Source organism: Xyrauchen texanus, chromosome 49, assembly GCF_025860055.1.
Source record: "Xyrauchen texanus isolate HMW12.3.18 chromosome 49, RBS_HiC_50CHRs, whole genome shotgun sequence".
In the NCBI taxonomy this organism is placed as follows: Eukaryota; Metazoa; Chordata; class Actinopteri; order Cypriniformes; family Catostomidae; genus Xyrauchen; species Xyrauchen texanus.
Genome location: NC_068324.1, coordinates 23,095,672 through 23,239,850, shown reverse-complemented (window position 1 = coordinate 23,239,850; position 144,179 = coordinate 23,095,672). Strand labels below are relative to the sequence as shown.

The following is a 144,179-nucleotide window of genomic DNA, read 5'->3' as shown; positions in this document are numbered from 1 at the left end:
TTGTGGTCAGTGTTTTGAACTTCGGTAAGCACAGTTAAATTTAACTTAGAAAATTCAACCTACTGTTTAACTGTGAGATCATAGAGTAAATTAAATATAAGTATCAATATATGGCCAAGATCTTTTGTATAGACAGTTCAGTAGACTTTGGGACATAGTTTTTTAACAAAACTGAAGACTCCGGCTGTGTGACCAGCAACTGAGACAAATTAATATTTTAAGTCAACTCATATAACAAGCTCTGGAGAATAAGCAATAAACAATTACCATTAGCATCATTATTTTTCTAGCAACTTTTCTTTTGGATTTAGACATGGCCTTGACATCTTGTCATCTCTTCATGTGTCTTTTCTCCATGGCCTCATCTAACTAACATTATAATCAAAGGATATGTGTGTGTGTGTGTGGGGGCGGGGGTGTTGGTATAGCTGCAGCATTCATTAAAATCTAAGCCCTTTCTCACACTTATGCACATGCTCAGGGCCCATCTGCTGAGGAGTCAGCTCTGAAAAGGAGAGTCAGTCCCCAGGGACGTGTTGGCCCTTCTCAATGTATGCTTAAGCTGATTTGCCTCATGCTCCTTCACTCACGTTCTCTCTCTCTCTCTCTCTCTCTCTCTCTCTCTCTCTGTCTGTCTCCTCTCTCTCTCTCTCTCTCTCTCTCTGTCTCCTCTCTCTCTCTCTCTCTGTCAATTCAATTCAATTCAATTGAGCTTTATTGGCATGACTGTGTAAAATAGCACAATATTGCCAAAGCAATAGTAATATACAAACATATATGTAGATAAATAAAAGTGAACAATAAAAAAACAAAAAAACAAAAAAAACATTTCCATATTATGCATAAATATATCACAATAAATAAAAAAAATAAATAAAAATAAATAAATAATAAAAAATAAAAAAAAATATATATATATATATATATATATATATATATATATATATATATATATATATATATATATATATACAATAACAAAAATAAGTATAGAGAGCAGTTTAATGGAACGGAGGGTTCAGCCCTTGTCCCTCATATGATGGCAGGAAGACACATACTGCGCTGCCAGCTGAACACACTCTTCTTTCTCTCCCAAAATATAACACAGTTTGTTTATGAGGCTCAGCTTGTTGAAATTGAGGTACAATCTGTGCTATTTGTGTGAAGTAGGCGTCTCTGATGTTTTTATACTTGCTGCACTCAGTGAGGAAGTGCAGCTCGTCCTCTACGGCCCCATCAGTGCAGTGTGGACACAGTCTGAGCTCTCTCTCTCCAACTCTGCCTGTGTCGGCCCGTCTCCACACACAGACTGTGGTCACTAATGCGATACTTTGTCAGGAGCTTTCTCTGACCATAATTACTGATTTCAGTCAGGTATGGTGCCAATTTATAATCGGACTTTATTTTGTTGAAATATTTTAATTTATTTAGTTGTGTGACCTTTATCTGCCAATCGTGTATGTATTCTTCTTTGGTTATTTTCCCTATTTCTTTTACTTTTGAGTGTCTGAATTGAATTGATGAATTCAGTTGGTGTTTTTCCACTAAATGTAGCATGGGGTCGCTCTCTGTGTGTCCTGCCCTGTATCTGAGAGCGCAGTGATGGTAACTCTCTGTCTGCTGCGTCTGATAGATGGAACCAGAACTTCACGGCTCTCTTCTGGATTTCAGAGAGCAGAGGGAATCTGCCTAATTCTGCCCGGCAACCCAGGCTTGGAGCGTTTCTGTGAGTTCCCAGGATGTTCTTGCAGAACTCAAGGTGGAAAATTTCAGCGGGGTTTTGTCCCAGGATTCAGTAATTTAGTTTAAATTTGGGGCCCCAGATTTCACAGCCGTAAAGAAGGATGGGTTTTATGATGCTGTCAAAGATTTTCAGCCACAGTTTAATGGGTGGGTTAAATTTGAACAGGGGTTTTCTTACACTGTAATAAGCCCTACGTGCTTTATCAGTCAGATCTTTTATTGCAGTGTCAAATGTTCCAGAAGCTGAGATTGTCAGACCCAAATAATTATAACAGGTGACATGATTAAGAATTGTTCCCCAAGTGTAAATTTGTATTTCTTGTCAGTAAGGCGAGGTTTTTCTGAAAGATCATGATTTTAGACTTGTCCATGTTGATGGGTAAGGCCCAGTCGCTGCTGTACTGGTCCAGAAGCGAGAGGCTGTGGTGCAGACCCTCTTCATGAGGAGACAGCATCAGAAGATCGTCAGCGTACAGGAGGCTTCTGATCTCTCTGTCCTCGAGGGTCAGACCGGGACAAGAGGACTTCTCCAGTGTTAATGCCAGTTCATTAATATAGATATTAAATAGAGTCGGGCTGAGGCTGCAGCCTTGACGGACTCCTTTAGTTTGGCTGAAATAATCAGTACGTTTGTCATTAATCTTAACCCCGCATTGGTTCCCATTGTATATGTCCTTTATGATGTCATATGTCCTTCCTCCTATTCCACTTTGGATTAGTTTTAGGAAAAGTCCATTATGCCATACCGAATCAAAGGCTTTTTAAAATCAATGAAGCAGCCAAATATTTTCCCTTGTTTTGTTTGTTGGACGTGTTTTTGTATGAGTGTGTGGAGTGTGTAAATGTGATTTGATGTTCTCTGTTTAGGCATAAATCCAATTTGACAATTGTTAAGGATCTTGTGTTCTTGAATGAACTGAACTAATCTGTCATTGATGATGGAGCAGAAGAGTTTGCCCAGATTGCTGCTCACTGTGATGCCCCTATAGTTATTTGGGTCGTACTTCTCACCCTGTTTAAAGATTGGTGTAATCAAATTTTCTTTCCATATCTCAGGAAAGTGTCCTGCTTTTAATAAAAGATTGAATAATTTGAGAATTGCATCTTTCAGTTTGGGGCTGCTGTGTTTCAGCATCTCATTTGATATTAAATCCACGCCACAGGATTTTTTCGTTTTTAGGGATTTCATCTTGTCTGTCAGTTCATTTAGTAATATGGGCTGGTCTAGATGGTTTAGCTGGTCTTTACAGTGCGCTCCAGGGTATATAGTTGGGACGTCAGATGTTTTTGGGTGAGGGTTAGTTCGTTTTGTGAATAGAGTTTTCCAAAATGTTCGGTCCAGATGTTTGGGTCATAGATGGGAATGTGTTTAGGTTCTTTTGATTTATCTAATTTACTCCATAATTCCCAAAAGAATTCTGATCTACTGCCTCCTCAATCTTATTAAGCTTTGCTTTCATGTGATCAGCTTTTTTCTGTATTAGAAGTGACTTGTATGTTTTGAGGGTTTGCTGATATTTGTCTCGTGTTTGTTGGTTTGCAGGGTCTCTGTGTTTTATATTTGATAATGATCTTAATTCTTTTCTTAATTTTTGGCACTCTTTATCAAACCAACCAACTTTAGCAATTTCTTTCTTACATCTATAATTTTTTCTTTTTCTCAGGGCTTTTCTGACCACTGTAGAAAATATTTCGTTTAATTGATGAGTTGCTAAATTGATAGTTTTCTTCTCTTCACTAAATGAAGTAGACAGAAATGAATCTATCATGTTCTGGACCTGAGTGCTGTGGAGCTGGGCTTCATACTGGGCAGGACTGTCTTTACCCCATATAAACGTGGAGGGAGGGGGTGCAGTTTAACCTTGGGAACTGAAGGCCGGAGATTCACGGATCTGTTCAGACTGAGGACTGTGTGGCTGTGGTCTGATAATGGCAGCTGTGGCATTACTGTGAAATAGTTGACTTTACTGTGGTCTACATCAGTGATGGCGTAATCTACTGCGCTGCTGCCGAGATGTGAGCAGTAGGTGAACCGACCCAGAGAATCTCCCTTTGTTCTGCCGTTAGCGATATACAGGCCCAGGCTTTTGCAGAGCTGCAGGACTTGTTTTCCGTGCCTGTTTATCGTGTTGTCATAATTCTGACGTGCCTTCAGTAAAGTGTTTCCGTTGATATATATGTGAGTTGTTAATATATTTGTCTCCATCTGTGGTAATGTAATCTGCTTCCTTCCCGTTCTAGCGTTCAGATCCCCATTAACAGAACCGATCCTAGAGCTTGAAAGTAAACGATCTCTGACTGTAGGGTTGGGAAGATGTCTTCATTATAATAAGGAGACTCGTATGGGGGATGTATGTGGCACACAGGTACAAGTCCTCATCTAAACACAGAAGCTCTTTTGAAGTTTTAACCAAATATGTGTTTTCCCTTTTTTCACAGGCTGAATATAGTGCCACAAATGATCTTTAAACCAAACTATGATTCCTCCTGAATCTCTTCCGTTTTTAATACTAGGCTGTTTGATTGAAGGGATTCAGTAGCTCTCTGTAGTTTGGAGGAGTGCAGATTTTGGAGTCTAAACGACACCATGTCTCAAGTAATATAATTATGTCTGAACTATATACAATATTTACAAAATCAGGGTTAGTAGTTTTCTCCCCAAAAGCAGAAGAGAACATCCCTGAATGTTATAGCATGTTATTTTAAACGATGACATTGACGAATATTGGATTTACCAGAAAAATGTATGAAATTCATGACCCAATCATGTTTTAAAATATAGATTAATCAATTAGAACGGTAATATAGAGGATATATAGAAGTATGGTGAGTCGGTCAGTTTTACACATTGAATAAAAAATAAATTATAAAATAAAATAAAAAATAAAAATAAAAAAGTAATTAAGAAATAATGATCATTCTTGACAGACACACTATGAGTATTTAAGCTAACATATTGTCACATATAATTTTCAGCATGTGTTTGATCTGGATCAGGTCAGTGGTGTCAGATCTACCTGTTCCTGCCACTACAGCGGCGTAGCTGTCCGTCTGTCTGACAGACTCGCGCTCAGGGTGTGTTTTCTGAGGGCGTTTCAGGGCTGACTCCTTGATGGTTTTTGCGAACAGTCTCATGCCCTCTCGATGGATGTGGATACGGTCATATAGATGTTCATGGGTGATGCGCTGATGGTTGGCTATTTGAACGTTCGGCATTGAAGCCCAGATGTTAGCTATCTCCGCGTTGATTGTGTTGATGATTCTTTGAGGGACGTCTTTGCGAGGTAGAAGGGTTGAGATGGTGACCTTGGCTCCGGGGTAGATCCTGCTGGCTGTTTTCACCACGTTGGACAGGGCTTTAGTGACGTCCACCCTTGCACTGAGGTCGTTTGTTCCGGTGTGAAGAATGATGTGTGACGGTGCACCCAACACTCCCTCCTGCAGCAGTCTCAAAGCAGAGTGTGAGGTGGGACACCAGAACTTCTTCACAGATCTACCCGGGAACAGACGTCTGTGGTCAAGATGGTGGCCGTTGGAGTCACAGAGGATGACGATGCTGTCTTTACTCGCCTGATCTCTACCGGTGCTCATGGATGGTGTTGCAGTGGGTGGACGGTATGGTGTGATGCTGCTGCTGACCTTCCTCTGAGGGGCTTGATGAGATTGTGGGGTTGCAGGAGTGAAGGACCTCAGTGGTGGTGTACTGACACACTGCTGATGTTGAGCTGTGGTTGGGATGGGTTCCGGAGTGAAGGAGCTCTTCTTTGTGTGTGCTGACACTGCTGATGTTGGGATGCGTTCCGGAGTGGAGGTGCTGTGTGTTTGGGTGCTGACACACTGCTGATGTTGTTTTGTGTGCAGCTGGTTTCTGGTCTCTTCCAGCAGTCTCTCCAGTGTGTGGCCGTGTTGTTCTCCTGTCTCCTCTCTCTCTCTCTCTCTCTCTCTCTCTCTCTCTCTCGGTGCATGCTGGGAGCGTTTGGAGTGGTGGTGGGTGTTTTACGGAGAGGCTTTTGAAAGTTTTTTATATTTATATTCTTTTTCTCTTTAATTTAAATCTAAAAAGGGGATTTGAGACATAATATTTTTGTAGAGCGGGATTTGGACAATTAAAACCACGTATTAGTGGTGTTCGCTGAGGCGCCGGTATGGCGTCGTTTCTGGCGGGCGGAGAAACACCTGTTTCGCGGCATCACAGAGTCAGATGTGTACCTGCGCAGGGTGTGTCGGTGGAGGATGTGTTGCTGGCGGTCCGATAGGAAATTGGATATGACAACATTTCTTCGGCCTCCAGGATGAATAAAGCGGTGGTGGTTTTTGTTAAAGAGGAGAAGCTAGTGAACCGCCTGATAACCAACGGGATTGTGGTAGGTGGCGATTTTGTTATTGTTTCACCGCTTGTTAGACCAACCACAAAAGTCTATATATCGAATGTCCCCCCGTTTATTGGAAATGAGGATATTGAGCGTGCATTAGTTCAGTACGGTAAATGTGCTATTGCGATTAAAACGATCCCATTAGGATGTAAAAATGAAGCATTAAAACATGTGATGTCTTTTAGGAGGCAAGTGTTTATGTTTTTGAATGTGCCGGAGTTAGATGTGTCTTTCAGAGTTGTGCATGAAGGAAACTCATATATGCTTTATGTCAATACCGGTAGCTTGAAGTGTTTTGAGTGTGGTGAACTTGGGCACAAAAAGTTGACATGCCCACTACTTAGTGCGCGGGCTAATGAGGATGCCGTGGAGCCAAGTGGCGTAACTGCCGCTAATGTAAACAATACTAACGTTACGCAGCCCCAGTCTGAAGACAGTATCGCTCAGAATGATGAATCAAGCGTAAGTGTAGACAAAATTCTGAATGAAAGAGAAAAAGTGGAGAATGTGGCACAAGAGCATGAGGTCTTGGAACACAGTACAGACACAGGGGTAGAGAAAGTAAGTGAAAGTGCTGCTTGTGAAGTGATCAGTATTGAAAATACTGAAAGCTTAAATGATGTTGAAAAAGGTGAGGATTATGGAATGAGGGAGGATGATACATTGTCTGAGGTATCGGATGTTTCTGAGTTTGGGATTCAGAATATAGATGGAACATATTCGGTGCAGGAGATTAATGATTTTTTGGACTTGACGTTTGGAAAAACTGTTGAGGTGAAGGATTTTTTCCTGGATATAGATAAATTCATATGGTCAGTAGTGACAATGCTGAAAGTTGTTGGTTATGATGCTATATGCAAGAAGAAGAGGTTTAGGCTGAAGAAGATTCTAGCTAAATTACGGAAAGAAAAAAGAGCTTTGCAAAAATAGAATGCTCAAATGCACAGGGTGAATTTCATACTTTATTTTCTGTATCTATTCACATTTGGTTTTCTCTACTTTCATCTTTCTATGGAATTTTTTAAATTTGGTTCCTTAAATATAAATGGGGGTAGAGATCGGAGTAAATTAGCCATGATTTCAGAGTTTGTTAAAGGAGCTGATGTAGTCTTTTTGCAGGAAACACATACAAGTAATGATAATGAGACTCAGTGGGGTATGTGGTGGGAAGGGAAATATACTCTTAGCCATGGAACAAACATAAGTGCTGGGGTAGCTATTCTTTTTTCCAAAAATCTAAATGTAAATATTCTCTGAACAGAGGAAATTGTAAAAGGAAGAGCACTTTTAACTAGAGTAGAGTGTGGAGCGGAGGGGGGGGGGCGGGGCCGGGTCGGAATATCGCGCGCCCGATCCCCAATAGGCCTGATGAGGCGCGCGAGGGATAAAGGCGGCCGGTGACGATTGTTCGAGAGAGAGAATTATGGGCATGTCCGTCATGTGGTTTTTGAGTTTTCATTAAATTATTATTTATATTGACAAGCCGGTTCTTGCCTCCTCCTTGCCCATCCTTTAACTGTTTTACACTTATTCCGACCCGGCCCCGCCCCCTTCCGCTCCACATAGAGTATGAAGGAACTATATTTGTTTTAATTAATGTATATGCTCCTAATAATGGACATGAGCGTGTGGGTTTTTTTATGGAATTGAGAACAGTTATTCAGAAAATTGATGATACTGCGTGCATGATAACTGGGGGTGATTGGAATTGCACTACTAATTTTATAATTGATAGGAATGGAGAAGAGCCACATAATCAGTCAAGCATTCAATTGTTAAAAATAATAAATGAGTTTGATTTAATAGACTTGTGGAGAAGTAGGAACTTAGGAGTTAGACAATATACATGGTTAAAGGCATCAAATAATCAAGTTAGTGGTGCTCACTTAGATAGATTTTACTTGGGGAAGATTTGGAATAATAAGGTAATGAATGTATCCATCTTGCCTAATTTTTTCAGATCACCATATGATTACTTTTGATTTGAATTTAAAGAAAGTGGTTAAACCTTGTTATTTTTGGCATTTTAATGTCAAATTATTACAGGATACTAGTTTCTGTGAAAAGTTAAAATTTTTCTGGGATAAGTGGAAACTTAAGAAAGACACTTTTGAAAATCTTGGTCAATGGTGGGATGTAGGTAAAGCTAACATCAGAGTTTTTTGCCAAAACTATACTTCACATACTACTGCAGTGATGGAAACAACAGTGAAAAGTCTACAAAGAGAAATTGCATCTCTGGAAAAAGACATGTTAAATAATATGGGAACTGTAAATAATGAAAGGTTTAATAAGAAAAAAGAAGAACTTGGGTCTTTTTTACAAGAAAAGGTAAAAGGAGCACTTATAAGATCAAGAATTTGCTCCATCAAAGATATGGATGCTCCTAGTGCATATTTTTTTAATTTGGAAAAGAAAAGTTTTTTACAAAAACAGTTGTGTCATATAAGATGTCCGAATGGAACTATAACTTCTGACCCTCTGGAAATGAGAGAAATGACAATAGACTTTTATTCTAAATTATATAATGCTCAGAGTTGTGACTCTGGAAGTGTGGATGATTTGCTCTGTGATCTGCTTCAGTTGAGAGATGAACAAAGAAAATCACTGGATGAACAAATAACTTTGCAAGAGCTCACTGATGCAATGAGACAATTATCTCCTGGAAGATCTCCAGGAGTGGACGGTATACCTGTGGAGTTCTATCAAGCTTTTTGGGAATTACTTGGACAAGATTTAAATGAACTGCTGATAGATTGCATCGAAAGAAAGACATTACCCACAAGTTGTTGCAGAGCGGTTCTATCTTTAATTCCTAATAAAGGAGATTTGGGACTATTAAAAAACTGGAGACCAGTGTCGTTGCTATGTTCAGACTACAAAATATTCTCAAAGGTACTAGCAAACAGACTTAAAAAATATTTATATGTATTAGTTCATAGAGACCAGTCCTATTGTATACCAGATAGATCAATTATGGATAATTTATTTGTATTGCGTGATGTGATTGATTTTAGTCAAAGTAATAGTCTTAATTTGGGGATTCTTTCACTTGACCAAGAAAAAGCTTTTGACCAATTTGATCATAAATATCTTTTTAATGTATTAAAAGAATTTGGGTTTGGTGATAATTTTATATCTTATATAAAATTGTTATATTCTAATGCATTTGTTATGGTTAAAGCTGGAGGTGGATTTAGTGCACCTATAATGATGTCCAGGGGTATCAGACAAGGCTGTCCACTTTCTGGACAGTTATATAGTCTTGTAATTATTGTGCAGATTAAGGAAAGAACTAACTGGTATTTCACTTCCAGATTTAAAGAGTACCTTTAAATTATCCCTGTCAGCATATGCTGATGATGTCACAATGTTTATAAAAGGTCAAAATGATGTGAAAGTTTTAACTGAAATTATTGGAAAATATGAAAAAGCATCCTCAGCCAAAGTGAATTGGGGGAAATGTGAGGGATTTATTATTGGTAAGTGGGAGGAAGTAGGACCTCCAAAACTACCAGGCGGTTTAATCTGGGGTAGAGAGGGGATAAAAACATTAGGTATATTTTTAGGAAATGAACATTTTCAGATGAAAAACTGGGAGGGATTGCTGTAGAAAGTGATTGCCCGATTATCTACGTGGATCTGGCTATTACCACAATTGTCGTACAGAGGGCGAGTCTTGGTTATTAACAACTTGACGGCCTCGACATTGTGGCATAAAATGACTGTTATGGAGCCTCCAGTGGAGTTGGTTAGAAAAATAAATAAAAGGACAATTGTGAACTTTTTTTGGAGTGGGGCACACTGGATCCATGCTGCAGCACTTTATTTACCTGTCCATGAAGGAGGTCAAGGGCTCGTGGATGTGAGAAGTCGGTTGATTGCTTACAGGATACAAGCTGCACAAAGACTTTTATATCACAAGGACTTGACTTGGGCCCATACTGCAAGATTAATTTTGAAGAACGCAGGTGGGCTCGGGTTGGATACACGTTTGTTTATAATGGATTTGGGGAAGGTGAGTCTGTCAGAGATTACTCCCTTCTATAAGTCAATGTTTCAGTCCTGGAAAACAGTTTTTAAAGTGGACCGGAGTAGTGATGACACAGGGCATTGGATTCTGGAAGAACCGTTATTTTTCAATCCAATGATCCAAACAAGGCTGTTGTCTTCAGTAAGTGTATCTGCAGTTTTGAAGCGTAATGGGGTTGTAAAAATCAGACACCTCTTGGACGATGATGGGTGGAAGCCGGTTGGAATTCTTAAAGAAGTGACAGGATTGAAATCTGAACGTCTTGTCTCAAAACTGACAGAGGAGATTTGGAATGTATTACAAAGTGGGCATAGAGAGTACATTGAAAGAGGTCGCTCAATGGACTTAAGAGATATAGAAGAAGAATTTCCAAAAATCAGAGTGTCTCCAGCCATACTTGAGGATACAGTGGAGGTAAATATGGACTCAATTTTGTCTTTTGATACACCACAGCTGGACTGTTTTAAATCTACGTCAAAGAAAGCAATCTACTATTCTTCAGTAAAAGTCACACATCAAGTTTTTCTCAAGAGAATAAAAGCTTCAAAGTGGCCAAGTTTGTTGGGACCAGACTTCCTCGTGAGGGACAGGTGGAGAGCCCTGTATAAGCCTCCTATAGAGAGGCGTACTGCGGATCTACAGTGGAGGCTTACTCACGGGGCGATAGCTACTGAAAGATATGAATCCAGGAGTGGGTGGGGAATGTAGATTTTGTGGAAACCAAGAAGATTTAGAGCATTTATTTTTAAAATGTGGAAGATTACAAGATCTTTTTAATTTCCTTAAAGACTTGTTTAAAGATTTTGATGAAGAATTTTCAGATCAAATATTTATTGGTGGTGTTAAGTACAGGTATTCTATGAGAAGGATGACATGTTTATTAAATTATTTGTTGGGAACCGCAAAATTAGCAATCTGGAAAACAAGAATAAATAATGGAACACAACTTGGGACTACTGATGTGGAAATTATGTTTAGAAAACTAGTGGGTGGAAGAATCAAGATTGAATTTGCGTACTACAAACTGGTGAAAAATGAAGAGGTTTTTTGTGATATTTGGTGTTTTAAAGATATCTTATGTGTGGTTTTTGAGGGTCAGTTGGTTTTGAATATTTAATGTTTTATGTTTTTTTAATTTTTATTTTTTTATTGTGTTTATTATTATTGTGAATGTGTATGAGTTCTAAATGATAACTTAATAAACGTTGTTTAATCCTCTCTCTCTCTCTCTCTCTCTCTCTCTCTCTCTCTCTCTCTGTCTCTCTCTCTCTCTCTCTCTCTCTCTCTCTCTCTGTCTTTCTCCTCTTGATCACTGTCAAAGTGAGAGGTGAGAGGCCTTCAGTCACAGCTGAGTCCTAACCCACAGGAAAGAGAAATCACAAATGAGATCTCTTGTCAATTATTTTATCTTAAACAGCGATGCGATTAGATTGGAGATATGACTTTTGCTTATTCAGCTTCTATAATGTTTCTCCTTAGACAAAGACCCCAGTAATCTCTCAAGTGTCTTCTCAGAACAGATCTAGAGTTTCAGAACAGATCTCAATATTGTCTCAGACAATGCTCAGTTTTGACATTTTGATTTCATGTTGACTTCATCGTCCTCAGTCTGAAGAATCTAACTGCACATTTCCAGCAGCTCCCTCGATCTTATTTATCTCTCTGCAAAAGGAGGACAAATGCTAAATAATCCACAGCAGTCTACACAGAGCAAATTTGGCAACCTGCGTGGAAGCTCTTTCTAGAGAGAAAAAAATACTGTCAGATCCCAATGGCATCAGCAGGATAAAACTATTTTAAGATGGTGTGAAAAGCAGAGTGTTGGAAGGGGATGAGGACAACTCTCAAACACAGACAACGTGTTGATAATGATGAAATATTCAGTTGGTGTTGTGATATATATATATATATATATATATATATATATATATATATATATATATATGTATATATATATATATATTTATTGCAATTTTTAGCAATTTTGCTCAAGTACATACTAGGCCTGCACAATAAATCAAAAAACTTTGATTTGAGCCAAAAAAAAATTTGAAAATCTGACAAAATTACAAAAGTAGAGAAATGCATTCTTACCTTCTTTCATTAGGGAATGAACTGTAGTCTTATAAAGCGCTGTGAATTATGTAGCAAATTTAAACAAATATGAAGCATTCACAGTGGTCATGGGTTTCCAGTCTTCTGCTAATTAATGCCATTGTTTAAAAATAACATTAAAATAACTATAGGTAGACTGATAGACTGATTGTCGAGTTGCTTGCATTCTGTGTATCATTTATTAAAAATTTAATTAACAAATGTTTTTCATGCTGGTAAGCAAGTATTTTACCAAGCTGGTATTTTACCAATGTAAAAAACATCCATAAATGAGTTCAGGAACACAGTTCTCAGCTTGTTTTAGATGTGTAGCTGACATAAGGAATTTGGCATGCAGTAGCCCTTCAAGAAATAAGTATTTTATAGTGAATTGTATTATTCCCCAAAAATGAAATTTCTCTCATTATTTACACACCCTTATGCCATCCCAGATGTGTATGACTTTCTTACTACACCAGAACATGTTTGAAGAAAAACAAAAATATATATATACGTATATCTTAGCTAAGTAGGTCCTTAAAATGCAAGTGGATAATGATTAGACTTCTGAAGTTCCAAAAATAACAGACAGTCAGCATAAATGTCATCGATACGACTCCAGCGGTTATTATTATGTCTTCTAAATTGTTACGATCACTTTTGGTGCAAAAAAAGAAAAGATAAATATTGAAGTTCACGTTATCTCTTGTGTGACGTATCCACGTTGGCATGTTCGGGATGTAATCTCAAGTTCTCCTCTCCTTTGAGATATCCAGGAAAAGCACACCAATGAAGATTTTGTACAGCGTTCCTCCTGCTCACTTGTAAACAGCGCTGCTCTTCAATGAGTGCCGCACATGCGTCAGTTCTTGTATGTCTTACGTGCCAAAACGATTACATCACACACGCATACCGCTGTCGACTGGAAGCGAAGATTTAGAGTTAAAAACCTCAGCAATATTGATCTTTTTCGCTCCAAAACGGAATGTGTCACTTTAGAAGACATTCATTTAACCACAGGAGTCGTATGGATGACGTTTATGTTGACTATCTGTGGTTTTTGGAGCTTCAAAATCTGAACAAATCCACTTGTATTTTAATGACCTACTGAGCTGAGATATTTTCTATTTTAGGTGTTCTGATGAAGAAAGAAATTCATACACACTTGGGATATCATGAGTAAATGATGAGAGTATTTTCAATTTTGGGTGAACCATCTCTATTATAATAAATAATTTTTCATAAATGTTGATGAATAATAATAGTTATCAATTATGATTTTCATAAAAATTTTGCAGTTCTAGTACAGACACAAACCACTCACTTGTTTCACCTGAAATCATGTCAGACTTCAAACAAAGAGATGCCAGCCATCATTTGTGTCATTTGTGTGACAGAGACTGAAGCTTTATTGCTTGTGTGTACGGTGAGTAATTTAAAGCTTAATTACATGAATACATGCCTCAGGGCACTAGTTCATAAGCATGACAGAGAAGCACAACTGAGCAGTACATTCATAAGATGAGAAATCAGGCTTGAATTCCCTGGAAACGTCCTTTGCAAACGAACACAATCTACAAACATTAATAAGTTAACTAGAAAAACAATTACTCAGACCAGTGGCAGCTGCTGGTCTTTCAAAGAGGGGAAGCTCATTTTCGGCCTACATTATAAACTTATTTACCATATTTTTTGCACTAAATCAATCTTAGGTGTTGATCTGCCCTGCTGTTTAATTCTAATTTTTTCCTCGTAAGGAAGACTTTCAAATGGCTTCGCCAAAATCAGGTCGACAATATTAGCACCGTCTGCCATCGTGCGCAGTTTCACCCGTACGACGCTAGCCTAGCCTACTGTATGAATGAATGAATGAACGAACGCTCTAAAACAAAATATATTAAACTTGGTAAAACTGAAACAAGGAATGTGGTGTATAATTGTGTGAAATGTATTATGCAAATTGACTAGCAATTTCAGCCAAACAAATATAAAGAAATAGGTTGCAGCAGTTTGTCTTTCGACTACACTTGAGAAATCCATGATGGGACTGAGCCTGAAATAGCTTCAGTGACTTCTTATAGTACAGATTCGCTGTCAATCAAAAGGAGATGCAGTCTTTCGACAGATCCTCCAATCATCACGCGGAAGCCCGGAGTCCGGGCCAGCCCACTCCTCATTCACCCCCAGAGACTCTGAGCGTCCGTGGGGGGACATAATCGCAGCATTTATCCAATGGCCGTCTATTTTCGGAGCACTGAAAAAAACTGTTCAGAGCAGCCCCGTTGAAGTCAATGGACGCTCGGCTTCAACAGGGAAATGCACTGACGCTACGGGAATGTATGAGAAGTAAATTGAGTCAGCTGACCTGCTATATGTAATGTAGCTGATTCTGAACAAACTCGTCTTCGAGATGAACGTGTTCTAACGCATTTTTAGTCAATAAATTGTTTACACAATAGTACATATTTGACCATTATTTTTTTGACATTATAGGGGAAGCTGAGCTTCCCTTGCAGTCTTAAAGAAATCCCCACTGACTCAGACGTTCTGTGTGAATTGTTGCTATGAGGTAGCTATGATGTTCTGGAGGGATGTCAGGTGTTCAGAGTGAATAGCGTGTTGCTATGGTTGCTAGGATGTTATGTGTGGTTGCTAGTTTGTTTCTATGTAAGGCTGCTAAAGTGGGCACCACAGTAGCCGATTTTTGCAGTGATTTTAAGGTGTGAGCTTAATTTACATTAAGCCAGCCAGGAAGATGGAGACGAAGTGTACATTAGCATCTACCAGCGATGTTGTTAATCACTTGACTGTTGAGACTCCCTGCTGAGTTAATGGCTTCAAAAACTGAAAAAAAGAAGAAAAAAACACATCCGGCTTGCTTGAAAAAACATTTTGTTCCCAGTGCGGCCTCTTGTGTTCTCGTCAAGTGACCAATGAGCTGCTTCTTTTACTGAACAACCGACAATATATCAAGCTGATGTGAATGTTTTCATCGCACTCAACTGCATATTATATCATCAAAAACACTGATTGTAATCCATAGTGATTCTGTCAACAAGTGTTTTCCTGCCTTTTTTTCCTACACTAAAATTACATCAGAAAGCATAAACACAACAGTCTGTTCTATGAGAGCTGCATATGGACATACGCATTCTATGGCAAGCCTCAAGGGGGTATACATAGTCGCACTTTCAAAAGGTAAAGTTACTCCATTATTCACTTCCTAAGGGTGTTTTCGCATCAGACTCATCTGTAAGCATTTGTTTCGGGACCTGGTGTGTTTTCTCACTTGGTTTGGTTCGTATAGGCATATAGTACTATATATGAACACAGTAATCACACCCACACTTTCTTTTTTGCACTTACTGTGCAAAAAGCAATAGAATAAAATTTATTAGAAACATATTAGCACACCTCGCCTCAATGTTATGCCCTGTAATTTTTATACATTTAGAGTTAGGGGTTTGTTCAAATCACCAACCCTAACTATGAGCTATAGTAATGGTGATTGACATAGAAAGCACCACTAATAAGCCAGAAAAACAATTAAAAGGAGCAGAAGGACAGAATGTGAGGTGAGTCACCATTGACTCATCTTATTTAGTCATACATGACTGCAGGTTTGGTTGTGAGCATCATCTTAGCACACTGATTGCTCGAGCAAACCTTAATTCTGAATCTCTGCTTGACAAAACTGGTCTGATGATCCCCTCATTGGGAGGGTTGGCTGGTGTTTGTGTGTGTTGGGAGGCGTTCAGCGGAATAATTGTGTTTGCATTCTCATGTCCCCTGAGCCCTACAGCAGTTTGGTCATTACATACTCATTCCGGAGGCTGATTAGGATCCTGCAGCCCCTAGAGAGGCTGGGATACACTTCCACACCTGCTGCCCTGTGCACAGCACTGGATCAAATGCTTTTATTACACACGTACAGACAAATCTAACACTCTGTTCAGTAAAAATAAATGCAATAATTGAATGTAGATTTTATTTTATTGGTAACAGCCACAATTGTTTTGATTCAGAATTTATTTTAAATTCTTCAAATTTAGTACAAGTGTTTGACATGAATTTTTGTATGGTTAGAATAAAATGCTCTCACAATAACAAAATAAATAAAATAAAAAATGCCCCTGAAATTAAATCCAGGGGATAAAATGTCCTCCCATCATAAAATATGAATTTCTCAAACTGTTACACTATTAATATCTGCTACATCTTTGAGTTTTTATGCGGGTATCATGGGCGGATATGTTACGGGAGGCAATTGGCGTGACACGTGTCATCGGAGGGCTGTGGGAAAACATGTTCCGGTTGGATGGTGACAGCATTGTGTGTCCTGTCACATTAATAAACGGCACAGAGAAAGCGGCACAGGTCATTAGTGTGTGACAACCTGTCCTTAAGTAACAGAGCGGGTCTGCTTAACATCATCCAGTCAAGAGAGTTGGAGGTAAATGGTAAGTGTAGTATTTATGGATATTTTGACCTTTATATCTGACTTAACAAATAATGCTGAATTTAGCATATTGTATGCTAAGAGGGTAATTACAAAATTACAAAATGGCACGACCTGTACATTGCATATGTGCACTGTTACTGAAACAAAACTTTAATTTTTCATTCACATATTTCCAAATATTTTGGCTATTAAATGAGTAACAGGAGCTGCCCTGGACCCCAAGGAGAATCTGACGCATCAGAAATACAGCTGACAAGAACGTGGATCTCCCTGATGTTTTATGTAAGAGGTTACCACTGTATTGCCCACCCGCACCAAGACATGGCAGCCTCAGGAGGAAGTATTTCAGGGCCAGAAATACAGCCATCAACTCGAGACAGTGACTGTGACAACCGAGCTGATGACCCTCCTATTCCTCTTAAGCTGGATGACCACTTAAGGCCGCTACCCAGCCCGTCAGGGAGGCGTCTGTTGTTAGCAGCCTGCGACAACAAGACGCACCTAGAGTGGGACCCAAGGTAAAAAAAATGGGGTCTGAACCACATAGAAAGGGAACGAAGCCCGTGGCATGTAACCCTTATTAACCTAGGGGATTTGGCCCTTGGAAGAAATTGAGCAGAAGGTCCAGAGGGATCACTGAGGACGCAGTCGTCCTGAGACCTAGAAATCATTGATAATGATAACAGTGCAACCTTGACCTAGCCTGACTTTGCTCAGGGTGCTCTGAATGGACTCAATTCTAGCGGGAGACAGTTGTGCCCGCATTCTGACTGAACTCCGTACGATGCGCCGATAGACAGTGTTCTGAGTGGGAGAGAGGATGCTTTTCTTGGTTTTGAGCCTAAACCCCAGAGAAACCAGATGAGCTAAGACGATATCCCTGTGCTGAAATGCCAGTTCCTGGAACTATGCTAAGATCAGCCAGTCTCGCAAGTCGCAAAGGAGCCGGCGCTGCATCATGCATTTGTGAATGTGCGGGTAAAAAGGGCTAGGCCGAATGGAAGAACCCGACACTGGAAGACTTCGCCCTAGAAAGCGAACCTCAGGAACTTCCTGTGTTGTGGCAACTTCTAAATGAAGAAGTAAAGAAGTACTTCATAAGATCGATGGTGACCAGCAAAACGAGACGTTGGGCTTGAGACACGATCGTCTTGATAGGCATCATCTTGGACTTGACTCACCCTCCATGGAAACCAGGAAGTACTTGGTGTTTTAACCTAACACTCTCTCTGGAAGGGGAACACGTTCTATGGCCCCTTTAACCAGGAGATTTTTATTTTTATTTTTATTTTTTTATTTTCACAGTAGACATAACAAATCCGGTTTACGGTAGTGAGAACCACACCGTTGAAACATGGAAGGCAGCGAGTGAATTAAATTCTGTCGTCCCTTCCTACTGTCCTTAAGACCCACAAAAAAGTATATCCATCCATCCATCCATCGTCAACTGCTTATCCTGTGTACAGGGTCGCGGGGGGCTGGAGCCTATCCCAGCTAACATTGGGCAAAAGGCGGGGGACACCCTGGACAGGTCGCCAGTCCATCGCAGGGCCACAAAAAAGTATATATCTGGCAGAATTTTCTACACTGCCAGGATCTCTGAGATGGGTATTATATTTTTAACACTTCCTGTTGAGGGGGTGTCAAGTGTTCCGCATCCTGAATAAATGCAGGGAGCAGCGAAAACCCCCGACTCTTTATGGGAGCCTCTGCCACCCGAAACACCAAGAGGTGGCAGGAATGGAGAGGCTTCGCAGGGGGTACTGGGAGGGGTGAAGTGGAGCATGCACCCCATCCCGAGGGGAGCTACCCCCTAAATCTAGGCGCAAGACCATCAGGGTTTTCTCTTTTTAGACATGATGGTCCTGATGTCTTGCTTCGGGGGCTGCCAAGGGCGACGAGACTGTCCCCAATCCCTGGGAGGAGGAGCACGACTTGCCGTGCTTTGCTTTTGAGCCTCCCTTCTAATGGGTCTGGGGGGCCGAAGGACCCGCCCCCTGAGTGAGGTGAGGGAGGAACTGCCCAAAGGCTTCCTCATGGCTTTTCGCCTCTTGGAACCTGGAGATAACAATGGTCATGGCGTCTCCGAATAGGCCGGTGGGCGAAACCGGGGCATCAAGGAGGAAAACTTTGTCCTTGATGCCCAAAAGTTTGAGCCAAAGGTGCCTCTCCACAGTGACCAAGGCAGACATAGACCGGCCAATAGCATGGGCTGTTTGCTTGGTCGCATGGAGAGAAAGATCTGTGGCTCGGCGAAGCTCAGAAAAAGCTCGCTCTTCGAGGGTGGCACCCACACTCAGGTCGTCCAGCAGGTCAGCCTGGTACGCCTGTAATACAGCCATAGTGTGCAGAGCAGCACCAGCCTGACCTGCTGCTTGATAAGCCCTTCCCACTAAAGTGGAAGTTGTTCTACAAGGCTTTGAGGGGAGAGAGGGTTTTTTGAGTGACGATGCAGAGCCCGGCGAGAGATAACCCGCAAGTGTCTCTTCGACCGCCGGTATCACTGAATATCCCCGTGCCTCAGCACCCACGATGGTCGAATATAATGACATCGAGGGTACGTGAACACGGGAAGAATAGGGGTTCCACCATGAGTGAGAAAGCTCTTCATGGAGGTTATCAAAGAAGGGAAGGGACTGATGAGGCATTCCCTTCCCCAGATTACTAGATAAAAATCTATCCCCTAACTTGGAGGGTTTGGGGGTCTCTTTTTGGCGTGGCCAGTCCAACTGGAGTCTGGCCACCGCACGAGTAACCACATCGAGCAATTTCTCCACTGATTTTTTTATCGCGGACGGAAAGCTCGGAGGCGGGTAGAGATTCGAGGTCCCCCTCATGAACCGAAGAGGCGCCGGAACGTGCTTCAAGATCATGGGAAGGACCAGCTGGGTTTGGGGAGAGAGCGAAAGAAAGGGACAAACCCGTCTCTTGCTCCTCAGCCAAATCCATGCGAGAGCCCCACGAACTAAGCGTGGGTGCTGACTCCCTGAGGCATGTGAGGCGAGTGTGAAGCACTTTGCCCGAAAGCAGATCGCAGTGCTCGCACCCGCCCCGCTGCTGTGCAAGTGTCCTCTTCGGCTATAGAGCGAGAACAGGGGAACACGCATCGTTTGCCCTGTCTTTCAGTCATTCTCTTTATCTATAAATATATATATATATATAATATTTTCTGGATAGCAGAGGAAAGAAAGTTTTGACAGGCTTGTGAAACACACACACACATAATCGCTCTGAAAAAAGAGGATCTGACGACACTCTGGTGACGCATCCATTTATAGCCTGGCTACAGGTGCATCTAATGATTTCATCAGCCAAGGCTATAAATTCCGGTCAATGTTCATTGACGTGCTACACACATATTCACAGCTCGGTCACAACTAGGATTGTTCCCTAAGCGCTTTTCAGTGCAGCATCCTAGTGAAGCTTTTTGTAAAGGGAACATATATTTTAACATTAGATGTTAAATTTCAATTTTAAATTGACTATTGTTTTTTTATTGAATTGTTCTAGAAAATATACAGTATTTAACTCAATTACATCTGAAGTAACTGTATTAAAAAGTAATTTAAATACAGTAATTGTCACATTCTCTGTTGTCTTTTGTTTGTGTACTTTTATTTTGAAATTCTAGTTAAGTTCCTGTTTCCCAGTCATGTGGTGTCCTGTTTTCCCTCCGTGTTCATGTGTCTTGCTTTCATTGGTTCATTGTTTGATTACTTTGTTATCAGTTCTAGTTTGTCAGTGGTTTTAGTTCATTGCCTTGTTATCTTGTTTAGAGTTCTGTTTTTCATTGGCTTATGTTTCCCCATGTCCATGTGGAATGTTTTAAGCCCTCATGTTTGCCATTGTCTCTTGTCTAGTATTGATGTTAGCTTGTGTAACATAGGTCTAGTATTGATGTTAGCTTGTGTAACATAGGTCTAGTATTGATGTTAGCTTGTGTAACATAGGTCTAGTGAGGATGTTAGTTTGTGCAAAATAGCTCTAGTCATGTCTAGTTCATAGTCTAGTTCCTGTTTCAAGTTTTTGTCTAGTTTAGTCCACGTGTTTAGTTCATGTTCATGGGTATAGATAGGGTTTCTTGAATTATCATCTTTTTGGTAATAAATCTGCACTTGGTCCTACACATCGTCTTCGCCATTTGTCAGCTACACAGCGTTACAGTAATACATTACTTAGTAATGCATTATACCCAATACTGTTGGTTACATTATATTTTGTATTCTCTCCAACCTGATCAACTTAATTAAATATATAACATCCATCCTTCCCCAATTTTGGCTTTTAGCAGGTGAGGAAGCTTTTCAAACAGAGAGATGCATAAGTGAGAGGATATAGCACAGGGAGTGACAGTGTTACTCACTAGGACAGTATATTCTGAGTAAATGGTCTGAACGGTCTCGTAATTTAGCCTGTGAACTTGACACCGAACTGATGCGGAGTGTGAGAAGTGAAAAAAGTTCTGCAAAAATGCCAATTGAAGATTGCAATGTATGTATTTAGAACTATATCAGATGTTATTAATACAATGGGAACTCTTTCGGGGGCATTTTCTGCCCCCATATTTTTGTTTTTTTTATTTCCAACCCTGGGTGGAACATAGGAGAGATGGAGATGAGAGATGTTTGTCTTTCTTCACAGTGCAGCTGGTACACAAAGCATTTTTGCTATTCTTATCAAATGTGATGCATTTTGACTTATGATGGAGCGCCAAGATATGAATGTCATCAGAACTATAGATTGCTCCAACGTAACGCACCTGCAATGTTAACAGCTTTGTTAATTATAAACAGAAGCAATAGTTTTATCATGTCGCCTGCTAACGGAGACGCAGTATAACGTCATAGTTACTGTTGTAACCTCTGTTACCTGATGGTGGGAACAAGATGCCTGTCTGGAAGCCCAAGAAAATGGCGTCGACGACCCAGTGGGCAGCCTCAGTTTGGAGACAGCACTCCCTTTCTGCTCTCCACCGAAGCAGACAACGAGCTTCTCAGAACATCTAAAGCTCTGCGTGCGGTCCAAATAGATACGCAAAGCACATACCGGACACAGCAACGAAGGCTGGGTCTGCCTCCTCCCGGGGCAGCTTGCTTGCAGGCTCATGACCTGGTCCCTGAAGGGGGTTGTAGGAACCTTGGGCACGTAGCCCAGTTGCAGTCTTAGGATGACACGAGTATCTGCTGGACTGAACTCCAGGCAAGTGTCGCTGACAGAGAACGCTTGCAGGTCCCCAACCCTCTTGATGGAAGCTAGTGCTATCAGGAGGGCCATCTTCAAGGGGAGGGCCTTGAGCTCAACTGAGTCAAGCGGCTTGAAGGGGGGACCACTGAGAGATCCCAGGAGGGGAACAGGCTTGGCCGGATAGGATTCAGCCTCTGGGCGCCTCTAAGGACCCTGATAATCAAGTCGTGCTTACCCAAGGATGTCTGACTCTGCTATGTATCGCTGTGCCAGCCAGACTTCACTTCAGCCTATGTACTACAGTGACTTTACAGAAGATGAATTGATCCAAACTCCAAGATATGGGATTCTTCATGTGCCACTATCTGAATCTTGGGCTCAGGGTGTACTTCATTAAAATTAGCAGCCATACGCTTTCAACTGGACTTTAAAACTCTCTCTCAGACAAGACAATACATAGACAATAACTTAATTGCCAAAAAAGGCTTCATCAGCCAAATATCAAAGGACAATGCATCTACATGCGTATCTACAGTTAATTTGGGATTACTTCAAAGACTTTGTCACAAAAATTACAGTTCATACTAAATCATTTTGTTTAAACATTGGCCGCTAACAGTTACTTTGTTTACTAATTTAAACCATAACTTTTTCTACATATAAATAACTAATGTTGGCATTATATTCATGTTGAGTAGGGTACTGGCCCTCAAAGTAAGCATTGATTCTCCCAAGGTTATTTTTTCCATTAACCAACATCTTATAGAGTTTTTTTTCCCTGCCAATGTCGCCTATGGCTGGCTCACTAAGGTCTAAATACAAATATTATTCATTATTATGGCACAATCAACAATCACATTTTTAGCAAATAGCACAATGATGACTAAGACATTATTTTCTGTTATAGCATAATTTCTTGTACTGCTATGAAATGTTGGATTTGTTGTGAAAAGCACTATACAAATAAAAAAAAACTTGACTTGAAGTCTAGTATTGGTCTGAGTCTTTGGGAATCTGATATTGGTCTGGGTCTAGGGGGCCTGGTATTGGTATGGATTTTATGATCTCAAAAATTGGTCTGGCTTTCTGAGGACCTGTGGATCTGGTATTGGTCTAAATCTAAGGAAGTCTGTTTTTGCAATTGGTCTCAGGGGGATCTGGTATTGGTCTAGGTCTTAGGATATCCTTTATTGGTCTGGGTCTAGGGGGTTTGTTGTTGGTCTGTGTCTTTGGGAGTTTGATATTGGTATGGTGTAGGGGACTGGTATTGCAATGGATCTTAGGAGGTCAGGTATATATCATGGTGTTAGGGGTTCTGGTGTTGTCTGGGTCTTAGGAGGTTCTCTATCTGTCTGGATCTTGGGAGCTCTGGTATTGAACTGGTTCTCATGGAGTTAAGTATTGATCTGGGTTTTTGGGAGTCTGATATTGGTCTAGGTCTAGGCATCTGATATTGCTATGGATCTTAGGAGGTGAGATATTGTTATAGATCTCAAGTAATATGGTATTGGTCTAGATATCAGGAGGTCTGGTATTGATCTGGGTCTTAGGGGTTCTGATGTTGGTCTGAGTCTTAGGAGCTCTTGTTTTGGTCTAGTTCTTGTGGGGTTTTTAATTGCTCTGGGTTTTTTTTAGTCTGGTATTGGTCTGGGCCTAGGGTGTCTAGGATTGGTATGGATCTTAGGGGGTCTAATACTTGTGCTTGTCCCAGGGGCTCTGGTATTGGTCTAGATTTTAGAAGGTATGTTATTGCTCTGTGTCTCAGGGGGGTCTGGTATTGATCTGGGTCTCAGAGGGTCTGGTATTTGTGTGTGTTTTAGGAGGTCTGATATTGTTCTGGGTCTCAGGGGTTCTGTAGTTCTGGTTTTGTTCTGGGTGTTTGGGAGTCTAGTATTTTTCCAAGCTCACATGCCTTATAACTTAAGACCAGCATTATCAGCAGTCTGATGTTAGGCTTTTTAATGGTATTGATTGGTGATTCGTTACCATCCAATTTGCTGGTGGTAATTTGTCCTCTTTAGAAGGTCATTAACTTTAATGTTATCCACCAGTGTACTGAGTCAAATCTATTGACTCTGACTACATATGAAGCTTTAAAAAGAATGTTGTCTGAACAGTAAGAAATAAAGTTTAGAGAAGACTTTCCTTTATTTCAGAGACAAAGAATGTCTGAAAGATCAAGTAGTCTTGGAAATACACAACAGGGACACAAAAATTTCAAATCAATACCCAGGATTGTTTTAATGAATATATCATGCTAAAATAATCATCACACTCTTTAAAGAACATACAACTTTTATCTTTTCAAAAACAGAAAAATGCCTCTAAATATTTGGTCCACCAGTCTGAAAATCATAGTCTTTTTATTATTATAAAAAATGACAGTGAGCAATTCATACAGTATTATACTTATGACATCAAGAAATCGCTCTGTTTGACACAACAATAGAATATAACAATCACTTGTGCACTTTAATCTCAGGTAATAGGCCATCAATAGGGCTTCAATCTGTGATACATTCATCAGATAATGCATAAAACAAGAAAACATCTATACATCCAGTTGAGTTTTGTAACAACTTTTTCCAGTTTCTGAACATGTCCATGTATCTATGAAGAACAAACATTAGACTTGATTTTAAGCTAAATTTGAAGTTTCAATCAGACTTTTGCAAACATTCTGACAAAATTTGAATGATTCAGATGTTGATTATAGCAAAACAGTAGATGTTACCATTAAATTATTGCAGTACATGTTTGTAATAAGTTTTTTTTTTTTGGTTTGTTGCAGGAACTGTTTAAGACTTTGACAAATCGTCTTAGATAAGTGCTGGTTAACTAAAAACAACATGCTGGTTTGTGTAAGGAATGAATCAGTATAAGGGTAAATAACACAATAAGCATGTCCAAGTCTCACCCCAAATTCAAAAGAAAAATGAAAAGCAATAAGAAAGTATATTTTGTTTAAAGTAAAATTGTCTCAATTTGATCAATGTGGCATGAGTAGTTTTTACTTTATTACAGTATACATACTGTTATACAATGCCTTTTTCAGTATAATTAAATTAAAAAGGCATTACAAAAAAAAAAAACAATAAAAATGTATTAAAATTATTTTCTTCCCATTACAGTAATTAGAATGCAACTTTTTGCATTACGGTAAAAATGGCTTTATGTTCTTTAACCAAAATGAGTTTCACCATCAAATCAAATTGCTTTTTATGTTTTTTTTAAACATTTGGATGTTTTACTTGATATTTTTTTTATTTAATTATATTCAATTGTGCTTCTTATTACTGTAAAACAGTACTTATTTTAACGCATTACAGTAAGAAATTACTGCAATAAGTGTTTTCAGCATAATTCAAGACAAAAAATGGAAGACAAAAAATACAACCATGATGTATACATAAGTAACAATTTAAATAACATCATCATTTTGGTCTCAGTTACAGTAAAAAGAATGAGACTTTTTTTAATTATGTAATGAGAAATACAATTATTAGAATCCTAATAATCATGCTTTTTTTATCCACAATAAGTTACATTACCATTATTCTTCAGATTGCAGAGATGGGAATGAGACCTTTTATTGGTTTTGGTTACTGTAATGCAAATTATGAAAGTATTATAAAATGTTCTTAACGCTTTCAGAAATAGTTGTATGATATTATGTATATAGCCAAGATTTGGAATCGATAGTCCCAAAAGTACATTTTACAATGAAATCAAAATAACTTATTTTATTTTTTGTCATGGCACCTACAATGAGAGGGCATACCATGCCAGACAGAGTGCCCACTCTATTAGAATTTTATTAATGCAAAACAACATTTCTAATTTTTTTCTTTTGATTTTGAGGTGAAACATGACCCATGCATTTCCTTGACAGGTTGTGTGAGATTCACCCATTTACAATTTCAAACACATTATATTAATTTTGCATGGCAACAGTTACAGTGATCAACAAATTCTTACACAGGATTTGACCATATGAAATGCTCTCTTTGATATCACAATATACGTCCCAAAACGGACTTCCACACTGACAGTCGTGGATAAAAATGGCCCAATAAGAACAATAAGCACAGCAATCACTGACTGTCTCACAGAAACGATAAAACTATGTAAAACACATACTTAGGATAGAGACAACTTTTTTTTTCATGGAATAACAGGTCAGTGCATTCAAGGTATATTAGAAAATATCAGGTTTGTCATTATATGCTGCGGAAATGAAACGTTTAAATGAAGATCAGCTTAATACCACTGAAAATACAGAACTGTGTTGCCAAGCAATAAAGTAACACACACTTGAATATACTGTCGCTGTAAATAGTTGAATACAATTTGTTTTGTGCCACAGTTTATACAAGATTGCTCTTTAAAAAATATCAAGTGTACTTTTAGTACATTTAAATGTTCATCAATATATTTCACACTTATTTGAACACACATCAGTTTTCAGATATATCAGATATATTATGTTTGTGCTATTTTATATTCTCTCTGAACCATGTACAATTGTTCTATTTCCTCTGTTTTCTAGGTTTAGGTTCAATATAAAGGACCGGTTAATAATATAGACCTGTTAATATTAATGTACATAATGTTAAACAGCACTCTTTGTAGCTTTTAAGTTTATATAATATAGATACATAACCCACATTTTGCATATTTTCTTTAAGGTCAATGGCAAGAGCTCTGAAAACCAGAGGAGCAAAAAAACGTCCATGTGAAACACTTGTTTCTTTTGAACAAAACTACAATTTAACCTACTCTTATCTAACCTAGTCTTACTCTAATAGGTTTTGACTTGTTAAAACTCAAAAACTACTCATCTACTAAATTTACGCAGTAGACAACACTAAACTAAAGCAAAACTGGTCTAAGCTTGAAAATACGCCAAGACATGTGCCTTGAATACAGATATGTGTGCGTTATTAAATATTTTCAGTTGATTAAATGCTGTAAACCACAGTAATATTTGAACATAAATATCTTTACTTTTTAAAGAAATATTTATGTAGTCTTTAAACAGATTTAGCCTTATAAATTATTACTATACTTCTGAAAATGATTTCTTTATAATTAGCAATATTTTCTTGTTGTAATGTTGCTCTCTGAATTCACAATTTTCTCTAAATATCTTCTCCATTCAAAGATGTCTCTCACTCCCACAGTTATTTTTATATGGTATAGCAACATTACCACTGTTCTTGCTCAATATCTCTACTATATTTTTTTTAATATATATTTCATATGATGAATCATTCTGAATGGTTTATCTACGAGTACCGGTCTCCTGTATATGAATGCTCGGCTTCCTCCTGGACATATTCTTCGGTTTTCTCCCAGGTTTTCACCCATCCTCCGTTCAGCTGTGTTGTGGCCCCATATGTTTTGGCGGGACCCGCAATAGTGCTCTGGCCTCCAAAAAGAGTGTGACTCAATGAGATGTCACCGGTCTCCTCCGCTAACTCGTCTTCATCGACAAAGCCACACTTCTCCTCGCTGGTCTCCTCTGGATCAGCCCACGGCTGCTTCTCTCCAGATGCAAAAATCCCGTAGAACACCACACCACCGTAATGCACCAGTGAGGCGATCAGGAACACATTCTGCCACTCCCCACGGGTCTAAAATTACATAAAGGACCATTTAAAAATACAATCTTAGAATTTCTATGTAATCCTACCAGTGTGGCAGTTCAGACGTGAAACGTCCACTGTGTGACTCTAAGAGTGTATTATATGTTCTCTTAAACAGATGAGGGTTTTTGTGGTTAATAATCTATGCAGTTTGAAATCGACAAAACTGACTTCCCAACCATTAATCGTTAACCTAAACTTAACTGATTGTGTCAGAAAAGAAAAAGTGAGACGAAAAACACAATTGCTAAAGCAACCATGTCATTCTGTGGTGCTTCTTTGACACTTTAAGCTCACGTATCGACTTGCATGCTCTTAAGGACTCGTGCCCCGTCCTTTACATCACAAGTGCAATGCTCTATCCGTTGATCTGCTGCGCAATTTGATCACACTTGAACAAGCTTATATATGTAGTTATGTAATGCAAATGTTAAAATCTATCATGTAACAAGTCATGCGGTAGCATTTTGTGAGGAACAAGGCGAAAAGTGTTTACTGACTGACGTTTTACTCATGATTTGTGTTAAAGTAAATAAAAGACATTGTTGACTTCTAGTCATCATTTCACCAAGAAACTGTCTAAAAACCATGTAAAGATAATTTTGCAAAATTGTCATTTTAATTACATGATTATATAAGACCAAATCCTATAAGACAACATATTTCAGAAATAGTTGTATGATATTATGAATATAGCCAAGATTTGGAATCGATAGTCCCAAAACTACATTTTACAATGAAATCAAAATAAATTAATGATTCCATATCTCACCTTATTTTTTGTCATGGCACCTACAATGAGAGGGCATACCATGCCAGACAAAGTGCCCACTCCATTAGAAATGCCCATGAGTATACTGGCATACCTTGGTGCAATATCCAGGTGGTTGACATTAAAACCTTAAAGAGGGATAAATATAAAAGTAGAAATTCTGAAATGTTGGGAGACTTAAGAAATCAAAAGCGATTTCAAAATTGTAGAGATTTGAAAGGACAATACTGTAGTTATATAAAGACTATCAGCATTGTGTTGCCACTCACCTGATATGGCAAAGCCGCTAAACCCAACCGCTAGCACCAGAAAAGAGATGGCCACCCCTTTACTCTGTGAGAAACCAACCACCAACAGAAGAGTGGCTTCCATCCCAAACCCTAAAATATGTGTATAAGTTTAATGTAATATCAACAAAACAATTGCTATAGTCTTACCTTAAAGAAATTAAGACTAATACAAAAGAAATTTAATCACTCTCACCTCCGCAGTTCATGATTTTCCTGACGTTGGTGGTGGACAAGATGTTTTTACTACGGAGGAAGTCAGCCAATTGACCACCAATTGGCACAATAATGGTCATGACCAGATGGGGTAGAGCAGAAAGCATACCAACCTGACAACACATACATACAACCCATAAGTGCTCATGATATCACCTTAAAGGGTGAGTATACTTAAAGCTGAAGTATTTCTGAAGTATCATTCCTGTGACATACCAAACACCAAACCACCACCAAACGGAATTGCAAAAATAATCAATGATTTCAAAACAAAGCCTTCTGAATACACCCCCTGTCTGCTGTTGGTCAAATAATGAGATAGTACTACCCCCAACTCATGCCATTGAGAAAATACCAAACAGAGAAATATCAATATTGCCACAGAGGCACGGTGCTTGCAGTTTTCCAGAAAATGTACACCCATTGCTTAATTACCTGTAGTTGTCTCTGCATAGTAAAGGTATAGTTCACTCAAAAATGAAAATTCTCCCATCAGTTACTTACTTACTCCCATCCCAGATGTATATGTCTTTGTTTCATCTACTGAACTCTAATGAAGATTTTTAGAAGAATTTCTCAGCTCTTTTGGTCCAAACAATGCAAGTGAATGGGTGTCTGATCTGCTCTGGTCTCCTTGGTTTCATGGCCGTTTGCCTGATCCGCTCTGGTCTTCTTGGTCCCCATTGCCATATACCTAATCTGTTCTGGTGTTCTGGTTCTCTTGGCCATCTGCCTGATCTGCTCTTGTCCCCTTGGTCTCATGGCCATTTGCCTGATCCGCTCTGGTCTTTTTGGTCTCCTGGCCATCTGCCTGATCTGTTCTGGTCTTCTGGATCTCCTCGCCATCCGCATGACCTGCTCTGGTATCCCTGGTCTCGTGGCCGTCCACCCGGTCTGCTCTGGTTTACTTGTTTCTCTGGTCATCTACCTGATCTGCCCTGGTGTCTTTGGACCCCGTCTGCCTCCTTGCTTCAAGGGGGGGGGGGCTTTGTGGGGCTGTAGATTTATGATGTATTGTCCGGTTCCGGTCCGCTTGGCAGCGAAGTGTCCATCGGTTGAGCCCTATGGAAACACTCTTTTTGAAGGGCCCTTCAAAGCAGCTATATATGAGCCCTTTGGTTTGGAACTACCCTTCAACATGGCGGCAACAATCATTCCCATTTCAAAGTGTTTTTCGGAGGCGGCTGTATCCCGTTTGGAAGGCAGTGATTTTTGATCTGTTTCTCACCCACACCTATCGTATCACTTCTGAAGACATGGATTTAAACACGGGAGTCATATTACTTTTATGCTATCTGTATGTGCTTAATTGGACCATAAAAATGTTGGCATCAATTCACTTACATTGTGAGGACCTAAAGAGCTGAAATATTTGTGTTCATTTGTGTTCTGCAGAACAAAAAAGTCTGGGATGGCATGAGAGGGTGAGTAAATGATGTGAGAATTGTAATTTTTGGGTCTTTTAAGTAGACTTTAAAAGTCTAAGTAGACTTTACTTGATTTTATACAATTAAAATGTACTTAGAAAAACTATGTGCAAAAACTAGAGAAATAAAAATATAAACATTTTCAGTGATATTTAAAGGAACATTATGTCTTTCAGGCAGTAGAATTGTCAACTTCTATCAAAGAACACAATGTAAATCACTAAAATGCCATTTAGCATGCTAAATAACAACATACACTTGTGCCTGGAGAATCAAATATACAAAGTTGTAAAAGTTGAAATCCTGAGCTAGACTTATCTGATAAAACACTGATCTCCATACCCTCCAATCTGCCATGCTGCATGTGAGGTAGATATGAGCAGCCGATTGAAAGCAGAGGTTCAATTACACCTGTCAGCCTTACAGGATTTATATCACTCTCTCTTCTCAGAGACTGAAGATCAATAACAGTGTCAGCTTTTATTTATGTACAGCACACGTTTCTGAATGCCCAAAACACAATCCAATCCGGGCGACTCAGTCCATGAGCAGTGACAGTGGTGAATGAGAGGTCAAACACAGCAGAAAGCAGTGATTCGTACTGAAGCCTGATTGTGTCTGAGAACAATTCAAACAGGAAATGCACTATTATAGACTTGATCCATATAAACACATAGCCAGGCTTTAAAAAAAGTGTCTGTGTCTTTATGAAAGGAATGTTCCAGTTTAAATACAAGTTCAGCTTTATGGACAGCATCTGTGGCATGCTGTTGATTAGCACAGAAAACAACTTTGACTAGTCTCATATTAGAGCTTAAATGAAACAAGGATTATATTTAACAAGAGCTCAAATCGTGAGGAATCTAATTTTCCTTGCTCTTGAGATATTGTACACTGAAAACATATATACCTTTAAAACTCAAAACTTCCTCCTCAGTCCAAAAAGAGCATTTATTGAAACCTTCTTTACTTCTTAACTCTGTGATATCACAAAGTTGAATGCATTGTTAACATGTTACCAATCACATTTACTAATAATAATGTTTAGAAAAGTCAATCAAATCTTGTGCTGTTGCCGGCTGTGTGTGTAGCATCTGCAACTCCGCATCGGTTTGTCTTTAAAGGTTTATACGTTTTGATCTCCTAAATGAGTTTAAGTTGTTCTCGTACCTTACTGATTTCAAAGCCAAACACTTCCTCAAAGTATGCAGGCTGACTGATGAGCAGCAGATAGAAGGTCCAGCTCCTGCAGAAATTAGCCACAATGATTGCATAGACTGGCATAGAGGTGAAGAACTTTCTCCAGGGCGTCTTGAATTTCTGCAGGAATAAATAAAAACATGCTAATCTTTCCATGACAAGAGTCTATGTTTTTACTCTAAATACTGCAGACATTTCCCAGTGCCCACAGAGAACCTGTTACCTACTGCTTGATGTTCTCTGCTTAAATTTCATCAACAAACACCGCACAGCGGTCATACATACCTCAGCTGCCCCAAGTAGTTTGGCACTTTCTCCAATACTCTCTTCTATGTAAATTCTCTCTTCATCTGTAATGGTTGGATGATCTGCTGGACTCTCATACGACACCAGAATCCAAAACATGTACCAAATGATCCCGAAACAACCTAAAGACCAATGTATCGAGAGTCAGGGAGTAGTCAAGGGTAGTTTTTTAATTTTGTTTTCATTCAATCGCTTCAATTTTTTTTCATTCATTCTTTCTTCCTTTGAACAGAAAAGGTGATTTTTTTAAAGAATATTCACACAAGACTTGGTGTGTCAAAAAATGTGGGCTGCAGCAGGTTTAATATCAATGACGTCAAAAACCATTGATTTTTTTGCACAATACATTTTGAACAGGCATGCACACAAATTCGATTTTAAAGCTTGTAAATATTGATATCGTAAATATTCATCAAATAACAAATTAAATTTCACTTTTTCTGCAAACAAATATTGAGAAATATAAAATGCTTTCATGGTGCTTTTTTATCACTTGAAGCTATCCCCATTAGAGGTCTGCTAGTGGCCATTTTTTTGGGCTACCCTTTGAATATACATATACTATATATATATTATATCTCTGTATATATACACAGTACATACATACATATATACACATAAGTTTGCTGCCATTGAAAATTTAGCAAATTTGTAGGAAGTAGTTGCTTATGATGATGTTTACAAAACGTCGTAGAGGTACGCCAAAATCGTACAAACATCTTTATACATTTTTAAAATATGAGCAATCAAACTTATTTCCTGTCAAAATGCATATATTTCCTTCTTTGGAAAGAACAACACAATATATAACAATAATGCTTCATTAACATTTTCCAAATTCCACAGTACAAAGACAGATATTCACTAAAATAGCACCAACTATAGTAACATTAAACCATTTATTTTATTATTGAAATAATTTAATTGACCAAAGTCTAAGTGAGATGTTGACTGATTGACAGAACTGCTATTCATTACAATGCACATTAAATCTCTTAATCCCTTATCCTCCACAATATTTCTCGTCAATTGCAGCGCAGTGCATCTGTCGCATTACACAGTGCATGCCACTTTCGTGTCTTCTGCAGCTTTCTCATATTTAACGGCTATCTGGTGGACGTGCTTAGAAGCTTTTATAATTTCATATTCTGGGAAGTTATTACTTTACCCCCTGCATAATATCATTAACGAGATATCTATGTTGTTAAAGCAACGTGGTGCATCATACTATGATGGTTACGCAATGAAATACGTTGTTGTACAAGAAATGCACTCCAGTCAAATTTGAAGCAAGAACCTGAACTTAACCAGAAATCACTCACTCAAAAACAGCAATAAACTGTTTTATTAAATGCATGTAAACGTGGTCAAACTGTTGAAAGAATGGAAGGTATAGAAGCAAGAGCAAAGTGAAATGATGTCCACACAGCAAACTATCCAGGCATTATGCTTGCAAAGAACAAGCATTTGGTCTGTCAGATGTGAACAACAACTGTAGATTGTTTGTTTGCTGTGCTTTTTGCTGTGACACTGGACCAGTGGTTGTTGTTAGCCAGGTGGTTGTGCTGTACTTCACTGACATTTAAGGTAAATCTTTGTCTATTAGTGAGCTTTTTAGGACAGTTTCATGCTTTTGACACTTTTTGAATTTGAGTTGCTAATTTATGGGCTGGAATCAGCTGTACAGCAGTTCATACTTAAGAAGTGAGATAACTTTAGCCCTTGAGTGTAGCCCTCTTCATGCTAGGACCTATCTCGGGTAAATACCTGCGAGACTCCACAGAGCAAGGACACCGACAAGGAGCTAGCCACTATGCTAAGTTTTGCCCCTTCTCTCGTTTTCTAATACTTATTCTTTATTCTACTCGTAATATGTGTTTTCAGTACATTCCTGTTGTTTCATGTAGGCAAAAATCTTCACGCACACGCTGAAGACTTCGCACTCCCGAGCACCTTAGTTCACTTAGCACTGCCTCTCCACAGCCCCTCTCCATCAATGTTGGACTGTGGATCTGCCAATCAGCTGTCAACAAAGATGACTTCATTCCAGCCTTTGCCAATCAGTTGAAACTCAATGTTTTGGCTCTGACTGAGACACTGCAACTCCCTCAGCTCTCTCAACTGACTTCACTATCACCCACACTTTCACTTTCAAATCCACTTTTTGGTCATCTATCGGCCCCCAGGTCAAATAGGCAACTTTGTTAAAGAGCTAGATATATTGCTGTCCACATTCCCTGAGGATGGCACTCTGCTGTTGGAACCAAGCTGAGGGCTGCTAGAGTTTCTGCTGCTAAAATGTATTATTTCTAGAACAAGATCAGTAACACTATTTTCAACTTTCTCATCTATATCCTCCTCCACCACCACATCCAACTACTTCTCTGAGTGCTGATGACTTTGCTACAGTTTTTACTGAGAAGGTAGTGGGCATCAGTAGACAGTTCTCTACACCTAACTCCCGCAGCTACTCTCTTCCAACATCCCATCCTCTGTTTTCCTCTTTCTCTCCTCTCCGAGACTGAGGTCTCCAAAGTGCTTCTTTCTAACCATCCTACCACCAGTCCACTTGAACCTATCCCCTCCCATCTTATGCAAGCTGCCTCTCCATCGATCTTAACTGCACTCACACACATTATCAACACATCTCTCACAACTGGAAACCTTCCCATTACATTCAAGCAGGCTTGAGTAACCCCACTGCTTAAAAAAACAACTCATAACCCCACAGTAGTCGACAACTACAGACTGATCTCTCTCCTACCATTCCTGTCTAAAACTCTTGAGGGGGTCATATTCAACCAGTTGTCTTCTTTTCTCTCACAGAAGAACCTACCCATCTGGCTTCAAAAAAGGACACTCAACAGAGACTGCCCTCTTGTCAATAGCTGAAACCCTGCGGCTGGCGAGAGCTAACTCCAAATCATCCGTCCTCGTCCTCCTTGACTTGTCTGCTGACTTTGACACAGTGAACCACAAGATCCTCCTGTCCACCCTCTCTGACTTGGTCATCACAGGGACTGCGCTTGGATGGTTTGAGACATATCTCACTGGCGGATCCTTCAAGGTCTCCTGGAGAAGACACACCAACTGACCACTGGGGATCTTCAAGGATCAGTGCTTGAACCCCTCCTCTTCTCAATGTACACAACATCACTCAGACTGGTCATTGAGGCGCATGGCTTTTCCTACTACTGCTACACAGATGATACACAGCTCTACCTCGTATGATCAGCTTAATTTCACTGCACACATCTCATCAACTGCTGGGTCTTGCAGATTCGCAACAATTTAAAGAAGAATTAATGTAAGTGCTTTTATAAAAATATAAGCTTCACATTTCTGCCTTTAAACCCTCCAAAAACTGGCCCCTACTTCCTTTGTAAGTGCCTCACTGCAACCTCCATTTTTGCATTTTTTTAAAGAAAAGAGTCAAAAAAGTTATTTTTTGATAATCAACATTATGCCATGAATGCTGTTGATTGAGCTAAACTTGTACTGAACCCAGAACATTCCTCTAGTCAAAGCAGTTCATACATTCTACTAAATCTGTCTTGTGTATTTACGAAAGAATTTCGTATGTTTTTTTTTTGGAACGAAATGATGGTGAGTAAATTTTCAGTAACATTTTCTATAATATCAGGTACATATCCATATAATGAATCAATTACAAAACATACCATAGATATAGAAGACAGAAGACCAGCCTGAGTATTGCACTAATATTCCAGCCAATGGCATGGCAACCACAGCACCAGCATATGAACCTGTAACGGTTTAATGGTTAAACCTTTAATGGTTTTTAGAGGCAATCCGAGTAATTCTGTGTTATGTGTAATAAACTGAGATTTACCACAAAAAGCGGTGGTTGCTAAGCGACTTCTCTCCAGGGGTGGAGCCCACTTGCTCCAAATCCCATGGCATGCTGGATAGGTCACACCCTGAACACACATATAGCCATTACAAACCATATCCTCAATCAAAAATATTGTGAAATTGTTTATTGGTCAATCAATATGGGTTTTTCAATGACAGACTATGAAACTTTTGATTTTGGTTCCCCAATCTTATGTATTTGGTAATATTCTTGACAAATAATAATAATAATAACTATTGTTATTATTATTCATATTACTATTAAAATAAATAAGGTTTGCTTTTGAACATTTAAGAAATAGCTTATAAAGGGGCCAAAAACAAGAGACAAATCGAGCCTGAGTTGTTTAACAAATTAACATTAACATGTACTATTGCATTTTAAACCAGGATTAATGATCCATGCAGACTTCTGTAAACTCGAGCAGACCCGTTCTGATTCACCACAAACACAATAATGCCACTTGTTAAATCTTCATTAGTAGCTAATTGTCACACAATCAGTCACTGATAGACACAAATTGCTGGAGCCAGTGAAGAAGAGCTTATGTCAATACACACAACACAAGTGGCTGCGGTTACAATAAAACCTCAAATGGTTTGTAATTCATCTACAATGTAGATTCTACAGTAAACACTCTCTTGTCTTAAACAATTGCACAGGATAGCAGACATCAGCATCAAGAAGTCAAAGCGGGCAGCTGCAAATACTCATTCAATGTTTATCATTTTGAGTATGTTTGAGGAAGTGATGATGTCACGCCCACATTCCCGCTTTCAAGCGTTTGTTTCTTGTCACTCCTGTGCTTTCAGTATGTTAGCGTTGCTGTTTCAGACTGGTTTTAGGGACCTGGTTTATCTATCCTGGTACCTTAGCAAGTAACATCTGTTTTTTTAATGTCAAATGAGACAGACTGAAAGATTACACTGGTTCTAATAGGAGTATATGTTATGTTCGGAATAGTATACAAACAAAGAGAATGTATTCTGTATACAATAAGCACATTTTATGCATTAATGGAATACCCGGATGACTGCTTTTGCCATAATATGCAGTATACAACAGAGAACACTGAAGATTGTGTCTCACAATGCACAAACTCAACTTGACTTTCCATATCCGTAATCTATGCCCCTACTTACCACAATGCACTTACAATGGTGATCTATGGGGCAAGTGTACCAAAAAGTTTATGATTTCGGTGGTGTGGATTTTTCACTATGGAATCAACTCTGTGTAAACTGCCCAACACTAGTATCTCTGCACATATTGAGCAAAAGTGGTCCTGACTAAGAGAACACTAAGCTAAGAGCTTTACATGGTCATGACAGGAGTAGAAATATTGGATTTAACTTTGCACTGATAAGTTTGGTAAGCAATTTTATTACACTAGTCTTATTTTAATAAATGTAATGTTTAAGTCTTGTGGCTACACTTTCAAAACAGTGTTTATTTATCTTTAGTTTATTGTACATTTATCGCAGTGCAATGTCTTGACTCATATTGCATTACTGTAAACTCTTGTAAAAATGTTTTGCTTGTTTATAGAAACTGAGGAATGAGTCGAAATGATTGTCTGTGGTAACCAACATTATGCCACAAATGGAGGTCTTTAATTGTATTGAACCCAGAATATTCATTTAACAACTGGTACACAGGGGGATTAGTAATTGAATTGACTTACTTCAACAAGGCCCTGCAGAATTCTCACGAAGATGACACAGCCGTAGTGTGCACGTGCAGCAGACGGGATGAACATGTTGAGTGTTGATGTAAGAAAGATAGCAGCACCAAACACCCTGCAAATCAAAGTATGGAGAAACAGTATTGACCAATAGTTTCTGATTGTTTGATACATGAAAAGATCTATTGGCCAGCATTGTTTAAATGTCTTACTGTAGGCAAATCTTTAAAGCACCTCTGGATTCAGGAGAAAATAAAAAATTATCTTGATTGTTAAGAAACTTTATGAAGGCAAAATAGCACCCAAATGTGTCACTGTCTATCAGCAAAATGATTCTTGGCATGCTCAAAGGCAGACAAACACATATTTTATTAATCTTGTGTAGAATCTGATTTACATAGGCTACAAAACTCTTTATGTTTTCATGTTCATTCAAATTCATGTTAGTGAGACGTGAATTTCAACATTCAATGCTATGACGTGCAGACAACTAAATCTAAAAACTACATTAACTTCTTCAAATGTGGTCTGTCTGAATCAGCATAAAATGAATATGTCACAAAACATATTTTCATTAAAGGGATAGTACACCCAAAAAGGAAAATTCTTTCATCATGTATTCACCCTCATGCCATCCAAGATATGCATGACTTTCTTTATTCAGCAGAACACAAATGAAGATTTTTAGAAGAATATCTCAGCTCTGTAGGTCAATACAATACAAGTGAATGGTGATCGGCACTTTAAAGCTCCAAAAAGCACAGACAATCTTATTAAAAATAATCCAGACCCAGTGACTCCAGTGATTAAATTAATGCGTTTTAAAGTGATACAATCGCTTTGGGTGAGAAACAGATCAATATTTAAATCCTTTTCACTATAATTGTTTAGTTCCGGTCACTCTCCAATGTGCGTCCATCAGGGGAATATGTTGCATGTTGGCATGTTCACGCGTGAACTGATGGAATACAACAGGAAGTGCAGCTTGATTTGTTTACAAGAGAATGCTGTTCATAAGCTTCAGTGGTTTTTGCTTTCATTTCATAAGCGCTTTTGGAGCTTTAAAGTGCCGATCACCAGCCACTTGCATTGTATGGACCTACAGAGCTGAAATATTCCTCTAAAAATCTTTATTTGTGTTCTGAAGAAGAAAGTAAGTCATACACATCTGAGATTTCATGAGGGTGAGTAAATGATGAGATCATTTTCATTTTTGGTTGAACTATTCCTTTAAAACTGAAGTGAGTATTCCTGTGGCAGATGTGTATGACTTTCCTTCTTCTGCAGAGCACAAATAAAGATTTTTAGAAGAGTATATAAGCAAAGTAGAAAATCACCTAAAGGAAATATAAATTAATCATGAGACTGCAGTGGTTTATTCCATATCTTCAGAAAGAAGATATGATAATTGTAGGTGAGAAACAGACAAAAATGTAAGTCCTTTCTTTAATCTTTCTCCACTGTCACTTCTTTTTTACGTCAAATGCGGTACCTGCTTAGTTTCACTTTCACATCTGAAGATATGGATTAAAACACTGTTTTATGGATTACTTTTATGTTTCCATTATATGATTTTTGGAGCTACAAAAATCTGATCACATTCACTTGTATTGTATGGACCTACAGAGCTGAAATATTCTTCTACAAATATTTGTTTGTGTTCTGCTGAAGAAAGAAAGTCATACACACCTGGCCCTGGGATGACATGAGGGTGAATAAATTATGAGATAATTTTCATTTTTGGGAACTGTATACCTCTAAATTCCAGGCACCTTTCTGCAAACATATGTAATATGTTTGCAGATAATCAATAATCAGTCTATAAACTTGTTTAGATCCATTGTATGTTCTTTGTAACTTCTTATTAGGCTGTCATACACACACACACACAAACACTTGCAAGTTTTTCAGAAAGTTAATTTATGGTTATATAAAAATAAAACCCAAAAGAACGTTAGAACATTACGAGTTGATTCCTTAAAATAAACCAAATAGGAACCACACACTAACGTTAGAGGAACGTTCTGTCTTTACTGGGAAGGATTTTGACATCAAAATAATGGCACACATCAGCTTTAAACATCATTTATTTTTATAAAAATGTGCATTTGCCCATTATTTAAGAATATAGGCTTCAATTGCTTCTATTTTTTTAATTATTATTGATTAGAATAATAAGAGGGACATGTTATGGCTCATTTCATAATTATAATAATAATAATAATAATTTGTCATTGTAAATAGATGTATATGCTTTTCTTGTTTGTGGAAGGAGATTGTATAGGTTTTAAAGTCGAAATCATGTCTTTTCTGTTCTTTGTTTGGTTTCCATGACCCTTGAATGCAGACGAACAGACGACACGCTTTTCTCTAGAGACCTCATTAACGAGCAGACGAGCTCACGTGCCCCACCGACAACCCGGTGTCTTTCTCCTCAAGACCAACACTGCTTTAACAAAACAACCTTTGATCGAAATGGGCTGTTATTTTTAGATATATAGTGGGTGCATATATTGAATGATTGAATAAATTAATTAATAAATAGCCCACATAAATTGAATGTAATTTAATTGACATCATTTAAATAATACATTTATTAAATATTATTATTATTATTATTATTATTATTATAATGTGAATCACATTTTATTTTATCTATAGAGACGTGCTGTGAATTACCTGTTGGCAGCCAGTCGTGAGGATATATAACCTCCTGGAATCTGTGTCACTATATAACCCCAGAAAAACGAGCCGTGGATCATTCCCACCGTCTCAGGGTCCCAGTTAAATTTAGCTTTCTTGAAAATAAATAAATAGAAAAAAAGGAAACACACTATAATACAATAGTTTCAAACAATTGTTTAACTTAAAGGAATCGTTAAAAGTAAGCAATCAGAGAGTGAAGAAGCTCTGATTGACAGGGGAACACGAGGGAGGTGCCTTCACTCTGAGAGGAGGGGTGTGTGTGTGTCTCTCACACCTCTTTTATGATGATCTTGCCTCCTCTGTGAATGGTGCTGTTGTTGACCATGCCGACGATCGCGACTCCGAGGTTACAGCGGATCCCGAACGATATACAGAAGCCGAGGCCGCTCATGATGGCGATGATATACCGGCGCGGGAGCCCGAAGCACGTGCAGTCGCACAGAGGCGGTTTTTTCTCCTGGATCTGCGCGGGCCGCCCATCTTCCGTCAACTCGATAACCTCACCCGTATTCTGCTTCTTCTCCATCACCCTGTAAAGATACAGCAGCTCTCAATTTCTATCTAGTGAACGATGTTTGATCCTCCATTATGGGAACTCTAATTGTAGCTAGAAGTAGTAGTTATTAGTTTTGGTTATGAAAACTATAGCCTACAACTTAAAAATACAAAAATAAAACTTCAGAGAACGTTTCCACGTCCGTATTACGTTAATAGGCTACGCATAAACGTCCCTTTAACGTTTTGGGAACTAGATTTGTTTTTTTTTTTTTTTACATAAATAGACCAAACGGTAACCTAACGTTAGGGAAACGTTTTGTGTTCGCCAATTGTGTGTTGAGAGAGTGAGTTATTTTTTTCTTTCACATTATTAACCCACTCTATGAAGAGGTGTTTTATTATATTTAATAATGAAATCCATCAACCATTCAGCTCTAGAAGAGGACAGGCAGAGTTTCTATCCAGCATTATATCTCATCTGTCAAATCACGACTTGACAAACTGAGTTACTTGCACCGCATTGCAGCATTTCTATCTCTTCATCGAAATAGTGCGTACACGCAGACGTGAACACATCTCGAGCCAGTATAGGATTTTTATTTATGTATTTATTGCGTTGGACTCATCTTTTTTGATTACATGAACAGTTGCTTATTCCATAATAAAACATTAAAACAATTAAGTCATATAGACTAAAGTGTAGGCCTACGCATTATCACAATAATTCTGGGACACATCCTATAGGCTATTGACTATTATAAAAGCTATATCCGATCACAGTAAAACATTTCCCGAACCTCTCAAAACTGGACGTTTCATAATCTGTGACCCAAAATGCAAAATAGATTTTTTTAGAATATAGGCCTATGTATTTAGTCAATTTCAACGAATTATTCAATAAATCGTCTGCATGAAAATAATTTTTTTTTTATATATATATATATATATATATATATAAATTTCCCCATTTAGATTAATCCGACAAATTATTTGTCGGATTAATCTAAATGGGGAAATAGTGGCGAAAAAACTTGAATTATAAAATATACAAATATAAATTGTGTAGGCCTAACATTGAAATCGTTTAAGTTTATAGTTATTTTTAGTGAAGATAGGCAAAAAATAAAAATAAAAGACAAAATTTGTTTAATAATATTAACAAAAATGTATGCAATTATAATAATAATTTAATTAAATGTATATATTATCAGCTGGTCGTGTCACGACTTTCCTTTCATGAATTATTAATTGAGTTAGTGCCGCTGTGGGCAGAGAGGAATGATCCTCGGAGAAATTCATTCATCTCCAGATGAGTGATGAAAGATCGCATCTCGATCTTAACGCATTCAAACATTTCTCGTGTGCATTCTCGGAACGAAAAATACTGAAAAGAACATAGGCTAATATATATTAACATTGATCCATTAATTTTATATTATGCATCCTTATGTAGATATTTCAGAAAAAAACAAGAGGGGTCCTTTATATTGACTTCGAAATAATAAACGAATAATTAATATTTACCTATGTCAATATATATATATATATATATATATATAGGCCTGGGTTTTTTTTCCCGTTTTTTTTTCTGTCTGTAGGATTTTTTTTAATGGAAAGGGGTTGATTGGGTAGCCTACCTGTGCATGTGTCCGAGGGTTTTCCCCGCCAGATTCATCAATCTCTCCTTCCCGGGGGCCAAAACTCGATCCTTCATCGTATCCATCTCTAAAAACGATATTCCACTCGATACTAGTGAGAATTTTCAATTTGAAAGGACTGCAGGATGTTTCCCCATATTCCCTTATAGTGGAATCCTGCGCTGTATTATTAGACTCAGTGAGAAAAAAAACGGGTTTCTGTGTTTTAATCCTTGAATATAATCAGTTAAATAAAATCTGTTTTCACAGTCACTGAAATGTCCTTTGAATCTCCCTTTCCTTCGACTTCTGTAAGTCCTCGCTTTTCCATGTTTTCGATATATGTTTTCCCCACTAACGAAGCAAATACAGAAAAACCTCTCAGAATTCCACGTGAAAAAAACCCAAACCAGGAAAATGGAAGGTAATTAAAAAAGAAAAATACAAGAAACCGAAATGTGGAGAGGTGGAACACAGCACTAAGTGCGGGAGATCATTCAGAGGGAACGCGCGTGTCCGCCCAGCTGTTCCATGAACCCGCAGCGCGCTCCACACCTGCGCGCGCTTCCCAATCACTCGATAACAAGCATATGGACTGATAAAAAGGCACGCATCTAGCACAAACATAATTAGCAGTCATTTATATCAGTCTTATAATAGTATCATGTAGTGGATTTTCAGACGTACCTTCATGGAATCAGTTTTCACTGAGCATTAGAAAATGGGACAAGACAAAATAAAGGACTGCTGTTGGAGTAAGTTGTTTTCTTTCATTCAAGAGTAAATCAGGATAGGTCGTATGTGATTTTAGTCGTTTAAGGGGAAAATGGTCGGGCTTGGAAAAGAGAGATGACTGAGAAATATATATAATAATAGAGCACAAGTGGGCGCTGTAAGACAGGACAGCACATCTTATAATATAAGGTCATCTCAGCCGACAGAATCACATCCTGTCTATGACATTAATTCATTTAATAGAAGATTCGAAAACCTGACATTTGCAGCTTATCATTTATCTTAAAGCTCTTCTATTATTTAATATGTAAAAAAAAAAAAAAAAAAAAAAATCTTATTTGAGTTGTAAAGATGTCTAAATAGTCCTTTAGTGGTAGAATTCGTGTTCGGATGAACTTCTGCACTGAAAAAAAAACAAAACAAATATGAAATACAAAAAATCGAGTAAGATTTACTTGATTTTTATTTAGCACATTTTTGCACAGTTTGTCCAAGTAATTCTCAATGTTAAAACATTAAATAAAATCCTAACTTCAAGAAATAATATTGATTAAAGTGAGTAAAATTAACTTAAACTGAAGTAAATACATACATTTTTACTTACAAATATTATATAAATTATACTTACACAGCACATTTAATAACATATTAATAATCACATTATAATTGACATCCTAACAAACTTGTGCTTAAATATACTATACTTGATATATGGAAGCATCCCACAAGTGAGTTTAATGTATACACATGTATCTATGAGATGACATAAATTCGATTTGCTGGCAACTGAACTTTGTGCAAGCAGACGTCAACATGGTGCCCAAAACATGATGACATTGACAATAAACAGATAAACATTTAATTTTGAATACAAAATGTACTTCAGACTGCACACTGACCGCTCGTCAGATGCACAAAACCGCTTCAGAAGCAGGCGAAAACCTGGCCAGCAGGAGCCATCTCTGCTCTTCAGGACTGTTTTGAGTGTACTGACTGGCAAATGTTCAGGGAGGCTGCAACATATGGCGATTCTACCAACTTGGAGGAATACACAGCATCAGTGACCAGCTACATCAGCAAGTGCATTGATGATGTCACTTTCTCCAATACCATCACCACACGCTCCAACCAGAAGCCATGGATGACTGTAGAGGTGCGCACGCTGCTGAGGACCCGAGACTCTGCCTTCAGAGCAGGTGATAAGGCAGCCCTAAGAACAGCTAGGACCAAACTGTCCTGGCCAATCAGAGAGGCAAAGCTGGCACATGCCCAGAGAATCCACAGTCACTTCCAGGACAGCGGTGACACGCGGCGCATGTGGCAGGGCATCCAGGCCATCACCAACTACAGGACAACATCAGTTGCCTGTGACAAAGATGCCTCCCTTCCAGATGCGCTGAATGACTTCTACGCTCAGTTTGAAGTGCAGAACGACGTGGTGGTGAGGAAGACCACCCCTCCTCCCAACGACCAGGTGCTCTGTCTTACTACGGCGGATATGCGGAAAACTCTATGTAGAGTCAACCCACGGAAGGCTGCTGGACCTGACAACATTCCTGGTAGAGTGCTCAGAGGATGTGCAGACCAGCTAGCAGATGTTCTTACCGACATCTTCAACATCTCTCTGAGCAGCGCCGTCGTTCCAACGTACTTCAAGGCCACCACCATCATCCCCATGCCAAAGAAGTCTTCAGTGTCCTGCCTCAACGACTACCGTCCCGTCGCACTCATCAATCATCATGAAGTGCTTCGAGAGGCTCGTCATGAGGCACATTAAGACCCAGCTGCCCCCCTCAGATACCCAGTTTGAGTATCGTCCAAACCGTTTAACGGACGACGCCATCACCACAACCCTCCATCTGGCCCTCACCCACCAAGACAAAAAGGACTCATACGTTCGAATGCTGTTCATAGATTTCAGCTCAGCATTCAACAAGATAATTCCTCAGCACCTGATTGGAAAGCTGAACCTCCTGGGCCTGGACACCTCCCTCTGCAACTGGATCCTGGACTTCCTGACTGGGAGACCTCAGTCAGTCCGGATCGGGAACAGCATCTCCACCACCACCACACTGAGCACTGGGGCCCACCAGGGCTGTGTGCTCAGTCCACTGCTGTTCACTCTGCTGACTCACGACTGTGCAGCAATGCACAACTCGAACCACATCGTCAAGTTCGCCGATGACACGACCGTGGTGGGTCTCATCAGCAAGAACGACGAGTCAGCATACAGAGAGGAGGTGCAGCGACTAACAGACTGATGTAGAGCCAACAACCTGTCCCTGAATGTCGACAAAACAAAAGAGATGGTTGTTGACTTTAGGAGAGCACAAGGTGAACACTCTCTGCTGAACATCGACGGCTCCTCTGTGGAGATCGTCAAGAGCACCAAATTCCTTGGTGTTCACCTGGCGGAGAACCTCACCTGGTCCCTCAACACCAGCTCTATCACCAAGAAAGCCCAGCAGCGTCTCTACTTTCTTCGAAGGCTGAGGAAAGCACATCTCCCACCCCCCATCCTCACTACATTCTATAGAGGGAGTATTGCCTGGTAGACTATTGCCTGGTTTGGGACTTGCACCGTTTCGGACTGCAAAGACCTGCAGAGGATAGTGAGGACAGCCGAGAAGATCATCGGGGTCTCTCTTCCCTCCATCAAAGACATTTACAAAAAACACTGTATCCGCAAAGCAACCAGCATTGTGGACGACTCCACACACCCCTCAAACTCTTTACCCTCCTGCCGTCTGGCAAGAGGTACCGAAGCATTCAGGCCAGACTGTGTAACAACTTCTTCCCCAAGCCATCAGACTCCTCAATACTCAGAGACTGGTTTGACACACACACACACACACACACACACACACACACACACACACACACACACACACACACACACACACACACACACACACACACATGTCCTGAGTTGCACTTTAATTACTGTCACTTTATAACTGTCTGCTACCTCAATAACTGCTATGTGCTTAGAACAGTATCTCATAGTGTATGTTATGTTTACATTTTTAGAAACTGTCATCTTTTTGCACTACTGTGTAGCTACTGGTCGGTGCTGCACTGTCACTCACTGTGCCTATTGTCCTGTTCATTGTCAGAAATTTCTTGTACTGTCCCGTACTTTTTGCACATGTTTGCACGTGCACTTTATAAGGGTATATAGGTATATATCAGAGTTTCCGCTAGAAAAAAATGGTGCCGGTCAAAGTGACCGGCAGAGGTTTCGTTTTACAGACATTTTGATGATATGCCGGTCAAATATATCGCCTCTTAATTAGTCAAGTTGAGGAAAACTGGAGGCAGTCTATGTAACTTAAAAAATGACATAATCAGGCCGTATAGAATGCAACATATTATTATTAGCTTAACTTTCAAATAGACGAAAAAAAAACATGAACGTCCGATTGGCGTCAATCAACGCCAATTGTTTTTTACTGTGGTTTCACACACATTCACTTTTTGAAACATTGAGGCACGGATGTACCTAATACAAATAAATAAAACATCTCCAGTTAACTAGCAGATCATTCATTTAGTCCGTTATTAAATAAGAGATCTAGCGCTAAAATCTGTTGTTTTTGAAATCAAGCTGAGCGCTCGTGTCCGCTGCTATCAGTTGCATGGACGACGCGCTGCGCGAGTTGCGCAATCTTCACTAGGACGCGCGTTTCAATCTATCGCCGTTGCGGAGACTCTCTATTAATTCCGGTGAAATCACAAAATAAAATGCACACAAACGTGTCCCTGCTTGATATGTAACCATGCACTGATGAACATAGGCTATTCAGTTTTGATGATAGAGAAAAAAACTGCACGAATGCGCGGATTAGAAGCACTGATCTATCTATAATGAGATGTTCCTGATTCACCATCGTCTGGCCTCTGAAAAAAGCTTTTAAAGCTAGTCTGCCTGGGCCTGGCCATATTTGAAACGTCTCACTCAATCGTTCGTTGTTTAGGTCTATATTGCAGCCGTTGGTGTGCGCTTTATTTGAAATGCAGCATGCGATGTTGTTTCATAACTTTCAAACGATAGAGCCTGTTCCTTTATAACATAACAAGAGATCGGTGTATTTTTGCTTTATAGGCCTACATTTTAGGCTTATTCTCAAATTCAGATTGTGTTGGGGGACGGGATTATTAGGCAATTTTAATCGGACAATTTGAATGGAGAGATTTAATTTTGTCGGACATTTAATTTTTTTACCGGCCAATGTCCGGTAATTACCGGCCAATGTCCGGTAATTACCGGACAACGGAAACCCTGGTATATATATATATATATATATATATATATATATATATATATATAGGTATTTTATTTAGTTGTGTAGTCTCATGTGGTCCTGTGTTTGTCCTTTGTTGTTTTTATGTAGCACCATGGTCCTGGAGGAACGTTGTCTCGTTTTGCTGTGTACTTTACTAACTGTATATGGTTGAAACGACAATAAAAACCACTTGACTAGACACAACAAGAAGTTACCAAAGGTAACAACAAAATTAACAATACAAATGGTGTAAATAAACTTGGAAACAGTGAAACCAAGCTAATTAATTGTTCAAGCCCAGTGCATGCTGGGAACACCAGCACCGAAAATGTAAGAAAAATGTACTTATTTTATTTACCTGTGTAATTTACTACAAATAGCGAATAAATAGGCTATGACCAAGGTTTTCTACTTTCGGACTAATATATGATAACACATTGTAAAGATAACAAACAATCATAAATAATTACTTATAAACTTGAGCATTACATTTGACATGTTTGAATGTAGAATTTACTTTATATTTTCAAGTTCATGTTTAAACTAACTTATTCAATGTAGAAAGTAATTAACATTTTCAGCTAAATTAACTTTTAACAAAATCAGTGTGGTTATGGAGTTTACTTGAAGCACTTTGTGGTTAAAAGAAAAAGAAGAAAAGCCTTCTTGTCACGTCCCTTTTGTACTTTTTGTGAATATCATGCAGAAATGACTGGATTGACCATAGGGAGACAAAAGATGTTAAAATATTGGACATGACCAGTGTTGTATGAAATATCCATTTATCATTCTTAACTTAAAATACATTTACAGAAATTGCCTCAAGTAAAATAAGAGAGAATGAGAAAATGATCTTAACAGTCAAGTCCCTTCTTTGAACCTGCTGGAAAAAAGTTAAAAAAGTTCTTATAAAGCCTCTGTTTGCTCTATCTCTCTACTTCTGGTCTTAAATTGTTCCTCTAGGTGGCAGCAAACACTAATATGCATTTATGCATTTGGCAGAAGCTTTTATTGGAGTTAAGTGCCTTGCTCAAGCACACAATGGTTGTGGCAGTGGGGATCGAACCAGCAACCTTCTGCTTAACAGTTTAGTGCTTTTTCCCACTACGCCACCACCACTCATATATATATATTTGCTCTAGCACCTTGAAAGCTAAAAACCATATAATAATATAATATTTTATCATCAGAAATCATGAACATATTCAGATGATTATTTGTTTATAATACTTTTTTTGTTCAACTGATTTTATTTCTTCTTCTAAATATTTAAGACATAACAGTGGATTATTTACCCAAGCAAGCTGAGTCAAGTAAAAAGACTCATTTTGTAGAGTTTGTGGCTATTTGGGACTTATAGAAGCAGTGATCAGAGCACACGTGAGACTTTTTATATATATATATATATATATATATATATATATATATATATATATATATATATATATATATATATATATATATATATATATTTTATTCAAAGTTTCACTTTGAAATTATTTTGATGATTATTCAAACAAAATTATCCAATAATTAATAACTTTAATTTGCATTTATTGTACATTTTTAAACCGGTGTTTATTAGTTTATTATATCTCACTTGAACATGTCAAACATTTAATAAAAATATAATAAACACTGAATTAAAAGTAAAATAACTTTTGAACAAATGAATAATAATAAAAAAACATTTGTGTCTGTTGTCAATGAGTGTTTGTGGGTATCTTTGTGTATGTATTTAGTCATGTGTGTGGAATTATGAGTGTGAATTTGAGGCATAGAGCAAACACATCCTTTATTACAAGCTTTTAAAATTGAAGATAAAAAAGGATCAATTTGATGCTTATGTATAAAGGTAAGGTTAATTTATAAATACATGAAAGTTGTGGAGGATGTCACAGTTGATTTTCCCCCCACTGATTGTGTCTGCCTTACTACACACCTCTGCATACAGCTTTGCATAGATATGATTTTATCACTGCAGTATCATGCTAGCAAGTGAAAACATGAAGTCTTGTGACAATACTTTATGTAGTATAATATGTATTCAAGAATTTTATAGGCTGGTAACATTGTGACAATTTCATATTTTCAATGTATTGTGTACTGTAAATGTGTTGGGTGTGTTGTTGTAATTGACAGCATGCTACAAATGCTGACAAATAAGTTCAAGTTGTTTTATATAGTTTATATTGACATTAATAGTCATTTGGCACCCTGATCTATCTCCATTTAGTAATATCAGTCGACCACTGTACAATATCAGCCAAAATGTTTACCAAGGCACAAATGATACAATTGCATATTTTATGATATACAGTATATAAGATTATAATATTCACAAAGGCCTGGTTTGCATCCATCTCCAGGGAGTTCTTCTTAGCTGTTGCATGAATCCCAATGTAAAGGTTAATTCCAGGCAGCTCCACAGCGAAGATTGGTTGAGCCTAACACACCCAATCATAAACATGGCCCATCCCTCCAAATATTTGGACCACCCGGAGGATCCAATGGCCCATCTTACATCTTTAGGAAGAGCCGGGCCTGGTTCAATCTCTCCCACGAACACATTCTTTGGAATAATGCAAATAAAAGCCAGGAAATATTTGAATCAGATTACTGTCGCCTGTATGTGTTGCTCTGCAATCTTTTTATTAACCGCACAAAGGAAAAGCTTTATTAGTACTGTGTATTATGAATTCAAAGTAATAACAATTAAAGACAAAAACAAACTGGATTTAATAGTTTATTGGCCAATGTGATGACAATTCATATGCAGGTCCAAGATAAGCATGCTAAAAAACCAGGATAAAAAGCCATGAAATCAAGTAGAAATAATGATCATAAAGAAAACAAAAGACAAATACTAACAAGCATAATTATAAAGTTAATAAAAAAAGAGAAGGATTTAAATAAGGCATAAAAGGTTTTAAGATCAAAAACTATTCAAGAACTTCAACATCTACATAAAATATCAGACACTGTGTTTACAGACAACTTGTTCAACTTTCTGCACAGCAGATTCCCAGCTACATATGACCAGTGAAATATTCAGACAGTATGCATTTTCATGAATAACAGTTCTTTAAATGATTAAATAGTGATTTACTTCATATCAGAACCAGTGACTGAGAAAAACAACAACCATTTACATACAAAATATCATGATTTCCAAAAGAAATATTCAAGTCACAAATAACAGCAAAATACATACGCTCAGATTTTCCTTCATCCTCATCATATATGTGTTCAACTAATCCTAACTGGTCCTCATTCATTTTTAATTTATTTTAAGCTTTCATGGCAAAAATGTTCCACAAGCTTTGTGTCAGCATCTATGTATTATTTCCAAATAATGTGGACTCACACGTCTTGCTTCCAAAACACTGAGATTATAAGGACACAAATGACTCCTTCAATAAGTGCTTTGTGCAAAACATAAAATCAAAGTCACAGTGACTTTGTCCTTCTCTGACCAAGACAACACAACACATGCATTGAAAATGGAGTTTAAGTGAACACTCATCCTGGACTGCATATTTAGACAAACAATGGAACATGGAAAAGATATGAGCTCAATTTCTCACTTTGCCGTTCATATCTCAGGAAGAAATTTGGCTTTAAGAGTTTGTTTCCTGCAGATATTTTTTTAAGGTTTAAAGTGCAGATTGTCTTAAACTGTGAACACATTTGAAAATCATAAATAGTGATCATAAGTGTAGTGTGCATATGTAAATATGTATCTACTCTTTTTGGCAAAGACACTCTTTACTCTTTCATTTTCCATTAACTTTCCAGCAAACTTAAAAAAAAAATAAAATAAAAAAAAATTATTATAAGACATGCTCAAAGAATCGGTATAAGTGACGCATCAAGCTGTGAAAGTAATACTGCGTAATAAATTTAGTGCCAGATCTAGTCTTAAATGATTTTAAATGTTTAATTTAAATATTAAAAACAATGTGCTAAATGTAAAATGTACTAATAGTACTTTGTGACAACTCAAATAAAACAGATGTTCCTGAAAATGCCATCTATATATTATTAATTTTATTGTATGGAAGTACTTGATTTAAACTTTAGCTGCATAGTAATGTCTCATTCTTAAACTATATATTGTAAAACATTCATGCAGATGACTATGGTTTTAAGTCATATAATCTTTGGTTACTTAAAGGCATTTTGAACAGAACAGTTTTAATAGCTTTTGAACACTTGTATTCTGAACACATAAATGAATACATAAAAAAGAAAAAAAAAAGAAAATATTGTCACTGTATTTTTGGATAAAGAATACAGTGTCTTTTAATGACAATTAAGCACATTTCTCTCCAATTTGTATAAATTAAAAACAAATATTTAGGGAGAAATGTGCTTTGTCATGAACATAATGTCACAATGGGGAAAAAACTCTTAAATATTCTAAAATTAAACTTAATATGTATACAACTTAACCACAATTATTTTCACGAGACTCTTTAGCAGTCTGACCCTGACACAGTGTTTTCAGAGAATGTGAACAGCCTGTAGTGTTTGTAGTGTCTTACAGTAGACAGAGACAATGAATATAAGAGAGAGTGAGACGACTTGAGAGTGTTTTTTGACAGGAGAAAGTGTCGTTCTGCAAAGACAGCAAATGAGTTACAGCTCAACTTGTGCAGCTTTAGATTGGTCTACTGCACATAAATACATTTGAGGAAGATTGGAACTTCATTTTTCTTGGAAGACTTGTGTCTGAGAGGCGTCCCCTGTATGAGAACTTACACTTGGGTGTCACATGGTGAAAATGAGGAGTCTGAGAAACAGAGGAATGTCACAAAATGATTACCGTTAAGATGTTTGGCATTGTGACATTATTTTCATGATAATTGAGAATATTCTCATAGAAAAGTCACAATATCTCAATGCAAAAAATCTCATTCACATTATTTTAATGAAAAATAAATTATTAAAATGTTAACGTACTTGTGTGATTTTTTTTTACATATGTTCCAGAATATAGATGTCACCATTTTTATCAAGCATTTTTTTCATTACATTAATGAGAATGATATTCTTTGCGCTACAGTATTGTGAATTGTTGATGAGAAAATGATACATTTTCATGAAAATAATGCCACAAACAATGCAAAAAAATCTTGAAAATAGGTCCTTTTCTTTAAGATTGTTTACAATGCAACATTATTTACATGATAATTAAGCACATTTTCACCAAAAATTCTTCTAACTATATTGCAAAAAATCTGTTTCATCACTATAATGAACTGAGTGAGAGCTTCTCATTGGTTTTCAGCTGATGATGTAGTGGTTCAGTGAGATCTGTCTGGGCTTGTGTTAGGCCAGACAGTCTGATAACACCTCAATTTTCATAGGTGAGGCGGCTGTTGTCGGACACGTGCAGTTGTTTATTTCTTCACTGTTCTGGCCATTCTGGATCAGCTGGATCTTGAGTTTCTCCAGCTCATAGTCGTGCAGGTATTCCTGGATCAGGTAACGCTCACGCTTTATACGCGCTTTCACATCTGATGGCACGTCCGGGATCAACCACGCCACAACAAACTTCACCACAAACACCACATGCTGCAAGAAGAGAAGAGTTTTATTGCAGAACAAATTTATTAGCATTTTAATATTTGTGACAAAAATATGTAATTACAGAAAACATATACAGGCAGATTCTCATATAGCATGAATTTTTGCCAGATTTGAATCCTGTTAAAATATTTAAGATGTTAAAAGTGATGTCATTTCTGCACCACTAGTTTCACCAAATCGAATGGTAAAAATAGTGTCTTTCAAACAGGTTTCTGAACACTCCCCTCATCTGCCATTGTTCAGCAAACAGATAGTCCGGCCCCCTAAGTCATGCCATTGGTTGAATCAATGTTGCTGTGTCGGGCTGGAAGGGATAGTCAAGTCAATTCAATTTTATTTGTATAGCGCCTTTCACAACACACATCGTTTCAAAGCAGCTTTACAGAATATCAGCATTAACAGATGATAAAACTGTAATGTCTATAAAGTCGATTAATCATCATTGTGTAATTTAGATAAAATACGATTTTTAATAGTGTTTAAAAATAATTAAATGATAATTGTATTAATAACCCCAGTGAGCAAGCTGTAGGCGACTGTGGCAAGGAACACAAAACTCCACAAGATGTAGATTAATGGAGAAAAATAACCTTGGGAGAAACCAGACTCACTGTGGGGGCCAGTTCCCTCTGGCTAACATTATGAATGTAATGTAAATATTAATTATGTATAGGTAAAATCATGGTTTAAAATTATTAAACTAAGTGTTAAGGGTCAGTGATTAAACATCGATTGTGTTTGAACTGTAAGATTAATGACCAAAGTCTTTGAAGTCCATCTTGATTAATTGCAGAAGTTCACATAGATGCAATTGTCCTTGTTAATTGGCTGATGAAGGCTTTTGTTGGCAATAGTTAGTCTAAGCATTTCATTTCAAGATCGTAGTCCATAAATAGACCGAGGTGATGCAGGTTGGAGTTGGCATCATTTCATCCTCTGAAGTCCGTCATAATAGATTGAAGTGATGTTTGGCTGGCACCGGCTGCATTTAGTCATCATCATTCTGCGACATGTAGCAGTGGAGTCCAACATGAAGCAGGAATGGTGCTGGATCCAGCCGGTTCTGGTGACCTCAGGATAGGAGTCCCGAGGTTGAGACAGGAAAACAAATAATAAGATGTAAGCGTAGATGCCATTTAATTTATTGCAGAGTTAGAGATCATGCTCAATGTTTCTAGTTTCTGGTTCCGGCAGACCCAACTAAAGCAGTCTAATTGTGGGTTGGAGGATAAATTAGGTGTATGCCTGGCTAAATAGATGAGTCTTTAGTCTAGACTTAAACTGAGAGAGTGTGTCTGCATCTCGAACATTGTTTGGGAGACTATTCCATAGTTTAGGAGCCAAATATGAAAAGGACCTTCCTCCATTAGTGGATTTTGATATTCTAGGAACTATTAATAGGCCAGAATTTTGTGATCTTAATGAACGTGTTGGAATATAGCGTGGTAGAAGATCACTTCAGTACTGTGGAGCTAGACCATTCAAAGCTTTGTACGTAGTTAACAGAATTTTAAAATCAATACGGAATTTAACAGGTAGCCAATGTAACGATGATAAAATGGGGCTAATATGATCATATTTCTTGGTTCTCGTCAGCACTCTTGCTGCTGCATTTTGAACCAATTGAAGTTTATTTATTGATCTTGCTGGACATCCTCCCAGTAATGCATTACAATAATCTAGTCTTGAGGTCATGAACGCATGAATTAGTTTTTCGGCATCAGCAACCGAGAGCATATGCCTTAATTTAGCAATATTTCTGAGGTGGAAGAATGCTGTTCTACAAACATTTGTAATTTGATTTTCAAAGGACAGATTGGTATCAAATATAACACCATTAGTTCTTCGCTGTTGAAGATGATGTAACAGTACATCCATCTAGAGTAAAATTATATTTTAGTGGCTTATTTTTAGAGTTTTTTGGTCCAATAATTAGAACCTCTGTTTTGTCAGAATTGAGTAGAAGGAAAGTTCTGGCCATCCAATGTTTTATTTCATTAATACACTCTGCTAATTTTGAGAATTGTAAAATATAAAGTTGTGTATCGTCAGCATAGCAGTGGAAACTTATTCCACGATTCCTGATAGTATCTCCCAGGGGAAGCATATACATGGAGAAAAGCAGAGGCCCTAAAACTGATCCCTGTGGCACTCCATATTTTACTTTTGTTTGGTTTGACAATTCCTCATTTACATAGACAAAGTGGTAGCGGTCTGCTAAATATGACCTAAACCATGCTAATGCCACTCCACAAATTCCATCATAATTCTGTAGCCTATTCAAGAGAATGTCGTGATCTATCGTGTCGAATGCAGCACTAAGATCTAAAAGCACTAGGAGAGAAACGCAGCCGCGATCAGATGATAAGAGCAAGTAATTTGTAACTCTGATAAGTGCAGTCTCTGTACTGTGTTGAGGCCTAAATCCTGATTGAAATTCTTCATATATACTATTTCTCTGTAGAAATGAACATATTTGGGAGGATACTACCTTTTCTAGTATTTTTGACATAAACAGGAGATTTGAAATCGGTCTATAATTAGCAAGTTCTCCAGGATTAAGTTGTGGCTTCTTAATTAGCGGTTTGATAATTGCCATTTTAAAGTTTCTTGGGACATGTCCTAAGCATAGCGAGGAGTTAATGATATTAAGAAGAGGTTCTGATATTACAGGAGATACCTCTTTTAACAGCTTAGTTGGTATAGGATCTAACAAACAAGTTGTGGCTTTTCATGTTTCGATAAGTTTTGTTAGCTCTTCATGACCTATGATAGCGAAGGATTGAAGTTGCACATGAGGGAAATTATTCGACACTGTTTTCTGAGGTGCTATGACAGATGATTGCATAATTCCAATTTTATTTCTGATTATTTCAATTTTATCTGTGAAGAAATTCATGAAGTCATTACTCGTGAGCTGTGACGTAATATCTGGTTCGGTTGAGGCTTTATTCCTAACCAATTTAGCCACAGTACTGAATAAACATCTAGGATTGTTGTGGTTATTTTCTATGAGTTTACTAAAATATGCTGACCTGGCAGCTTTGAGTGCGTGTTTGTAGCTACAGACACTATCCTTCCATGCACCCTGAAATACTTCTAATTTTGTATTTTTCCACATGCGCTCCATTTTCCGAGCTGCTCTCTTGAGAGCATGAGTGTGATCATTGTACCATGGTGCAGGGCTTATTTCTTTAATTTTCTTTAATCGAAGTGGGGCGACAACATCAAGGGTGCTAGAGAAGACTGCATTTAAATTTTTTGTTACTTCATCAAGTTCTTCTGGGCTTTGGGGTTTATTGAGTATATGAGATAGATCTGGAAGAGTATTAGTGAAGCTATCTTTAGTGGTCGAAAGAATAGTTCTACCTGAACGATAGCGTGGTGTAGATTGAGTAACATTAGCTGATTGCAGCATGCAAGAGACGAGGTAATGATCCGAGATGTCATCGCTCTGCTGCAGAATTTCTATATTATCAATATCAACTCCATATGAAAGAATTAAATCTAGCGTATGATTATGGCGATGAGTTGGTCCTGTTGCATTTTGTCTGACTCCAAGAGAGTTGAGAATATCGATAAATGCTAATCCCAAAGTATCATTTTCATTATCTATGTGAATGTTGAAGTCACCAACAATTAAGGCTCTATCTACAGTAACTACAAGATCTGATAAAAAATGTGCAAATTCACTAAGGAAATCTGAATAAGGCCCGGGTGATCTATACACTGTAGCAAGGGTAAAGGACGACAGAGAATTTTTATTTATATTTGTATTTGACGGTGTCACCTTAAGCATTATTAGTTCAAAAGACTTACATTTATATCCTGTCCTCTGAGTAACACCAAAAACTTCACTGTAAATTGTAGCAACACCTCCTCCTCGACCCGTCAGACGAGGCTCATGTTTATAACAATAACCTGGGGGAGTAGATTCATTTAAACTAATATATTCATCCGGTTTAAGCCAGGTTTCAGTCAAACAGAGCGCATCCAATCTATGATCTGTAATCATTTCATTGACAATTAGTGCTTTGGTAGAAAGAGATCTAATGTTTAGTAGCCCTATTTTTATATGATGTACATTTTTTATTTGTTTGTTTTGTTCAAGTTTGACCTTAATCAAATTTTTTCTAAATGATTTAGTGAGGGTATTGTGTTTCGTAGTTCGTGGAACATTCACAGTCTCTATGAGATATCTAGGTGATACAGTCTCTATGTGTTGTAGTTTATGTGACCTGTGTGACGTCTCAAGGCAGCTAGCAGACGTTCGGATTAACCAGTTTGTCTGCTTCCTGACCTGGGCCACATTTAGTCAATTAATATCATTATTAAGTCTATGAGCCAAATTACTAGAGAGGAGAGCGGCACCTTCCCTGGAGGGATGGAGTCCATCTCTCTTTAGCATGTCAGGTCTACCCCAAAAACTTTTCCAATTGTCTATAAATCCTATTTTATTCTGCAGACACCACTCAGACATCCAGCCATTCAGTGACACTAATCTACTATAAACCTCGTCACCACGACGAGCAGGGAGGGGACCAGAGCATATTACAGTGTCTGACATCGTTTTTGCAAATTTGCACACCTCTTCAACATTATCTTTAGTGATCTCCGACTGGCGAAGCTGGACATCGTTAGTGCCGACATGGATAACAATTTTAGAAAATCTACGTTTAGCATTAGCCAGCACTTGTAAATTTGATTTGATGACAGACACTCTGGCCCCCAAAATGCAATTAACAATAGTGGCTGGAGTCTCTATTTCCACGTTCCTTACAATAGAATCACCGATAACAAGGGCTCTTTCAATATGATTCTCAGTGGGTGTATCACTGAGTGGGGAGAATTTATTGGAAACCCTAACAGGAGCGGGAGATTGGTGTCTCTTTGCTGAACGAGTATGCCGCCGAGACGTCACCCAAATGCCCTGCTGCAGGGGCTCTATAACCGGAACCAAAGTGTGTGTGTTGCTCTCTGTACTGCCCGCATCCGAAACAGTATCAAACGGCTTCTATTTCTCACTGACCTCTACTAGCGTTCGGATGCCAGTCTCTAACTCATTAACCTTCTCCGTCAGCCTGACTAATTCCTTACATTTATCACAAGTGAATCCCTCACTGCTGACGGAGGAGGCTATTTTAAACGTGACATGCAATGCATGAACAAATAACTTGAGCCGATGCCATGACTTACCGCAAATTGTTTGTTGTTCCTGAGCGGTGAGGGTTTTCAGATTGATTTGAATCCCTCACAAAATTGTTTGTTGTTGGTGGTGGTTGTTCTTGATAAGCGGTGCTTTGAGGTCGATGCAATAATCTGTGTAACGGATACAGGTGGAATATGCACGCAGTTGAATCCCGATAAGAGAATAATACGGGAAGACCCGATGCGTGCTTAAAAATGGCGGATGTTTAAGGATTAAAGGCTACAAACACAGACTCTAGCTAGGTGTCAGCAGCAACCGGTAAAATCCACGCAGATGAAACGGGAGAAAAAGCGGAAGAATCTGAAACGCGGTAAAATGACAAAGGATATAACTATGTACGATGACTATAACGTTGAACGTATGAGAATAAGCAGTGCTAAGCAGGCCACAAACAAACTCTCGTGCAGCGTGCGTGCGTGCTGTGCCGTCAGAAACAGGAAGTCCAATGACGTCAGCCAAAAGTTTCAGAGTAGCTTCCAAAAGTTTCAGAGTAGCTTGAAAGTAGACAGTTGATAGTTTTGAAACCGACACATTGTTCTTTATTTTATTTTTTATTTGATCTCCTTTTCACCCAATTTGGCATGCCCAATTCCCACTGCTTCCTAGGTCCTAGTGGTGGCGTGGTTACTCACCTCAATCCGGGTGGCGGAGGACAAGTCTCAGTTGCCTCACAGCATGTGGAGACTCATGCTATTCTCCACGATCATATATATATATAATTATATATTTTGGATTTATAACCATATATTCAGGATTTACATGTTTATATTCATTTTTATAACTACTGCTGGAGTCAGAAGTTTACATACACCTTAGTCAAATACATTTAAACTCAGTTTTTCACAATTCCTGACATTTAATCATAGAAAACATTCCCTGTCTTAGGTCAGATAGGATCACCAGTTTATTTTAAGAATGTGAATTGTCAGAATATTAGTAGAGGGAATTTTTTTTTTCAGCTTTTATTTCTTTCATTACATTCCCACTGGGTAAGAAGTTCACATACACTTTGTTAGTATTTGGTAGCATTGCCTATCAACTGTTTAACTTGGGTCAAATATTTTGGGTATCCTTCCACAATCTTCTCAAAATAAGTTGCTGGAATTTTGTCCCATTTCTCCACACAGAACTGGTGTAACTGAGTCAGGTTTGTAGGCCTCCTTGCTCGCACGCGCTTTTTCAGTTCTGTCCGCAAATTTTATATCGGATTGACGTCAGGGCTTTGTGATGCCCACTCCAATACCTTGACCTTGTTGTCCTTGAGCCATTTTGCCACAACTTTTGAGATATGATTGTGTAATTTTCCATTTGGAAGACCTATTTATAACCAAGCTTTAACTTCATGGCTGATGTCTTAAGATGTTGAGTGGTGGTGGCGTAGTGGCTAAAGCACAGGGCTGTTATTCAGAAGGTCGTTGGTTCAAACCCCACAGCCACCACCATTGTGTCCTTGAGCAAGGCACTTAACTCCAGGTTGTTCCGGGGGGATTGTCCCTGTAATAATTGCACTGTAAGTCGCTTTGGATAAAAACGTCTGCCAAATGCGTAAATGTAAATGTTGCTTCAATATATCCACATAATTTTCTTTCCTCATGATGCCATCTATTTTGTGAAGTGCACCAGACCCTCCTGCAGTAAAGCACCCCCACAATGTGATGCTGCCACCCCCATGATTCTTGGTTGGGATGGTGTTCTTCGGCTTGCAAGCCTCACCGTTTTTCCTCCAAATATAATGATGGTCATTATGGCCAAATATTGAAATTTTCATTCATCAGACCAGAGGACATTTCTCCAAAAAGTAAGATCTTTGTCCCTGTGTGCACTTGGAAAATGTAGTCTGGCTTTTTTATGGCGGTTTTGGAGCAGATATAGGGCACATTTTTCTGTGGATATAGATCCTTTTCTAACTGTTTCCTCCATCATCTTCACAATGTCCTTTGCTGTTGTTCTGGGATTGATTAACACTCTTCTCACCAAACTACATTCATCTCTAATAGACAGAATTGTCTGCTTCCTGAGTGGTATAATGGCTGCATGGTCCCATGGTGTTTATACTTGCACACTATTGTTTATACAGATGAACATGGTACCTTCAGGAATTTGGAAATTGCTCCCAAGTGGGCCCACCACCTGCAAGGAGAGAAATATGCCCAACGGGGCAATGCCCAACGCATAGCAGGCGAAGGCAGGGGGCTGTGCGGACTTGACCTTGGTTACAGAAACTGGCTTTTGGAACATGGAATGTGACCTAACTGGTAAGGATGGAGCCAGAATTAGTGTGTGAGGTTAAGAGATACCAACTAGATATAGTTGGACTCACCTCTATACACAGTTCTGGCTCTGGATCCAAAGACTTTCTTCTTCTTCGGAGTTGCTCAGTGTGAAAGACATCGAGCAGGTGTGGGTATACTCACAAGCCCATGGCTTGGTACTACAATCTTGGAGTTTAGCCCAGTAGATGAGAGGGCTGCCTCATTATGACTTCATGTGAAAGACATCGAGCAGGTGTGGGTATACTCACAAGCCCATGGCTTGGCACTACGATCTTGGAGTTTAGCCCAGTAGATGAGAGGGCTGCCTCATTATGACTTCATGTTGCTGGGGAAAATCTCTGACTGTGTTCTGTGCTTATGCACTAACCACAGTCCAGAGTATTCAGCCTTCTAGGAGACCATAGGAGGGGCCCTGGAGGGGGTGCCAGCTGGGGACTCCATAGTTCTGCTGGGAGACTTCGATGCCCATGTTGGCAATGATGGAGATACCCGGAGGGGAATAATTGTGAGGAACTGCCTGCCTGATGTGAACCCGAGTGGTGTTCTGTTATTGGACTTCTGTGCTTGTCATGGATTGGCCATAACAAACACCATGTTCAGACATAAGGTTGTTCATAAGCGTACCTGGTATCAGAGGACCTTAGGCCAAAGGTCGAGGATCAACTTTATTGACATATCATCAGACTTCAGGCCATATGTTTTGGACACTCTGGTGAAGAGAGGAACTGAGCTGTCAACCGATCACCACCTGGTGGTGAGTTGGATGAGATGGCGGGGGAAACTGCCCGATAGACCTGGTAAACCAAAACAGATTGTGAGGGTGAACTGGAAACCTTTGGCAGAGACTTTTAATCACCACCTACAGAGGAGCTTCTCCCACATCGTGGAGGAGGCTAGAGACATGAAGTCTGAGTGGACCCTGTTTAAGTCCTTCATTGCAGAGGCGATGTGATCTGTGGCTGGAAGGTTGCTGGTGCCTGTCAGGGTGGTAATCCTAGAACCCACTGGTGGACACCTGTGGTGAAGAAAGCCATCAGGCTGAAGGAGGAGGCTTTTCTGGATTGGTTAGCCCGTGGAACTCCAGCCTCGGCTGACAGCTACCAGCAGGCCAGAAGGACTGTAGGGGCAGCGGTTGTGGAAGTGAAAACATGGGTGTGGGAGGAGTTTGGGGAGGCCATGGAGAAATAATTTTTGTCAGCCTCAAAGAGGTTCTGGCAAACCATAAGACAACTCATAAGTGGAAAGCAGGGATTTGTCCTGGCCGTTGTTGGCTGGGGCAGAGAACTGTTGAACTCGCCTGGCGATTTAGTTGAGCGGTGGAAGGGACACTTTGAGGAACTCCTAAACCTGACTAACACTCACTCTGTTGATTTTTATTTTTTTATTTGTGTAGCACTTTTCAAAACACACATCTTTTCAAACCAGCATTACAGAAACTCATGCATTAACAGAAAATGAAACTGTAATATCTGTAATGTCTAAGAGATCATCATTGTGTAGTTTGATAAAATATGATTGTGAATTGTGTTTAAATATAAGTAATTAAATAATAATTGTATTTAGAAAACCAGTGAGCAAGCCGAAGGCTGGAAGAGGCAGGGATGAAGGACTTTGGGGGGTTGACACCCATTTCTCTGGCAGAAGTCACTGAGGTCGTCAAAGAGCTCCAAAGTGGCAAGGCACCAGGGGTGGATGAGATTTGCCCTGAGATGCTGAAGTCCCTGGATTTTGTTGGGCCTTTTCAGCATTGCATGTACAACTGGGGTGGTACCTAGGGATTGGCAGACAAGTGTGGTTGTTCCCATTTTTAAGAAGGGGGACCGGAGAGTGTGTCCAAACTATCAAGGGATCACACTTCTCAGCCTACCAGGGAAAGCTTACGTCAGGGTGTTAAAGAAGATCCTCTGCCCCGATTGTCGAACCTCAGATTGAGGAGGAACGATGTGGATTCTGTCCCAGTTGTGGAACAGTGGGTCAGCTCTTTACCTTAGTGTGGGTCCTAGAGGGGGCGTGGAAGTTTGCTCATCCAGTTTACATGTGTTTTGTGGACTTGGTGAAGGCATACGATCATGCCCCTCAGGATGCCCTGTGGGGGACACTGTGGGAACATGGGGTACCATAATTCACTGGCCAAATAGAACGTTCATATTCATCCACAAACTGTTCAGAAGTAGTGTTATTCCAAAACAGACTCCAGATGCTAGGCGGAACCAATACAAAAAGAAACAAAAAAGGTGCTCAGTTTCCTTTGATGGTCAAGTGAATGTTCAATGAGTCAGGCCCACTCGGCTGCATCGAGAGTATCACACAATGACTTACTCATTCCATTGACTTTATGAAGGACATAGCTTGCTGTGGGCAAGAAAGCCTTCCTTTACTCTTCGCCTTGCGTAACAGGAGATCTTTATCGGATGATCTCAGAAATTTGGCCTGTTATATCGAGCAGACTTGGGAAGAGCCCATCTACGAATTTCACCATATCTCGGCCTTCTTTGTCCTCAGGAATTCAAACAATTCTGACGTTGTTTCGCCGGTTACGATTCTCAAGGTCTTCCAACTTTTCCCAGATGAGCTCCAAGTCTACTTCGATCGCTAGCAGGTTAGCAGCTAATTCACTCTCCAATGATTCAGGATAGTCATTCCGTTTCTCAACATCCACCACTCTTGTAACCAACTCAGTGAAATTAGTCTCCATGGCAATGATCGATCGACGTTTTACAGCAAGATCCTCCAAGTCGCAAACAACGTTTGTCAGCATTGCCAACATGTTCGACAGTTAACGCTGAATCTCTTTCAACTCACTGGCCAAATTGAGTCTCAGGCTTTCGGCCTGCTGCTCAGGGGCTTCAGCTTGAGCACGTGAGTGTCTTTTAATGTCTCCAGAGCTCAAAGATTTTAAATTCTTTGACATATTGTCTTCCTAGAACAGTTATGGAACAGGGTCTATCGAATCTCACTGGTTTATGACCCAAAAGTATTAAAAACTAGAAAAGTGTGTAGAGCTCGCCGTTCATGGGTCAGAACCTTGCATGGTGCCACACAACTCCGCAATCCATTTTGTATCTTAAATAAAAATAGCACCTTTTATGCGTGCACTCACTCTCTCCGTCTCTCTCTCTCACACACACACGTACACACACACACACACACACACACAGATTAAAGCAGAGTCTGAGACAGATTACCTTATACATTGTGGTAAAGTTTACACGTAGCTGTGGCAGGTTAATTGAAAACATAAAATGGGCTTATTTTATATGAAAATGGATGGTGTCATTTAGAAATTTTGAGGTAAAAAAGGCCTAAATAACATAAAAATTTGACCCATGAACACAAAACGTGTGACTCAGAAATGAACAATACACAAGGGTTAAATAAATTCCACTCCAACGCCTGATGCCACACCCATACCAACCCCCTTGCTCACCCCAACACAATATATATATTAGATTCTCCGTGTGCATAGTTTTTATTTTACTCATGTGTTTCCTCTGCAATTAGTGCAGTGTTTTGCTCATGGGGCAAACAGGCCTTAAGAAATAGATACCAAATCTTATAGAATTGCAGTTAACATATTTCAATATTACATAGATGGATTTGCTATTCTTTAGGATACAAGAACAGCTCATACCTCCATGATGATGATAAATGCCATTTTGGCTGCGAGAATGTGCCAGAACTGCATCGTATGGCTGTACTGTTTCTCATGTCCGGATGGGTAGCGGTAATCACGGTACCTACAGTATCCACACAACAGGCATCTTTATAATTATGAAGCTGTATCTATAGGTACAAATGCACATAACAGTACATAACTGCACAGACCTGCAGGTGGTCATTGTGGTGCTGTTGAACCAGTCCGGGTTCTCGTCATCCTCCGGACGGTTTTCTGGTGGGATCTCAGAGATGTTGAAGACAGACAGGCTGTTGTTGATGTATCCTTGCATAGTGATCTCTGTACCAGGGTGATACGCGTACAGATACACCAGCCGGGGAATCATGTCTGATGTAAATGACACTATGAAGGCCTGAAAGACATCAATGACATGCAGTATATTAGAGAAAGACATTTAGTACATTCATAACAAAATCAGGATATCTAACTTCTAATATAATGACTCACATTGGTGACCACTGAGAGAACAGCGATCATGTTTAGGATCTCCTCCCATGCACCGATGCTGTGAGCTTTAGATGCCACTGGACGGCGGAACTGAGTTGTCAACTTCCAGGCGTCCACTCGAACTTCAACAATGTTATTGATCAGAGCCAGTACAGGAGCCAGAGGAAAAGAGGCCACGAACAGAGTGATGAAACCAAACTGAACCACTAAAAAAGTCAGAGAGAGAGAGAGAGAGCGAGAGAGAGAGACAGATGATGCTCTTGTCCATTGAAAGATAGGCTACTGTGCCCTCTGTCTGTAAGATTGTGGTATTACAGGCTGAAAACTTGTTCATAGATATTGCTGGTGAGCGTGTGTGTAATTCTGTGTTGGAGAAGCTACTCATAATTTAAAGTAAAATAATGCTACCCTTTTGAAAAAGTGGTTAGCTACACTACAAGCTACAAATACAAGGGCACATTTCTTTTTTTTTTTTGTGAAAGATCATATAATTAATAATTACTTGCATACTCTTTGTTTAACATTTAAATTAACTCACTTGTTTGCAAGTAAGTCGGTTTATCTGCAGCACACTACAAGAGTTTTCACATGTCTAGATCTGCTTCAAAGGGATATATCCTATCTATTATAACACCTTAAATTTATTCAGAGTTGTCATGACTGAACTAAATAAAACAAATAAAGTGATCCTGAGCAGTATTTATTTCTACATATTTATTTCACTACAGAAAATGCATAAAATGCTGTGCTGAGAAGACTATTGAGTGATGACTCAAATTTATTGGTAAACTGGTTTTGTTGTGATTTATTTGTTGCAGCTATTTTCTGAATATTTTAAAATAATACAAAATAAAATAAAAATAACACTATTGTCATTGATTAATTAAACCAATATCATTGCAAATTTTAGTTATTCCCCAACACTGATGTCCTGTGCACATGTGACACACCCATCTCCAGATACTCGTAGAAGAGGCCAAGCTGACTGAAATCCTGCAGGTCGTGATCCTGCTCCCAGCGGCTGTACAGACTCTCCGGATGATTCCGAGCATTCCGGCTCACCCACCAGTTACACAACCAGCTAAATACACATAAGCATAATCATTTATCACATTATTATGTTGACAAAAGTTTAATATTATAAAGATTATGTTTCACTAATACATTATGTAATATTACATGATGTATACTTTACATCATGATAAAGCTACAGTGAGTTCGTTATGTAATCCATTTCTCATTAAATAATCTATTACATAATGTGAAACAGGTTATTATAATATAGAATAATTTTTTTTTCCGTTTTGATAAAATTATTACATTATGAACATTTATTACATATTACTTACAGTTATTACATTATGCTTTGCTATTACGTTATGAGATGCTAGTCAGTCAGTCGGTCCTCATCACCCAGCCAGGGTTTATTTAGCAATAATAAAAGGCTGACCGCACACGATCCTTATTACGAAGCTATAATATAAATAGAGTAAATAAATGTACATAAAACATTGATTTGAGTTTTTATGTTATTATGTGAAAAGAAAGAAATTGTGGAGTCCAGAATTCTCTTGGTGTTTACATCGCGAAAATGAATGTCTTACTCCTCATTATCAATTTATTACAAGACTACTTGCCAAATAAATACGAATAGACATGAAACACTGATTTGAGCTCAAATGATTTTATTAGCTTACTTGTAGAGATGGCAGATTAATAAGAGAAGTAGAGAGATGACTCGCCATACCCGGATGAGCGGTCTGATATAATTGATTCCCCAGATGATATTAGAAAAATCAGACTGTTAGATGGGACAATTGACCAATCAGAATAGAGTATTCCAGAGAGCCACGCAATAGACAGGCAAGACAGTATAACAGAAATAAAACATAGGTAACAGGGCAATTTCACAGCTTAACCATGATTTAAGGCAAATTAAAAGCTAATAAAAATAAGAAAGTTTTAAGCAAAGATTTAAAAACAGATAGAGAGGAGGCGGTCCTGAGGTAATCCAGTAAGCTGTTCCACAGTTTGGTGCCAGTGATACAAAATGCATGATCACCTCTATGCTTCATCTTTGATCTAGGAACAGACAGAAGTCCACGATCCCCGGATCTGAGTGATCTTGTTGGGTTTTGCGGACAAACAAAATCATAGAGATAATGGGGCGCCAGATTGTTTAAGCTTTTATCGACAAATGTTAAAATCTTAAAATCAATTCGAAATCTGAGATCAGGATGGGAGTGATGTGTTCATATTTACGACTGCCAGTTAAAAGTCGTGCTGCATCATTTTGGACCATCTGCATGCGGGATAGAGCTGGTTGGTTCAGGCCAGAGTACAGAGAATTACAGTAATCCAAGCGTAAAGAAATAAAGGCATGGATCACAATTTCAGAAGTTTTCCTGGATAGGAAATGTTTTGTTTTAGCTAGGTGACATAGGTGGAAAAAACTGGATCTAAACTCTTCGTTAATTTGTTTGGCAAACTTTAGGCTACTATCAAAGAGAAAGCCTAGGTTCTTAACGTGAGAAGTGAGATGAGGAGTGAGAACACCTAAGTCAATGCTGTTAACTGTTTTAAGCACAACTGGTCCAAACAGGATAATTTCTGTTTTATTCTCATTTAGGTGTAGGAAATTATTTGTCAGCCAGGTTTTGAGTTCCTGCAGACAAGCTAAGAGAGGGTCAAGAGCTTGTTTGTCATTACGTTTTATAGGTACATAGATCTGTGTGTCATCAGCATAACAATTAAATAACCCAAATTACCCATAGTAAAGAAAATAGGGTAGGAGCGAGGATAGAACCCTGTGGAACACCACAGGTAAGCCGTGCCACAGAGGAAGTGTGCTGGCCCACTGCAACAGAGAAGCTTCAATCTGATAGATATGACCGGAACCAATTCAGAGCCGTACCTTGAATACCAACACAATGCTCAAGGCGTGAAATAAGGATATTGTGGTGGCATAGTGGGCTAAAGCACATAACTGGTAATCAGAAGGTCGCTGGTTCGATCCCCACAACCACCACCACGGTGTCCTTGAGCAAGGCACTCCAGGTTGCTCTGGGGGGATTGTCCCTGTAATAAGTGCACTGTAAGTGGATAAAAGCATCTGCCAAATGTGTAATTGTACATTTAAATGTAAATGTCAACCAGGTGAAATGCTGAGCTAAGATTACCAGGGCCATGACATTCCCAGAGTCTGCAGTCATTAAGATATCATTGAGTACTTTTAGTAGAGCAGGTTTTGTACCATGCAAAGCCTTTAAACCTGACAGGAGAGGTTCAAGGATATCGTTCATATTTAAAAATGATTGCAACTGGGTTAAAACTGCCTTCTCCATAATCTTTGCTATAAAAGGCAAGTTAGAGATAGGCCTAAAATTGGTACAGATAGCGGGATCCAAAGTGGGTTTTTTGAGGAGAGGTGTCACCATTGCAAGTTTAAGGAAAGTCGGGACAGTCTCAGTGCAGAGACAGTTGTTAATAACAGACAGTAAAACTGGACCAATAGTGTCAAATATTTGCTTGTAAAAGTGTGGTAGTATGACAAATGACAATTCATTTGGAGATAAGGTAGGCTTTAGACGTTCAGTGATTTCTCTGCATAATTGGAGAGAAACAGGCTCAAATTTACTCCAAACAGCTGGACAAGATGGAGTCTCAACCAGGTCATGAACATCTGGCAGCAGCTGAGATCGAATACTGGTAACCTTTTTGGTAAAAATATTAAGAACGTTTTCACATAGATCCACTGATGTCTCAGTTTTAAATCCTAACACAACTATTAGTCCTGAGATCCTGAGTTGATGGTGGAGAAAAGAGTTCTGGGTCTATAGGAGTTTTTAGTTATAATCTCAGATAGATATTTCGATTTAGCAGATTTCACACCTTTCTGGAAGGTGGACAGTGCATTCTTCATTATTTTGAAAGAAACTCGTAGATGGTCCTTTTTCCATTTACGTTCCACCTGCCGGTAGACCTGCCTGAGTGACTGTGTAGTGTCATTAAACCAGGGCTCTGACGTACCTTTAGTGGAGCTATAGAGTTTAAGGTATTTGAACAGATGGAATTGAATAAATTGAAATGTTCCTCCCAATTGTTTGATGAAGATGCAAAATCCAGAGGTTTATGGACCTCGTTATTTGCATTTAAGAAATCTGTAGAGGAGCATGGAGAAAATAAACGTGACAAGCACACCTGAGATGGGACCACAGAGTCAGAGAGAGAGGTTGAAAATAGGATAGGATTGTGATCAGAAAAGGTGTTGTCACAGATTTCAATGCTGTCAACAGATATTCCATGCGTTAATACCAAGTCAAGTGTATGACCATGTGAATGAGTGGGGCCATTTACCCACTGAACAAAATCCAAGGTGTCAATAAGTGTTGAAAACTCCTTAGATAGAGAATTAGAAGCACAGCATAGGTGAATGTTAAAATTTACCAAAAGTATAATGCTATCAAAGCATGTCACTATCCCCCCCTGAATTTATAAAATACTAGTTTGGTTGTGGAGGTCGGGTGATTCTTACTTCAAACGTACTTCTCTGCTCGTATGAATGTAACACATCATAAGAAAGTGTTTCACTGCTGTTCAAATGCACTTTGGATCACATCATTTTTATGTATAAATGTTTTCCATCTGAAAGAACTAAATATTAAATTAAACAAATGACAATAAAATGCAAAGTAATCTCTTCAGTTATCAAAATACTTTTTAAATGTAACAGTATTCTAACTATCAATTATTTAAATGGTAACTGTAGTGGAATACAGTTACTTATATTTTGTATTTTAAATATGTAATCCCGTTACTTGTATTTCGTAACTCCCCAACCCTGTCTACAACCTAAGACTCAGAATGAAGCAGCCTGGAAAATTTAAAGAATGGCATGTTTGTGCCATTGCCTTGTTTGCATAATTCCTTTAGCAAATCAGGTGCTACAACTACGCAGACAACACATGCAAAAAAATTATTCTAAGTTAATTCCCCTGAACATTAGATGGATCCGTTAAGCTTTGTTTTAGCTATATTTATTACTATTCTCTGTATACAGTTATTGTATCAGAAATAGTGGCATGTCCACAATGACCATGAAACAGATAATAGTGATTATGAATTCAACATGGTGTTTTCGGCGTGATTATGAGGTCATGGGGACTTACGGTACAAGAGCTTCCTGTATGTTCCCCCACACCTGTTTACCGACCATCACGATCACTAACTGAGTGGTTAACTCGATCAGACAACCACCCGGCTCACACTGCACAGACAATCATACATTATAGTTAATAATCTATTTTTATTTAATTTATTATTTAAATATATTCCAAAATTACTGTAATAATATAAACTTATAAATGTAACTTTTGGAATCTCAGTTGTACCTCTTCATTTCTCAATCCACTCCATTTGTTGAACATGTATCCATAGTTTCCTGGGTAACCCACAAATTTTCCCTTGAAGAAGGCGACGTAGAAGCAGGACGAATAGTAGTTGACAAATTGGAAGAGGAACATCTTCATTGTGAGCATGTTCTCATACTCCACGTATGTTTTGGGAACCTCTGTGAACAATTTGTAATTGACAATCAGTACACAAAGCTCCAAAAATCTGAATGCTCACATACACATGAACCACACTAGTACATACTTATACTGTATGTATATAGTACACAAAGGATTCAGACCACTTTTTTCACATTTTAGGTAGCAGCCTTATGCTTTAAATTTATAATTATATATATATATATATATATATATATATATATATATATATATATATATATATATATACTGTATATATACTGTATATATACTGTATATATACACACACACACACACAGATAAAAACTGTTTGTTTTTTTAAATGTTGCATTAAGGTCCCAACAAGATCGACACTCACTTAGCAGTTTTTCAAAATAGACAATTTACAAAGTTTACAAATCGTTTTGAACAATCAGAAAGATTCATTCAAGAATCAGACCTCAGTAATGCCAATGTCATTTTTTTTATTTCATTTTTATTTTTATTTTATTTTAAATTCTTTAAATTTAAAACTTAAAATTACATGAATAAAATCTTACAAATATTTAAAAAAAATATATTCAATAAAACCTAATATTAAGAAAAAATTATTATTCATCACATTTATTAAACATAACTAAAAAACGCAACTGTTGATAATTTAGATAAAATAGATTAAGAAGCCCGATAAAAAAAACAGGTACAGACTCTCACCCATATCAGTGATCCAGATGGCCACGCGCTCATACAGGTAGTTCAGAACCATTATTATGACAAAGTTAATGCAGGAAGCAGTTACAGATGTGGCAAGCTGAGGAGTGATCAGTGATCCCACCACGTCCAGTTTATTGGTGGGACTGTCCTTCATGATGCTGGCAAACGCTGCGAATACTGCCAGACGATACGCTATCACCCCGATTATACTGGCAATAATCAGAGATATCTGGATTTTGGAGTGAAAAAGCCACATGTCATACGTAAAATAAGAGGATTTTACACCTAATTTACTAGATACTATTAAATATATCGAACAGGGTCATTCCTACTATGCAGTACAGTTTTTATGTCTCCATCACTGTAAAAAACTATTTTGCCTTTTGATATCATAACTTAAAATGTAGACTCTGAATAAATTGCCTTGTATTTATCTTGTTGAGATAACTCAATTATCCAAGTTTCTGTTTGTTGAACTTATGAGAAGTTACTGAACTTAGAAAACAATATTCAGCTGAAATAAGTTAAGAGAACTATGCACATCACAATCAAATGGGTTTGCCCTAACAACTTCTATGACAATAATAATATTAAATGATAAAATTCTATAAGTAATTGAACTTTAATATTTAACTTGAATTAAGTAAGTTGACTAAACAAAGAAAGTCACATTTATTTAAAAAACATTAAGCTCATTAAGTCCAGTTCCCTATCTGTCACTCACTCGATGTTGTGTCGATGTAGTGACACTAGGGGATGCTCTTAGGAGACCCCAACCACCTCTGATCTTGGAGAAAAAGTGGGTTCCCTGCCTTCACATGCCCAGCTGCAGCACACACACACCCACGCTCAGGCAGTTGTGATGAGTCACAAGGATGTTCACCCTCTTCCCCCGACACTAACCGGTATTATGGTGGGCACGCTCGAGCAAGTTAAGTGCTTTGACCTTTCTCTCAGCACAGCCACAAGCTTGGGACGTGAGCCTCCTTGACGTGGCAACTCCTGCTCCACCATGCCGTGAGGCCCCACTCACAGGTACGACAGACACAATTGTCCTCAGAGAGAGTGCATTAAACTCCGCTGACTCAAAGGGCTCAAAGTGAGCCCCTCGTAGGACTTGCAGGACTACAGAGAGGTCCCACAAGGGAACGAGGTGTGCTCAGGAGGGATTCAACTTCCTGGCGCCTCTCGGGAACCTGACGATCAGGTCGAGCTTTCCTAAGGACTTACTGCCCACTGTGTCGTGGTGTGCAGCTACAGTGGCTATGCACACCTTCAAGGTGGAGGGGGACAGCCATCCCTCCAACCTCTTCTGCAGAAAGTCAACTGGGCATCTCTGGGGGCCTTTGCACCAGGAAGAACACCACTTAGCGAACAGATGGCACTTCAAGGCATACAGGCGCCTCGTAGAGGGGGCCCCAGTCTGAGTGATCGTGTCTACCACGGCAAGTGGTAGGCCTCTGAGGTCGTCCACGTCCCGTCCAGGGGGCAGATATGGACGTTCCAGAGGTCTGGTCGAGGGTGCCAGATGGTCCCCAGTCCCTGAGAAAGAAAGTCCTTCCTCAGGGGAATTTGCCAGGGAGGGGCTGACGCGAGGGGCGTGAGGTCCGAGAACCAAGTCTCGGTGGGTCAGTAGGGTGCTACTAGGATGACCTGCTCCTCATCCTCCCTGACCCTGCACAGGGTCTGTGAAAGCAGGCTCACTGGGGGAAATGCATATTTGCGTAGTCCAGGAGGCCAGCTGTGTGTCAGCACGTCTATACCGAGGGGCGCCTCGGTCAGAGCGTACCAAAGCGGGCAGTGGGAGGATACTGGGGAGGCAAACATGTCTACCTGCCTGTATCAAGTCCAGATCAGATGGACCACCTGAGGGTGGAGTCTCCACTCTCCCTTGTGGATAACCTGCCATGACAGCGTGTTGAGGTTGCCCGGGATGTGAGTGGCTCGCAGCGACTTGAGGTGCTGCTGACTCCAGAGGAGGAGACAGCGTTCAAGTTGTGACATGCGACGGTAGCGTAAACCACTTTGGCAGCTGATATATAATACCGTTGCCGTGTTGTCTGTTCGAGCCAGCATATGCTTGTCCTGGATCAACGGCCGGAACCTATGCAGCGTGAGCAGTATTGCCAACAACTCGAGGCAGTTGATGTCCCAATGTAGATGTAAGCCCGTCCAGGAGCCGGCGGCTGTGTGCCCATTGTATACAGCGCCCCAGCCTTCTAGGAAGGCCCCATAGAAATGCAAAGTCGTTCCAAGGACTGAAAAGGCGACAACAGATCGGCGTGATGGCCAAGCAATGTGTCCCGTGGCGCCATGCCCATCTCGGGAATCGAGTCCGGAGCCAATGCTGAAGCGATGCATCAACCCGAGCGGTGTGGCTACTGCTGAGGATGCCATATGCCCCAGGAGCCTCTGAAATAGTTTCAGTGGAACCGCTGTCTTCTGCTTGAACGCCTTCAAACAGGTCAGCACCGACTGGCCGATCGTTGGAGAGGTGTGCCGTCATTGAGACTGAGTCCAACTCCAAACCAAGAAAAGAGATGCTCTGAACCGGGAGGAGCCCAAGCCGTCTGAGGTGCGAGAGCACCAGGTCCCTATGCACACACAACACGTCTCGAGAGTGAGCTATGATTATGAGGCCGGCGCCTGGCGAACTGAATCGCGTAGTCGGACAGTACGGGCCAGCCATCGCGACGGGTTGGAGAGTGCAAGCCACGCATCCAAGCTCCGGGCGAGGGAGACCAAGGGGACAATCTCGTCGGACATACCGGCGGGTAAGGCCTCATGGCGGGGTGGAGCCAGAGAGGCCAAATTGACAGGGCTTGAGACCTGTGGCCATGCTGAGTTGAGAGACATCAATAGATGGGACCGCCGCTGGGGCTCCAAACCTGCCAAAAAAGAATGGTGGACGGTGGTTGTAATGATGGCCGTACACACTGGTTATGTGACCCAGGGAATAAGGAAACCGCTCTTTTGTAAAATTTTGGGTACAGCAGCTACTTGAGCGTACGGCGAAATGAAATGAAAAAGGAACAAAAGTTTCTCCTACCGGCCCTCCGACGGGGGATGGAGTGGTTTGTTCACCAGCTCCGGAACAGTGGGTCTCCCTGTCCCTGGGTTGACAGTCTAGCTGGTGCAGCTGCAGCAGGGGGATGCCCTTGGCAATGAGCAGAAGGGGTGTGGGGTCTTGAGGTCTTCGTCTGCTGCTTCACTGCAGAGAACTGCTGGGCAAAGTCTTCGATGGTGTCGCCGAATAGGCCATCCTGGGAAATGGGGTCCGTGGAACCGTGCCTTGTCGGACTCTCTCATCACGAACCAGGTTGAGCCAAAGGTGCCGCTTCTGGACCAACAAGGTGGACATCACCCACCCGAGAAACCCGTGACCTTCGTCGCCCGGAGGGCAAGGTCGGTCGCCAAGCACAGTTTCTGCATCAATCCCGGGGCGGAAATACCCTTGTGCAGCTCTTTCAGCGTCTTGGTGCACCGCGAGCACCTTATCTACTGGGGGCATCGCCGAGTAGCCCTTGGCTGCCCCACCATTGAGGGTAGTGAGGGCGGGGGAGCCAAAAGATAGGAACCGGGCAGTAAAAGGTGCCGTCCACAATCTTGTATGCTCTTTATGCACTTCCAGAAAGAAAGGAACTGGGGCGGGGCGTGGCTGTGAGCAGCGCCGCGGGCTCAGGAACCAATCATCAAGGGAGAGCAGAGGGTTCCACTCTAGCAAGATGCTTGCGGCTGCCCGGGAAAGCACGTTCGCCATTTCCACGTCAGCATGTGGCTGGGCGACCTCATCCAAAGGGGGACGCATCCACGAAGAATGTCTCCACGTCGGCAGTGCCCAGGCATGAAAGACAGCGACCGTGGCCGTCTGAAGGCGAGATATAACGATCGCACCCAGGAATAACACACAAACGGAAGGGAAAAAAGACCCAGGGGTAATCTCTGCAGTACACCAGTGCAGAGAGGGGTAGAAGCTGCTGTAATGCACCGTCAGAATCCAGCAGGTGAATGGAAGCCGTGGGAATTCAGCTGACTTATTTCTCAATGAAATAGCCACCGCTCTGCTCCGAAGAGAAAATCTGAATGAGCGGTATGCATGCCCCTCCTTTATACCCTTATGTTTGGGGGAGTGGCATGCAAATATCACTCGCCAATTCCCATTGGCATTTTATAAAAGATCAGAAGGTGTCTCGGGCTCCCAAGGTGACCCCTAGTGTCACTACATTGACATAACGTTGAGTGAGTGACAGATAGGGAAACAGCATAAACAACATCAGTAATTATTAGCAATAGGGTTCAATTCTGTGTTAAACAACCTATTACTTCTTGCCATTGTTTAAATAATCAAGTTAAAATTAATAGTCAAAGGGTCTGCGCTTGACCAGATCATATTTCTCAAAGTCTGATTTTTCATAGTATTTAATTAAAATACTTCCTTAATTACAACAAAACACAAAGCCCAAAATGTACTGCATAACAGAAATTACCCAACAAATATTCAACATTAAGAAAAATATGATAAAGCAGAGCTCTGTAATGCATATCAAAACAGTAAAACTCTCCATGCTGTTAAAAACATGCATCCTCAGGCAAACTATTCTACAACAAACATCTGACTTACCTCTTTCAGATGTGCACTTCAGATGTGTCCATACAGTCCATCAACTTATTATTAACATTTAATTTTAATGTGAACACAAATGTTGTACAATAACTTGTTATAAACTCTGTATATAATAGTTCTGTTCCAAATACTAGTTGACTTGTTGACTACTGTCTACATTGGCTGCTGTCTTCTAAGGCAGCATCTTATTTTAAATGGCCTGATTTGGAACACACTACATAGGCAGCAACTCCACGTGTGGCACGTGTTCTGCAAGGCTACTTGTGCAGAGTGTTTTGACCAAGAAAGTTATTTTTGCCTATCTCCTGTTACATGTCAGGAGTGCACTAATGGTGCCTTAAAATCCAGTCAAGGTAGACAGCTCATTATGTTTGGAACAGAGCTAATATCTAGGCTATATTTTGTTCTCTATTGATTTAATATACTGACATAAAAACATGAGTATGTATTGTAGAACAATGTATAACAGAATTTGTTCTCTCTGTACAGTGTGGTCCAAAAGTCTGAGAACACACTGAAAATCTAGCAATTAAAAAAACATTTTTAAATCTTTGTTTTAAGATTTTTAAAACTTTAAAGCAAAAGACATGTTATGAACAAGAAATAATTTAGATTATGCTACTATTGCTAGGTCACAAATCAAATGCATCCAAATTTGTGACAGTGACCCCATTTACACGCACTTACGAAAACAGCTTATTCCAGGGTTTTTGCAGAAAGTAGCATTCGAAAACATGTAAATGCGAAAGCCATTTTTCTTATCAATTCTAAAAAATATTGAAGTCGTCCACAGACGTCCCATGTTCATTATTTACACCAACATCACAGGGAAATTGCTAAGTAATTCTATAATGACTCAAAATTAGAAATATTTTCATTAGTGAACTCAGACATTTGGAGCCAACTGTATAAGAGTTATGATAGTGGTGCATTATTAGTGGACATTTTTGATGCTCACCCAGAAGAGTACTGTGGCCCCAGACAGTAATGAGCGAGCACACTTGCTAGTTGCAGGTAAGTAAGGCTCCATCTCCTACACAGCAAGCGAGCAAAGCAGGGAACATGAGCAACCACCACCACACACAGCAGTCCTAATCTAGCAAACTGTACTAGTGCCGTCAGTGTCCGCACTACTGCCTACGAGGACTCCTGTTTCTAATGAGTTACTGGCCATCTGCAATGTCTACATCGTAACTTCAGCTTTATTCTGGGTCTATGGTGTCTCTAAGATGGGATCACACTGCAGGCAGGACACTACTGCTACACACTCAAATACACACAGCAAATGGATCTGTTGTCGTCCTGTGCCAGTCTTACCCACAACATAACAGTGGCCCAGCACAGAATGAACCTGCCAGCTATATCAGCTGTGGCCTGTTCTAGTACCCACTCCTGTTCCTACACAACACCACATGGGTAGAGCCAAACAAACATGCTGATTATCTTGTTTCTCCCATTACTACCAACTAAAATATGACTAACAACTCATACATTTTCAGCAAATATTGTGTAAGATCCAGCCTTATGTACTGAAAACTACGTAGCTGTTGCAACAATTTAGCAAAATGACAATACTATAAGTGGTTCTTTATACGTATCACGGCATTTACAAGGTGAAATGTCCAGCATGTGGTGTTAAACACAAGTTAAATGTTCCCCAAAACTAGAGGTTGACCGGCGATTCAGTTTTACAGATGTATCGGTTTTACATGTATATTGGCATGATAGCTGGCTTTTGGAACAATCAGTTATCCCAAAAATCAGCTGTAATAATAACGATTGTTTTTATTATTATTATTTCTCAACTTCCCCAATTATTCCTCCATTGTTTTGTACCACTAGAACTCAATGGATCTACACAATAACAGTAGTATTTTTAAATACCAAATTAACGGAAAACTGGGCAATTATGACAAGTGATCGCTGGTGATCTACTATTGCGCTATTGTGGACTTGTTCATACTGTACATAGTCCCTCGTTATTCAAGAAATATTTTTTTTTATGGCTATTATTGAGCTTTTGGTTACACAAACTGCATCTGGGATTTTATTCATGTTTGTCTCTTGTTGCCTCTACTGTATATCTGTGCCTGTCACAGTAAAACGAAAAGGAAAGACTTAAAAAAATTTCAAATTTAATAAAATTATTTTTTTTTGTTGATTTATTGGTTATCTGTCTTTTCCATCAGCTTGTTTATGGGTCTAAGCAAAATGACTATGGGATTACCTCTATCCCAAACACATGAGGTTTGTGGGTTAATGCTCTATCAAGTTTAAAATCAATAAAACTGACCTCCCTAACCTAAACCTAACCAACAGTGTCATAAAAGGCAAATGTGAGATGAAAAGCTTGCTGAAGCAACCATATATTTTTGTGGTGCCTCTATAACACTTTCGTCTCACATGTGGACTCACGTGCTCTTCAGGACTCATACCCCGGTCCTTTACATCTCAAGCTCAATGCTCTATCAGTTTTTATGTGATCGCCTTACATGTCATGTGCTATGGTAAAGGTGTTTAGATGTCATCAGATAGCATTGTGTGAGGAACAGGGTGAAAAGTGTTGATGAATTGATAATCTGCTGTTTTACTCATCACTTGTGTGAAAGTGAGTTGATGTATTTTCAGCACCTCTAGTGTTCGTTTCACCAGGAAACTACCGCAATACGTATGAGCCACATACAAAATAAAATATATAAAAAAATGCAGGTATAGTAACACAATTGTATAATATCAGGTTAAAGCCTTGACTAACAACTCTTATTGTGTTTGTTTCATGAATCTGTTTTCACTCAATAAGAGGTGTGAACAGTCACGTAATGATAGACTGATATATCAGCCAGGCTATTATTTTCCACCAATTAACAGAACTATTATTTTCACATTCTGACTCAAGTTTCAAAAATCTGTCAACAGCTTACTTCATGGATAATAAACAATTACTGTTTTCAAATATGTGTACTCAATTTTCAGTTATTATTCTTTAAGAATTAATTTCATTGCAACAATTTTCTTTAAATCTAATTTGCTGTCATTAAATTGTATTATATACTGTGTGTGTATATACACTATATCAGCATTATATGAGCCATGATATCAGTATCGGCAATTTAAAAAACCTGTATTTGTCGACCACTATCAGTTACTTCATGTGCTTCCTTGTCAGCTCATGTTACATTAATGTCTTATAACATCATATAATGTGCAGTGGCTTCTACAAGTTGTTGAAATTCACTGAAACTCTCTTTCATATTCTAATTTTACCCTGATTTTTACATTTTTGAGGCTACTATAAAATCTGTTAAAAAGACAGTTGAAAAGCAATGAAAACAAGCTCCTATAAGGGACAAATAAAGTCAGAGCAAATCTTAAAATTGAAGAAATTCTTGAAATGAAAAAATATTTATGAACAAACAATTTTAGAGAAATATCTGTAGAAATTTGTTTTCAATAACAATGTACTCAAACACTCAAATGGCAATATTCATATCCATGACATGATAGAAATGCCATAGTATTAATACATTCTGCTTTAAGTAACCAGTTAAACTGAATAAGTCTCGAATTAGGTCAAAGGTCAGCTGAGATGTATGCATACTTGTGTGACGCGGTTGAGGCGTCGGCTCGTGCACTTGGTCTCATATTCGGGTCTGAGCTGCAGCTGCTGCTGTTCTTCCTCAAAATCCATCAGATCCCACTCATACTCCAGCCGTGCCTGACGACGTTTCCAGAACTCCAAGAACAGAGTCACTGACACCACAGAAAAGGTACAGTTCAAAACTCAAATAATGCAAACAGTTATACCAAAGATGAAGGGATCAGCATCCTGTACACAAATAAAACCATTTGATTCAACACCCTGGGACACCCCGTTACATTCATGAGGAAATTATTCAGTCATGAAACTCTACATGGTGCAAGATGATAGGTCCTTTGACGTGTAATCTGTTAGCCAATCAATTTATTTGTCTAACATTTAAATTATCTTGGAAGTTTGCAGGTAAGTCCGTTTCACTGAAGCGTGCATTGAGTTTCTCTCTGAAACTCTCCTCCTCCTCCCCAGGACCACTTGTCTAAAGCTGCTTCAAAGAAACTGTATGTATGTCTAATTATATGAGAAGTTTGAAGGAAGTTTAATTTAAGGCTTGTGTAGTGGAAAATGTTCTTGGTCGTTGCGGGTTCACACATGCAGTGTTAATGGCATCCAGCGATACAGAGACCACTTTCTTTCTGTGAAGACGAAGTCTAGAAACATTTTCAAATACACATAGAATATCAAAGGTCTGCCTACATGGGAAATAAGTGCTTGTGGGTTTAATCGAAGAGCCTCAAAATAATTTGTGAAAGTGAATAATTTAGCAATAATCTTAACAATAACAATAACAATAACAATAAATTGTATTAATGCATTATATAATATAATAAAATATAATCAGACTGTTAATTGTGAAATTTGGCAGATGATTATTGTCAAACAAATAACTGCGATTATGACAATCTTAACAGCCCTAGACTGCACTAAAAGAGTTAAGAAACTAACTTTACTCACCCCATATTCCCATGAATATCGCAAAGAATACAGTAGCTGTGTTGTCAAACAGATAAGATTGCTGAAAGGCAATTAGAAGAAAATGCATCATTTTACATTAATAAATATGCTGAGACTCTCATTACTGGAATCAATATAATATTCTTCACTCACCCATGAGGAGCTACACGTTGAGTTGAGTTTCCAGTAGCCACATTTCTTATCACAGAGAGGACACATGATGATCTGCCCACCGATGGAGTCATTACAGATCTCTTTACTACAGCAGAGAAACAATATAAAACAGAGATGTGTGATTGAACACGGACTTACATTCACGGAACTCTACAGGTGTCTTAGACACCAGACATGCTCTGCAAAAGTATGTGAATGCTTCTAGCCTTGCAAACTCGATTTCACATGTCATTTCAATCCAGAATGTTCAGAGCACAACTCATAACGTAGCGCAAGTAAGTGTCTTAACATAACAAGGGGATTATAGCGGGAATTAGAATAAACTGTCGTCTTGTACACTGGCTGGTATGGACAAAGTTGTTCTTTATAAGTAATATGTAACTCTATAGAGTCACCAGCTCTGAGGTGAATTGCAAAATCACAAACTTTGATTTGAAGCAAAAAAAGTATTTGAAAATCAGACAAAAAGATAAAAGGAACAAGACTGTGTACTTAATCTTTGCAAACTTTTGTATTTAGCTGTATAGATACTGCAAACAAACCCTGGCAACTATATAGATATAAATGCACAAAGGTAACTAACCCAAAAGTAACTCATGATGGAAAACATAATACATTTCTTCTAATATAATGATTATTTGTAGCACAATCTCTGACTGGAAGAACTGCAATTTTACATAACTGGTATATCAATTTAACTGGTAAGTTAATAAGTTATAAGTAATAAGTTGATAAGTTTGCATTCCCTTTTGTCGCATCAATGTTCGTGTGAACATTCAACCCCTTTCATAATTTATACAAATATAAGCGATAACATATATTTTTTTATTTTATACTGTTCACAATCTACATTACAGATAATAACATAAAGTATAATATGCATATAGTAGTGTGTTGTATTCTTGAGCATCAGTGAATGTTTTCACCTTGTGTAATAGTTGTGAACAAGTCCCTCAATTGTCCTAAGTGTCAAAAGCTTGATATATATATATACACAACACAGTACTGTGCAAAAGTTTTAGGCACTTGCGAAAAATGTTGCATAGTGAGGATGTCTTCAAAAATAATGACATGAATTGTTTTCATTTATCAATTAAATATCATACAAAGTCCAGTAAACATAAAAAAAAATGAAATCAATATTTGGTGTAACCACCTTTGCCTTCAAAACAGCACCAATTCTCCTAGTTACACCTGCACACAGTTGTTCTTGGTTGTTGGCAGATAGGGTATTCCAAGGTTCTTGGAGAATTCACCACAGTTCTTCTATTTGTTTAGGCTGTCTCAATTGTTTCTGTCTCTTTATGTGATCTCAGACTGACACAATGTTCAGTGGAGGGCACTGTGGGGGCCATGACATCTGTTGCAGAGCTCGACAGTCCAAATCAGCTGGACCACCTGGGGGTGGAGCCTCCACTCTACGCTGGGTGGCAGCGTGTCCGCCATTGTGTTGCGGTTGCCAGGGATATGAGTGGAGCAAAGTGACCTGAGTCACTGCTGACTCCAAAGGAGGAGATGGCGGGTGAGTCGTGACATATGATGAGAGCACACGCCGCCTTGGCGATTTATGTACGTTACCGTCGCGGTGCTGTCTGAACGGATCAAGACGTGCTTGCCCCGAATCAGCGGGAGAAACCTCCGCAGGGCAAGGAATACAGCCAGCAACTGTGGCAGTTGATGTGCCAATGCAGCCAGGGCCCTGTCCAGGATCCAGCGGCAGCGTGCCTGTTGCACACGGCACCCCAACCCTGTTGAGAGGCGTCTGTGGTGACAACGACACGTCTGGACACCTGCTGTAGGGGGACTCCGGTCTGCAGAAAACAGTCTGTCCAAGGGTTGAAAGTCTGACTGCAGGAGGGGGTGATTATCACACAGTATGTGCCGCGGCACCATGCCCATCTTGGGACTCGAGTCTGAAGCCAGTAATGAAGCGGTCTTATATGCATCAACCCGAGCGGCATGACCGCGGCTGAGGATGCCATATGCCCCAGGAGCCTCTGGAATTGTTTTAGTCGGAATTGTCGGTCTTGGAGAGATATCAACTGCATCCAGGAACTACACAGAAGTGGAAAGGCATTTTTAAAAAGACGCGTCCTGAAAAGGACGTTCAACACCTGTCTGTGTATTGCTCTTTTATGAGTAAAAACTCAAACTCTTTTAGAGAGATACAAACTCTTTTAAGGAGGGGAAAGCGCTGTTGAAGCACACAGGGGTATGGACTGCACAGCGTGCAGAGAGAGAGAACGCCGCTGAAAATGCGCCGTAAGATCAACAGCAGTGCTTCTTGCCAACAGAGGTGAACTTCAGCTTGCTGTTGCACAACCGCTCGGCTCCAAAGAAAAAATCTGACTGACAGACGCACGTCCGTCCGCCCGCTTCCCTTTCTACCCGTATGTCCCGGGACGGGACATGCAAATTCTGTCTGCCAATTTCTCATTGGCCTTTTCTCAAGTTCAGAGGTATGCAAGGCTCCCAAGGAAGACCCCTTGTGTCACTTAATTTGACACAACGTCGAGTGAGTGACAGAATGGGAACAGAAATATCTTGTGCAGTGTTGTTTCTAAAACAAGATAAATCAATTCGATCTTGTTTTAAGGATTTTCAGATATTTTTACGGAAAACAATAAAAAAATTATTATCAAGAATATGATTTTGCCCTAATATCAAAGGTCTTACTAAAAAAAAAGAAATTATGATCCAATGTGAATTTTCTTGATAAAACATATGATCGTGTCTGGTAACGTGCATGTAAAGTTGCTAGAAATAGCATTTTAGCTTAGCGTAAAGCTGAGAATCTACACAAGGTTTATTTCTATTTCTTACTTCAAACGTACTTCTCTGTCTGCTCGTATGAATGTAACACATCATAAGAAAGTGTTTCACCGCTGTTCAAATGCACTTTGGATCACATCATATATATGTATAAATGTTTTTCATCTGAAAGAACTAAATATTAAATGAAACAATTGAAAAGTATCCTAATTACCAATGATTTAAATTGTAAATGTAGTGGAATACGGTTACTTATATTTTGTATAGTATATTTACATTTCCGTTACACCCCAACCCTGTGTATATACACACACACACATACACAGTAAATTGTTTTACAATTTACCAGATGGCCCAGACACTACAAGAGTGCAAATTGAATGAAATCCCAGATGCAGTTCTACTGTGTGATATGCTACTCAAATCCCAATCAATTACTAACAGGAGAAATTGGTACACAATACAGGAATTTTAATCATAAAAAAATCCCGAAATACACATGGGACTCTTACTCTCATTTGAAATGTCTGCACTCCCAGTTGTGAGCTCACTGATGTATGATTCACTGAGAAAGTGAACCTGATTCAAACTGCTGACCTAAGCTCCTGAGTTCAAACCCTCAGTTCTTTTCGGGTGATTCATGAAAAAGATCCGGTTCAAAAGAATCATTTGGCCACAACTCTCTCGCACTGGGTTGTTGTGTGCGGTGCAGCGAGCTCATCAGAAACAGAACTGGTGCGTTCTCTCTAGATGTATTCAATAACTCACAAGATGATATCTGATGAAACCGCATAGGTCAACAGAGAATGGCCAGATTGGTTCAAACTGACAAAGTCTATGGTAATTCAGATAACCGCTCTGTACAATTGTGGTGAGAAGAATATCATCTCTGAATGCTGTTCTGAGATGCGGGTTGGTGCTGTTTTGGTGGCATGAGGGGGATCTACACAATGTTATGCAGGTGGTTAATGGCTGATTGGTATCTGGCTTTATTCTCACCTCCAGACGTTTTCATCAAAGGTGGCCAAACCATAGATGAAACAGAGCAAACCGACAACTGCAGCATAGAACAGCATCTCTGTGTAATAACCGAGCCAGGCAAAGTAGATGCTGATCTTCTCTCCATAGTATTTCCTGTGGAAAGAAGGACATTATTCATGAAGAAGCAAAGGGAACATTAAAGTTTGGGAACTATGTAAGGAACCTATTCTTAACTACTTCAACAAAAACTATGCTGAAAAATTGTTGTCAGACAAAAAATTATGATACAAATGAGAACAACACCAAAGAACCCATACAGAAAATGAATAAAAAGGAGTATTATGTATTGTAAGTTTGAGGTGTTAAGTTATTGGGGTGCAATTGGTTTATCGGATGGACAGAACATCTGAATAATTTACAGCATTTATTTGAAATAGTAATCATTGGTGACATTATTAATACGTAATTCTTGGAGATTAAAAGTACCACTTCCTTTTAAAAACAGAATGCCACAGAGCCATGTGATTATGTAATAATTTCTACTACTGTACGCAGTGTTTGGTAGTAACACATTACATGTTTTCTGTTTTACATCAGATTACAAAAAATCCATTTATTCGTAACTGGATTACACAACATTTGTAAACAATAAAATGTGTGTAATCAGTTTAAAGTTAACCAAGTCAATCCAGAAGTGTTAAAACATAATCCCTCTTCTTGAATAACAACAATTCTCTTAGAATTAAAAATACAGTACATGCATGTTATCCTAGTCTTCCAGCTTGCATAACAGTGCTAGTTCTTCCCTTTTGTTTTACACAGCGACTGTCAAATAGCGAGTTGCTTTTTGATTTTTATGTTTACTGTGTGTCATGGTCTTTCTTTCGTCTTACTACTAGTTTTGAAAACATATTTTAATATCCAAAGTAAGTTTACAATAAGCACATAATTCACACTCAAGATCAATCTATTAATAAAATACTTTAATTTCAACCACTGTCTTAGATTTTGAACATGGACACTTTGTCAACCGTTAGTGTCTCATGTTGATAGTTACTGTGCTGAAGTCCACGTGTGGTTCCTCTGCTAGAACACCTGTGTGAACTTGATGGCAAATATTTTTGGGGCCACTGTAAATGTTTTAGCTATATCGCCAGGCCCTAATGACTACACATGCAATTTGAAAACAGGAAATAAAAAGTCAATCAAGGCTGTTGTGTGTCACACCGTATAAGGTTGAGCGGCTGTTCTTTATAGCAGCGACTGAAGCGAGCCCAGTTTTTGTACAGAGAATAACGCTCACTCTCACAGTTCGGATCACGAGACCTGGTCCAGTACCTGCACTACACACACACACACACACACACACACACACATTATTGATGGAGCACAACTCTCTAGAAACAGATGTAAAAGTCAACAGGTTTGATGGCTTTGTGAAAGATGTACATCATGCAGGGGGAAGGCCGCTGTATAGGTTCCGTTATTTAGCAGTCTCTTAATGCCCTTCTTGTCCTTGTCTTCTTTACTGTATGGACATCTGGAGAGAATGTAATAAACCTACACAGAGAACAGAATAAAACAAGCCTTAAGTTACAAGAGGACAAACACTCCACATCCTTAGTAGAGCGCTCACATGAGATGAGGACTCCAGTCACATCAGTAACCTTATAAAAGATGTTTTATTCTACATGGGGTTCCTCATGGGGGCTGTCATTTTAGAATAACATGACCAGCTGAATACTACTTGCTTACTGTAATCTCTGTAACTTTCACTCTTGGGTTAAATTAATCATGGCTGATTGTGAATAATGAATTTCTAGAATGGCATCTGTAACTGAAATCTTCTGATTTTGAATGATGCTGCATCCACACCACTAGATGAAACTGTAAGTCCAAGACAACATGAGCAAAAAGTTACTGAGTGCACCTTTAAAGGCTGAAACATATTTAGTGCAACTGCATGAATGCAGAACTATCTAGCTATACAATAGGGATGTCAATTTTCAGACATTTTCATAATTGATCGTTGTGAAAATAAACTATCAATTAATGGTATCAATTAAAATAATATGTGCATGTACACTGGCGGCCAATAGGTTGGAATAATGTACAGATTTGTACTATTGCAATTTAGAAAAAAAAATTCTGAACTTCTTAAACTACTTCAAAAATTTCTCATCAAATAATCATCCACATGCAGCAATGACAGCTTTGCAGAACCTTGTTAATCTAGCTGTCAGTTTGTCCAGATACTCAGGTGACATTTCACCCCACACTTCCTGTAGCACTTGCCAAAGTTGTGTCTGTCTTGTCGGGCACTTCTCACGCACTTTACAGTCTAGCTGATCCCACAAAAGCTCAATGGGGTTAAGATCCATAACACTCTTTTCCAATTATCTGTTGTCCAATGTCTGTTTCTTTGCCCACTCCAACTTTTTCTTTTTGTTTTTCTGTTTCAAAAGTGACTTTTTCTTTACAATTCTTCCCATAAGTCCTGCAGCCCTGAGTCTTCTCTTTACTGTTGTACATGAAACTGGTGTTGAGCGGGTAGAATTCAATTAAGCTGTCAGCTGAGGACATGTGAGGTATCTATTTCTCAAACTAGAGACTCTGATGTACTTATTCTCTTGTTTAGTTGTACATCTGGTCTTCCACATCTCTTTCTGTCCTTGTTCTGTCCCAGTTGTGCTTTGTCATTGAAGACTGTAGTGTACACCTTTGTATGAAATCTTCAGTGTTTGGCAATTTCAAGCATTCCTCAAAACAATGATTGACTGATGAGTTTCAAGAGAAAGCTTTTTATTTTTTGCCATTTTTGACCTAATATTGACCTTTAATCATGCCAGTCTATTTCATACTGTGACAACTCAAAAACAAACACAAAGACAATGTTAAGCTTAATTTAATGAACCAAATATCTTTCAGCTGTGTTTGATATAATGGCAAGTGATTTTCTAAAAACAAATGATCAATTTAGCATGATTACTCGAGGATAAGGTTTTGAAGTTATGGTTGGTTTATGATGCACTTGCTGCATCATGCATCAGCAGAAGTTTTCAGTCACAGATGCCATTATAAGAATGCGCTATTTATAGTCATCCATGAATAATGTATTTCACATTTGAAAGTGTCCAATAATGGGAGTTCGCAATGTACAAGTATTATTTGTTTCCAGAAAAAAAAGTGTACATATAAAAATTAGAAAAGAATATTTAAAGTGACACACACAAAATTTCACGAAAAAATATAGAAAAATTACTTGTATATAAAATATCATATATTATATAATAATCATAAAAAATGTGCACTGTATGTACTAAATGCTAGGCATTTCTAGAAACTTCTATTAAGTGTTTTCTTACGATCCTATTGCGTGTGGATGGAGGGAAGAAGGTGTCTTTATCCTCGATGAGGAAGAAGTCGGTCTTGCTCTTTTCAAATGTGGAGGTGAAGTAATCTGGCTCAGGGTGCATCACATGCTCTGGCAGTCGGATGGGTGTAAAGAGCCAGCTGCAGGGCACCTCTTTCTTATCAAGTATATCATTGGCTTTAAAAGGCACTTTGATTTTCAGAACGTCTGCATATGTTGCCAACACCTCCCATGGGAGGTGGACCTTCAGGAAGAATGTTCTCCCATCTTCCGACTCCTGGAATAAAAAATGCATGGCAGATAAGAAGAGGAAGAACTGCTATTTGACTTCCACTAATTCAAATATTCCTTTTGAATGGACAGCAACAGGCAAAAGTGATTTACCATGTACAATATGATGTACACTGCCTTCTAGTGGACACTAACTGACAAAATTCCTGTAAATTGCGCTCAACTAAACAAATGCAGTGAAATATGTTGCTCCTGACTGATGGATATTGCCAAAAAGGTAATGATCTAGTGATTATAAATCAATATTTTAACTGGTGAGATAGTCAATATGATTCTGATGCCATACGAACATCTGTATAGGCCTTTCTGGCCTGTCACTCACAGATTTGTCCTCGGTCTCCAGCTCAAGTCCTGCTTTCTGTAAATTAGCTTCAAATTCCTTCCTCCGATCCTGTGAAACACATGGAAGATTGATAACAATTAATTGGTGTTTTTTGTGCATCCTGCACAGCTGGAACACTGTATAGACCAATCAGCTTCCAGGACTACAACTCAACATAATTTTTTTCCCCCACATTGTAATTGTATAATTTGAACAACTTCTCCCAGCCAATGTGTCCATAGACAGAGTTTTGTGTTTGTGTGTCTGTTAAGAGTGTGTGAGTCCCTGTCTTGGTCTGGTGAGGCACATACTTCACGACTAACAGGAAGATGGATGTACATACTCACTGTAACCTCTAACACACACACACACACACACACACACACACACACACACACACACACACACACACACAGGTGCAGGCTTCACTAAATTGTCAACACAAATAACAGGGATATTTTGAAAGTGCCACATAGACAGTGTTTAAAAGCAGTTTTTATGTTATTTTCCAAAAATTGTAATGTAATGACTTATATTTGACTGCATATATAATTACACAATTCAGCTTTAACAAGTTGTTATTACAAGTGCCCTTCAGAAAGATTGACTAAATAATAATAATATAATTAGAAATGTTTAACTATAACTAGTCATTGATTTTTAGAATGGCTAGTTTAGTTTCAGAGTTGCCATTTGTTTAGGCAAATACTTTTTCCAAATTCCCTTGGAATATGCAAGTGGAAGCAAAATGTCATTATATGAACAAATATAACACAATAAAAAACGCACCTGTTTCTTCTCTCCATCTTTATCGTCGATGTACGACAGAACAAAATCTATCCGCCGTACACCATCTCTGAAGTACACAGAGTCCTTGCTCTGAAGCTGCTTGTCCACCTGCACACACACACAGGTTATTGTTTTTTTGTTTATTCTTTTCCATAAAAATACAAATTACCAGTTTCAGACTGGAAAACAAGTATTAAACCTATTACATGACAAAAGAAATACAGTTACTCAACTTGCATGAAAACTTTGTTCAGGCATTCAGATCTTGTTTATACTTGCTCAGGGTATAATAAATATTATAAAATAACTAAAGTTTCACCACACCAATCCATCATGTGATTTCTTTAGTTAGAATAATAAGACTAATGCCACAACACCCACAGCAAACAATACAAGCATCCTGCTACACACACACACACACACACACATCAAATCTCAAGCACTTCAGAAGAAGCTCTATGCAAAAGAAAAGCCAAATATGTCTATTATTTGTATGAATTACTAAAGAATGTCTTCAAAGTCCCTTTTAAGGCAAGTAAATCTACTCGGCGGCCATCTTTTGAACGCTCCGTATATTCAATGTATGCAAGTGGCATAAAAGTGCAGCTCATATCTTCTTGAATGGGGAAAGACAGAAATCTCCAAAACGGTTGGTCAAGACAACGATCAAAGAACACATTTCAAATCAGCAGTAAAACCTGACAACACTGGTATCATAAATTGTGCTTCTTTAGCTCAGATAAAAAAAAAGAAGAAAAAAAAGCTATTTGTCAGGCTGGCCCAGCGTTCTAGAGTTGAATGGCAGGCGATGTATGTATCTAAAACGTGATTGGCTCTTTTACCTGTAAGAGGAACATTCTACATCTGCCATATTGGCCATTGCAATTTCTTCCATTTATTTTAATACATATGGTCAAAGTCTTTCTAGCAAGTCAGTCCACTGTTGGACATCTTTGGAACGCTCTCAGGAGGCTATTTCCAGTGATGCCTGTGCAGCTCTTATCTACTTGAATGGAGAAATACCAAAATCTCAAAAACAGTTGGTCCAGATTTTGACCAAAGAACACATTTCAAATCAGAAATAAATTCTTATAATATTGGAATCATAATTGTGCTTCTTTACCTCAGACAACACTAAAACACACATTTGTCCCAGCTTGTAAAGCTAATGGACATGCACGTTAGCGAGTTGATTGACAGGCGATGTCTGTATCTAAAAGGCGATTGACACTTTTACCTGTAGGGCAGGACTTCTTTTCAACATCCTTTGACCTTTGGGCGCTAGAGCTTCTTGGTTGGGCGTTCCAATTTCTCCCATTCATTTAAATAGAAGTGACCAATCTTAGCTAAAGTGTCTCTGATGTGTTCAGTCTGACATCCTTTCTGATGTTGTCACGCTGACATCTAACGCTAAAATGACTTAAAACGTACTTTATTTGCAACATTTTCCGTTTGAAAATGTAACCAGATGTTTGTAAACAAACACATAGGCCTACATTCAGTAAACCTCTGCAGTCTGATCTCTATAGCGACTGGTAACTGAGAATGATCATTTGAATGCTGTATATACAGTATATGATCAGAAACAAAGCAGGTGGAATAACAGTTAGCGTAAAACAATCGACTTGACTTTGGAACTCACTAAGCGCCCCCTGGAGGAAAATCACTGTTTCTCAAAGGAAAAGCCAAGGAAAATTTGTTGTTTTGTAAGATTAGTCCAGAAAATGTAAGTGCAGCACCGCTTCTATGCGTTTAGGTCTTTTGCATTGAAACAAAGGCCCAGAGATCACCATTTGCACATCTACAGTAAAAGAAAATCTCTTGAATTTTGTACTGACTGTTCCTTCCCTTTTTAACATCAAGTTATTCAATTATGCAGCAATGTTTGCAGCAATCTGCTTTTCAAGAGTCTCATATTAGTCTTATATCATGATCTAAACAGATATAAAAAATGAGGAAGGCCTATGTAGTTACATTTATATCTGCAACACCAGCCAAATGTCTTCTTTTAAATCATATTATTTTAAAACCTTTTTAATTACAGTCCCAACTCAGAGGCAGGTAAATAAGCTCTGTAGGAACAGTTGCATGCTCTCTGCCCATCACAGGAGCTGTCTGCAGTATGCTGAATAATAACTTGCATACAGTATGCTACATAACACAAACAAATACAGCCAGTGACCACAAATCCTGCTCAGGGCGTACAACACAGCTTCATTTTCTCAAAACAACCTCCAAAGATGAAGCTAAATCCAGCTACACCTCTTTGAGTTTAACCAGCTCTATTGCTTATGCTGCTTTGAGTCATTCTATAAAATGGTGCCATTTGTGTCCCTCACAAAAGTAGATGTAAAAAATGTCTAACAGCTGATCACAATTTTCACTTGTTCATATGGACATTTTCTAAACACATCAACAAAAACCCAGTAACTATTTTTCATTGGAATTAATTTTTTGCCTGTCCCCACCCCTGTATTTCAAACTTCTAATTGCTATATTACCAGCTATTCACATTTTGAAGAAAATTTGGAAATTAAAGCTTTTATTATGGGATGGATGGATGGTGTCCCAGCTAGAGCTGTTGAAATTTAGGCATAAACACATGTGAACAGTTAAAAGTTTCACACATTATTATATATATTAGTTAATACATTTACCGTTAATCAAGCATAACCTAGCATAAACACTGGTTCCCTATCGAGAGGTCTCTCCTATTGCGTAAGTAGCTTACGCTATGGGAAAACTCAGTTTCTCGAGAAATATTGAAGTCTTTATGTAAAACGCATTGCAGCTGCACAGCAGACAGCAATGAGCGAGGCAGCTCGGTCATTGGCTGTGCTGCAGCAACTTGCTCGAACCAATGACGGGGCGACTCTGAACGCGCGACCAATGAGCGCCCGCTTCGCGCCCGCGCACTCAGAGCCCGCCAAGATTAGCGTGGCTAAGGCTATATATTAGGCGCCCCGTCATGAGAGTTCTTTAGATTTAATCTCCTTCAGCAAAGACCTTCTCTTCGCTGGATCCTCCGGATTGTTGGAGTCTTTCGCCCGCCGTCGAAAAGCCCCTAGCAGGACCGCTAAGAGGACGCCGGCGCCTTCAGCTGCCTTCGAAGCCTTCTGCTACGCCGTCTGGCGCGCATCGCTATATCATTTTACTGCAAGCGCTCGCCTCTGCGACGCTTTTTGATTGAGTGAAAGAGTAATTTTTCAAGGCGTTGTTGCAAATGCCTTCAGCTTGCGCCTCGTGCAGAGGCCCTCTTCCTGACGGGGATCGTCACATCATTTGCACTCGCTGCCTGGGACCTGACCACGCAGAATCTGCTCTCACTCGAGGCGGATGCCCCGAATGTGACTCCCTGGGCCTCACCGAGCTGCACGCTCGCTTTGCCGCCTTCACGCGAACGAGCCTGCTACCACCGTGCTGCTGTCCCCTCTGTCCGAGCCGCGCAACAAAACGCGCCGCTCACGGGGGCCGCCAGAGCACGCGGACTTCAGTGACGTCACGCCGGGCCAGTCCCCCCGCGTGCTTCACCACTACCCAAGAACTCCCCGCCGCCAGTCCATTTCAGCGCAGGTGGACCAGCAACCCTCCAACAGAGCGGTGGGTCTCGTCTCATTCGGCGCGTCAGGGGACGACGGTGAAAAGGATGACAGCCTTTCCATTGACGCTGCATCCGACGACTGGCCGGGCTCGGCCTTCGCCAGAGCACGCGGACTTCAGTGACGTCATGCCGGGCCAGTCCCCGCGTGCTTCACCACTACCCGAGAACTCCCCGCCGCCAGTCCATTTCAACGCAGGCGGACCAGCACCCCTCCTACAGAGCGGTGGGTCTCATCTCGTTCGACGCGTCAGGGGACGACGGTGAAAAGGATGACAGCCTTTCCATTGACGCTGCATCCGACGACTGGCCGGGCTCGGCCTTCGACCCTGCGCCGTCGACATTAGCGGACACGAGCACGGGCACCAGCATGGACTCAGAGTTCACTGAACGCTTCACTGAAGCTCGGAAGGATTCGCAGGCTATGCGTCACTTCCTGCCCAAGCGCTCCAGCTCGTCACAGAGCCGCCAGAGACCGCCTCAGCAGCAGCAGCGAGCCAGGGCGGCGCCTCCCGTCTCCAAAACGTGTAAAACATTACCCAGTCCCCTTACAGGCGGCTGGAAATGTCTGTACAGCAGTCAATGGGCCAGTCAAAGAACTCGCTCACCTGCAATCAAATGCCGTTTTAACGGCAACACACAGAAATCACATTTTCTGCCTGTGTCACTAAGGGGTCACGTGTCCACACTAAAGTGCGCATTCCCACATATCAATACTGTCCAAACAGTGCCAAATACTTCCCCAGCTCGAGCTGGACGCCCCATAAATGTAGATCGTGTGCCTATTGTCATGTATGCACCACTACACACAAGCACTGTTCCCACAGTTATACACACTTCCCCAGTAAAAGCGGAAATACTATAAAGGTAGCGAGCGTGCCTGCTGTGATGCATGCACCCCTACACACAAACACTGTATGCATGGCCAAAAACCCGCCACGAGCGGAGGCTTTATGAAAGTGGCGCGTGCCTACTACAGTATATGCACCCCCACCCATAAGCACTGCCCATACAGTTCCAGACAGTTCTCTAGCTCATGCCACGAGCATCACAGATGCGACGCGCGAGCCAAGAAACTCCCCGCTAAGCGCGGGAAGCTTTATGAAAGGGGCGCGCGTGCCTATTACAATGTATGCACCCCCACCCGTAAACACTGTCTATATAGTTTTCAAACATTTCTCCAGCTCATGCTGCGAGCATTACGGAGATAGCGCGCGTGCCTGTGATTTCACACGCACCCCTGCACTCGGCACTCAAAAAAGCTGCTCAGCGCGCGCCCGTGCCTCTGAGAGCTGTAAACTCAGTGTTAGCACAAGGCAATTTGCCGGTGGGGCCTATACGTCACTGCGACACGCCCCCAGCCAGCATTCAGCCCATATCTGTGCGAGCAAAAGCCTGGGAAAAAATCCCTGACATGCCGAAATGGGTTTTGAACATAATAAAACACGGTTACTCACTTCAATTCGCTCATAGACCACCCCGCTTTTCAGCGGTGGTCGAGACGAAAGTGAGGAAAGATGTGTCACATGTTCTATGCACCGAGGTGCTCAAACTGATAGAGAAGGGCGCTATAGAAACTGTTCCTCCCTCTATGAGCGAGGCGGGTTTTTACAGCCGCTATTTTCTCGTCCCGAAAAAGGACGGTGGCCTCCGCCCCATCCTAGATCTCAGACATCTGAACAAAGCTTTAATGATTCGCTCGTTCAGAATGTTAACAACCAAACATATCCTCGCGCAAGTTCGCCCCGGGGATTGGTTTCTATCAGTGGATTTGAAAGACACTTACTTTCACATTCCCGATAGCGCCTCATCACAGGCCTTTTCTGAGATTCGCTTTTCGAGGGACAGTCATACCAGTACACAGTACTACCATTCGGCCTATCATTGGCCCCCCCCCGTACATTCACGAAATGTATGGGCACGGCACTTTCCCCCCTGAGACAGCGGGGAGTGCGAATACTGAATTACCTCGACGATTGGCTAATCATAGCACAATCAGAGGGTCAGTTAACGACGCACAGATCTTGGATTATCAGCCATCTAGAATGCCTGGGTCTGAGAATCAATTTTGCAAAGAGCGTGCTAGGAGCGTGCTATGACAGATGCCTCCAAAATAGGATGGGGGGCCCTTTACGAGGGCAGGCCTGTCTCCGGCTTTTGGTCAAACCAGGAAAAGCGCCTACATATAAACTGTCTGGAAATGAAAGCGGTCGCCTTGGCTCTCAGAGCCCTGCTCCGTACCTGAAAAACGAACACGTCCTGGTCCGAACGGACAACATGACGGTAGTTTCGTATATAAATCGCCAGGGTGGACTCAGGTCGAGCTCCCTGCACTCTATGGCCAGGGAGCTCATCTTATGGTCACAGCACCACCTGCGCTCGCTGAGAGCAGCGCATGTGCCAGGCACCCTGAACCAGGGAGCGGACATGCTGTCCAGAGACAAGGTTCTCCCAGGAGAATGGTCTCTCCACCCCGACGGTTCAGTGGTTATGGCAAACCGAGGTCGACCTCTTCGCCTCCAGGGAAAATGCGCACTGCCCCCTTTTCTTCTCAAAGAGCACGGACGCGCTCACCCAAGTCTGGCCGAGCCGCCCCTTGTATGCTTTTCCCCCGATCGCGATGCTACCTCAGGTCATCAGTCGGATCAGGGAAGTGAAATGTGCAGTGCTCCTGGTAGCCCCACTCTGGAAAAACCAGACGTGGTTTCCAGAACTGATGCAGATGATGCAATCTGCCCCATGGCCGATTCCGTTGAGGCTAGACCTCCTCAGGCAGGCCAACGGGATGATTCTTCATCCCCGCCCCGATCTGTGGGCCCTCCATGCATGGCCCCTCAACGGGTTCCCGAGAACCTCCCCAGTGGAGTTTTGAGAACCATCACTGAGGCACGAGCGCCCTCTACGAGGCGCTTATATGCCCAAAAGTGGAAAGTGTTCAGTGACTGGTGTTATACCAAGAGCTTGAACCCCAAATCGTGCGAGATACCAAGTGTACTCGCCTTTTTTGCAAGAGCTGCTGGAGGCGGGCCGCACACCCTCCACGCTCAAAGTCTATGTGGCTGCCATAGCGGCGTCACACAATCCTGATAAAGGACATTCATTAGGGAAAAACGACCTAATCATTCGTTTCCTAAGAGGCGCTAGGAGGATGAACCCTCCTCGCCCCCCCTCGGTGCCGATCTGGGACCTGGCCACGGTCCTGGACACAATCAAGAGTGCCCCGTTCGAACCTCTCCGAACCGTGCACCTTAAACAGCTCTCGCTCAAAACTGCGCTCTTGCTGGCGCTCGCCTCAGTCAAGAGAGTGGGCGACCTGCATGCGCTGTCATCAAGCGCTGCTTGCCTGGAATTTGGACCTAACGACTGCAGAGTTGTCTCTGCAGTCAGAGTTGACTGCAGAGCACGGGTATATTCCTAAAGTGCTCTCCACACCCTTCAGAGTACAGGTGATATCTCTGGCAGCGCTATCGTCCCCAGCAGACGAAAGCGATGCTAATTTACTCTGCCCGGTCAGGGCACTCAGAGTATATTTGTAACGTTCTGCCCTGTTCAGACAGACGGAACAATTATTCGTATGCTTTGGCGGCCACACTAAAAGGTCTCGCAGTTTCAAAGCAAAGAATATTGCGCTGGATAGTGGATGCTATAGCGCTGGCTTATGAAGCCAAGGGCCTTCAATGCCCCTTAGGCGTCAGAGCTCACTCTACGAGGAGCATGGCCTCCTCGTGGGCCTGGTCGAGTGGGATACCCATTGAAGATATTTGTGCGGCGGCAGGCTGGACCTCACCTTCGACATTTATCAGGTTTTATAACCTACAGGTCCCCTCATTGCATTTCAACATTCTATCAGCCTGACTATAGAATGGACTGGAGTATGTATATGCTGAGCATTATCTCCTCCCTTATAGGTCTGTCTCTGACTGACTTAAAGGATTTTTTATGCATATCAGTACATAAAAAACTCAGTACATAAGATATGTGCTTGTGTTTGTACTATGAGCACCCCACCATGGACCACCTTGGAAGGCGCTCTATACTATCCCATTATGTAGCTCGCCGTTGGCCGGCTCGTGGAATAATCACTTTGCTTTAAGGCTCAGGCATCTGCCTCTGGCTTTATAGAGCGAAGTCAGCACGCACGGCGTTTTGCATGGTGTTCCCATAGCGTAAGCTACTTACGCAATAGGAGAGACCTCTCGATAGGGAACGACTCGGTTACTCACGTAACCTCGGTTCCCTGAGAGGAGGGAGCGAGTATTGCGTAAGCTGCCGTGCTAGTGCTTGGTCAGTTCGCTTCAGTCGATTGAACCTAAAGAACTCTCATGACGGGGCGCCTAATATATAGCCTTAGCCACGCTAATCTTGACGGGCTCTGAGCCGCTGGCGCGGCGCAGCTCATTGGTCGCGCGTTCAGAGTCGCCCCGTCATTGGTTCGAGCAAGTTGCCGCAGCACAGCCAATGACCAAGCTGCCTCGCTCATTGCTGTCTGCTGTGCAGCTGCAATGCGTTTTACATAAGGACTTCAATATTTCTCAAGAAATGGAGTTTTCCCATAGCGTAAGCTACTTACGCAATACTCGTTCCCTCCTCTCAGGGAACTGAGGTTACGTTAGTAACCGAGTCGTTTTGTGATGTGTCTGCCCGGAGTCATTACACTTACACACACACACACACACACACACACACACACACACACACACACACACAACAGCGATTCTGTGTTACATTTACATTTATTCATTTGGCAGACGCTTTTATCCAAAGCGAATCACCTTAAGGACACAGTGGTAAAAAAGTGCCATATTACAAAGATTAACTAGCATCAGAATAGTATTCAAAACATATACAAATGCATCTTTTCTTTTTTTCCTATTTTTTATTTTTTTTTAGTTACTAGTTAAGTGCTCTTGGAAAAGATGCATTTTAAGTCGTTTTTTGAAGACAGAGAGTGAGTCAGCTTCATGGATGGAGTTGGGGAGGTGATTCCACCAACGTGGTATGATGAAGCTGAAAGTCCGAGAAAGTGTTTTGGTGCCTCTGTGTTGGTACAACAAGGCGATGTTTCTTATCTGAACGCAGGCTTCTCATTTAATTTGACTTAAATTGCTGCTATTTTAGTGCATTTGTAACTGTGGACGCTCTGTTTGGAAAATGCAAAACAAATCCTATTAATACACATTGTTTTTCTTTATATCCTAAGGAGGAAATAAATGCATTTTGACAGGAAATGTAATATATTTATTGTCAGATAAAAGCACTTTCAAAATCTGTAATTAATCGCAAATAACTATAGCCTTTAGCTTACATCACAACCATGAACGTGGTTCACTACTTGCTGATGCTAGTCAAAATAATTGATACTAGGGGGAGGGACATTCTCATTCTAGAGTATTTTTGTTCAGTATTCCTGGAAGGGAAAGTAATTTTAACAAATTTGAAATGCATTTATAAAATGGATAGTTCCTGTGCTGGATGCTGATTGGTCAACAGCCGTGCTTTGTTTATGATGAATCACAGCTCTAACCTCGAAGCAAAGTCTTTCTAGCAAGTCAGTCCACTGTCAGCCATCTTTGGAACTCTCTCGAGTGGCTATTTCCAGTGATTCCAGTGCAGCTCCTTTCTACTTGAAAGGGGAAAGACCGAAATCTCAAAAATATTTGGTCAAGATTTCGATCAAAGAACATATTTGAAATCAGCAGTAAAATATGACAACACTGGTGTCATAAATTGTGCTTCTTTACCTCAGACTATGCTAAAAAATTCAATTTTCCTGGCTTGTATAGCTAGTGTTAGACCTGATGCCTTTCTAAACAAACCTCTCTCTCACAGAAATACTCCTTTGAGCAGAGCTCTTCTAAAAGGACATACCACATTCTCTGTACTGTAAGCAGGAGTGTGTTTGAAATGGCACAGCGGCTTTCAATACAGGCTTCTCTCACTCTTTAATTTCCCATAATTACACATTACAGATGATACATATGAACATATATTAGAAAGCGTATCATACCCATATGCTCCTCCACTGAAATATAGAGTAAGTATATGTGTGGTTGAATAAATCAGGCCCTGCCTTCAGCCACAAAATACAGCCTTGTCAACACAGATATATAAATATGTAATTTGACACAATTAGAGACTCTATAAAAACACTACTGAACATGATGATACTTTCATGTTAAAGGACATTGAATCATAATGTTTAAGATTATTGTAGGAGCCATTGTATATATGTATGTGTAATGCATGCATTTTGGGCTGTCACCACTGGGTGGCAGTATATGCAAGGAAAGGGTTATTATATCAGGGGCACGTTCAATCGTTGAACAACATGTTCCCTTTACAAAAAGCTTCACTATGATGCTGCACTGCTAAGCGCTATGGGGAACAATCCTAGTTGTGACCGAGCTGAAAAAATGTGTGTAACACGTCAATGAACATTGACCGGAATTTATAGCCTCGGCTGATGTAATCATTAGATGCACCTGCGGCCAGGCTATAAATGGATACGTCACCAGGTGTCGTCAGAAACTCTTTTTTCAGAGCGAATCTGTTTCAGTGTTTTACAAACCCTGTCAAAACTTTCTTTCCTCTGTTAGGAGTTAGAATTGGTTAGGCAGTGTGCAGTGAACATCTTTCCCTTTTCTCTTCTGTTTAGAAAATATTATATATATATATATATATTTCTAAAAAAAGAAAAGGAAAAAAAAAGAGAGAATGACTGAAAGCCGCAAACGATGCGTTCAGTTTTTGCTCTGTTTGTTTGGGGGTAAGAGCACACTGCTCTCGCGTTGCAGCAGGGCGGGTGCAAGCACTGCGATTTGCTTTAACAGGCAAAGTGCTTCGCGCTCGCCTCGCTTGCTTCCGGGAGTCAGCACTCACGAAAAAAAAAAAAAGGATAGTTCGTGGATTTGGCTGAGGAGCAAGAGACGGGTTGATCCCTTTGGGGGAGAGCCCCAAACCCAGCTGGTCCTTCACATGATCTCGAAGCACGTTCCGACGCTTCTTCGAATCATGAGGAGGATCGCGATTCTCTTCCCGCCTCCGAGCTTTTCGTCCGCGATAAAAAATATACGGAGGAATTGCTCAATGTTGTTACTCATGCGGTTGCCAGATTTGACTGGCCAAGTGAAAAAGAGACCCCCAAACCCTCCAAATTAGGGGATAGATTTTATCTTCCAGTATAAGAAAGGGAACGCCTCATGAGTCCCTTCCCTTCTTTGATAACCTCCACGAAGAGCTTTTTTGCTCATGGAGGAACCCCTAAAAAAAAAAAAAAAAAAAAAAAATAAAATATATATATATATTCTTCCCATGTTCACATACCCTCGACGTCACTATATTCGACTTTCGTGGGTGCTGAGGGACGGGGGTATTCAGTGATGCCGCCGGTTGGAGAGACGCTTGCGGGCTATCTCTCGCCGGGCTCGGCATCATCACTTAAGAAGCCCTCTCTCCCCTCAAAGCCTTGTAGGACAACCTCCACTTTAGTGGGAAGGGCTTATCAAGCAGCAGGTCAGGCTGGTGCTGCTCTGCACACTATGCTGTTTTACAGGCGTACCAGGCTGACCTCCTGGACGACCTGAGTGTGGGTTCTGCGCTTGACGAGCAAGCCTCAGACCTGCCTCGGTCCTGTCTGAAGGGAGGCTCAAAAGCAAAGCGTGGCGAGTCGTGCTCCTCTCCTTCCCAGGGATTGGGGACAGTCTCGCCGCCCTCGCCAGCCCCGAAGCAAGACCTCAGGACTATAATTTCTAGTAAGAGAAAACCCTGACGGTCTTAAGCCTAGATTAGGGGGTAGCTCCCCTCGGGACGGGGCGCGTGCTTCACTTCACCCCTCCCGGTACCCCCTCGAAGCCCCTCCATTCCCGCCACCTCTTAGTGTTTCGGGTTGCAGAGGCTTCTGTCAAATTGGGTGTTTTCGCTGTTCCTGCATTTTAATCAGGACGCGAAACACTCGACTACCCCTCAACAGGAAGTGTTAAAATATAATACCCATCTCAGAGATCCTGGCAGCGAGGAAACTTCTGCCAGATATATTATTTTCTGTGGGTCTTATAAGGGCGTCAAAATATAATTCACTCGCCGTTTTTCCGTGTTTCAATGGCGTGTTCTCACTATCGTAAACCGGATTTCTTTTTTATGTAAAACAAGAAAAAACTCAATCTCCTGGTTAAAGGGGCCATAGAATGTGTTCCCCTTCCAGAGAGAGAGTTAGGTTATTATACTAAACACTTCCCGTTTCCCATGGTGAGTGAGGGGTGGCGTCTGGCTTAGATCTTAAAGCTTGAACTGCCCGTGGGTGTTCAAGTCCAAGATGATGCCTGTCAAAACGGTCATGTCTCAAGCCCTACAACTCGTTTGGCTGGTCACCATCGATCTTATGATGCACTTCTATAATTCATTTAGAAGTTCTGCCACAACATGGAAAGTTCCTGAGGTTTGCTTCCGGGGGCGAAGTCTTCCAGTGTCAGGTTCTTTCACTCGGCCTAGCCCTTTTTACCCGCACATTCACAATGCATGATGTAGCGCTGGCTCCTTGCGACATTCTGAATTATGTAGACAACTGGCTGATCCTAGCGCAGTTCCAGGAACTGGCAGTTCAGCACAGTGACATCGTCTTAGCTCATCTGTTTCTCTGGGGTTAAGGCTCAACGTCAAGAAAATCGTCCTCTCTCCCACTCAGAACATTGTCTATCGGGGCATCGTATGGAGTTCAATCACAATGCGGGCACAACTGTCTCCCGCTAGGATTGAGTCCATTCAGATCACCCTGAGCAAAGTCAGGCTAGGTCAAGGTTGCACTGTTATCAATATCAACGATTTCCAGATCTCAGGGTGACCGCATCCACGGTGATCCCTCTGGACCTTCTGCTCATGAGACCGTTTTTGTTGTGGCCCAAAGCCAGGGGATTTCTTCCAAGGGCCAAAACCCCTAGGCTAATAAGGGTTACGAGCCTCAGGCTTCGTTCCCTTTCTATGTGGTTCAGACCTCGGTTTTTTGCCTTGGGTCCCACTCTAGGTGCGTCTTGTTGTCGCAGGCTGCCAACGACAGACGCCTCCCTGACGGGCGGGGTAGCGGCCTTAAGTGGTCGTCCAGCTTAAGGGGATAGGAGGGTCATCAGCTCGGTTGTCACAGTCACTGTCTCGGGTTGACGGCTGTATTTCTGGCCCTGAAATACCTCCTCCTGAGGCTGGCATGTCTTGGTGCGGGTGGACAATACAGTGGTAGCCTCTTACATAAATCATCAAGGAGACTCACGTTCTTGTCAGCTGTATTTCTGACACGTCAGATTCTCCTTAGGGCCCAGGGGAAGCTTCTGTCACTCAGGTCAGTTATATCCCTGGATGCCCGTATGTGGGAGCAGATTTACTGTCCAGACAGAAAATACCAACGGGGGAGTTAAGAACTCCACCCTAAGGTAGTAGTTGCCCAGAGTTCGCCAGCAAGGGTTTTTGCCTCTTACTGATACACACAGGGCTTTCTCCTGAGGTTATCGTGACCTTTTTAAATGCCGGGCTTTTTCCACTTGGAACAAGTTTGGGTGAGATCTTAGGGCAGAAGAGAACCTCTTCGCCTCTGTGAATAGCGCAATGTCTCCTCTACTTCTCCCTGTTAAGACACACACATGACCCAGAATGCGTCTGTATGTGTTTCTTTCCCCGGTTTCTCTGCTCCCGGGAGTCTTGGCAATGTTCACCAGCAAGGGTCTTGCCTCCTCTTAATGGCGCTGCGCTGGCCGAACAGGAAATGTTTCTCGGAGTTAATTCCTCTCCTCAACGGCTCGCCTTGGGAGATTCTGAACAGTGAGGACCTTCTCATCCTTGGCCCAAATTGTGAAACCTTTCATGTCTGGCCCCTAAGGGTACCAAATGAGGTTCACAGGGTTTTTTCTTGAGGTTATCGAGGCCATTTCAAGTGCTAGGGCTCCCTCCACTTGGAACTGATCTGGGTAGATTTTACAGGGCAGAAGAGGACCTCTTCGCCTCTGTTGATAGCGCAATGTCTCCTCTACTATGGTTTTTGTGAGTACACTGCACAACCGTAGGGGTCCGGACAGCCCCCAGTGCGTGGGTATTGTGTTCCCCATAGTGCTTAGCAGCGCAGCATCTCGTTCCGCTTTTTTCAGGGAACAAGGGTTACACATGTAACCCGAGATGTTTCCTTGCTCACCTCAAGCAAGTCAAGTCAAGTCTTGATGAGTTTCAAGTCAATTCGAGTCAAGCCACATTACTAAAATAAATAGAGGTTCATTTTTAAATAAATATTTATTTTAGCTCTAAAAAGATGTTATATACAAACTTTAAATTCATTTTTTTATATTAATTCTATAACAGTAATGTTTATTAAATGTTTATCGTGGGAACTTAAAAATACTGTGAATAATTATAGATGCCTTATTCTCCGAATTGTTAGATTTTTAGAATTAAAACTAGTTTGGAGCGTTTGGGGATCTCTTGTTCACGTGGTCACAGCCCGAGTAACCACCTAGAGTATTTCTTCAGCCGCTTTATTATTGTGCATGGAATGTTCAGAGGTGGGTAGATCAAAGTCCGCAGACTCAAGAGATTCAGCGTCCCCCTCGTGAAAGATTGGGCACTGGCTCTTGGAAGTAAGCGAGACGAGAGAGAAGCATTTTGACTGTAAACAGATCGCAATGCTCGCACCCGCCCCGCCCCAACGCAAGAGCAGCATGCTCTTCCCCCAAACACACAAAACAAAACTGGTGTGTGTGTCCGTTTCAGCCATAGAGCATAAACACTGGAACACACACTGCTTGCTTTGCTTCACACTCATTCTTGGAAAGGAGAAAAGGTTTTCTGTGCACTGCCTAACCAATTCTAACTCCTAAAAGAGGAAAAGAAAGTTCTGACAGATTGAGAAGCACAACACACACAGAGTGGTCTGAAGAAAAAAGACCTGACGATGCACCTGTGACGCATGTATTTATAGCCCTGCTACAGGTGCATCCTATGATGTCACCAGCAGAGGCTATAAATTCTAGTCAATTTCATTGACGTGTTGCACACATATTCACAGCTGGTCACACATAAGGATGTTCCCAAATCGCTAAATCATCGCAGCATCAAAGTGTAGCTTTTTGATAGGGAACACGTGTACTCGTGTAGCTGAGTCGGATGGTCCTGGCCAGCCACTGCGACAGGTTGGAAAGCATAAGCCACACGTCCAAGCTCCAGTCGAGGGGCACTAATGGGATGATCACGTGTGACATACCTGGAGGTGGAGTCTCGCGGCAGGGGGAGCAGGCGACGTCACATTGGGGAGCATTGCTTCATCCCGAGGTGGTTGTCTCGAAGCACTTACCTACCTCTGCGTACCCGGCCTGGGGCAGGTAGGCGACTAAGGAGGATGTTCTGTAGCGACGACCTCTAGACTCGTCACCACCTGCCGGCCTGAGATGCAAGTGTGGTGCAGTTGGGCACGTGAAGGCAGAGGGTCCGCGTTCATGGGGGCCCGACAGCAAGTGCTCGTGTCTGATCGCCGTTAGAATGGAGGTTGTGGGCACTGGCTAAATGACCCAGGGAGTGAGGAAACTGCTCTTTTTTTGACAATGTGGGTACCGCAGCACATTGGGGGTGCGGCAAACAAAGAAAAGGAACAAAAGATTCTCCACCCAGACCTTCTCTGGGGGATGGAGGGGTCTGGACACCAGCTCCGTGGCAGACGTTTCTCTCCCTGGGTTGCCTGTCTCAGGAGCAGTATGATAATAATAAACCCAATTGTTTATTATTATTATTGCACATTATTGATCGCGCTGTGAAATTGGCACAATGTATTGTTCACACAGATGCCTGTGGACAGCAAATATCGTTACTGTGGAGCCGCAGTGCTCTTTGTGCTGTTTAATATGGTTGAAGAGGATAAATTACACTCTGGCATGGCTGTGGATGCTACTGTTGAAAGTGGAAGAGTTGTTGTTGTGGAAAATGTTGCAAATGATGATGCTGATGTTGAAAATGTGTCATAAAAAAAGAGTGAGAAAAATTGCTGCAAAGGGAGTTGCTCTGCTTTTTGAAAATCTGCAAAAGACCAGAAAATCAAACAAAACGTGAATGACCTGATTTCGCTCAAAATCACAAGTGAAACCAAACCAAATTTTAAGTTAAGTTATGCAAAGAGGCTATTGCATTGCATAATTCAATTGTAGAAATGCCATTCCCACAGGATGAGTTTGACAAACAAATTAAATGGTTCAACACCAAAATGGCTGAAAATTATGCAAAATTGTCAAATCTACAAACCAGTGATTTGTAAAACGAATCACAATACACAGATTACCCAGCATGCTCAAATCAATCAGTTTGGAAATGTCACTCAATCAGCTTTGCATGGTTCAACTACACAGAAAGTGTCGTGGAATATCGCGATGAATCTCTCTAAGTTGTAAGAAAACTCTCGGAGTCTTGAGTTCCAGATGCCAAAATTGTAGTTTATTGAACACCAACAAACATGAGACCGGCCAGCTGTCCGTTCTGACTCTATCCTCCTGAGTTCTCAGTTATATACCTTTTTGTTATCTTCTTGCCCATTATCTCTGACCAATAGAATAATTACTCTTGTCTCTTTCCTTCGCCACCAATATGTTCTATTTTCCTCACTAATTAAATATTGGTGGAAAATCTCCCATCTAATTATTTTTTAAAAAACATACATCAACTGGTAACTCCACTTATTTTTGACATAAGTCATAGTTCATGGTAAAAGTGCATCAATTTTAGAAACACCTGTGTATGAGACAAACAGCCATGTCCCCATCACATACCTTTTACCTTTGCCCTACATTTCAGTGTACCCTCATAATGAGGCGGCCCTGTTTGTTCATACACAGTATCATTTGATTAATGAAAGAAAATACAAGCTCCAAAGATATTTAACTCATCAAGGTAAAACACCATGCCAGAAACATATCATATAAGAGATATCTAACTTATTAAAAGTGTTTTCGTAAGAAGTGCATCCTGTATTTTAATGAGACACACCATATATTTTAGAGATACGTGTCAGCATAAAGGAAATACACCAAAGATATATGTCAGAATACTACTAATTAACAGAAACAGCAAAACACCAGCTGCAAAAATACAAGACACCATTCATATAATAACTGATTAAAGAAGTACATCCTGTATTTCAAGGTTGTATACCATTCTTTGTGTTCTCTGCAGCATCAACACTTTTAGTAACCTCATATGCTCTCTCCTGGCTCACACAAAGGCCTAGAAACTCATATAAGTATTTTGATATCTAAGAATGATTATTATACCATCTAAAAAATGATTATTCTACAATAAACGCTGCTGGCATACAGGATGGTGCAGCAGCTACTCAAAACATGGCTCATAATCAAATTTCTTATTCTCTACCTCAAGCTAATTTTCCACAAGCTCACTCTCCACAACCTCATTCTCCATCACAAATTAATACAGGACAAGACATAATGTGCAGTATCATGCAACAACAAGCAAATATAACAGCCCAGCTGGTTCATCAACAAGCTATAACCACTTTACCTCCACAAGTAATTCTAGTGTTCTATGGAGATCCACTACAGATTGCTTCTTTTATGCAAGCGTTTGAACATGGAATTGAAAGAATGACTACAAACTTGCAGGACTGTATATTATCTGGAACAGCACACATGAGGGCACCCACGAGAACTAGTCAGAAGCTAACAGCATATGCCTGCACACCAAAAGGTTCAGTAGAGCCAAGAACTTGTTAAAAGGACACTTTGGTCATGAGCTAAAAAAATCACTTCAGCATACATGGAAAAGGCTCTGAAATGGCCAACAATAAAACCAGATGACACCAGTGGTTTGCAAGCGTATGCATTGTTTCTAAGAGGGTATTGTAATGTAATGGGAGACTTGCAGTACATGGATGAGATCAATGTTTTATCAAACCTCAGGAATATCATGATGAAGCTGCCTTATTGACTGTGGGAAAAATGGAGAATCATGGCTTGTGAGCTAAAAAACGTCAAGGCTGCAAGGTTAAGTGTACAGATATGGTAAACTTCATTGAACATCAGTTTAAAATTCAGATCCTCTCTTCGGAGATATCAAAAGACACACAACCAGCCATATCTTACAAAGTCAAAAAGCATATCTGCACCTTACAGTGGTAAAAGTCGGCGCTCAGCTAGTGGCAATAGTCAATGCTGTTGAAGGTGCCCACCCTAAAGTCTGTCAACCACATCCCAGCTCTTTATCTAGCTGAAATGCATGTAAATAAAACTACGTACTGAAGAAATGTCCTCAGCTAAAGAAAATGTCTCACAGACAACTTTTAAAAGGCACATGGAATTTGCTTTGCCTGTCTAAAATCCGGACATCTTAGCACAGATTGTACAAGTTGCCAAACTTGTAATGTATGCAGTCTAATACATCCTACGATATTGCACTTCTCATCTAAGGATAAAACATCTCAGGAGTCTCAAATGAGTAATGCTCTTGTCACTTTTTAGGCCTGTGCTTATACTGGGGCTGGAGAAGATGATGGTGTACTGTCCATTGTGCCTGTTCAGGTGAAGCCCAAACTTGGACACTGTACTGTAACTACCTATGCTTTCTTGGATCCACCTTCTGTACTGAAGGGCTCATGAGAAGCCTGAAAATTACTGGAAAGAAGAAATGCATATTGCTTGGTACAATGGGACATGAAAACATGGTAAACACATCGGTTCTCACTAGCCTGGAGATAACAGGATTAGCTGAAGACAACTTCATGGATTTGCCTGAAGTCTTCATTAACAGGCATTGTCCTCTGAGTAAAGACATTGTGCTTCATTAAGAGGATCTGAGGAAATGGTCATACTTGGATAATGTCAAGATTCCCAGACTGGATGCTGAGGTTGAATTTTTGATTGGCACAAATGCTTTAAAGATCCTGGAACAATGGGAAATTATTGTTAGGCATAGGTCAGGGACCCTATGCAGTCAGGACCCTATTGGGGTGGGTCATTAACTGTTCTGCAAAGGAAGCAGATGATAAATGGAAGTTTGGCTTTCATTGTCACTGCTAATAGGATTTCTGTTACCAAGTTGGAGGAGCTACTGATTGTCAGTACAATCATGATTTCAATGAGAAATCTACAGAGGATGATCTAAAAATTTCCAAAGAAGATCAAAGGTTTATGGAGGTAATGAACCAGTCAGCTGATCTTAATGATTGTCATTAGTGCATTGACCTACCTTTCAAGAAGGAAGAAGTCATCATGCCAGATAATAGGTATCAGAGCTGTGTATGACTGTGGTGCAGTTTTTCAGGGAATGTCTTTAAATTCTCAATTGTTGCAAGGTCCGGTTCTCACCAACACACATTTTGTGTTATAACCAGGTTCAGGTAAACCATGTAGCTTTGATGGAGGACATCCAGGCAATGTTTCATCAAGTGAAGGTATCAGAGAAACATATGGATTTACTTTGTTTTCTATGGTGGCTCAAGGGTGATACTTCTTAAAGCTTAATAGAATACCGAATGAAAGTCCATCTATTTGAAGCTGTCTCATCACCAAGCTGTGCTAACTACACACTGAGAAATCTCACTGAAGATTACAAAACCTGCTTCTCCAAAAAGGTATTAAACAGCATAGTGTATAACTTCTATGTAGATGACGGTTTACTGTCTGTCTCCACTGAAGAGGAGGCACTTCAGATGGTACAAGACCTAACCACAATCTGTTCCAAAGGAGGATTCCAGCTATACAAGTGGATGAGTAACAGCCTTGTTGTGTTAGCAAGTATTCAAGAAAAAACATCTGTCAAAGTCTACTAAAGATCTCAACCTGGATAAGTATAACTTGCCTGTGGAGAGAGCACTTGTGTTGCACTGGTGTGTAGAATCTGATTCATTGCTGAATGAAAACCACACACAAGGTGAGGCATACTGTCTGTAGTCAGTTCTATCTATGACCCTTTAGGATTCCTTTCACCATTAGCATTGCCTTGCAAGTTGTTGTTGCAGGGATTGTGTAAAAAGAACATGATACATGTGGTATCTTGTCACATGATGACAAGATACCACAGACCACTTCAGTCAGAGTGGCTGCGATATCTCAATAAGTTGAGAATGGTAAAGGTGGACAGATGCATCAAGCCAAGGGATTTTGGAGAGACCAAGAAAGCCCAGTTGCATCACTTCTCGGATGCTAGCGAGTCCAGTTATGGAACTGTGTCCTACTTGCAACTGGAAAATCACCAAAACTTGAAAACTTGCCTTCATGCTTCAAGCTGACGAGGTCATGAGGGGCACCTTTTTCTGTCCGAACTCGACCTCTCAGCTCGTCCGCTCTCACTACCCTCGACGGCGGGGCGGCAGAGGAATAAACAGCGATTCCTCAGGTGGATAAGGCGGTTGCAGTGCACTTGTGCCAGCAAAACTCCGCCACCTGGCGGAGTCGTCCGGCACTCCCCTCCAAGGCCTGTAGGACTACATCATCTTTGGTGGCCAAAGCCTACATATAAATCGTATATAATTCGCCAAGGTGGCTTACGTTCTCATCGCATGTTGCTACTCGCCCGCCATCTCCTCCTCTGGTCTCAGGTCGCTGTAGGCAACTCACATCCCAGGCAGCTCCAACGTCACAGCAGACACACTGTCACGGCAGGTGATGCTCAGGGGAGAGTGGAGACTCCACCCCTAGGGGCACAGCTGATTGGAGTCAATTTGGCAAAGTACAGGTAGGACCCAAACCATGCTGAAGTCAGTAAATGCGATTACTTTATGGTTTCCACAGGACACAACCCATGCTCGGAGTGAACGTGATTACGTCCTGGTTTCCACAGGACCCAAACCCATGCTCAGAGCGAAGGTGATTACATCCTGTTTTCCATGTGACCAGAAACCGTGTCGTTGGGTGAACGTGATTACTTCTTGGTTTCCATGGGACCAGAAACAGTGTCGTGGAGTGAACGTGATTACTTTTTGGTTTCCATGGGACCAGAAACAGTGTCGTGGAGTGAACACAATTACTTCCTGGTTTCGACAGGACACAAAGCCATGCTCGGAGTGAACGCAATTACTGCCTGGTTTCCAAAGGATCCAAACCAGTGTCGTGGAGAAAACGTGATAACTTCCTGGTTTCCGCAGGAACAGAACCCGTGTCTCGGAGTGAACGTGATCACTTCCTGGTTTCCACAGGACCAGAGCCTGTGTCTCAGAGTGAACAAGATCATTTCCTGGTTGCCACGGAACCCGAACCAGTGTCGTGGAGTGAATTCGATTACTTCCTGGACCAAAGCCCATGTCTCAGACACTGTTCGCACAACATGCTATCAAAAGTGCCACAGGAAACAGGGAAAAACTTTGATTTGATGGAAAAATGTCTGATCGGAATAGCACTTGTCAGTATTTCGTCGATTTCAAGGTACATTCGGAAGCAGCATGTAGATTTCCTGTGTGAAAATTGACTACAAGTCAAACTACAAGTAACTGTTAAAGCTAAATGACAAAACCCTGGGCCTCGATTTTTTTAAACACTCATTAAACACCCAACATTCATTGGTCAGCCGAAAAATTAGTATTGCCTTAAACTCACAGAGTCAGAAGTTGACATGATGAACTATATAAACAGAGGAATGTTTTAATAACATAACAAAGTTTACAGTTATTGATTAAATGAACGATGGCTTACTATAGTTGACTGCATATTAAACTGGAATATGAAATAAATCCTGAAATATTACACACACCAGGATTCTTTTTTGCAACTGGATATTTAGAAAAAAATTTGGCATATTTTTGCCAGTGTGTTTGTATACGTGTGTGTTTACTCATTCATTGATGTGTGATACAGTGTCTCTTGTGTGGTTATTATAGATGCACTGATGAGTGTTACATCTATAACGAGTATCGAGGGAGCAATGAGACAATCCACAAAACTCAAAATAAAAGCTGGGGAAGGGGCAAATGGTAAAACATGGTAAAAACTGCTCTTCAAAGACAACACAAAATCAAAACTGGCCATGCTAACTTTCTTAAAAAGGTTTAAATGTCCACCCTACATTATATTGCGCTATATGTTCTGTTTTACACTGATATAGGTCACATTATGAAAATTAAATGCATTCAATGTTGTCTTTAACAATACAATGAAATCAATAAATATAGTATCTAATATAACCATATGCAAGCAGGTTGAGCAAAGCCGACACACACGCATAGACACAGTTCACAAACTCAGTTCAACCTTTTTACTGTAGCGTACCCTGGAGCCATACTTCAGAAATAAAGCTCTCTTTCTCCAAATCTGTGGATGAATTGAGCATGTTGTACCACTAACACACACAACACTGTCAACGGCAGGGCTGAAGTGTCAACGATGGCGCCGCAGATGGCCGCCTCAGTGTAGAGCTCTCCAATTCTTTTGTTGTTTTTGCTTGTTTGTCCTGTGTTTAGTCATCTTTTTCCAGTCAGTTTTACCAGGGATGAACTGCTGAACATTTGGCAGCACATACCAGATAATCTTTTCCCAGTTTTTGAATATTCTGACATTTTGCTGGACATTTTAGTCGGAGGCGCAGTTGTGTTGTTTAAACGCGCTACGAGACGCAGGCGAGGGAAACGAGCTGGCGCACTGGTTAAACTCCATCAGTGCAGCGTTCGAACAGCACTGCCGAGCATTCATCTAGCGTATCTCTGCTCTCTTCCCAACAAAACAGATGAACTACATCTCCTCACATGTACTAATAAATGACTTCTCAATCTCTGCTGCACTGTGCTTCACAGAAACCTGGCTGAGTGAAGCCATTCTGGACAGCGCGTTACATCTGCCGTGCTTTCAGTTGTTCAGAGCGGATTGCATCGCGGAGTTAACGGGGAAAACGAGAGGCGGTGGAACATGCATTTACATCAACGAAAGTTGGTGTACAGATGTAACAACGTTAAAGAGGATGTGTTGTCCTAATCTGGAAGTGCTCTTTATTAACTGTAAGCTGTTCTACTCGCTACGGGAGTTTTCTTCGTTTATTCTGGTGTGTGTTTACATTCCTCCAAACGCGTCTGGGAACATAGCGCTGCAACAGCTGGCTGATCAAATCACAGACACAGAACAACAATACCCAGACTCAGTTATTATTATTCTTAGGGACTTTAACAAAGCAAATCTCACACGTGAACTGCCCAAATAAAGACAGCACATTACATGCCCCACCAGAGACAGGAATATATTGGATCACTGCTACACAATAATAAAGGATGCATATCGCTCCGTCCCACGTGCAGCTTTGGGACTCTCTGATCTGGTTCATCTTCTTCCGACCTACAGGCAGAAATTAAAATCAATAAAGCCAGTTGTAAGGACTGTAAAGAGTTGAACTAATGAAGCAGAGCTGGAACTACAAGCCTGCTTTGACTGCACTGATTGGGTGTTTTAGAAACTGTAGCTACAGACCTGGACAAGCTCACAGACACTGTTACATCATACATCAGTTTCTGTGAGGGCATGTGCATCTCTACTAGGACATTTTTATCATTCAACAATGATAAACCATGGTTCACAGTAAAACTCAGACAGCTTCATCATGCCAAAGAGGATGCTTACAGGGGTGGGGATTAAGTCTTGTATAATCAGGCCAGGAACACACTGAAAAAGGAAATCAGAGTGGCTAAAAGAAGCTACTCTGAGAAGCTGAAAAACAAGTTTTCAGCTAACGACCCTGCATCAGTGTGGAGTGGCCTGAAACAACTTACTAATTACAGGTATCCTAACCCCAATCCTGTGGTGGACCAACGACTGGCTGACGACCTGAATGTGTTCTACTGTAGATTCGAAAGGCCCAATTTCACACCCCACACACACTAGGACCTTCACTTCACACAAACATTAACACCTCCTGCAACCCCCTCATCCCCCCTCCTGCTACACAACCTGAACTCAAGATCTGTGAAGACGATGTCTTTCGGAAGCAAAGGTCAAGGAAGGCTTCAGGCCCAGATGGCATCTCACCAGCGTGCCTTCGTTCCTGTGCTAAACAACTAGCCCCCATCTTCACACAGATCTTCAATAGATCACTGGAGCAGTGTGAAGTCCCATGCTGCTTCAAACGCTCAATTATTACCCCTGGCCCTAAGAAGAGCAACATGCAGGTTGGACACCCCTATATAGCATAGTGTATGTTGATTATAAAACAACTAGATTTTCTGAACTGGAGTAATATATATTTAGCCATTAACGATATTTTGAGATAAATTGTGATAAAATAACTTCCGCGTCTATAAAGCACTAACCGGAAGTGACGATGGGCGAGGGAGTCTGGTCAAGTTCAAGCTCAGGTTACAATGGATGCGAATGAAGAAACCGAAGTTCTCCGGTGTGGACGAACATGCCTATGATGGCCCACAGGCCTATAATTATGAGCAAATTAAGAGTTAAAATAATTAAAAGTAAGACTTACTCTGCTAAGTCCTCGTTTTCGTTGCACAGAATGTCTGCTAACGTTAGCACTTTGTCCTCCAGTCCAGCCCGCGCCAAAATCCGGTGTACACTTTGACGGTGGACTTGATTCCATCGAGTGCAACGAGGGAACAGCATCAGTAATCAGCCTCACGTGGTCCTTACTCCGAAATCCCATCCGAGACTCCAACAAATCTCCAGGTCGATAATTCTCCGGAGTGAAATGTGCGCCACAAACGACCAAGTGTGTGGTAACAGACACGGCAGTGAAGTCTGCTCTCTTCACCTGCACAAAACGCTCTCAAGACCGAAAAGCCTTGTTTTTTCTAGAAGGAAAATGATGGACACGATGTCCTGACAGGCTGGAATTCGTGCAACCAGCACAAACACAATAATTTACCATTATGGCTTCTCTAAAACTTTATGTCTCTCACTACTGCTCTAACTACATCAACACCCACAATGAGAGAGCTGACCGCGAGCTCTTTTGTTTGCCTCGCCCTACGTCATATGACGCGTTGATAGCGGGAAAGGCGTATTCCAGAGCCTAGCACATTTTCATCAAAATCTCTACATCAAATGAGATTTCATTAGTAATTTCTACATATGTGTTTTTAAAAGACCTCTGCAGACAATATAAAGTATTAATTCAGTTATAAATTCAACCTGCATGTTGCTCTTTAATGACTACAGACATGTCACCCTGACATCTGTGGTCATGAAGTCCTTTGAGAGACTGGTGTTGGCCCACCTGAAGGACATCACTGGACCCTTTCTAGAGCACACAGGTCTGTGGATGATGCAGTCAACATGGGATTGCATCATGTCTGGCAACACCTGGACAGACTGGGGACATACGCAAGGATCCTTTTAGTGGACTTCAGCTCGGCTTTCAACACAATCATCCCAGCTATTCTCCGGACTAAGTTAAACCAACTACCTGTTCCATGTCTATCTGTCAGTGGATTACCAGCTTTCTGACGGACAGGCAGCAGCTTGTGAGGCAGGGGAAAATTCACTTCCACCACCTGTTACATCAGCACTGGTGCCCCCCAGGGATGTGTGCTCTCCCCACTACTCTTCTCCCTCTACACCAATGAGTGCACCACCAATGATCCCTCTGTCAAGCTCCTGAAGTTTGCAGACTACACCACTGTCATCGGCCTCATCCGAGATGACGATGAGTCTGCATATAGAAAGGAGGTTGAACGGCTGGCTTTCTGGTGCAATCAAAACAACCTGGAGCTGAACAAGGTCAAAACGGTGGAGATGATTGTGGACTTTAGGAGGAACACCCCAACATTGTACCCCCTCACCATTCTAAACAGCACTGTGTCAACAGTGGAGTCATTCTGGTTCCTGGGCACTACCATCTCACAGGACCTGAAGTGGGAGACACACATTGACTCCATTGTGAAAAAGGCCCAGCAGAGGTTGTACTTCCTTCACCAGATGAGCCACAGGCGCTGCTGATACAGTTCTACACAGCAGTCATTGAGTCTGTCCTCTGCACTTCAATAACTGTCTGGTTTGGTGCAGCTATGAAATCAGACATCAGAAGACTACAGAGGACAGTTCGGACTGCTGAGAGGATTATTGGTTGCCCCCTGCCCCCCCCTTCAAGAACTATACACTTCCAGAGTGAGGAAAAAGGCTGGTAAAATCACTCTGGACCCCACACACCCTGCCCACTACCTTTTTGAACTGTTGCCTTCTGGCCGACGCTTCAGAGCTCTGAGCATCAGAACCGTCAGGCACAGAAACAGTTTTTTCCCCTCAGGCTATCCATCTCATGAACCGTTAAATTGCCACATTGAGCAATAATTATGTGCAATACACAGTTAAGTCTATTTATATTATCCAACATATCCACTTCTGCCATAACATACATTGCACTGTACATAATATACTGTATTTTTGTTCTTTATATAACGGATTTGTAATAGATTTGCACTACGTGTGTGTATGTATGAAGGTGAGTGTATGTACGTTTATGTATAATTATTTATTTTTATTATTCTTTTTTATTCTTTTTTATTTTTTTTTATTATCTATGTCTTGCTGTGTTTTTGTATTGTTGTACACTGGAAGCTCCTGTCACCAAGACAAATTCCTTGTATGTGTAAGCATACTTGGCAATAAAGCTGATTCTGATATCTGCACACACTACACTCCAAACCATGCAGGGGAAAGGCCATATGAAATTGTTACCAATTTTTCTTTTTTTTTATGCTTTGTTGTAATAATGATGGCAGCTCAACTATAAAGAATAATATGATAATGATCTGATAAGATTATTATCTATTGCAATATCACTCCAACTGCTCTAAGATTAAGGGAAACACAGATAATTTTATTTGCATGAAGCCTTCACTTTTTACAATCCATCAATAAGACAGTAAGAATGAATGTCTACAGTATAGTGCTATAAGCATCTGAAATAACATACATGCAAACAAACAAACACACTTGTGTTGAGTAGAGAACAATATTAATTACTACAAACAGGAAATATGCATAAGCATATGGCAAAAGGGTGTATTCATGTTTTAAACACATGCTTTAAAAGGGGCCGTTTTTTTACAAATTTGTAGTGTTTTGGTTTCTACAATTTATGTTTCTAATTTAGATTAGTAAATTACAAAGTTTCTTAATTTAGTTTCCATAACCATTTTCTCTCCTTGACCCTTACAACTAAACAGACAGTTTTTACAATAAACAACAGTTTTTGCTACTGTTCCTTTAAGACTTCCATATGTAAATTAGCTTGTTATGATTGGCTAATCTTCTTGTACTGGTGTAGCTAAAATGTTGTTTACCAGGGACTCTGCTAAATACTCAATTGGTGTTAATATGTTAATTTCGATTTTAGAAGAACATGTATTATTAATGAACTGATTGTGATGTCATCCTAAATGCTGCATAAAAAATAAAATGGTAAACGGCCCAACTGTGGTCACTCCACATGTCATTAAGATCTATTTCTGATCATTACATCTTATTCTAAGATTAGATGAGAAGAACACATCTAATTCTAATTCTCATTCAGATCTAATTGGGAGATTCTTCACCAGAACTAGGCAAAGAGGACCAAACTTTACATCAATAGTCAAAAGTCTAGCTATGCAAAACTACAACCATGATGATTTGTAAACAAGCTGTTTAGCTGATTAATTTGATAAATTCTCAGGATGGACTGGATAAGAAATATACCAGAATACATCATGATATCATTGTTTGTTAACACTTTAAAATAAGGTTGTATTTTTTAGCATTAGCAAATGCATAAGATATCATAACCTACAAAAGGACAATATTGCGATATATATTCTGTGGTAGTAAACTTGTATAGGTACAAAATAATATGATAAAAACATGATTAATTGAAGCACAAACATGTATTGAAACTATTTCAAATCTCAGGTCACGAACGACCCGATAGACTTGGTAATAAATTATAAATATATATGGTCACAGAAGATGCAGTTTGTTATTGGAATTGACAGAAAGCTCAAAAAATGAGTGGGGGGATCTGTGGGACAAAAGAAAATGAAAACCATAAAAGCATTAAAAAGGGCAAGAAAGGGCAGCGAGGGACGGTGGACATATAACAGGGAACTTAGAAATGAACTTCAGTCTTTCTTTATGACATCAGAAAAACTATTTAATATGTGAAGTTTGAGAAGTGAAGGGAAATGTGAAAATAAAGGAATTGTTTGGCCAAAAAATACTAATTCTGTCATCATTTACTCACTCTCATGGGTTCAAAATCTGTATGACTTTTTTGAAATCCTCAGTGGAACACAAGTGGAGATGTTTTGATGAATATTCACGCTGCTATCTTCCGATATCATATAGTTTAGAGACTTGGAATAGTCATTAATCACGAGGACTTTGTTTATGGTGCTTTTGTGTCCTTTTTGGAGCTTGATAGGATCATTCACTTTCATTGCATGGAAAAGAGCAGCTTAGACATTCAGCTTAAACTCTACTTATATTTTCACAAAAGAAAATCAGTCTGTTTCTCAACTCACGAGAAAATGTCATGTTTAATGCTAAACATTGCACCACAATGAACAAAACACGGCAAACCAAAACAAAGATGAACAAAACTGCATTAGATAGACCTTGGACACATATTTTTCATATGCAAACTAAATGGCTGGAAGCTGAGCTGATTTGAATGAATGTGTCATGATGTGAGAGCACCTGTCCCAGTAAACACACGCCGACTGACCATTGTGCTGCAATATGAGCTAATAAAGTGAATCTGTGTGTGTGTTTTTGAGGGTATGAGGGAACATGTGTGAGTTTTCGTCCACTGTGAATGTCTCCCTGCATTGTGTGAATCCTTTGAAGTGACAACATAAACATCTCTTTACTAAGACATTGACATGTGACTACACACAGTTTGTGTGATCACAGCAGATATATAAATAATTTCTTTGAAAACCACTCTAGTAAATAATGGAGTGTCTATTCATCTTGAACAATGCAGGAGCTATTTAATAACGCATAATTAACTTATGTAATAAACCCATTTACCATGGTCAGTGACACCTGCTTGTGAAAGTAAGAGCACATGTCATCAAAAGATATGTGATTTGAGGTATCAATTATGTCTGTGCACAAACGCTGCAGGGCGAGTTATACGCTGATGTTTAATACTTACCTTTAGGGATTTGTTCAACTTGGTCTCATGAGCTGGTCACACAATGTTATCTTTTGACATTTTTACTATAGCTCATGACTTGAAAGGTGAAACATTTTAACATTTGCATTACATAACCAACCAACAACATTTACAAGCTTGCACGCATGTTGAATTGTGCAGTCCCTCAACTGATAGAGCGCTGCACTTGCGATGCAAAGGACCGGGATACAAGTCAAAAAGAGTTGACATGTGAGCCGAAGGTGTCATAGAAACACCACAAAATGATGTGGTTGCTTCAGCAATTGTGCTTTTCATCTCACATTTGCTTTTCTGACACTATAAGTTAGGTTTAAGTTTAAAGGGGACCTATTATGCAAAATTAAATTTTACATGGTGTTTTGAACATAAATGTGAGTTGGCAGTGTGTGTACACAACCACCCTACAATGATAATAATCAACCCAGTTCTTTTTTTTTTTTTAATCCCCATTAATCATAAGCAGAAGTGACGTCACTTTGTACAGGCCCTGCCCACAACTGTTGATGGACACTGCCGACGGACATGTTTGTTTGTGTGTTTCATTATAGCGCATAGCGAACATTGTAACAGTATTTGTGTGTGTTGCTCATCCATCGTTGCAAAACTGCTGAAAAAAACTCTACAACAAATAAATACAATCATCAAATAACCATTCGGAAACTTCCTGGTTCATTCTCAAAGTTGTTACTTCTGACGGAGTCTCTCAATCATCAGTGTCTGACTCCGGTTCAAACGTATAGGGCTGAACACCACTATTTTCACTGTCAGTCATATTGCTTATGATGTCTAGTTATCCGAAGCAAAAATGTCAAAACTCCGCCCTATTCTGGATACAGGGCAGGAAGCACCAGCTCATTTGCATTTAAAGACACACACACAAACAGCTCATTTTCAACATGGCATAATAAATGATATGTGGGGTATTTTGAGCTGGAACTTCACAGACACCAAAGATTTAAATTACATGTTGTGAAAAGGGGAATAATAGGTGCCCTTTAAGTTTTAGGTTAGGGAGTTTGGTTTTGTTGATTAAAAACATCATCTGTTTGAGAGAACCTTTAATTTGCTTTTGGCACCAAACGGTGGACATTTCACCTTAGAACTGCCATGATGCATGTAAGGAACCATGTAAAAGTATTTTGCAAAAATGTCCCCATATAATTTACACAAGAAAAGACTGCATTATTCAAATCACACTGTTTACACTAGACGCTACTTATGTAACTGATAATGTGACTGATGACGCGACTGATGACTTGACAGATGTCGCACCACAACGGCTTGAGGCCGTCTACAATGGAAGTGTTATAGTTATGCAATTATTTCAGGTGGATGAAATAATAAAGTAGCTGAAAAAACATAGTACCTGTCATTGACTAAAGGTACATTGCAATGCACCACAATCAATGCTTCCAGTTTAGACAGTATCATTGATTATAATGTGAACAATTTGCTTTAGACACAATGCAAAACAACACAACGCAGTACTCACTTACGACAGGATGTAACCCACATTATGAACGACAGTAATAGTGATTCTTGACTTAGCAAACACTAATGAAGACAAAGAGAACTGAACTATTAAAGAGTGTTTAATTCCCTTAAAGCGTTCACATTAAAGCAATATTCTGGGTTCAATGCAAGTTAAGCTAAATCAACAAAATTTCTGGCATAATGTTGATTTCCACAAAAAAATCATTTAGATTTTTGACTCCTTTTCTTTAAAAAATCAAAAATCTGTATTACAGTGAGGCACTTAAAATGAAAGTGAATGGGGACCATTTTTGGAGTGTTTAAAAGGCAGAAATGTGAAGCTTCTAATTTGACAAAATCACATATACTAATCCTTCTGTTTAAAATTGTGGATTATTTGAGCTGTAAATTGTTTAAATATTAATTTTACAGTTGTTTTAGGGTATGTTTACATTACATTGTCATGGCAACAAAATTGTAAAATTGGAAATATCTTTACACAGAAAAGTTTAGTGATTTTATTGCATTAAATTCATGTTAACACATATCGTTTATGTCTTGTGGCAATTCTTTTGAAATAGTGAGTATTTTAACAGTATTTTACAGATTGGTCCATTCACTTCCACAGTAAGAGCCTCACAGATTTTTGCTTTAAAAACTTTAAATTTAAAGAAACCAGTAGAAATTTATTTTTGTTGTCAACATTACTCCACAAATGCTTTCGATTGAGCTTAACTTATATTGAGCCTGGAATATTCTTTTGACCTAAAATCCTCCAAACAGCAGAAATGTCAGAACTGCCAAATTATTTCATTCATTAACTGATTGGTGTTATCACAATTGTAAAATATTAGAATTAGTGGTCAACCAATATGTTTTTTTGAAATCGCCTATATCCAGAGAGTAGGGTGGCCAATAGGCCGATATAAATGGCGATATATCACATTATTTAACAGAGTAAATAACATAAACATAAAATTAATACAAATTAATAAAGTCTTAATTAGCACTATATTTACTCAATTTCACACAAAATATATATTGTATTTTAAAAAGGTATATATCAGTTTCTTCAGATTTCTGTTAAGCTATCAAATTTTAATAATTTATTTGCACATAAAGAAATTGTTAATATATTAGGAGGAAGGAAATAGGGGGCCTGGGTATCTCAGCGAGAATTGACGCTGACTACCACCCCTGGAGACGCGAGTTCGAATCCAGGGTGTGCTGAGTGACTCCAGCCAGGTCTCCTAAGAAACCAAATTGGCCCAGTTGCTAGAGAGGGTAGAGTCACATGTGGTAACCTCCTCGTGGTTGCGATTAGGGGTTCTCACTCTCATTGGGACATGTGGTAATTTGTGCGTGGATCGAGGAGTGTAGCATGAGCCTCCACATGCTGAGAGTTTTTGCTGTGTCATGCACAACAAGCCACGTGACAAGAGGAGTGGACTGATGGTCTCAGAAGTGGAGGCAACTGAGACTTGTCCTCCGCCACCCAGATTGATTTGCGTAACCGCGCCACCACGAGGACCTACTAAGTAGTGGAAATCGCGCATTCCAAATTGGGAGAAAAGGAGATAAAATACAAAATAAATAAATAACAGTACACACAGTAGTCCAGCAACCATGGATGGCGTGACCACGTTAGCACTCGCATTTACTAAAACAAAACAGAATCAAAACAATTGTAAATATAGTGAATAAGACATTTACTTATCGCACACGCGAAGTACTTTTACTTTAAAGTTCTACTCACGTGCTCAAGCGGATACAGAGCGAACAGCAATCTCCTGACAGTTTGACCAGCCTGGATCACCTGCTTGGATTGTTATGGACTGATTTGTGAATCAGAAGAACTTCTTATCCGGATCCTGAAGTTTTTGATTCTGGCTGATAGAATACACACTTCAGAGAAAGGTATTAGACGAGCGCTCGACTGGAAGAAAATGCTGGATTTTTTTGGTACGTGAATTACATCTGTTTAAACAAGATATCTGCATATTTGCAGATGGTATATAATAGAAGTTGAATTGATATTTGCATTTTATCATTAGAATAGAAGGTTAAAAGTTACAGGGAACTGCTCAAGTTTTGTTTATTCAATCTATTTAAACGAGATGTGCATATATTTGCAGATGGTATATAATATTAGTTTGATTGACATTTGCCTTTTTATCATTAGACAAAACAGTTAAAAGTTACGGGGAACTGTTGAGGAGAGAGAGGGAGAATGAAACAGATGAGCACTTTAACAATATGAGCTCAAACAACATGTAGCAACTTGATGGCACGTAACAGCAAAACAAAGCATGAATGGTTGTTTACATGTCTCGGTCACTTCACATGCAAGCAGGCGATTTTCAGCGCCCTCAAGAAACAAATCGGACAAACGTGAAAATGTATCGGTCAATGCCGATAATTAATGTCAGAATGGCCTCGGAAATATATCGTCAACCACTAATTATAATGGATATGACAAGTTACTAGGTGGGCCTTGGTAGACCAGATCGGTTTACGCTGCTGCTGTTGCTAAAGCAGATCTAGACAGGTGGTGCTAGGGAGGAGGAAAGGTTCGGTGTGAAAACTCTCGTAGCATGCTGCAGTGAAACCGGCTTACATGCAAACCATCAATTTAAATAATAGATAAAGAGGGAGTAGGCTAGTTGATTGGCTAACAAATTACATGTCAAAAACCTGTCAGAATTGGGCCATGAAATACAGAGGTCGAATGGCTAACAGATTAGTTCACTGTACATTGCATTCATTCTGTTTTATTGTTTCAGAATTGACAAACTAAAAAACAAATCATTCTTTAAATCATCCACCAACACTTTTTTTCCACCATAGAAGCAGCAGATCCTCATCAGTATGATGATGAGGACCCCCATGAACTGAAATGTAACTGAAAGATTTGGTGAGAGATTCAAAGGGAAAATACAAATTCAGTGTTGGCTCATGGCAGGTAAATGGAGAAAGGAAAATCAATTTACAATATTCGAGTATGTTTTTAATAGTCGACTAGCTAGTGCAGAATGATTACTCGATTAGTCGAGTACTCGTGTGCATCCCTAATTTATATTTTTGTTTTTCGAAACAAAAAATGAATAAACTCAGCATAAATGGACCAGATTACAAAGGGAAAGGACTTTCACTACTGAACTTCAAGTAATTTGTTAAAAATGTGTTAAAAAGATTTACCACAGCGTTTTCAAGATGAAAAGATTCCTTATCCACAAGAGAACTGGAGTGGAACCCATTGTTTTCCTCTGGAAAAGAAAAAGACAGAAATAAGGAATATTAGATGTATTGACATTTGATTTTCTGCATTTGAAAGCAAATTCTTCCTTTTTCTAGTTGCATCTTCAATGCAAGTTCCTTCTGTTTAGATTCGAAGACAAACTGCACTGTTCCACAACACAACAGTTTGTCCCTTTGTCACTTTATGCATGAAGATATGGTATTCAAGGTCGCTATGGTTGCAACTGAAGACAGATACATCTGAAGTCAGATACATCTGAAGTCAGAAGTTTACATACACCTTAGCCAAATACATTTATACTCAGTTTCTCAGAATCCTGAAATGTAATTGTAGAAAACTATTCACAAGTTAGGATCACAAGTTTATTTTAAGAATGTGAAATGTCAAAATAAATGTAGAGAGAATTATTTACGTCAGCTTTTATTTCTTTCATCACATTCCCAGTGGGTAGGTAGTTTACATACACTTTGTTAGTATTTGGTAGCATTGCCCTTAAATGGTTTAACTTGGGTCAAAAGTTTTGGGTCGCCTTACACAAGCTTCTCACAATAAGTTGCTGGATTTTTGGCCCATTCCTACATACAAAACTGGTGAAACTCAGTCAGGTTTGTAGGCCTCCTTGCTTGCATGCTTTTCAGTTCTGCCCACAAATTTTCTATCAGATTGAGGTCAGGGCTTTGTGATGGGCACTCCAATACCTTGGCTTTTTTGTCCTTAAGCCATTTTACCACAATTCTGGTGGTATGCTTGGGGTCATTATCCATTTGGAAGACCCATTTGTGACCGAGCTTTAACTTCATGGCTGATGTCTGAGAAGTTGCTTCAATATATCCACATAATTTTCCTTCCTCATGATGCCATCTATTTTGTGAAGTGCACCAGTCCCTCCTGCAGCAAAGCACTCCAACAACATAATGCTGCCACTCCCATGCTTCACGGATGGGATGGTGTTCTTCTGCTTGCAAGCCTCACTCTTTTTCCTCCAAACATAATGATGGACATTATGGCCAAACAGTTCAATTTTTGTTTCATCAGACCAGAAGACATTTCTCCAAAACTGTAGTCTGAATTTTTATGACGGTTTTGGAGAAGTGGCTTCTTCCTTGTTGAGCGGCCTTTCATGTTATGTTGATACAGGGCTTGTTTTACTGTGGATATAGATACTTGTCTACCTGTTTCCTCCAGCATCTTCACAAGGTCATTTGCTGTTGTTCTGGGATTGATTTGCACTTTTCACACCAAACAATATTCTCTAGGAGACAGAATGCATCTCCTTCCGGAGAGGTATAATGGCTGCGTTGTCCAATGGTGTTTATACTTGCGTACTATTGTTTGTACAGATGAACGTGGTACCTTCAGGCACTTCTCCCAAGGATTAACTTTTCTGAGGTCTTGGCTGATTTATTTTGATTTTCCCAAGATGTCAATCAAAGCAGCGCTGAGTTTGAAGGTAGGCCTTAAAATACATCCAAAGGAACACCTCCAATTGACTCCAATTAGCCTATTAGAAGCTAATTGGCTAATTGCCTAAAGGCTTGACATCATTTTCTGGAATTTTACAAGCTGCTTAAAGGTACAGGTAACTTAGTGAATGTAAATTTCTGACCTACTGCACAAAGTAGATGTACAAAACGACTTGCCAGATCTATAGTTTGCTAATATGAAATCTGTGAAGTGGTTAAATTACTTTTAATGACCTCAACCTAAGTGTATGTAAACTTCGAACAATAAACTACTACTTATTATAATACTATTAATAATAATAACAGCAACAATAATGATAATACTTTTATCATTTTTACCATAATGGGGGGTAAACAGATATAAACTGATAATGGAGAAATGGCAAAAATAGTTCTGAACTAAAAATAAGAATCTAAAGACACAATACAAAGGGTCAATGTGTAATATTGTTGTTTGTAACTATGGTAACGGATTAAGTTATTTGATCTTCTTCTGTCTTCAGTTGTATGTACAGGCCAAATTGCCAGTCACTCCCGTTACTAAACGCAGTTGTCCAAACACAGGTTTTTAAAGCTACAGCTGCTCCTGCATCTAAATACAGCTGGAATACACGGTTTCCTCTTTAAAACTGCCAAAATATACTGCAGGCCAAGATCATGCATAAGGTAAGGTTTCTTAAAAACCACAGTGAACTCCCTGTCTCAATGGACGTTACTTTTCAAACTACACAGACATCACATCTGTCTTATTCATCATATTTCAATCTGTCAAAAGATTACTTTACACAGTGGTTGTACAGGTGAGAGGAGCACAGAGCTCAGGAAACTGAAACTCGTGTAACTGATGTTGTCTCTGTCTTGATGACACATTATTTACTGATTAATAAGTCATTTACTATGCACAGATTTCAAACTTCTTACAAAAGTCATGTGGATTTGAAATTACATGAGGGTTACACAATTTGTATTTTATTAGTGAATTATTCCTTTAAAGGCTCTTTTTCGGGGCCTGGGTAGCTCAGCGAGTATTGACGATGACCACCACCCCTTGAGTCACGAGTTCAAATCAAGGGTGTGCTGAGTGACTCCAGCCAGGTCTCCTAAGCAACCAAATTGGCCCAGTTGCTAGGGAGGGTAGAGTCACATGGAGTAATTTGTCGTGGTCGAATGGGGTGTGTGGCAAGTTGTGCATGGATCTCGGAGAGTAGCATGAGCCTCCATATGCTGCTAGTCTTCGCAGTGTCATGCACAGTGAGCCCCTTGATAAGATGCGCGAATTGATTGTCTTAGAAGCAGAGGCAACTGAGACTTGTCCTCCGCAACCCAGATTGAGGTGAGTAACCGCGCCACCACGAGGACCTACTAATTTAATTATACAAAAATAAAATAAAAAAGGCTTTTTTCTCCCTTACACTGCACTCACTTTGCAATGACAGAGCCCATAAAAGCATGAAATGATGCGTGTTATCAATATAATTTAAAAACACTTTCAGATAACAATCTCTGTTGTCATATAAAGATAATTTATAACTAAAGTAAAATGTGACATTATGGTATTTCAATCAGGTCAGATAATAGGCTTCAATAAGGATTTATATATATATATAAAAAACAAATCCATCAATGCCTTATGTTTGATCGACGTTCAGAAAAATATTAGTCTGTATCAAACAACAATTTTAAGAGAACCTAAACCAACTATTTTTACATTTTGTCATGACTGTTGCAAGAAAACATTTTATCAAAAGACAAATTAATCTATGACAGCATATGAAACTGGAAGTGAGAGTGCCTGCTGACATAGGAAACTGTGAACAAAGCTCAGGTGAATAGACTACATATTTTGAGGTTAGTTAAGATACACGTCAAGGACACAAAAAAATCCTCTGTAGACACAACAATACACTTAAGATAGTAACAATGATATTCACAAGTTTCTTCTGAGATTTTTCTTACAGTGACGAGCTAATTGATGATTAAAGTACATGCAAATAAGAGTGTGTGTGGTCACTGTGAAGTGAATGAAGTCAAATGTTGAGACGTGTAAATATGGCAGAGCAGCTTATAATGCCCTTAATCAGCATATCAGGAAACTCATCTGATGTTGCACAAGTGAAGATAAACTGAAATCAGCACTATTCAGACAAGTCTGACTAAGTGAACTTGGCAATATACAAACAAATGAGAGAGAAAAAAAATTAAGTAGCATTTGTATCGTTGTATATTTGGATGCATGAATATGACAAGCCATATTTAGACTGTTCAGACTGAATTATGTTATCAAAATAATAAAAAGAGATCAAAATGAGCATCAACCTCTGGTTTTTTGTTACATAGGGTACAATATACTGCTTGTCCAGCTCAGGAAGATTGTAATGCATGAGCGGTTTAGTGCTAGTGTCAACAGTGTAAAGAAAATCATAATTTGAGTGGTAAAGGACTGTAAAATGCTACAGTAAAAAAAAACTTAAGGGGTAGTTACCTTAAAATATATGGTAAAATGTTTTTAATATATTCAAAAAGACAACAATACATGTAATTTTAAGGTACAATTTTGTAAAAAAAAAAAAAAAAGAACGTGTAAACTTATAATAATAGGGCAAAGAGCCACTATTAGTGAACTTCATGTGCTCTTCTGTCATTTTTACAGCGATTAAGAATACCTGATAACACCAGATTTTTACCGTTTCATCAAGTTTATTACGTTTTTGGTTTCTTACTGTAAATTTAACAAACATAAATTATCCTGTCTCGACGATCAAATGCTGAACGTCTCTTCAAACTTTCTAATAAGATATTGATTTAGTTGTACTCAATAACGTCAATTATCCGTTCCTTTCACAATGTGAAAGGAACGGATGTTTGCATTTGTAATTTACACTTCTTTTATCTAAAAAGACGATTTAAATCAAATTTGTGTAAAGACATTTGTTTACGAACGCTTACCGCCGTTGGACCAAGCAGTCCGGTCCATTTCAATAAGCGTCTCATCACGGGACTTCCCCGACACTCTGTTCATTTTAATAACGTATCCAGATATATTAGTGTGAAATTACAAGAGTTGTAGAACGAATTATCTATATACCAGGGCTCCGTCTGAGCTCCGCGCGAGAAATGAGATTTGCCAACTCGTCTTCGACTCGCCTCTGTCGGCGAAATTTGCAATTTTACTATGGCAAAGGGCTCTGTCTTAATATTCATGAGCAATGCCTTCGCCATAGGGAGGTTACAGTGTAGTGTCAGTGTTCCATTATTAATATTCAAGAGAAAATCGTTACCATAGGAAGGCTGCTCAGTAGCGTAAGCGGTTCCTAGTAAATATTCATGAGCTTTGCCTTCACTGTAGTATGATTCGTGAGCCGCTCTCCTGTTGCGCCTTCTTGAATTAAAGGGGACCGCTTCGACCTGACCAGATTTTGTCGGCTAACTACAAAGATAATTTGTTGAGTGCTCAGTTAAATTTGTCTGGAAAAGAAAACCAACAGATTATAAAAATACAGGTACAATTGCTTATAATGTACAAATTTTCCTACGGTGCTTTTAATGATTAAAAAAGTGCGCTACAAGATCAACATAGGGCCTATTGGTCAGTTTTGTTGTGGATCAGTTTGTAAGGGAATAATTGAACCATAGGTTCAATATCACCAGAGTAGCTATGAACTGTATTTTCGTAACTGGAAACCTCGTCAGTCACCAGTGTTGGGTAAATATTGGGTGTAATAATTACAATCAATTTTGTAATCTGATTGAACTTTAGTCACAAATAGTGTACCGCATTACATTTTAAATTCTTGTATTCAGAATGCAGTTACTGACTTTGCTATGTACATTACTTATACATATATTTCCAAAAACAATATTATTATTTATATTGAAAACATTTCAAACATAAAATATGTTTGTACCTGTTTGCATTTCTATGACCACTGAAAAGCATGAGACTCCTACAGCTACATAACGATTAATTGTAAGAGAGAAACAGTCTACCTATCACTGCAAGTAACACATTTTATATAAAAGTAACAAGTAAATTTGCCTTTTAAATTTACATAACACCTGATTCACATTTTTAAATGTGTAGTATTACTTTTATTTAATGGTCTAGTATATTTGAGGAATCATTTACTTTAATAGTTTGTAATTTATTGATAAATACAACTGAAACCATCTATGTATACCATAATGTAGTCATGTATGCCTACACAATGTTTAATGGGCAAACATTTGCATGGGGTCCATCATTTGCCCTTAAAGACACCATGAAATCAAAACAGACAAAAACAATATTGCCGAGTTGTCTTCAGTGTTGGTGTAATCTGGGGAGGCATGGTGGCGCAGTGGTTTGCACTGTCACCTCACAGCAAGAAGGCCCTGTGTTCAAGCTGTCGCTCAACTGAACATTTCTGTGTGAAGTTTGCATGTTCTCTCTGTGTTCTTGTGGGTTTCCTCCAGGTGCCCCCACAAGTAAAATTATTATTTTTTTTAAACATGCAGGTTAAGTGAATTGCCCCATAGGTGTGAGTGAGAGTCCCCCAGCCACTGGGGGTTGCATTATGAAAAGCATCCGGCATAAAACCTGTGGCAAGTCAAATATGCGGATCACAGATGGTCTGCTGTGGCCCCTAACGGGAGCAGCCAAAAGAAGTTGGGTGAAATCTGAAATTAAAAATTATTTAAATCAAATAATTTTTTCAGCCAAAAAGTTGTTTAATGCATTACAATTCTAATAATCAGATTGCAATTACTGACTGCAAGTAAAGTGAATTACTTTTAAGAATACATTTCTAAAATAGTATTATGTATATTTTAAAACTTTGTCTATAGTAATCAGTCATTGTAAGGGAGAAATGTGTATTTTGAATTTGTTGAGCAAATTAACAAAAAAAACTTGTACGTATAATGTGTAAAAAAAAAAAGAAAGTAAATTTAAGGTAAAATGAATTCTTCCCGATGAAGTAATCCATAAAATGTAATCTGATTACAGCCAATCTTTGCCCAATAATATGCCTTTTAGAATATCCCTCCCCCTAAAACCAAAGATCTACACCAAACAGCTCCAATACATTAGACACATGCCACATTCAACACGATGTGTTGTGTCTGGCATAGTAGAGTTTTGGATTATCCTTACATGTGGAACTTTGAATTGACTTTGTTTAATTCTTGAATTCTTTCTATAAATAAAAACATTAAACTCTACTCAAAACTGGCATGAAACTTTATTGGAAGCACGCATCAGAAACCACCCTGTCAACAGCCCCTATGTGACTCAGTTGGCGTTTGTTTGCTTGTGTGGTACAATCAAAAGTTGTAGTGCTTAATATTTATTTCCTCTTCCGCTATGCTCACCTAAAGGCAATGTTATGCACACTAACACTCTGCATTTTTTAACTGGGTTAGAAGTATTTAGGAAAAGATAGGGGAAGTAACAATGTCAAATTTTATTAGGAGCAGGGAATACCACATAAAAAAGTAATACATTACTTCTAAAAGTAACATCCCTCCAACAATGAATGTTGCATTTAAAATGACCAAAATTACAATCATGAGCAGTCCTCTCCATACATACAGAACATACAAGCCTGAAAAAAAGCTACCTCAAGGAAATCTCTGAAAATGAAATCCTCCACGTTTGATGGCTTGTTCTCACTCCACCAGAAGTGTAAATAGAGGAGCCCGTCTAGCCCAATATAGACTCTTGGAATGGGCCCCCTTCAAGTGGTTACCACGGCCCTTCACTATAGCAATTACACTAGTTCTGTCTGGGTGTGGCAGTGGGACAGGGGCATAGCTGCCAATTTCCCAAACCTTCACTTCTGTAATGTGGGTTTCACAAAGCCACAGCCATATGTGAAGGTGGGAGACCTGCGGGTGTGTGCCACCTTTCTGAGGGCCATGGTAGGAATTACTGCGCAGGGTTGGGACAAAAGTAATAACAGGACATGAGTTTCATCTTGTTTATCAGACAAAAGAGGAGATCATGGTCAGTGTTGCCAGATTGGGTGGGAAACCCACCCACCCATTGGACTACGGCTACTTTCAATAGTTTTATGCAGGGAAAAATGTGCTTGGGCAGGTGGTAAAAGTTTGGGCTGCTTTGGAATGATTTTGGCAGGTTTTTGAAAAGATGAAATTATGAATTTCCATTGCCCATGTGACTAAAACACACACACACGTAGTGTTTCCATGTTTTATGGGGACTTTCCATAGACATAATGGTTTTTATACTGTACAAACTTTATATTCTATCCCTTAAACCTAACCCTACCCCTAAACCTCACAGAAAATTTCAGCATTTTTACATTTTCAAAAAACATAATTTAGTATGATTTATAAGCTGTTTTCCTCATGGGGACCGACAAAATGTCCCCACAAGGTCAAAAATGTCGGGTTTTATTATTCTTATGGGGACATTTGGTCCCCACAAAGTGACACACACACACACACACACACACACACACACACACACACACACACACACACACACACACACACGGTTTCATTCTGTTCAGAGGAGCTACGAGTTGCCACACCCACCAGTGAGTTCTGAATGCGTGCGATCTGTTTGCATGTATGCTGCCTGAATCTCCAGATGCTCTGCTCAAGGATTGCCCTCATTCTGCGGAACAATCCCGCCTCCAATCCACTTCCTCTGTGTTAGATCCCATGGGTTCACACAAGGAGGCATGGCAGAGCCTTGAGGTTGAGTTGGATGAAGTCAAGGAAGATCCCGTCGATCTTCCAATGGAGCGTCCGGCTAGTACAGTATATGCGTGATGAGCTCTGGCCCTCTATCGGAGTGCACCGCCTGGTTTCGTTGATGGTTCTGTCCCTTGCAGCATCAAATAGGAGCGAGTTGTCCACGGAGGATGTTGCCTTCACTTCCCCCAGTGAGGGTGAGGTGCGTGCGCATGACACAGAGAATAGCTGATTCGTGTCCACTCACAGGCGGTTGAGGAGCTAGGTTTACACTGGTCCCCACCAGTGGAGGTATTTCACGTGCAAAGGCGACCAGCTGTGTCAGACTGCACGTACCCTTCCCTAATTGAGATGTGGAAGTACGCATCCTTCAGGTCTACCGCTGCAAACCAATCTAGATTCGATTAAAACTCGCGAATACAAGATCGGTCGTAAACCGCCGCTTTTCTTGGGTACGATGAAGTAAGGGCTGTAGAAACCCTTCATCTCGGTTGGAGAGATTTGGCATGCTCGCTGTGTACTGCGGTAAAGAGGATGCCCATGAAGGAGGGCGGAGGCCTGCAAACTGAATTGTGTAACCAGAGTCGGATGGTCCGGGCCAGCCAGCGTTACGGGTTGAGAAGTGAAAGCCACGCATCCAAGCTCCGTGCTAGGGGCACCAAGGGGATGATTATTTTTGACGTACCCGGCGGGGCTTCACAGCAGGGTGGAGCAGGTAGTACGACGTCGTGAGGCGAGGACGCGTCTCAAGGCTCTGGTGCTGAGAAAGCACACGCTGCTCAATATTCTGAGAATAAATGTTTCTTACGTCAGTCTGAGTGCTCATGGTATGCATGGACATTCAACCCGCTCTCGCTTCCCGGTGACTAGCAGTGATCTATCTCCTCTCCTCTTATCTCATTTATGGCATTCGGTCATCTATTGTCCCTTCACAGGATGCACATATGTCGAGTGCAGGAACTCACAATCTCCTCGCAGATAATCCGATAGAGACTGTTCTGAACTGCAGCACACACAATGGTTCTACAAACAATATCCTGTTTCGGAGTGAGATGGCAGGCTTCATCCCATTTTAGATCAGAGACGATTGGAACTGCCCTCGCAAAGTGCCCATTCAAAATGGTATCTCTGAATTCATAAGCTGTTCCCTCGAAAGCAAATCTCATAACAGAGTCCTTCTCTGGATCCTCGCACGCTCGAAGTGTCTATACAGCGCTGCCTTTTGCAACATGATGAACAATACACCTCAGCCTCCAGGTGAAAGTAAATAAGACAGAAATATTAAATACTATATATAACAAATCCTCAAAGTAATAATAATACTGTATTACGAAAAACTGGACAGCAATAAAAAAAACTTGGGTTATAATAATAATTAATAACAACTGAATTCCAATATGTTAGTGAGTGAAGTAGTGGGTTTTGCACACTCTGTTCATAAAAAAAAGGGTTTTGTAAAAATAGATGTAGGTAAATATTGCTTATTTTTTACTGCATTGTCAAAAAAACAAACATGGAAAACATACTTTAACTAGATTTTTATTTAATTAAACATTTTGAATTTATTTGGTCCGCTGCTGGCCAAATTGATGCCCTACGCAGTGTTCCGGGGGTAGGGGTTTGCGTGATAAGGAGCATTGAATAACGTATAACGTGCGAGTAAGGGCAGCTGGTAGACTTTCTGGTGCCCTCATAGGGTAAGATTTGTGCACAACGCAGACTGCGTAGTATGCGTATAGGGAGCAGCGGTACTGCTTGGTTACAGCGGCTGATAGGATTAATTTAAAATAAGGATTAAAATCAATGTTATGTAATTTAAGCAAAATATTCTATATGGGGCCCTGGGATCGTCGGTTGCTTGGGCCCTCAGAAATCATATATGAACCCTGATAATTATGCCCTATAAGAGGGACAGGAATCCGGTTAATGACGATGCATCTCACCTGACGACTTATGATCGGATCAACCAAGAAAAATGTGGCCAAAGCTGCCTATAAAACAGTTCACCCAAAATGATGAAAGTGAATGGATACTCCGGGCTTTCAAGCTCCTAAAGGACAAAAAACCCTGCGAAACAAGAGTCAAAGTAGTAGATATTATACAGTTTTTCTCAATCGATTTGGTACATTCCTCCAAACTCGGGTAACTGCTCTCAAAACATTAAACACAGTGATCTGTACACTTCGTAATTGTCCTAAACAGATAGTAAATTCTCCTTCATTTCATACAAATTACAAATCAAAAGCATAATTTTCTCAAAACACTGTGCACAAAATTCCCTAATGTTATCACAGCAGTTCATACAGCCAACCAAATCTTTAATATACCAGGAAAAACTTTTGCAGCTTTTTCATTGGTCTTCACAAAGATCACAAGCATTTTTGTACCATTTTCAAAACACAACAAACAAAACTCTATGAATTGTAAAATAGTCAGTTGCACACCTTATGTCCTCAATTAACCCCAAATTGATATCTGATGAGTTAATAATCCACTCAACACAGAAAAAGCCAATTTCCTAATTGTTCACACAGCTGTCTTAATTACAACAACTACAAAAGGGGAAGAGAAGAAGAACAAAGATGAATGAGGAGAAAAGACAATAAAAAGAATGAGCAGTGGAAAAGGAAGAGGTGTAAGAGTGAGAGGTGGTGGACAGGGTAGAGGGAAAAGAAGAGGAAGAGGAGATGGAGAAGGAGCAAGAAGAGCTGAATATGTAGGAGAAAGAAGAGCTGAGGATGTAGGAGAAAGAGAAAGAAGGGCTGAGGATGAAAGAGAAAGAAGAGCTGAGGATGAAAGAGAAAGAAGAGCTGAGGATGTAGGAGAAAGAGAAAGAAGAGCTGAGGATGTAGGAAGAGGAGAAGAGAGAGGAGTAGAGGGAGAAGAGATGGATAGACTGGAGGGCAATGGTATAGTGGAAAGAGAAAGAGTAGAACATATAAGAGATGGACAGAGAGGAAGAGGAGGGCGAGGTGTAAGATGAGGACGAGGTGTAAGGCAAGGTGTAAGAGGAGGGCAAGGTGTAAGAGGAGGGAGGAGAGGTAGAAGGATAGGGTACACGTGTGTTTCAAATGAAATCAGAGCCACACTGATTGACCATGTCATAAATCATGGTCTCTCACTGAGAGAAGCTGGGCAGAGAGTTCAGCCCAATATAACCAGATCCACAGTGGCTTCAATTATCCGCACATTTCAGAGGGAAAACCGGTAAGTAACTATATCATTCTACTTCTACAATGATAGTCCATGTAGTCTTGTTTGCCATAGGTCTAGATTTCTACAGTAAATGTTCCTGCTTGTCCAAACATTTTTCAGAATTGAAGTTCGAGAACATTCAGGTGGATCGAACAAGACTTCTTTCAATTGAACAAGAGCATGCCATTGTTGACATGGTGGTCCAGAACAACACCCTCCACCTCAAAGAAATTCAGCAAAGGATAACACAGGACAATCAACTGTTCCAAAATATCCACCAATGCAGTCTCTCCACAATTGATCGTGTTCTAAGGAGAAATTCAATCCGAATGAAGCAAGTATACAAAGTGCCCTTTGAGAGGAACTCCGTTAGAGTGAAGGAGTTGCGATTCCAGTTTGTTCAAGTATGTGCAACCCAATTACTGCACTTTTATTGTCAAAACAAAGATATATTTTTTCTGAATTTTAAGTATGTGTCAAACTATTCCATGCTACTGTAAGTGAAAAGATTTAGGCATATCTATGTATACTGCTAGCGTCAAAGTGTGAACTCAAACTTCAGCAACAGTTTCACAGTAGTATTGACTGCAATCAATGCCATTACTGTAAAACACTAACTTACTGTATTGTACCTTGTGTTCTTTTTACTCTAGAGAATCTTGGAGTTGGATAGCAGTGCAACTCATTATGAGTACCTGTATATTGATGAAGCAGGCTTCAATCTTCACAAAAAAAGGAGAAGAGGGAGAAATGTGATCGGCCGTCGTGCTACAGTCAATGTCCCTGGACAACGAGGAGGCAACATCACTCTCTGTGCCACAATTTCTACAACTGGTGTTGTGGCACACAATGCTGTCTTGGGACCATACAACACAGCAAGGCTCCTACATTTTTAAATCTCCTCAATGAAATCCTCTTTCCACGAGGGTGATCAGGAGCAAATGGTGCGGAATTTTGTAGTTGTTTGGGACAATGTCCAATTCCACCATTCAGCACTAGTGCGAGAGTGGTTTGAGAATCACCCACGTTTCAGGATGGTATTCCTTCCACCATATTCTCCTTTCCTGAATCCAATTGAGGAATTCTTCTCCTCTTGGAGATGGAAAGTACATGACCGCAACCCTTACAACCAAGTAAGTCTTCTTCAAGCGATGGAAGAGGCCTGTGGAGATATTGGGGCACAAGCATGTCAAGGATGGATACAGCATTCAAGGCGTTTTTTCCCACGATGCATGACTCGTGAAAACATTTGCTGTGACGTTGATCAAATTCTCTGGCCAGATGTAATTGAGAGGCATGATCAATAAATTAATTGATTCAATGAATGCAGTTTTTTTTTTTTTTTTTTTTTTTTTAAACCTATGTACTTATTTGCATTTTTTTTTTTTTTTTTGTGGGGTGACAACTCATTGTAATACACCTGGACTCATCATTAAAGAACTTAATGAAAAACATGTATTTGCATTTATTTCTTTGTGTATCTTCAGCTGAATTTGTTATCAAATCAACAGAACACACTTTTAGTTTTGGTGTTAATATTGAATTTTAATAAATGCATTACTAGAATAAAATGCTGTGTTCCCTTTACAAAAGGCTTCACTACGATGTTGCGCTGCTAAGCGCTACGGGGGGAACAGCTTTAGCTGTGAGCCGAGCTGAATAAATGTGTGGAACACGTCAATGAACAATGACCGGAATTTATAGCCTCGGCTGATGTAATCATTAGATGCACCTGAGGCCAGGCTATAAATGGATACGTCACCAGGTGTCGTCAGAAACTCTTTTTTCAGAGCGATTCTGTTTCTGTGTGTTTCACACACCCTGTCAAAACTTTCTTTCCTCTGTTAGGAGATAGATTCAGATAGATGCAGTGTGCAGTGAATGTTGTTCTATTGTTCTCTTCTGTTTAGAAAATATTATATATATATATATATATATATTTCTAAAAAAAAAAAAAAGAAAGAGAGTATGACTGAAAGCAAACGGTGCGTGTTCCCCTCTTCTTGCTCTATAGTTGAAGACGGCACACATCAGTTTTTGCTGTTTGTTTGGGGGTAGAGCACGCTGCTCTCGCGTTGCAGCAGGGCGTGCTCGCCTCGCTTGCTTCCGGGAGTCAGCACTCACGAAAAGATCGTTCGTGGGGCTCGTGCATGGATTTGGCTGAGGAGCAAGAGACGGGTTGATCCCTTTCTCTCACTCTCTCCCCAAACCCAGCTGGTCCTTCACATGATCTCGAAGCGCGTTCCAACGCTTCTTCGGATCATGAGGTGGATCGCTATTCTCTTCCCGCCTCCGAGCTTTCCGTCCGCGATAAAAAATCTATGGAGGAATTGCTCGATGTTGTTACTCGTGCGGTTGCCAGATTGGACTGGCCACGCGAAAAAGAGACCCCCAAACGCTCCAATTAGGGGATAGATTTTATCTTCCAGTCTAAGAAAGGGAACGCCTCATGGGTCCCTTCCCTTTCTTTGATAACCTCCTTGAAGATCTTTTTCGCTCATGGAGAACCCCTAAAAAAATAAAAATAAATAAAAAATATATATATATTTTCTTCCCGTGTTCACATACCCTCGACGTCATTATATTCGACTATCGTGGGTGCTGAGGCACGGGGGTATTCAGTGATGCCGCCGTTCGAAGAGACGCTTGCGGGCTATCTCTCGCCAGGCTCGACATCGTCACTTAAGAAGCCCTCTCTCCCCTCAAAGCCTTATAGGACAACCTCCACTTTAGTGGGAAGGGCTTATCAAGCAGCAGGTCAGGCTGGTGCTGCTCTGCACACTATGCTGTTTTTCAGGCATACCAGGCTGACCTCCTGGACGACCTGAGTGTGGGTTCTGCGCTTGACGAGCAAGCCTCAGACCCACCTCGGTCCTGACTGAAGGGAGGCTCAAAAGCAAAGCCTGGCGAGTCGTGCTCCTCCTCCCAGGGATTGGGGACAGTCTCGCCACCCTTGCCAGCCCTCAGGACTATAAATTCTAGTAAGAGAAGACCATGACAGTCTTGCGCCTAGATTAGGGGGTAGCTCCCCTCGGGACGGGGCGCGTGCTTCACTTCACCCCTCCCGGTACCCCCTCGAAGCCCCTCCATTCCCGCCACCTCTTGGTGTTTCGGGTTGCAGAGGCTTCGTCAAAATTGGGTGTTTTCGCTGTTCCTGCATTTTATTCAGGACGCCGAAACACCCGACAATCCCTCAACAGGAAGTGTTAAAATATAATACCCATCTCAGAGATCCTGGCAGCGTGGAAACTTCTGCCGGATATATCCTTTTCTGTGGGTCTTATAAGAGCGTCAGGACTTAATTCTCTCGCCGCTTTTCCGTGTTTCAACGGCGTGTTCTCACTACCGTAAACCGGATTTCTTTTTGTAAAAAAAAAACTCTCAATCTCCTGGTTAAAGGGGCCATGGTATGTGTTCCCCTTCCAGAGAGAGAGTTAGGTTATTACACTAAATACTTCCCGTTTCCCATGGAGGGTGAGGGGGTGGCGTCTGGCTTAGATCTTAAGCTTGAACTACCCGTGGGTGTTCAAGTCCAAGATGATGCCTGTCAAGACGGTCGTGTCTCAAGCCCTACAACTCATTTGGCTGGTCACCATCGATCTTATGACGCACTTCTATACTTCATTTAGAAGTTCTGCCACAACATGGAAAGTTCCTGAGGTTCACTTCTGGGGGCGAAGTCTTCCAGGGTCAGGTTCTTTCACCCAGCCTAGCCCTTTTTACCCGCACATTCACAATGCATGATGTAGCGCTGGCTCCTTGCGACTCCGGGGCATCTGCATTCTGAATTCCGTAGACGACTGGCTGATCCTAGCGCAGTTCCAGGAACTGGCAGTTCAGCACAGGGACATCGTCTTAGCTCATCTGTTTCTCTGGGGTTGAGGCTCAACGCCAAGAAAAGCGTCCTCTCTCCCACTCAGAACACTGTCTATCGGGGCATCGTATGGAGTTCAATCACTATGCAGGCACAACTGTCTCCCGCTAGGATTGAGTCCATTCAGATCACCCTGAGCAAAGTCAGGCTAGGTTGCACTGTTATCAGTATCAACGATTTCCAGGTCTCAGGGCTGACAGCGTCCACAGTGATCCCTCTGGACCTTCTGCTCATGAGACCGTTTTTGTTGTGGCCAAAAGCCAGGGGATTTCTTCCAAGGGCCAAAACCCCTGGGCTAAATAGGGTTATGCGCCTCAGGCTTCGTTCCCTTTCTATGTGGTTCAGACCCCGGTTTTCTGCCTTGGGTCCCACTCTAGGTGCGTCTTGTTGTCGCAGACTGCTAACGACAGACGCCTCCCTGACGGGCGGGGTAGCGGCCTTAAGTGGTCGTCCAGCTTAAGGGGATAGGAGGGTCATCAGCTCGGTTGTCTCAGTCACTGTCTCGGGTTGATGGCTGTATTTCTGGCCCTGAAATACCTCCTCCTGAGGCTGCCATGTCTTGGTGCGGGTGGACAATACAGCGGTAGCCTCTTACATAAATCATCAAGGAGACCCACGTTCTTGTCAGCTGTATTTCTGACACGTCGGATTCTCCTTTGGGCCCAGGGCAAGCTTCTGTCACTCAGGGCAATTTACATCCCTGGACGCCTAAATGTGGGAGCAGATTTGCTGTCCAGACAGAACATACAGAGGGGCGAGTGGAAACTCCACCCCGGGGTAGTACAACAAATTTGGGAGAGATTTTACAGAGCAGAAGTGGACCTCTTCGCCTCTCAAGAGACTGCGCAATGTCCCCTCTACTTCTCTCTGAGTCACCCAGCCCTCCTGGGTCTGGACGCGATGACGCATACATGGCCCAGAATGTGTCGGTATGCTTTTCCCCCAGTTTCTCTGCTCCCTGGAGTCTTAGCCAGAGTTCGCCAGCAAGGGTCTTGCCTCTTACTGATAGCGCCTCACTGGCCGAACAGGATTTGGTTCTCAGAAATTATACCTCTCCTCAACTGCTCGCCTTGGGCGATTCCGGACAGGAGGGACCTTCTGTCTCAGGCACAGGGGACGATATTTCATCCCCGGCCCGAATTGTGAAACCTTTCATGTCTGGCCCCTAAGGGTACCAAATGAGGTTCACAGGGTTTTCTCTTGAGATTATCGAGACCATTTCAAGTGCTAGGGCTCCCTCCACTTGGAACTGATCTGGGTAGATTTTACAGGGCAGAAGAGGACCTCTTCACCTCTGTTGATAGCGCAATGTCTCCTCTACTTCTCCCGAGTCGCCCAGTCCCCCTCCCCTCCCCTTGGGAGGGCTGAGCGTAGTAGCGTAAATGCACCTGCATGCGTTTCCTTCTACTAAAGTTCTTATTACAGAACCAGCTAACTGCCAGTTTGTTTCAGTTCTGGATTTTCTGTAGAAAAAACTGTCAGCGGGCACTTGCCTCGCCACTGCCAGGTTCTATGTGGCCACTGCGGTTTGCCACGGCTTGGTGGGCGGGGTGCCCTCAAAGAGGCATCCTCATTATTGCCCGGGCCTACGAGGCTAGCGGTCAAGCTTCGCCAGTAGGTTTCAGGGCGCACTCTACCAGAGGGCTCTCCTCCTCTAAAACCTTGGCTAGAGGTCTCCCTCCGCAGCAAGTTTGTGATGCGGCAGGTTGTCCTCTCCGCACACATTCATTGGATTTTTATAGTTTGGATGTTTTGCCACTCCGGGCTCTTATGCCCTTGAGTCGACATCTCAAGCTCATGTCTGGACAAGTTTGTGATGCGGCAGGCTGGTCCTCTCCGCTCGCATTCATCAGTTTTTATGACAATTTTGTGTTGCGATAGGGTTCTCTTCGCACACATTCATCGAACTTTATGGGTTAGATGCTTTGCTACTCCGGGCTCTTATGCCCTTGAGTCGACATCTCAGCCCATGCCTAAACAAGTTTGTGATGCGGCAGGTTGTCCCCTCCGCACACATTCATTGCACCTTTTTAGTTTGGATGTTCTGCACTCCGGGCTCTTATGCCCTTGAGTCGACATCTCAGCTCATACCTGAACAAGTTTGTGATGCGGCAGGCTGGCCCTCTCCGCTCACATTCATCAGTTTTTATGACAGGTTTGTGGTGCGATAGGGTTCTCTTCGCACACATTCATCGAACTTTATGGGTTAGATGCTTTGCTACTCCGGGCTCTTATGCCCTTGAGTTGACATCTCAGCTCATGCCTGAACAAGTTTGTGATGCGGCAGGCTTGTCCTCTCCGCTCACATTCATCAGTTTTATGACAAGTTTGTGTTGCGATAGGGTTCTCTTCGCACACATTCTGGTGGTGGTGGCTCAGTGGTTGAGGCTCAGGGTTACTGACCAGAAGGTCAGGGGTTCAAGCCCCAGCACCACCAAGATGCCACTGTTGGGCCCTTGAGCAAGGCACTTAAATCCAGGTTGCTCCGGGGGGATTGTCCCTGTAATAAGTGCACTGTAAGTCGCTTTGGATAAAAGCGTCTGCCAAATGCATAAATGTAAATGTAAATGTAAACATTCATCGAACTTTATGGGCTAGATGCTTTGCTACTCCGGGCTCTTATGCCCTTGAGTCGGCATCTCAGCCCATGCCTAAACAAGTGTGTGATGCGGCAGGTTGTCCTCTCCGCACACATTCATTGGACTTTTTTAGTTTGGATGTTCTGCACTCCGGGCTCTTATGCCCTTGAGTCGACATCTCAGCTCATGCCTGAACAAGTTTGTGATGCGGCAGGCTGGTCCTCTCCGCACACATTCATCAAAATTGAATGGTTTAGATGTTTATGCTATTCCGGGCTCTTATGCCCTTGAGTCGACATCTGAAGCTCATGTCTGAGACCTCTCGCGTTTTTGTGAGTACACTGCACAACCGTAGGGGTCCGGACAGCCCCAAGTGCGGCGGCGTGGGTATTGCGTTCTCCGTAGCGCTTAGCAGCGCAACATCGTAGTGAAGCCTTTTGTAAAGGGAACGTCTCGGGTTACATGTGTAACCCTTGTTCCCTGAAAAAGGCGGAACGAGATGTTGCGCTGCTTTGCCGCACTGGACTGCTCTTCAAAAAGAAGTATCTGACGACACCTGGTGACGTATCCATTTATAGCCTGGCCTCAGGTGCATCTAATGATTACATCAGCCGAGGCTATAAATTCCGGTCAATGTTCATTGACGTGTTCCACACATTTATTCAGCTCGGCTCACAGCTAAAGCTGTTCCCCCCGTAGCACTTAGCAGCGCAACATCTCGTTCCACCTTTTTCAGGGAACAAGGGTTACACATGTAACGCGAGACGTTTCATTGTGCAGTGAATACTTAACTGTTTCGGCAACATAAGAGTGTGTTTAGTTTGCTGTGTTAACTCTTTTGAGAGCAGTTACCTGAGTTTGGAGAAATGTACCAAATCGATTGAGAAAAACTGTAATTGAACTAAATATTTGATTTTCACTCTGTAAATGAGAGTTGATTAACGATTAGATTTGAGAGCAAATTCACAAATTTTGGTCAGTTTGTCACACAAAGTGATCGCATGTCTTCAGAAGACTAATATAGTGCACAAATTGTATTGACATGTCAAGCATTACAGTCTGGAGACATCATTCACTTTCATTATTTGGCAAAAAATTGTGGGGAGATTCGATTCTTCAAATTCTTCCTTTTGTGTCACAAAGAAACAAAATCATCCATGCTTTGAGCAAAATTGGATTGTGAATTTTTTTTTAAGAATTTTGGAAAGTCATTTGGAGGAAAAGCGCAGGTGGCTATAAGTTTGAATCTAACATGAAGAACTGTGATGTCCATTGGACTAAAAGTGAAACAAAATGCAGCCCAACACAGATACTTCTAAGATCAGGGCATTCCACCACACTAAGAAAGTGCACGGGACAGGTAATCATCTGCTTCAAAAACATGATTGTTTTTTTTTTCCATTTATCCGTTTTTTATTAGTGATCTGAATTGTATTTTCCATTGTAAATCTCAACACATGCTCCAGAGCTCCATGTGCAGTTTTGTGAAGCGTTTACAGGATGAGACTGATGCCCCAGACACCTTTACAAAGTGTTAAATTATATTTTAAAATGTTTATTAAGAGGACAAATCAACAGCATATTTAAATGTGAAACACGAACTCACACAATCAGTCGCCATGATCTGTATGTTCATTTAAGTTGCATCAACCAGTTTTCATGCAAGCTCAATTTTTTCTTTTTCTTCCATTGCTACAAAATGTCCTGATGGAGAGTTAGGTCTGTGAATTCTGCATTGTTAATCTAGCAACTATTATTATGGTGTTTGCAGATGTAGCTATTTTGGTGCTAAAACGGAGTTACTTGTACTTTACTGTACACTCAGTATTTTATTGAATTGTAATAAATGAACCCAGAAGTCTCTCTGATTTTCTGGTGCAGAGATATAGTTATTGCTAAACGGTTGCTAGGGTACTCTGTTTAGTTGCTAGGGAGTGGCTTGACAGCTGCCAATCATGAAACTCCAAAGGCTGCTTGTCAGTATGAATGATATAAACCAACTCCCATGCCTCTGTGACATTCAGAATGGAAGATATCCCTCTATGGATTTTGGTTGTTAAGGTGCTCGACAATGGTTGCTAGGGAGGGGCTAGGAAGTGTTGAGGTGATTCATGATTGGCTGTTTGCTGCCCCGAGTCAAACGAGACCACCCTTGTGTTTCTATGACACTTCTATCCGGAGATATCCCTTTGATGTCTTTCATTAGAAGTCTATGGGAGTTGTTGCTAAGGTGCTTTAAATTGTTGCTAGGGCATGGCTTGATAGCTTCACAATGATCCCGAGAGACTAATTGGTCGTCTGAGTAAAATGAGCCCGCCCCCTTGTCTCTATGACACTGTGATCCAGAGCTATGTTCAATACAAAATATCTATGCAATGAGGGAGAGAGAGAGGGAGAGATGCAGGGCTGACAGGCCCTTTTTGTCTTTGTGTGTTCCCAAATTAATGACTCTAATGAGCCGGTTCTTTTGACTCTACAGTGTGAAACATACAGTGTGACCAGTGTAGTCTGATTCCCAAATTTATGACTCTAATGAGCCAGTTCTTTTGAATCTACAATGTGAAACATACAGTGTGACCAGTTTAGTCTGATTCCCAAATGAATGACTCTAATGAGCCGGTTCTTTTCAATCTACAATGTGAAACATACAGTGTGACCAGTGTAGTCTGATTCCCAAATTAATGACTCTAATGAGCCAGTTCTTTTGAATCTACAGTGTGAAACATACAGTGTGACCAGTGTAGTCTGATTCCCAAATTAATGACTCTAATGAGCCAGTTCTTTTGAATCTACAATGTGAAACATACAGTGTGACCAGTTTAGTCTGATTCCCAAATGAATGACTCTAATGAGCCAGTTCTTTTGAATCTACAATGTGAAACATACAGTGTGACCAGTGTAGTCTGATTCCCAAATGAATGACTCTAATGAGCCAGTTCTTTTGAATCTACAGTGTGAAACATACAGTGTGACCAATGTAGTCTGATTCCCAAATGAATGACTCTAATGAGCCAGTTCTACAGTGTAGTGTTAAAAAAGTTTAACTTAGTTGCTAGATAGATAGATAGATAGATAGATAGATAGATAGATAGATAGATAGATAGATAGATAGATAGATAGATAGATAGATATTTACCCTTAGATATATAGAGAGATAGATATAGATAGATAGAGAGAGAGATAGATATTTACCCTCAGATAGATAGATAGATAGATAGATAGATAGATAGATAGATAGATAGATAGATATTGACCCTCAGATAGATGCTAGCACGTTTTTAGCATGTTTTAGCGTGTGGCTAGGAAGATTTTAGGTCATTACTTTTTGGCTGCTTGATAAAAGAAATCCTCTGAGGGAGAGAGAGAGGGAGAGATGCAGGGCTGACAGGCCCTTTTTGTCTGTGTGTGTGAAAATGTCAGTTGGAATTTGAATTTCTGAACATTCCGCAATGTTAAGTCAATGGGAGTTTTTTCTGAGTTTGATCGTCATTTTTAGGAAAACCGTAAGTCCGATCAGTTAGAAAAGATATAGCACACTATTCGGGATTAGTCTGAAGGTCTGTGCCGAGTTTGGTGCCTGTAGCTTAAAAGCTCTAGGAGGAGTTATATATAGAAATTTCAGAGTAAGAATAATAATAATAACTAGAAAAAGTTCGTCGAGACAAACTTTAAGTTGGCTTGTGAAAGTTTGGACCAGAAAGTTTGAAGTTTAAAGTAGTTTGAAGTTTAAAGTAGTTTGAAGTTTAAATTAGTTTATAGTTTAAATTAGTTTAAAGTTTAAATTAGTCTAAACTTTAAATTAGTTTGAATTTTAAAGTAGTTTATAGTTTAAATTAGTTTAAAGTTTAAATTAGTCTAAAGTTTAAATTAGTTTGAATTTTAAAGTAGTTTGAAGATTAAATTAGTTCAAAGTTTAAAGTAGTCTAAAGTTTAAATTAGTTTGAATTTTAAAGTAGTTTATTGTTTAAAGTAGTTTGAAGTTTAAAGTAGTTTATAGTTTAAATGAGTTTAAAGTTTAAATTAGTTAAAAGTTTAAAGTAGTTTGTAGTTTAAAGTAGTTAAAAGTTTAACTTAGTTGCTAGATAGATAGATAGATAGATAGACACTCAGATAGATAGATAGATAGATAGATATTTACCCTCAGATAGATAGATAGATATAGATAGATATATATTTACCCTCAGATAGATAGATAGATAGATAGATAGATATTGACCCTCAGATAGATAGATAGATAGATATTGACCCTCAGATAGATAGATAGATAGATAGATAGATAGATAGATTGACAGACAGATAGATGCTAGCACGTTTTTAGCATTTTTTAGTACTTCGCTAGGTGATACTAGCATGTGTTAGCATGATGCTAGCACGTTTTTAGCATCTTTTAGCACTTCGCTTGGCGATGCTAGCATGTGTTAGCATGATGTTAGCACATTTTTAGCATGTT

At 40.3% G+C, this 144,179-nt stretch overlaps 2 protein-coding genes across 3 annotated transcripts; both read right to left on the bottom strand.

Annotated features, from left to right (window-relative positions):
- Window positions 1–24,086: 24,086 nt before the first annotated feature.
- slc17a6a (solute carrier family 17 member 6a) lies at window positions 24,087–42,631 on the bottom strand. 2 transcript variants are annotated; one of them, XM_052123146.1, is made up of 12 exons: window positions 42,148–42,631; window positions 40,287–40,542; window positions 39,986–40,104; window positions 37,307–37,421; window positions 35,599–35,686; window positions 35,426–35,512; window positions 31,725–31,867; window positions 31,410–31,559; window positions 28,793–28,925; window positions 28,579–28,689; window positions 28,310–28,437; window positions 24,087–27,525 (listed from the first exon to the last, which is right to left on the bottom strand). In XM_052123146.1, exons 1-12 carry the CDS (start codon window positions 42,231–42,233, stop codon window positions 27,178–27,180), a joined length of 1,764 nt encoding a protein of 587 aa, XP_051979106.1. In that variant the 5' UTR covers window positions 42,234–42,631; the 3' UTR covers window positions 24,087–27,177. The 2 variants fall into 2 exon arrangements, with proteins under 2 accessions (XP_051979106.1, XP_051979108.1); XM_052123148.1 differs by lacking the exon at window positions 35,426–35,512.
- Window positions 42,632–49,923: 7,292 nt separating this feature from the next.
- On the bottom strand, window positions 49,924–126,469 carry ano5a (anoctamin 5a). Its single transcript, XM_052123004.1, has 20 exons — window positions 126,329–126,469; window positions 121,859–121,926; window positions 88,486–88,593; window positions 87,697–87,765; window positions 87,076–87,360; window positions 85,160–85,270; window positions 84,938–85,053; window positions 83,729–83,863; window positions 79,937–80,042; window positions 79,784–79,844; window positions 78,833–78,984; window positions 76,193–76,267; window positions 70,611–70,839; window positions 69,759–69,937; window positions 69,537–69,634; window positions 65,319–65,449; window positions 64,369–64,574; window positions 64,071–64,273; window positions 63,877–63,982; window positions 49,924–52,748 (listed from the first exon to the last, which is right to left on the bottom strand). The coding sequence occupies exons 1-20, from the start codon at window positions 126,399–126,401 to the stop codon at window positions 52,503–52,505; spliced, it is 2,757 nt and encodes a 918-aa protein (XP_051978964.1). The 5' UTR covers window positions 126,402–126,469; the 3' UTR covers window positions 49,924–52,502.
- Window positions 126,470–144,179: the final 17,710 nt, after the last annotated feature.

Excerpts from the sequence above, each read along its gene's own strand:
- slc17a6a (XM_052123146.1), bottom strand. The coding sequence starts at position 42,233 with ATGGATACGATGAAGGATCGAGTTTTGGCCCCCGGGAAGGAGAGATTG. Across the intron at positions 28,926-31,409 it reads TTGGCTTTGAAATCAGTAAG|GTTGGTATGCTTTCTGCTCT; the intron begins GTACGAGAACAA and ends ATGTGTTGTCAG. Across the intron at positions 28,438-28,578 it reads TAGCGGCTTTGCCATATCAG|GTTTTAATGTCAACCACCTG; the intron begins GTGAGTGGCAAC and ends TCCCTCTTTAAG.
- ano5a (XM_052123004.1), bottom strand. The coding sequence starts at position 126,401 with ATGAACAGAGTGTCGGGGAAGTCCCGTGATGAGACGCTTATTGAAATG. Across the intron at positions 65,450-69,536 it reads ATACAGGAAGCTCTTGTACC|CTGGTTGTGTAACTGGTGGG; the intron begins GTAAGTCCCCAT and ends ATGTGTATTTAG. Across the intron at positions 63,983-64,070 it reads ACCACAATGACCACCTGCAG|GTACCGTGATTACCGCTACC; the intron begins GTCTGTGCAGTT and ends TGGATACTGTAG.